The sequence below is a fragment of the Motacilla alba genome, chromosome 3, assembly GCF_015832195.1.
Source record: "Motacilla alba alba isolate MOTALB_02 chromosome 3, Motacilla_alba_V1.0_pri, whole genome shotgun sequence".
NCBI lineage: Eukaryota > Metazoa > Chordata > Aves > Passeriformes > Motacillidae > Motacilla > Motacilla alba.
In genome coordinates this window covers 98437043-98571855 of record NC_052018.1, presented here as the reverse complement: position 1 = coordinate 98571855, position 134813 = coordinate 98437043, and the positions used below count along the sequence as shown (strand labels likewise).

The 134813-nt window shown below is 43.9% G+C and overlaps 4 protein-coding genes and 1 long non-coding RNA gene across 14 annotated transcripts; 3 read left to right on the top strand and 2 right to left on the bottom strand.

The window, feature by feature from the left end:
* Window positions 1-22833: 22833 nt before the first annotated feature.
* Window positions 22834-56891, top strand: SLC1A4 (solute carrier family 1 member 4). Of its 2 annotated transcripts, none has more exons than XM_038132037.1 (8): window positions 22834-23481; window positions 32686-32728; window positions 33837-33899; window positions 38967-39133; window positions 41844-42077; window positions 43244-43438; window positions 44867-45001; window positions 47205-56891. In XM_038132037.1, exons 1-8 carry the CDS (start codon window positions 22949-22951, stop codon window positions 47437-47439), a joined length of 1605 nt encoding a protein of 534 aa, XP_037987965.1. In that variant the 5' UTR covers window positions 22834-22948; the 3' UTR covers window positions 47440-56891. The 2 variants fall into 2 exon arrangements, with proteins under 2 accessions (XP_037987965.1, XP_037987966.1); XM_038132038.1 differs by lacking the exon at window positions 22834-23481 and adding an exon at window positions 30152-30172.
* A 5751-nt stretch (window positions 56892-62642) lies between these two features.
* On the top strand, window positions 62643-74616 carry CEP68 (centrosomal protein 68). Of its 5 annotated transcripts, none has more exons than XM_038131896.1 (7): window positions 62643-62661; window positions 66205-66633; window positions 67133-68584; window positions 69686-69808; window positions 70034-70130; window positions 70522-70677; window positions 71381-74616. In XM_038131896.1, the coding sequence occupies exons 2-7, from the start codon at window positions 66250-66252 to the stop codon at window positions 71410-71412; spliced, it is 2244 nt and encodes a 747-aa protein (XP_037987824.1). In that variant the 5' UTR covers window positions 62643-62661; window positions 66205-66249; the 3' UTR covers window positions 71413-74616. The 5 variants fall into 5 exon arrangements, with proteins under 5 accessions (XP_037987824.1, XP_037987823.1, XP_037987821.1 ...); XM_038131895.1 differs by lacking the exon at window positions 62643-62661 and adding an exon at window positions 62670-62994; XM_038131893.1 differs by lacking the exon at window positions 62643-62661 and adding an exon at window positions 63079-64109.
* RAB1A (RAB1A, member RAS oncogene family) lies at window positions 73053-87302 on the bottom strand. Its single transcript, XM_038132187.1, has 7 exons — window positions 87147-87302; window positions 86242-86714; window positions 80025-80097; window positions 77916-78011; window positions 76462-76557; window positions 75345-75476; window positions 73053-75093 (listed from the first exon to the last, which is right to left on the bottom strand). Exons 1-7 carry the CDS (start codon window positions 87300-87302, stop codon window positions 74896-74898), a joined length of 1224 nt encoding a protein of 407 aa, XP_037988115.1. The 3' UTR covers window positions 73053-74895.
* Window positions 87303-93515: 6213 nt separating this feature from the next.
* On the bottom strand, window positions 93516-111154 carry LOC119699042. Of its 4 annotated transcripts, XR_005256336.1 has the most exons (6): window positions 111007-111154; window positions 110783-110830; window positions 109766-109900; window positions 106915-107068; window positions 96466-96567; window positions 93516-95098 (listed from the first exon to the last, which is right to left on the bottom strand). It is a non-coding gene; the product is annotated as an uncharacterized LOC119699042 (long non-coding RNA). The 4 variants fall into 4 exon arrangements; XR_005256339.1 differs by lacking the exon at window positions 106915-107068 and having other exon boundaries at window positions 111007-111152; XR_005256337.1 differs by lacking the exon at window positions 96466-96567 and having other exon boundaries at window positions 111007-111150.
* On the top strand, window positions 111151-134253 carry ACTR2 (actin related protein 2). 2 transcript variants are annotated; one of them, XM_038132018.1, is made up of 10 exons: window positions 111151-111320; window positions 116983-117093; window positions 119945-119959; window positions 121997-122212; window positions 125807-125879; window positions 127584-127720; window positions 128512-128661; window positions 129353-129498; window positions 129898-130030; window positions 131208-134253. In XM_038132018.1, exons 1-10 carry the CDS (start codon window positions 111273-111275, stop codon window positions 131376-131378), a joined length of 1200 nt encoding a protein of 399 aa, XP_037987946.1. In that variant the 5' UTR covers window positions 111151-111272; the 3' UTR covers window positions 131379-134253. The 2 variants fall into 2 exon arrangements, with proteins under 2 accessions (XP_037987946.1, XP_037987947.1); XM_038132019.1 differs by lacking the exon at window positions 119945-119959 and having other exon boundaries at window positions 111154-111320.
* Window positions 134254-134813: the final 560 nt, after the last annotated feature.

Here is a 134813-nt window from a genome sequence, read left to right as displayed (position 1 = left end):
ATCCACAGGGAATTCACAGATGATACAGGACCACGTGACCTCCAGAGGTCTCTTCCCACCTCAACCCTCAATTTCCTTTCTGACTTTTTTCCCAATGAGGAAGTCTTCTCTGCCTCAGGTTGTCTATATTCTTCTAAGAATCATCGTCCAAGATATGTGGCATCATCAGCCAAAGATTTCCAGCATGGGCAAACTGAGTCTTATTCCCAAGGTTTCAAAGGCAGATAATCAGCAAACAGTACTAGCTTTGATCAGGTATTTCACTGCTCTTTCCCAAAGAGATGATATATTAATCATAATCTTTGGAGGGTTTTAGCAACTATGGGATTTTTTAATCCGGTGAACCAGAGCTGTGTTACAACTCTGTGATATTAGCAGAGTCTTCCTGCATTACACCTTGCCTATTTCAATAGGGGAAACCATTTGTTCCCTGCCACCTCCTAAGTTGGTCAGACATTCACAAGTCTATTGCTAACCTGCTTTCTCTAATGAAAGCATCAATTCCCAGCAGCGATAGTTGTCATTAAATCAATAAGACACATAACCCATTCTTCTGGTGCCTCACAAAAATGCTCAAGCAAATTGTTAACAAGATTTGCTAATGCTGGGGTCCCACAGTCCAGAAGTCTCTGCAAAAAAATAATGGTATTTGGCTCACAGAAGAACTTTCCTGGTTTGCTTTGTTCTCAGAAATATTTTAACCCTGTTTTCCCTACAATTTTTCAGTGTTTGAAACCCGTGGAACAACTTTGCTTGGGTGGAGGCAGTTCAGGCTGGAACAAAGCACTGACAGCAAATATCAAGGATAGTTTTCTGCAGGTAGTCAAACACTGCCTCAGAGACTGTCAGTTCTTGGTTTGCCCAACAATTTACTTTTCCCCCAGGGAAGCACCAAACTGGTTCCTAGTAATCCCTAAGGAGTTTCCTTCCCTCCCTGGGATCTATTACTGTTATTTTTCCTAAATCACTTGAATGTAAAAGTATGGCCTCTTGTCATGTCCCAACATTCTTCTGGGTGGTAAAAAACCTGTTCCTGGAAATCTGGAGGCTGGCTAATGTTTTAAGGATGAAGAGATGACCCAAAGGTTGACAGGTTGGCAGTTTTGCCTCCTGAATATTTCTGACATTAAAGGGCAGCTGACGTGGCTTTTCTCTCGAGCACTGGGCACAGCATATGCTGACAAGGGAGTGCTCCTATGATAAGAAGCAGCCTTTTTTACTGGTTTTACAGGGTTTGGGTGTCTGGGCCTGACCATCTCCCTGAAAGACCTTCATCCATGTTTGTGTGTGCATTGACATAGTGGGATTGAGGGCTGCAAAAATAAGGATCCTACTGCTGACCTTCTGGCTTGCAGACCATAATTAGTTTATGTCTGAAAAGCATGCAATAGCAAAACATATCATGTGTGTCTGTTCAGAGAGGCAAGCAGGGAAGCAAGGATGGTGATGATACTCCAGGAAGAAGAGAAATGTAAAAGGAGTGAACAAGCTGGCAAAGGGGCCAGGAGTGCTCAAGAATGAAGACACAGGGAATCAAGCTGATTATGAAGAAGCAGAGGCTGTGCTTCAGACCATAAAGGGAAACAGCACAGAGGGACACGAAGGAGCAAGACTGACAGGGAGATGGATCGGATGGGCAAGCTGTGGATTGAAGGCGAAGGCACAAAAGGGCAAGGACAGATACACACAGCTTTGCAATTAGCAGCTGTGATTTATGGCGGCTTCTTTGTCTTATCATCCTCCCCTGGCAGATGTCCTGCCAGCAGGGGCAGTCGAGGGGTGTCTAGGGAGGGGACAGAAGGGGTTTAAAATAGTCAGACTAACGGAGAGGTATGGAAGGGACTTTCTAGTAATCTGTACAGCCTACCCAGGCAATTCTCATTAGCAATATCTAACTTAAATAGTAGCTTTTTGCAATAATTTTAGTAAATTCTCCATTTTTTCCTAACATCTGGGCTTCTCACAGCAGGTTTCTGCTCCCTCAGACAGAGCTTGAACACTGAAAGCTGGTTTTGGGCTTCAGCTGGTGGCTGGTGAGGGACTGGGGGAAGTTAAAAGGAATGAAGATGACAGAGAGGAAAAACATCCTTTGTTGGCACAAATGTACTGCACTGCTCCCTGATTCTTTATCCTCATCCTGATCATCCCCTTTTCTCTGTAGACACACACACAAATTTCTGTCCTATCGCTGTGCCAAAGCTTGAAGCATTGTGATTGTGTGGCCATCATGCAAGGTAAGACTGTGAGGCTGACGTAGAAGCTCCAAACCAGGCAGGGGACTTAGATATTTAACTTTGATTTACTTTCAATGAGTTGTTTACACCTCTGGAAGATGAACACTGTCAGTAGGGAGGAATGGGCCAATTGTAACCTGGGGCTGCCCCAAAGGGAGCTCCATCACTGCCAGACCCTGCCACAGAGGAAGGGGCATCTGAAGGAGGAACTGGGGCTGCACAGAAGGAGGAACAGGAGACAACTTGTGAATTTGGGAAAGGAGGGGTGCACTCCCTTGGGAGCAGAGGTCAGAGAGACTCCAACATTCAGAGGGAACCAGCTGCAGCCACAGCAAAGGCGAGTGGTGGGGCAGGAGGGATGCACGGGTGACCACAAGCTCCTCTGCTGGGTGTCCCTGAGGGAGTGAGTCAGGACATGTGGGCTCACTCTTTCCTATAATAGTTAGGGCCGAGGGTGTTTACCCTGTCTGCTTGGGCAGCTCGAGCACAGGCACCCTTTGTAGTCCTGCAGGAACCCACCTGCAGCTCCAGGCTTAAGGGCTTCATGCCCAGGGCACCTCAGGACTCGTGTCCCGCTCAGGGGAATCAAGAAATAAAGCTCCTGGTATTTACTATGTTAATAATGACACCATAGACATTTATATAAAGGCAACTGCATGAGCATATTAACTTTGCTTCACTGTTCAATGGCTCCAGGAAAGCTGATGTTTGGAATGAGCACACTTTGGTAAATCACTCCCAAACACCTGGGAGTGAAATGAGATTTAAAGCACTTTTTTTCTCCCTTAATCTGCTTTTGAAATTTCTATTGCTATTTTTCTCTTATCTGCAGGTCCTTTAGATGAGCTCCAGATACCTGCTTGTCCAGCTTGACTGCTTTTTCTTGATATCCCACGCTCTTCCTAGTATTCCTTGGAGGCTGTAGCAGCTCCCATGCCCATAGAGGAGCTCAGGAGGACCTTTGCCTGGGAAATGGGGATTTGCTTCCTCTTAGGCTGAACAACAGCACACGCTGTGGTGGTAAATCATTAAATCTCCTATGGCATTTTGTGTAGGAGATAAAACCCTGAGGTTTTCTATCTGGTCTGGGAAATGGACATCCCTGTTTCTCCTCTAAGGGAATCTATGAGTGGCAATTTAGAAATGCAAGTCAGGTGAAATACAGGTAATCCCCATTTTGAGTGGCAGCTTTTAAAGGAGTCAGAATACCCAAAAGAGGTGCAAACATCTGCACGGGACAGTGTCCCAGGCTTGCTTCTGACAAGAGCTCATCCATGTGCTTGGAGGTAACTTCTCTTCCCAGCTGAGTCCTGCGTCCCCCTGGAGCCAGGAGCCTGCAGCAGACTCTTGAGAAGATGCCTTGTTAGAGATGCCTCAGTCAAGCATCCCTACATCTCAAATTAAGAAGGAAAAGTGAAGTGAATCCATTTTTATCCTGGAAAGTAGAGATTACTGGTCCTGCCTGGCTCAGTGGGGTGCTTCCAGCTCTCCAGAGGAGAGCTGGCATTTGCCCTTTGCCTGCCTGGAGCAGTTTCGACAAGTTCAGGAGAGAGGGAAGCAGTGGGAAAAAGGATGGGAATAAATAAAACAAAGACAGGAGAGAGAGAAATTCTGTATGTTAATACTCACTGCCCACCTGCAGAAAGGGAAAGAAACATGCTTGGGTGTTTGTTGCCCTTTCAAAAACACATAGAAATGAAAGTGCATAAATTGTTTAAAAAAACAGCACCTGCCAAACTGAAGGGGAGGAGGAGGAGGAGGGGAGAAAAGAAAAAGACATCAATTGGAGGGAGAGTGGAAAATATTTTGATTGAAAAATGTCAACAAGCTCCCCTAGAAGCAACAACAAGCAGCAGTGATTGTGTTTGTACAAAACAAGCCCTTCTCCCTGATGTAAAAGATTGATTTTATTTTTCCCATATGAAAGCCAAATAAAACCCCCCAGACATCCCAGCTCCATCTGCTGAACTCCCCAGAAAACTTTGGGTTGCAGAGAGGAGAAAATAAGGGGAAAAAACCCTCAGGCACAAAATATGACCTCACGGTCCAGATCCCCATTGACCTAAAAATAGCCCTGAGGGCTGGACTCTGTGTTGGCAGTGACGTTTCAGTAGAGAAGCTCTTCCCGCACATCCTGGCTCATAGCTCAAATCCAGGCACAGAAAGGGATTTTTAAGGTGTTTGTGTTGTTTGCAGGTTTAGTGCCTCGCCAATGACTTCTAGGTTTTTTTATTCCCTAATCCTATGTGAGCATTGTAGGCCAAGAGAGACATAATCCAGACTCTTGAATGAATCTCGCAGAGTTTTGTTCTTAGACAGAAAATGAATTAGGTTAAGCGGGGATTAGAGCAGACACACCACATGCCCACTTGACCCCATGCAATCACAATTGTTTATGCGTGAGCTGGAGGAAAAATCGGTTTGGGAAAAAGAGCAAGTGTAAAAAATTAATGGGTTTTGCAAAGGAAAAAAAAAAGTAAATAAAAAGTAAGCTTGGAGGGTTGTCACTTTTGGTGGTAGTGAATAGGCCTGGAGGTGTGGGGGAAAATGTATCTAAGATGGAGACAGTATCCATGGAAAGATGGAGGCTCAGTGGCTGTGGATAAGTCTGGGAATATTGAAACAAAGCTTCCCTGAGCTAAGAAGGCCGGATAGGGAGGGGATACCTTTAGACAGCAAAAGTCATGAAGATTCAGGGGGTGTTTTACAAACTGCAGCAGGGGGTGGTGATGGCCTGTGGGTCATCTTCCTTAACCCTGGCATTTCTCTGGCCCTGTGAAGCCAGATCCTGCCCTGCCTGCCATACTGGAGCCAGGCTTGCTGAGTATGGAGCACAAAGCTTGCTTTCTGGATTTTCTATTTTAAGCAGCTTCCGTCAGAGGTGAGGAGTTGAAAGTTGCCATGCCGACAGGGAAATTTAAGGCCCTAAAATAGTCAAAACTTGCTCCCGCATCATGTGAGTGTGCGTGTGCTTCCTGCAAGGGAGGCGAGGACCCAGCTAGGAGGGTGTAGGGAGGCTGTAAGGATGCAAGGAGGGAAACCATCATCTCAAGAAAACATCTGTAGGATGCTATCCGTCTCCTTTCCTATACCTATAGGGTATCTGGATAAATTAAGCATCAGTGGGCAACAGACAGTATCAGCAATAGAGGGATCTTAATGATCACAGTATTAAAAACAATGATTCTTCCCGTTTTCACTGTTACTGACACTGCTAGAAGTCTTAGGCACTGGATCTTGATAAGGAATCCAGTCCTCAGGGGGAAACAGAGAGAAGAAGAAAATGAAAAGGTAGGGTTTTTTTTAGGGAATATGCATTTCTCAAGGAGTTCTTGGAATGTGCTTGTGGAGCATTAGTGGTCCATCAGGATGTAAAAGATTTGCAGCTGTGTGCTGGAGATATCCAAAGGCTGCACCAAGCACTCCTGTTGATCATGGGCCTGAAGTCTCCTGACATGCAGAGCCAAATAGTCTTGGGTTTGCTTTTTCCCTGCTGTTCAATCCCATTTCACAAAAAATTCCCAAATGTGGAATTTTTTTATGTTCTTTAAATCTGGAGTAGACCCTGCAGAAATGCCCAAACTATTCAAACCCATGACACAGATCTGCCAGTGGTTAGGGGGCATTTTTGTCCCTTGTACATGCTTGGGTGAGGTTATTCTCCAGTCTCACAGAAGGACAAACACGAATGCTGTTTAGACATCCCCGAATGAGGAAAAAATCTATTCCCTTCACATGCCCTCATAAATGAGCCCCAGCAGAGCCCACGAAGCTCCTCACTGCATTTGGGCAGGGAGAAATCACAGTTCACCTTCCATTTCCCACATTCTGCCTTTTTTTTCTCCTTCCCTCCTGTTGTTTTTCCCTGCTCGCCCCTCCAGCCAGTTGTCGCTTTGCAATCCACGCTTACAAATGTAATTTCTTCTGATGTATGAATATTTCACAAGCGCTCCCTCCCTGGGGATGCTGCCTGTGAGGAGGAGGCAGCCTCTGTGGAGATGGAAACGGTAGCAAACAACAATCTTAATGAAAGATGTCTTCTCCAAGGGCATCTCTGCAGAAGAGAACACCATCCTGCAAGAGCTCCCAGCTCGCCAGAGCATGCTCTGCTCTCCAGCTGCTTGGATTGCCTTTGGCCATGGCTGGTAGATGTATAGAAAAATACAGCTCAGTCTTTTCTCAGGATACACGGTTCTGTAGACTTGGAGGGTCTTGGGATGCTCTGGTCTGAGCTCCTCATAAAACTGTTGGAAATATCTTCCCTTCTGTAGATGCAAAATGGCATAACCTAGTGAGTGACATGGTGCTTTGGGTGAAATATTTTCCACTAGATGTCCAGAGAGAGGACATTCATCACATAGTTCCATCCATCCTGATACACATAAGTAGCTGATAATCAAAATACATATCTGTTGCAAACAACAAATTAAGCATCTTCACTGAAGCATGCACATGGGCCCCTATTTCCCTTCACCACCACATCTCCATCCCCTCCCCATCTCCTTGACTATCCCTTGACACCTGCCGGCCACCCAATTGATGTTTTTTACCAGACACTTGTGACCTCCAGACACATCCAAAGTTTTTCCAGCAAGGTCTCCTCCTCGCTGGATCTCCACTCACTTCAGCTCAGCTTTCTGTGACCTATCAAGACTCATAATGGTACACAGATATTGATTGATTGATGTAGACAGTATTTATACTTATATTTATATCTATATCTATCTATCTATCTATACACAACTCACCCCAGCAATATGTATATATCTGTGTGTATATATCCTACTGTATGTAGAGAGCTGCCTTATAGACTTCTGGCTCTCTTAGATATCAGAATGATCTATCTCAGATAAATATCTTTGTTACTGATGGGAGGAGCAAGCGCCGCCCATCCCGCGCAGCGGCCCCGGTGCCGTCTGTCTCTCCGACAGTGGGTGGCACTGTGCAATCAAAATAGCTTTGCTTTCCCTTTATTCCACTGCTTTCAGCTTCCAGCCCGCTACGGTTTGAGCCCTGCGGTTCTGGAGGGACAAGGGAGTTCAGTACCGACAGCATCTCAAAGCTGAGGTTCATAGGATGGGAACTGGAGGATGCTTCCCTATGAAAACCAGAACTGGTAAAGTTTCTCCAAAAGGTTGAACTTGGTTTGAGCTATGCTCTTCGTTACTTCTTCTATTATTTAAGAAACAGTAAGTATTTAGTAGGATAAATCAAGTAAGATTGTTGCTTCTCCCCCCCACTTTTTTTTTTTTTTTTAATGTGGAGAATAATTTCTAGTCTACTTTTCCAGGATGATGTTATTTTGTGACACTCACTGTCTTATGTACAACTTCAAGATATTGAGACTCAGTGTAATGACTTGCTCCTGATAAGAAGAGATGTGGAACTTGATTGGCATCTGTTGCAATAATTTTATTTGGGTTTCACTTCTGTTAGAGGTGCAAGGAAGGTGCTTGACCCTGTCTTTTATCTGCCCTAGTATTTGCTCATCAGCAAGCTTTCCCTAATTAACTCCAATTGCAAAAATTCTGCCAAATTGAATGGACCTCATGTGAAAAACAGTAAGACTGTGTGGTCTGTGAGTCCCTGAGCAATGGCATGGTCACATTTATTATGAGAGGAAAGGACACAGAAATGTTTGCCTGGATTGCTGGGCTTACCAGCTGGGCTGGACTCATATAAAAATGTTGTTCTCAAAAAAATTAAGAAAATTTCTGCAGTATTAGCAAACACTGAGATGTACGGCAAACTGTATTTAAAAGCAGAATGAATTTTTTTTAAGCTAAACCACAACCTTGGCAGGGAAACCATGAGTTGATAAAGAAACAATGAGAAAACAACCATATATTCATGACAAAAATGCAGAATCTCCTGACACCTCAAAGCAAGACCAGGTTCCAAGGTGGCCCATGCAGCAGAGTAAAACCCAGAGCGTAGTGTTGGGTACACCCCAAATCAGAGTTTCTCAGGCAATGGCTGGTGAGTCTTTGCCCAGTGATACACTGTACCAGGAGGTGTCAGTGTCTCCTGCCTCTGCTCTGTGTGCTTGCAGAGAGGTTACGGTAGGACCTACTCAGAGTTTGCAGCTGGGACTCTGGGATCTGTTCAATGGAAAGCTGCCCCTGCCTTAAGCAGAGGAAAGGAACCAGCTTTCAACAGCAGCATGGTCCACAGAGAAAAGCAGCAGCGTTTATAGGGGTCAGTAGGGGAATTAAAACTTCTGTTTGGTTCTTCAAATAGAACAGGGGGATACCCACCTGGGGGGGATGCATGTCCTGGCTTCACCCTAGTGAAAATGATCCCTAAATAGGAGCAAAACACTTTAGTCAGGTGGCCCAAGTTAATGTGGTACCCTGCTGAAGGAGGGCTTGTAAAACAACAATGCATCATCTCTCTGGAGGGCATTGTACTCGAGGGCCCTTCCACTCTGTCAGTCTTGGCTAGTTCATCTTCCCTGAGGCAGATGAGGACCCAAGTGAGGAAACTGCAACACATCTTCTGAGCCAAAAATGCTGTGTGACCCCAGGAGCTGCTGGTTGTGCCTGCAGCAACTCAGGCTCAGTTTAGAGGACAGGCTGTGCTCAGCCTGGCACACTGACTGTGGACACATCCATCAGCAAGGATATAAGTCATCCCTGGGCAATAAAATGCAAACAAAGTGAGACTGCTGAACTGGAAATGCTCAATGTCATGCAATGGGGCCTGTGCTGGTGCTGGCAGCCAGAAGGGCTTAGAGTGACCCTGCTTGTGGTGGTGACATGGGATCAAGCTTCTTTTCCCAAACAGAGCACTCCCAGGACCTCAGAAAGCTACAGTTTACTTTGGAGATGTGCAGCAGCTAATGATTCTCTTAGATGTTTGGAGGAAGCCTTTGGAAGAATAACAGTGCTCCTTTGGGGGGCCCAGACTAGAGAAAAGACTTTCACTGAGAAACCCAGTCCCTACATGCAGGGAGAGTAGCAGATGGTCATAAAATCCCTCTGAGGTGCAGTGAGAGGCTGGGCAAGCATACACAGGATTGGTGCCACATGGTGGACACTCACTGCAAACCCCAGAAGTGCTACACCACTAAAAGGACATGAATGTGCTGGGAGAGTTCTGCTTTCTCCACTTCCAGAAGATACCTCTTTGGCAACTGCAGGCTACAGCAGGTGACTGTTGTCTCTATGTCCACCTCAGGGGACGACAGCTGCTATGATGCTGGCTCGTGACCAATCCCAAACCCTTTGTGCACACAGTGTGTGTCTCCTTTCACAGTCATACCCTGCTCTTCTTTATTTTAAAGTAAATGACTCCATGGGCTTTATGCCAGCACTTCAGATTCTACAGTGTCCATACACCAGTCAGATCCTGATGCAGTGTAGCTCCAGCAAGGTTCATCTTAGTGGGACTGAAGGGAAAAACAAGAGGCTCTTGTCCTAGGGGAGATGCCTGGGTGTGAGAAAGCACCAGTTTCCCTGAGGTACACTGACTTTGTACACCGCAGGATCCGAACAGGCAAAGACCTCAACACAATGTCAGCCCTCCTGCTCCTTCTTGCAGAGGACCTGGGGCTCAGGGATATGAACCACATGGGCCAGATCTTCACCCTCTCCTTCACAGCATCTTCTCTGCTTGGGAGGGCAGTGCAATAGAGCACTGAGTGACAACACCTGCTGCTGTGGTTGCTGTCCATATGCTTATGGGTTTTCTATATGCTGGTGGAAAACCAAAATCTGCACTGGTAGTGAAATCTTTGAGGTTTTATGGAAAGTCAGGCAACTATGGCCCTGTCGTCTATGTCAGAGCTGGAAGTGTCCTGTCATTTTCTAGAGTTTCTAGAGTTTCCCCTGAGATTCCCCCCACTAGTCTCCCATTTTTCTTCCTCCAATGGGAGCAGAAGCCCAAGATCTGTCCCCACCATCCCCTTCCCATACATCATGTGCCTCAGTTCCACGTGCCTTGAGTGGCAAAATTAAATTCTGCCTCTGCAGCTGGGAAATGTCAAGCTTTGCCCAAACCTGCGCCTGTCCAGTGCCCACACAAGCGGCAATGCTCAGAAAAGCCCAAGGCTGAAGTGCTTGGCTCAGACTTGTTCTCCTGGCTTTGCTCAACATCACTCCTCATATGGCAAGCATGGACATTGTGGTTGGTGTGGCAGAGTCACAGCCCTGGCCTGAAGTCCTTGCCATCACTAAGATGCTCTTTATTAAATGATTTCTGCCAGGGTCATTTAATGAGAACTGCTTTGCCCTGTTTTACCTCAGTGAGATGCCTCGGTGGGACTGGCGGGAGGTTTGCTCCAGTGGGGCTGGTGTCTTATCCAGGAGCCAGAGGCTCTCAGACATGGCTTTTCTGAAATTAGTCTGCTTGTGACTCACAAACTTGTGTCTTGCTTTCAGATGAGAGAGAGAGATAGAGGAAGGATGGGTAAATAGGCAGACTGGTACAAGTTTCATTCCAGGCTCTGCAAATTGCTTCAGCTACATTAGAGACACAGGTGGGCTTTAGACAAGCAATTCCTGTCTGCTCCTTCCCTCTGAGCAGAAAATGAGAGGATTTCATTTCCTCACCAGGACCAAAGCACAGTGCTAGGAAGGGGAAATGACTCCTCCCTCTTGTGTGCTGTGGGGTCCTGAGAAACAGCACGGCCATGAGAAGTGCACAGGGCTCCATCACGAGGGCTGCTGGGTTTGCCTGGGAAACCTTCACCAAAATCTGTTGCATTTCCTACCAGCTTTCCCACATGCCTGAGATCTGCAGAGGGAAACTGCACAACAAGGAGCTGGGTAAAACTTCATGTGTCCCATGTCCCCTCCTGCTGGATACCTGCTTCACACATAATGGGTGAAAAGCTCCCAGGAATGATTTCAGAATATGCACAATATTAAAAGAAAGTTGTTGTTTTCCTGCTAGCTACAAGAGGGCCAAGAGTACAGCTACACACCTGGCTGCAACCGTTTAATTATTAAAAATTTGAATTATTGGAAATTTGTATTTTACTGGACGCATTTAGAAATAATAGCTGTATTTGCCAGTGAGGCTTCTGATACAGTAACAAGAGAAGCTCCTAAGATATTTGTGGGGTTTTCACTTCTGGAATTGGTTTATCTGGTGTTAATGAAAATCTAATTCCCTCCATTGCCAGTTGAAATTGTTTTCCATTGATTCCAGGTCCTGGGGAAGGGCCCAGAGTCATGAACATGGCATTTCCTGTCTGGGAGTTGGACCTGTGTACCCTAAGTATGTGTGTGTACCTTCACAAAAACTAACACATCCCTTCTTGTTTATCTAGTTCAGCCTCTTGTGAAATACTTCTACCAGATTCTGTGCATTTTCAGCCCAATTGCTCTGAATTTAATTACCCAATCTTGCTAAAACTGTTTAAATGCAATTAGCCAATGCAATTATCCAATAATAGAATAAGTCCAAAAATTAAAAGCAGCAGAAAGAAAAAAGAGGGGAGGACAAAAGAAAACAGAGGCATTTGCATCAGATTTTTAAAGATTAATTTTCCTATTTGACAGTATGGTGGGAACAACCTTCTGCGGATAGAAAAAGATTGGTTTCAGAGTGGGAAAAAAACCAACCCCACCTTATCACTAGAATTCATTCTTTGAAAACAGTTTCCCGTCTGAAAATGCTAATGCAGGGAAGATTCTGTGCCATTTTCTCTGAGGTCCTCTTTGGGCCCCTGGAGGCATGAGAGATGGTGTTGCCTTGTTCCACATGAGTGGGAACAACAGTGGTCAATGTCCCATGAAGAAAAACACATCCAGAATCTGCTGGAGCTGGCTGGTGATGCTCTCCCATGAGAGATGCTGAGTTCTGGGGGAACCATGTGGGGATGAAGGGGGAACTTTGCTCCAGATGTGCGAGCAAATGCTGTGTCATGCACAGCAGCAGCACCTCAAAAGTTTGCATCCCCCTTCACCCAAAATGGCCCTTCCAAGGACATCGTATAGTCACTGACTCAGCCTTTGCTGAGAGGCCCTGAGGTTGAGGGCTACTGATCAGCTCAGTCCCTTTCTTTGATGATTCCTCACCATTTTCTGAACCATGTGAACAACCACATTAAACATCCAGACACCAAATGAACACGGCTCTCCCAGCTCAGTAATGGAGGTATAAGCCAAATTAACAAGTCAGGACTTAATTCTATGTATTCACTTTTCATTCTTCATTTCACTAATTAAGCAAGAAACCTGGGTCATAAATTAGTACGATTAAAGCAATTAAGCAGCAAAGAGTACACCCTTAACTATACAGCTCATGTAACTGTGCAGATCATAGGTTGCTCCATCTGTACTTGTTTGCTTAGCCCACTCTGGACAAAGTCCTAGTAGATTTTGAGCATTTAATTGTCAACTCTTCTTTTTTTATGGTTCATTGCTTGCAAGCCAACAGGTTGGACAGACATCTAGAGACAAAGGGCCAAATCCTGCCCCATCCTGCCCCACTGGGAATGAACTGAATCAACAAGACAGGCGACTATGCTGCCAAGGGTGGGACACAGCCTCTCATGCTGCACTTTGGAATGAGCAGAAGTCGGAGGAAGTGGTGTTTTACCATGGAGGAATTTCCTACCTCCTACAACCTTATAAGACCCACCACAGTGATCTCCTGTCCCCATTAGCTTCCCCTTTTCAGCTCAGGCTGGATCTCAAAATTTTTCCTGAACACTTTCTCTGTTTTCAGTTAGCAGCAAGGGGTGACCAGTTTCCCATCACAGGATTCACAGGAGTCATCCTTAGTATGATAGCCTTGAGTATTACCCTCACATAACTCATCCTTGTGCACATCCTGGAGAGCCCTTGCTGCTCCCCTGTCTTCCTGCTCAGTACCAGATCATTAAGGTACCAAGTACTACCCGGCCACCACTTGCGTAAATGTGCTGCAGCACTGGGGCGATCTGATCCCTTCCTGAAAGTGCACAAACTCTCCTGAAGAAGAAATTATAAGAACACCTTCATTTAATTCTGGGGATATAAAGCAGAGAGATCAAAGTGACTTGTACTCCCATCTCAGCCATTCATCTCCAGGTTGCACTGGGCTGAAAATGCCATGAAACTTTTGCAGGCAGATCTCTGACCCTTCATTAGCTGAGCCCAGCTGAACATCTCCCTCCCTGCCTTGTTAGGAGCTGTGGCCCCTGCAAAGGTAAGTCAGGATTTAGGATGGATGCAGGGAAGGAAGGGCAAACCTCCAAACACCAGTATTTTTCTGAGCCCCAAGGCTGTAGGTGAAGCAGTGCATCTGCTGGCTTGAGGTGGATATTGTTACTGGAATTTGGGATGCCTTTTGGATTAAGCATCACGCAGCACTCACAAGGCTCCACTTAGTCGACATGTCTGAGCTCTGCCTGTAAATCTGATCTCCCTGTCATTACTCCTAAAGCTGTCTTTGCCTCTCCTTTCTTTTCTGATTCTTTTCATCCTGGCCAGTTGAAACATGCACCTCCTTGTTATGTTCTTCATATGCGCTGCTCTGTTTTTACTTAAACTAAATAATACTCTGTGCTCTTTTCTCCCGCTTTCCCAGCATTGGCTCTTCCCCCAAATTTCTCGTGCAGGCAGTTTGTTTTGTATGGTTTTGCTTCAGCTGAGTTTGGATATTAAATGTGCTTTCTTCTTTCCAGGGAGACTCCTGGTCCAGCCTCTGAGCTGCTTTTCCACCACATGAAGTATTTCCATGTCTTTCCTCCGCTCCAAGAAGATTTCATTATAACGTTAAAAAGGTAGCAGTAACCTTGGACACCTCTATTTCTGTCCCATTCTCTAAGGACACAAGGTTTAGTTAAGAGTACTATGTGTGGGCATAGTTGCTAATTCCCTCACAGCTTGAACCCATCAACCAAATTTAATGAAGGGGGACAGAGGGTCAGAGACTCAAAGACTCAAAGACTCAGAGGCTCAAAGACTTCAGGTTCTGAAAAGTCTCATGAATATGTCTGAGTGAGCAGACAAGGAAGATGCTCTGTGTTGCCTAACCAAAAGGCAGAATAAACACTGATTTTTGAGCTAAGAACTCAAAATTATGATCCAAGGGTTCCAGTACCAAAGGCAAATTAAGAGCATGCACTTATTTTTCTTTCAAACCTCATGCTTTTGAAACCATAAAGTCTCATGCTTTTGGAGGGACCTGACTCATGACTTTTAAAACCTTGGGTATGGAAGCAGTCATACTGGAGTCTCCTTGAAGCCAGGAATAGTTAATAGATCATCTCAACCTCCAGAGGGTAGAGCCTCACCTCCTCCTTCCTGCTGGTTCCCTGCCATGCCATTCCTAGAGGCAGGAAAGCAATGCTCCCAGCCTGGAGCTGTGCTATTGGGTCCTGATATGTGATACAGGTGCCAGAGGGGACAGCATGGGACAAAGCAGATGAAGGAGCTGGGTGTATTGAGTAATCCTGGGTATGTCTCTACCTTCCTGTGCCTCCACTTCTCTACTCATCCTGCAGAAACCCTTGTTGGGTGGGGATTTCCCTGGTGTGTCTGTATAGCACCTACTAATACAGGATTCCTACCAGGCTGAGCATGCAGGGAGGGAGTACACCAGGTCCTAAAACAAAATTGTTATGGGCACAGCAATCTCACAGGATCAGCTTCACTTTAGAGAGCAAAGGGCACAGCCTGTCTTGTAAGAGTCATAGCTCCAGGGCTTTGTTCCTTGGATGGGTTCCCCTTGGCTAGGGTTTGTCTCACAGGCACTCATCCCAAACAACACCAAGGAGATAAAAAGCTAAGGTGCGGTAAGAGAAAGAAATGTAAGAGCATGCAGGAAAGGAAGGGGAAAATGGGACAGAGAAAGCAGCAGACAGCTCTCAGGTTTGCCAGAAGAGGTAGTTGCTGATTCAAGGTAAGATATGCCTACCGGAAGACCAAAAGTCTTCCAAGCCCCAGCTTCCTGTGTGCACAGCCCCTGCACAAGCAGCCAGCCCAGAGAGGGTCAGCACTGCTGCCCGCTGAGGAGCACAGCTGAGAACAGACACGTTTGCTACCTACAGTTCCCACACGAAAAAGCCCCTCAGCTGTAACCCAGCTCCTGCCTCCATGAAGACAGCTATTTACAGAATTTCAATGGGTAGGGCCGAAACGACTCCACGTCCAGAATTGCCACTGCCAAAGGAAGGAGACGGGGGTCTTTGCAAAGGACTTTAATAATCTCTGTTGCTCTGGCTGGCAGTTTTCGGCAGGCATCCCACATTCTTCAGCAGCCCTTTCCTTAGCAATGAATAGGCTTTTAGCACACTCTCATAATGGTTTCTTTTCCTGTGGCACTCAGAAAAAACTTTCAGTGTGCTCCAGCAGCCGCCTCTCCTTATCCACCAGAAAGATGTGGTGGCTCTGCTCAGCATATCCTCTGCTGCCAGTAGAGCCACTCTGTCACCTCTGAAAAAAGGTGGCGTGTGAGCAAGGAGTGGAGGGTGATTTTGCCTCTCTTCACTTTTCTCAAAGCTCCTTTGCAAGCTGGGGGTAACAAGACTAAGTAGGACCTCTTCACCTTCCCCCGAGATGCACATGTGTCCCACAGACCAGCAGCCCCAGTGCAGGATCAGGGACTTCACCCTGGGGCTGACTCCCTGCCCTGCAGCTGCACTGTGCCAGAGGTGAATTGCACTCCCTGATGCAGGTCTTGGCTATGACCTCAGGCAGGTAGGACGTTCACACTCCTCCTGCCTTGTTTCTTTCATCTTAATTCCCAGCTGGGCTGTTACTCCAAAACCTGCAGTAACAGAAGCGTTACAGAGTCACAGTGGTGTGTAATCTATTCTGCACAGGTATGTCGTTGTTTGTTTTGTTTCATCTGGTTTTGATAATGATGCTGCTTCATTAGAGAGCTAAAATTGCTTCAGTTCAGGCAAGTAAAAGGGCATTTGGAGCTCCCAGCAGGTATCTCACATACCACAGTAGCCTAGGCAGCTTTGAAAATTGTACAATAGATAAAGTAAGCTCAGATTCTCAAAGGCTTTGAGATCACTGAGAACTACAAGCCCGAGAAAAACATCAGGGACCTACGTACTTTCCTAGGTCTAGCTGAGAAATGTGTCCAAAACTGTGGACTTTAGCAGCAAAAAGCTCATTTTCCATGAGGCAAACATGTTAGGAGAAAAGGGAGAGAGTAGCAATGCAACACCCTGCTGTGACTTCAAAGACTTTGAGGTTATTTTCATACTAACCTACAGACTCATCACACACGTTTCTGTGTTTCTCCTTTCTTTTGAGTATGCATTTACCGTTTTCCTGAGATATATGCAACTGCCCCATATTTTCGCATATTTTATGGGTCTTTTCAGGATTACAGTGAAAATCTGCATCAGCCCTTTCTCCCAGATCAGGAGAACCACTTTGTGAGTCGCATGGGGACTTGGGACAGCGGTAAACAAAAAGGTAAGTTTTAGCCAGGTACATTGGCACATCCACTGAGAGATGTGTCTCTGCTTGACTCCATCTACCTGTCCCTCATTAACAGCACTTGATTCCAACATGCAATTCCACTGAGTATTTTGCTGAAGGGTAGAAATCTCACAGGAAGTGTATTTCTGTGAGTTTCCAAAAAAAATGGGCAGGTTGGCTGAAGAGAAACCTCTGCTGAGGAGCTGCCTGAGATTATCTCTTAGCAGAAATTCAAGGACTGACACCCCCAGAGACCTACAACCTTATTAGATTCATGAGCCTAATAAGGTCTCCTGAGACAGAATGCCAAATTCCCTTCCTCATGAAGGAGGGAATTGCACTTGGTGGCTGAACAGCAACCTTGGAGGACAGAGGCAAAACGCTGTAACACCTTGTTAAATTTGTATCTCATGGACTGTAGCAAACATGGAGATTTTTAGTGAATGCCGTCCTGGTAGCTACCTGTCTCCACCAGGAGAGGCGCAGAGGGTGACAGAAGCATACAGTGAGCTCTGCAGAGGATTAACCACTTCTCTGGAAAAGAGATGATGATGTTAAAAAAACACAGCAGACAAATTTCCAGATGGAAAATTAATGGAAGGCTTTTAAATCAAAGGACCACCTGGAATTATCTGAGTTGCAGATTGTTGGATACTTGGAAAGTATTCTCGGAAAATACCACATTCTTGCTTTGCTCACCCTAATGCTCTTTTCCAGTTATTTCTCAGATGTGCTCGGTCCCCAGATTGGCTCCCACAGCTCCTTGGTGTAGCCACTGTCACATCCTGCAGTGAGCTGGGAGCATGGGAAGACAGCCTTACAGTGGACAAAGGGCAGCTGCCTGGTCCCCTATGTTTCTTGGCAGAAGCTTTGTCATTCCTGTTTGCTGTCATCCCAATTTACTGTCACCCATAATCAGGGATACAGTATTCATTGTAATACTGTAATCAGGGATAAAACACGTAAGGATAGAGATTCTCCTTGTTGTTTCTAGCCACTGAATCACAATCAGCCTTCAGAAATTGCTCATGCTTTTTGTCCCCCCCTAATGTAGCTTTTTATAGCATACTCTATACAACAGATGTAAATCAATGCACGCTCTGCTTGTGTATGGATCCTTGAATGCCAGGCAAACCCTCAGATGTCCAACTTATCCACCTCCTGCCAGTGGCAAGGCACTTTATCAACCCACTACCATGGGAGAAATCAGCAAGCACTTGGAGCATTTTCAAACTCTTCATTCAAGCAGGCTTCCCATGGCTGAGACGCTGCAGTCGCTTCCCGTGCCTCTTTGGTAGCAAAGCTTCATTGCTTGTTTTCAGATCAGCCCAGCTTGTTTTGAAAAGCCTGACCCTGAATTTCCCCCACCAGCTAGAGGCAATGTCCCCTGCTAGGACAGGTTGTCACATATCCAAGATCTTGAATGTCTGTTCTTGTTCTTGCCCTTTTTTCCTACTTTTCTCTGCTTTTCCTTGATTTAAACTCAAAGAAAAACCTCAGGGAAAGCTTATGAAGGCAAAAAATTCTACTATTCTTGGGGGGTGATTGGTTTTTCTTCATGTTTTCATATTATGATAGTTTTGAAAAAGGGAAAAACACGCACAGTTTAAAAATTACTCTTGCCTCAGTATAACTTTGTTTCCAGAGCCATCAAAGGATTCTTAGAGTAAACAAGGTATGTGGGTGTTGGTATTATTCTATATTTTTCATCTTCTTTCTGGTAAAACTGCATGTACCTTTGAAGGATAAAGTTAAATATTTACCCTAGGTCAACCATCCCTGTCTGCAGAGTTTATATTTTGTTGGAGTTTAGGCAAGAAAGTGGTATTTGCAAAATTCCTTGCCTGCCTCTGCTATTAAAAAATGCATTTACAGATAATATTTTCTTTCCTACTCAGAATATTTTTGATCAGGTGTGAGCACTTACCCAGCCTGGAGAAATGCTGAATCAACATGTGGCACTGTGGTAGGATTGTGTTTGGGACTGTGTTCAGTTGCTGGCCAGGAACCTCAATGAAGCAGGACCAGAGCAATATTCTTTGGTTCTGTCATCACAGGAGGCCTGGGGGTTTCTTTCTGTGGTTTCAGATGTCTTGAAATCTGGCTCATTCTGGTAAATCCAGGTAACTATGCATGGGTGGCTGGTCCTGCATCCAGCTTGCAATGAGGTGAGCAAGCCAGGGGCACTGGGAAGAGCCAAGGAGCACATCTCATGTTCCTCCCAGATGCAGGCGGAGAGGATTTCTGCAAAGGGGCTGGAGTTGGTCCAAACTGCTCGGCATCCCAGGCCCAACAAAGTCTTCCTGCCAAACTAAAGTCTGCATACCAAGAAAGTGCTCTAGGCCTTCCTGCCTCAGCTCATGTGCTGTGACTCTTCTGAGGACTTCATTTTGCTCAGTAGAAAACAAGATCTCTCCCATGTGCTCTTCATGAATCCTCCTCAGAAAAAGGCCACATTGTAATACAGCCCCTTAGGACACTTCAGGCTGCCCAGAATATCTCTGTTGGGAAGTTTGGGAGCACCTTTATTCAGGCTTCTCTTGAAAAACATGGCTATAAAATGCAACCCCTTCCTGTCCTCTTCCCTTTCATCTTGTTCCCTTCTCCCCACCATGCCTTTGAGGCATCAGTCTTCAAACTATGTCAAATCAAAGCAGTTGCAGGAGATGACTGATGGATGACTTATCTGGAATCCTGCTGATGTTTCTATTGGGTCTCCCAAAAACAGACAGCAAACAGCAGCCAGACCCAAGGAAAAAGCTGTAGATGACCTTGCCAGTCTTAGGAAGAAGGAAATAGCAGCAGGAAGACGGGAAAAGTGGAGGTGGCACAATGAGTGTTCTCTGCATTCCTGCTGCTATGTAGGTTTGTAGGAAATGTGGCCTGAGGGCTACTCTAGCCTGTGCCAGCTGCTAAGACTTGTGTGTATTAGGCATGAGACTCAGGGAGCTGCAGACAGCTCTTCGAAGGCACTCCTCTCCTCCCGTAGCAAAGAAATTCAAATTTGATTTCTTCCAGTTTTTGTGTTGAGCTTCCACAGGTATGAGAAACAATCACCTCTGTTTCCTAGGGGCATTAAAATCCTACATTTCCAGCATGTTATTATAAGAGTCCATCTGCACTGATGTGCAGATGAAACATAGAAGGGAAGGACCTGGTTCCCTTACAGCCATTAAGATTTTTTTATTCCTTCCACTAAGGCCAGAATTTCAAATACTTACCATCAAAAACTGGTATCAAGTTGAATTTGACTGGAAAACAGCATGACATCTTCCTTCTGGGCTGGTGGTGAAAACTATATTGGCTGTTTTTTTCACTGAAAGCCAAAGGATTTTTAAAAAATTATTTAAAAGTAACTGGATTTTTTTCCTGGTTGTTTTGTTGTTGTTGTTGCCTGTTCATGATTCTGCTGATTTCCGGAGGAAGCACCCTAGACCTATGCAGGTGAAAGCCACTTAAGCCAAAAAAAGAATCTTCAAGTTCCAATAGGGAAAGTCAAAATCCCTAATTTAGAAGCCCCAGCGGGGTGTACATTGGAAACATGCAGACTCACTCACTGGAAAGCTCCCAAGATCTACAAGCACTGAAATGAAAACATGACACAATGGATCAGTCAATGATTACTACTGAATAAGTCAGCGGGCTTCAGGGTTAATCACTGCAGCCATCCATGAACTCTCACACGGTGGAAAAACAGTTAGCTTTGCCTAGAACATCTTTGGGATGATGTCCATTTGTACAGTGGGAGGTTCATGTGCTCTGTTGTCTTCTCGTTGGCAAAAGCGTTGTCATCTGGGGATATGTCAAGAGAGGAAGGATAACTGTTTGAATCAGTATTTGAATCAAACAATCAAGAGAGGGGAAAAAAGGGGGAAATTAGGGGGAATTCTCATGGTGTCATTGACGAGGAAGCTTGACACCATCATCCCTATGTCAAAGTGTTGTTTTGGAAGGGTTGGCTATCACCAAACAGCCTCAGCATGGGTTCAAGAACTTTCACCAGCATCTACAGTTCTGGAGGTGTGTGTTCCTGCAGACCCCCTGGCTGTTCTCACGGCACTGCTCTGAGCAAGGTCAGTCCCACGAGGACACGGGGGGGTACTCCAAGAGAGAAGGAGTTCACTGTCATATGGTGGAAAAGGTTCTGTGTTGGTTCTTGCACTGGTCTCATACATGTGCCGCTATCAATGAGTTTTCTGATTTAATACATTCTTCTTGTTCACACTTTCCTGAATTTCTCCCCTTGCTTTCAGTTTGCACAAGGGAACAGCATTTATGTTTGTTGTTTGGTTTTAGACTATTTTCTGAACTGAAACAAGGAATAGATTTCCATATTTTTATATTTATTTTATAATTTTCTATTTATTTTATAATTTTCTGCTTTTTTCTTTCCCTTTTCATGGGTAAATTGAATGAAAAAAAGGTGAGATCAGGGCAGAATGGCAGGGAAAAGTGCAAGGAAAAAATGAAGCATGATATTTTCACTAGGAATGCTCTGAAAATATTAATGAAAAAACATTTTAGAAACGCTTCTGTTGGAGAAAGAAACAATTACATCGGACAGTAACTTGTTTATTATTCACAAACCTATTTGCAGAAAAAAATTCAAACCGCATTTTAAAAGATCTTCATATTTTTTTTGTTCCTTTTGAGGTTTGTGGAATTGTATGTCTTCAAAAGTGTTTGCAGACACTTGTTTTCCTTTTTAGTCTCTGTTTCCTGTATCTGTTGATTTGATGGTACATTGATTCACAGACTTCCACAAACCAATTGTTACTTAAAGGGAAAAATTATCAGGGAAAAAAAAACCCAAAATCAATAAGAATGTGCTGGTATCGTGAGTCTAATTTCAGTGCAAGAGTGAATCAAGAATTTTCATCAAGGTCTAAAGTGGATGGTGGTGGACACAGCTGCTTGTCAGTAGTGTTGTTACCTATTTACACACAGACAATTCCCAGGCGTTCCAGCTATGGTATAGTGATCTTCAGGCGTATCCATGAGATTGGAAAACAGAAAAGTCTTTTTAAATTGGGATTATTGTTGCATCACACCCGGTCAGTCTCCTTAATTAGTGCAGTCTACTCAAAAAGCAGATGTGTGGCTGGCTGTTTTCACAGCGTGTTTTCTGCTAGGCTGTGCTTTGCTGATGTCAACTGAATGAGCTGAAATGGAGCCCCTCACAGAGTCCAAACACCAGCTGGAGCTCCTGGAAGTGCCCTTGTGAGCAAACATGACACTAGTGCACCCACGAGGCTCTTGTGCGTTTGAAAGCCCCAAGTGCCCTTTTTCAGCTCTGTGTATTATCACAGACATTGTCTGCTCCTCAGACAAGCAGCTTGTGTAGTGAGACATGAGTTTCCTCAAGGAAAGGTGCTCAGAGTCCCGGGATGAACCCACGGGCCTGCTGAATGGCTTTGACCATGCAGACAGGGGACATAGACACAACATGTCCTGGTGCAGAGGATGGCTGCTGCATCCATGAGAGGTTCCTGGAGAGGAGAGGGAGACACTGAGGCACAAATCAGCCCCACTGATGGGGACAAGGTGTGAGTTGTGAAGACACTGAGGGGGTCTCTGAATGGACAGGTGAGCTGTGGGACCACTTGATGGGGGATGTGTGCAAACCATGGGGACACTGAGGGGGACACGTGGGAGCCACGGGTACACTGAGCGGACGTGATTGAACCATGAGGACATGGAGGGGGACGTGTGTGAGCTGTAGGGACATTGAGGGGGCATGTGTGAACTATGGGGACACTGTAGGGGTGTGTAGGAACCATGATGATACTGAGGGGGGACAACGAGGGGATATATGTGAGTCATGGGGACATGGACTCAAATAGGGGGGACACGTGTGAGCCCTGGGACACTGAGGGGATGGGACTGAGGGGACACGTGTGAATTATGGGGACACTACGGCGGTGTGCACGAACAATACGGATACTGAGAGGGGAAAATAGAGGGACAAGCGTGTCCCACAGGGACACGAGGTGGACGCTGTGGGAACACTTATTACCTCTGTGACACCGATCGGGATACGTGTAAACCGTGGAGAGACACGCGTGATCTCTGGGACACGGCGAGGACACTGAGGCGGCCTTCAGGACCTGGAGGGGCCTCGCGCCGGCCGGGCGCGGGGGGGCAGCGCGGGCCCTGAGGCGGCGATGGCGCGCAGCCAGCCCGGGCAGGGCAGGCCCGGGGCGGGCCGGGGGCTGCGCGCTCCCTCCCCCGGGCGGGGCCGGCGCCGCTCCTGGGCCTCGGCGGGGCGGGACCGCCGCTCAGTCCGCGCCTAGAGAGCCGCACGGTAGCGGCACACGCGGAGCCGTTGTTCAGCGCGGCATGGAGGAAGCGGCGGCAGCGGCGGGTGAGGGCAAGGTGGGCCACGGCCGGAACGGCCATGCCGAGGGCCCGGCGGCGGCGGAGGAGCGGCGGGGCGGCGGGGCCCGGCTGCGGGGCTGCCGCGGGTTCCTGCGGCGCAACGCGCTGGTGCTGCTGACGGTGTCGGGGGTGGTGGCCGGCGTGGCGCTGGGGGCCGCCGTGCGCGGCGCGGCGCTGGGCCCGGCACAGGTCTCCTACCTGGCCTTCCCCGGGGAGCTGCTGCTGCGGATGCTGCGCATGGTGATCCTGCCGCTCGTGGTCTGCAGCCTGGTGTCAGGCGCCGCCAGCCTGGACACTCGCTCGCTCGGCCGCCTGGGTGGCATCGCGCTCGCCTATTTCCTGGGCACCACGCTGCTCGCCTCCGGCCTCGCCGTCGCCCTCGGCTTCATCATTCGCCCCGGCGCCGGTGCCTCCGCGCTCAACACCCAGCTGGGGCTGCCGGGCGCGCTACCCAAGAGCAAGGAGACGGTGGACTCCTTCCTCGACCTCATCAGGTGAGGCCGCCCCGCTCCCCTCCTTCCCCCGCCCTCCCGCCGCTGGAGGATGATGACAGACCCGGCAGTGTTGCACGCTGCAGCCAGGGAGCCGTCCTCCTTCTCAACCTCCTTCATCTTCTTATCCTCCTGCTTCTTCTCATCTTCCTGCAACTTCCCCTCATTTTTCTTCTTCTCCTCAACCTCCTTCTTTATCTTCTTCATTTTATCATCCTTCTCATCCTAATCCTGGCTTCTCCAGAAACACGGCTCTCTGCCCAAGTACCTACATGCAGCCCGGTCAGGTGTAGGGCTTGATGGTCTGCTTCTCCCCGCTTTGTTTTTAATTTTGCCTGGGTGGCTGCAAGGATGAGTCGAGGCTTGCTCAGAGTTCTGGGTGCCTAGGCCCGTTTTTGGTTCTGCCTGGAGGGAGAGCGGCTCCTGGGTGCCGGCTGCAGGGCAGGTTTTCCCTGGCACCTTCCCTGCCCTGCTGCCTGTTGTTGCCTGTCTCCTGCAGGCAGAGCAGGGCTGGGCAGCTCTTCTCATCCCTCACACACACTTTTTTCTTTAATTCTCCAACACTTTACCCAGTCTCCTCACCCAAATGCCTACCTGCCTCTTAGAGTGCCCTCCCACCGATGTGTGCATGGAAACGCAGCCCTGTAATTCCATGGAGGACGTACCCTAAACATAGTCCAGTGTAAGGTTGCTCTGTAGGTTCGTGAGCTTCCCTTCCTACCTCTGCATCTTTCAAAGACAAGACTTACATTCCCCAAATCTATCTGGAAACAAGGCTTCCACTTCTAATCAGATTGATAATGTTTTAGTGTATCTTTACTCCTTGCAAAGTTGCAAACTTCACCTTTTTTGTTTTTCTCAAAGCCCATGTCTTGTTGAGATCTGTCTGGCTTTTTAAATAAGATAGAAGCACACAGACAAACAAGGCAGGCATCCAGATGTGCTTTGAGTGTTGGGCTTCCAACTACATTTCCTTGTGCTTTGCACCCAGGTACAAACACAAGAATAAGGGAAGTGACCTGTGTGTGTCACAGTGAAGTGGCTGGAAAGTTGAGCTTAGTGGATATCCCAGTACTTACAAAACTGAGTGGGTTTTTTTTTATTATTTTGATTGTTTGCTTTGCTTTTATGCCGTTTTTCAGCTATGTTTTTGCTCTGTCTGGACAAGTGGATGGTCTCAATAAAGATAAAAAGATTTTCTAAAAAAAAAAAGTCAACTCCAAATGCAGAACTGTATTTACAAATTCAGGTTAATGTCCTTTTCTCCCCCTGAGACAAGTATGTTCCCTTTGGATTGAAAGTAAGTCTGGTTTGTTCCATTGGCAGCCATGTACTCAGTGTCCTCAGCTCACCTCTTCCTCTTAAGAACCAACAATTAAGGACCTTTCTTAAGGACCAGCAATTCCTGACAGCATGTTAAGAAGGAATAGCAGGACAACAGGAGTAAATAGTGTGGCTGTGGCTGTGGTGGTGATATGTTGTTGAATGGAGGGGAGGGAGGTGAAGGAAAATTGCCCCCCCCAAAAAAAAAAAAAGGAGTAGGTACACCTGGGAGAGTTGGGGAGATGCCTGTAGTGGTGGCTGCCCCAGTGCATCCTGACGTGGCTGCTGTACCTGGTGTTACATCCCTGTGTCACCTGGCAGCATGGAATAGGATGGAGTTGAGGAACAGGCCAGGGATGTTCCAGTGAGCTTCAGGCTGTGGGTAACATCTAAAGTTCAGAGGAGACAGCTGTTTCTTGGTCTGGTCTGTAAATGCAGGTGTAGAGTTCATCTTCAAAGGTGTTATGGTGATGGGATTGAGTCCCTAATTCCAAAGTAGAGCTCATAATGATGAGATTTGGGTAAAGCATGGTGGGTTTCAGAGGAATTTCCTTCTTGGAGATGAGGGGACAGGAATTTTCCTCCAGTGCATATATGGGGGGCTGTGAATACAGCTTTTTCTTGGAACCCCAAGAAACCCATTGGAAGGGCTGTTGCAGCCACACTGTTGGGCTGTCAAGTTGTTACAGCAGTGACAGTGAAATCCAGTCCATAAAAGTTGTGTTTGGATGCAGCTATCACTAAAGCTTTCAGTCTTAGCACAAATCCCTGACAGTCTGAGGGATGGAGAGAGTATGTGATTTTCAGGAAATAAGATCTCTCTCTCTCTCCTGTGTAGTGTTATTCTTTTAACTGTTCTTGAAAACCTGGGTGTTCTGATTTGAGCACTGAACTTGGTCCCTGCTGTGATGAAACTTAGTAAACTCATCTTGCGATAACAAAGCCTTGATTCTATAGGGCCTGGAAGGTCAAAATGATTGCTTTTGTGTGGGTGGGTCTTGCAGCATCCTCTTCTTTGCTTCTCCTTTTATCTCATTTGGCCATGAAACGTTCTGTTAGATGCAAGAAAAATCTGTTTTCAGTGGGGCACAAGACTGTCCTTCAAGACTTCGCTGCTGCTTGGTTTCAGAGGAGAGGTAAAAATGAGTTGCAAATGGGTAAACTGAGTCTCCTTACAGCACTGAAAGCCAATGTAAAACATGACCCAAGGAAGAAACAGCAAAGAGGAAATCACAGCTGTGTGTCACTATTTGATTGTGCAAATCTCTTCTGCCTTTGGAGAGTCTTTTAGGTAATGATTCAAGATGTTGCTTTTTGTTGTTGCAGTGATGTCTGGAGGCCAGCTTAGTTCTTGGTTTTCCTTCTCAAAGTCTAAAGCTTCCCCACAAACATGCATCTCGGCATGGAGAAACGACCTCTGGAAAAAAGATTTGTCTTGGGCTTTGGTATCAAATGAAAGATGACTCACTGGTGCACCCAAAGGCTGTCTCTGTTTTGTTTTATCCATTGACCATAACCTCCAGATCTGATTTGTCTGGCTGGAGGTGCTGGAGCACCCTCCTGCTTTCCCTTCTGGCCAAGTGCTAGAAGCAAGCAAGCCTTGAGGTGTCTAGTCAGGGCTTAGGCACACTGTCCTCCGTTCCAGGACATGGGGTGAGGACAGCAGAGTTGTCACAAGGTGCTTTTGTGCCCCGAAGCAGGAATGCTGATGGCTCATCTCATCTCAGGTCTGTCATGCAGGCAGCTCCTTGGAGCTTCCTAAAGACAGCATGGCCAAAGGCAGTGATCATGGGAGGGGATCCAGCAAGAGTTCACAGCTACTTCCACAAGGCTGATGGCTTTAAAAAGGCACTCAGAAAGTGGGATGTTCCTTGAACTCAAGGCAGGAACTTAGAATTCCTTAAGTCTGTCAGCAGAAGATGAGGAGAGTAAAGGGAAATTTTGGAATTTCTGGGATTTTCCCTTACTCATTTATTTGGTGGAGAAGATAAAGCAATAGAGAATAAAGAGAGCTTGTGAGCTTGATTGTGAAATGGTTGGCAGCTGGAGGAAGGGGCTGGCCGGGATGTGGTGCTCAGCCCCCACCTGAGAAGGTGATGCTGTGGAGAGCCAGCATGGCTGTGCTTGTGCTCTGCTTGTAACCAGGGAGAGGGAGTCCCAGGGATGAGACTTCAACCACCTGCTCACACAGCTCACCTGCAGCTTGTTGGAAAGCAGTTGAAACAGCAGGATCAAGTGTTTTGCAAGAATCTATTGATCTGTTAACACTTTTGATGAGCAATTGTCATGACTGTTTCAGTAAGGTCAGAGTTTTGTTCTAGCTCTGATTTGTATTTGCTGATTCAACAAAATTGAGCAGTTTCTCAGGAACCTATTGATCCTGTCAAAATTTCCATCAGTGGGTGATCATGGCATTTCATTTTGGTGAGGTCAATGTTTTGCTGTCATTTTATACAAAGGACTTAAGTGAGAATCTCACTCATCAAAAAAGGAACATTTCAACAGAGTATTTTACAATATTTTTAATGGAAAAAAGTATCTGAAATAGGCTTTCTTTGCCCAATTTTGGCATGAAAACATGTTTTGCAACTGTGAAATTGGCTTTGGAGAAGCGATTTTTGTTTTTAATCCAACCCTAGCTGTAAGAATCTGGGAAGGGAAGGAGGTAATCCTTTTTTTTTATAATAGGAAGAGTGCACAGAGGTCCACATGTCTGCCCCAAACAGTAAGGTCAGGATTTCCCAGTTTACCAGGCAAGTCTGCAAAAGCTGTTTAAATTTTATTGCTTCTCAATGCCCTTTCTGTCTCTCTGCCAGATGTTACCAGCCGAACTGCCAAAGGGAGCACCCACAGTAAGCTCATGCCTTTGCTCCAAGTGTCTTCAGAGCCATAGGGAAAGGCAAACATGAGCACAGGGAGAAGCATCAGTTGTGTTTTGCTGGCTGGGCTGCAGAGCAGGTGGCCAGAGTAGGCCACTCTCCTGGGCACCAGTTACTCTAGTAGCACTTGTTCCTTGTAGCCTTGGTCTTCCCAGTGAGTCACCCAAAACCAGCAGCCATGAAGGCCATCTCTGAAATCTCAATGTGGAAAGATAGTAAAATGTTAGAGGAGGAGGGGGAGATGCCGCCTTTGAATTCATAACTAGAATAAGAAGTGTCCAGGCAATGGCCTCAGTTACACCAGGAGACAGGCTGACCTCTGGGTTTGAAGCTGATGGCTAGTTCTTAAAGCGAGGATAACTGTCCCACTTTGCTTGTGTCACTTTGTGAGTCTGGAATTAATTCTGTAGGAAGAACTCAGTGTTTTCATTCATGTGTCTGCACTCTCTGGCAGGGTTTTTTTAGTAAGCTTCTGAACCTTATTTCTGTTCTTTTCATTTGTTGCCTTTTACAAGTGAGTCCCCCCAGTTATGTTTTATTTTGCAAGCATCAAAACATCAAAAATACAGACTGGACCATTAAGACAAAAAAGTGTCAAATAGCTGCTATAAGTAAACACATTTTCAAGTTTCTCTGTGTTAAAACAAATGCACCCACTCACAAATATGAGTATGTACAGGGCATGTGTTTTGCATCCACATATCAAAAAGCAGATGAAGAAAATTACTGTGTGATATTAAATTAAAATCTTGGGACAGAAAAAAAACAGAGGTACTGGAGGAATTTGAACTGGGCTCTGACATTTTGCCACAGATGGCAATGAAGTTGCTGCAAGTGGACTTGTACCATTGAAAAAATCCTGAAAACTGGAGATTACAAAAAATATTCTGTGTTGGTTGACTTCCTCAAAAAAGTATGTTTTTCAACAGCAAGGTTTTTGGCCTCAGAAGTGGAACCTTTTTGTAAGAGGCAATGTGAGAGGAATGCGTAGTATTTTAGGGTTTCATTCCATTTGCCTGGATTTCCCTTCACGCTTTTGCTGCCAGAGCAAAGTTGTTTGCAGAGCTCTAGCAAACTAATAATTTAGAAACTGTTTTTAATAGTAATCCCTTACATGTACAATGGAGGAGTTCCTGTGTAATCCTCATCCCGCTGGTGGAAAGATACAGGCCTGTAAAGAAGAGAGCAATCTGACTATAATATCAAAATGGAGAAGGAGAGTTACAGCCCCCCTTTTTTCCATTTGCCAGCTCCAGGTTCCCTTAGTTGTCCGGGATTCCCAAGAGTAGATGTTGCAGCTAAACTAAGATTTCTATTACAGCAGAAATACAGTGGCATCTTCTTGGGGAGTAATGGTCCATTTTTGACTGGTAGGAGCAGCTTTTCATGGGAAGAAAGGTGCATTTATCCAGCTGTGTATAGCGAGGTGGTGTGATGAGCACAGTATTCAAGCAGGACATACACACTTAACACCTGCCCTTGGTGCTGCGACTTTCTTGTTCCTCTTTTAGGAGGATCTGAGAAGGGTGCTTTCTCACCCTGTGTGTTGTGCAGTTACATGGAGGTTTCCTGGCTCAGCCCAGCTGTTACTTCAGCCCCAGGACACAGCTGTCCGTCTTGGCAGCTGTCAGATGGATTTCTGATACGGCTTTTTTTGGGACTGTCTGCGCAACTTGTAGCAGGCAGAGAGAGGCTTTCCTGCCTGGTGCTTGGTGAGGGGAGTAAAGCCTCTCTGTGCCATCTACTTCACTTTTATGGCACAAAGGAGTTGGGGTCTGTGCATGTGTGGAGCGAGGTGCCGGCAGCAGTGGAGCACATGGAATACAGGCAGCACGTCTGTCCCCCTGCCGTGGTGTGTTATTGGCCTGTCTCATTCGTGCCACGTGCCGCAAGTTTTGTCTCCCTGCATTTGGGGCCAAGGCTGTCTGATCCCACGCTGCTGTGCTGGGCTCCTTATCACCCAGCCCCAGGGTTTGGCCAGCGCCATGTTCTTGTGATAATCCACATCTGCTTCAGAAAGACAGCTGTGTTCTCTTGCACGGGGATGGGGCCATCAGAAATGGTCAACAATCCAGCCATGCAACCAGGGTGATTTCCCTAAACTCCATGTTCACATTTGCTACAGGCTTTCAAAGCACAAAAACCTTCTAAACCTTTGGTCCTCACAGAAAAAACAACTGGCAGACACCCAAATTTCATTTGCATGCCCAATTACCCAGTTCATCAGCTTTCCTGTTTGTTGGTTCACCCTCACAGGAGGGATGTCCACACTTCCCCATGCAGCTCGTCTGCTCACAGGGACAGAGCTGTGTCCGTGTTTCTGTGATGGGTGAGCTTCACCTTACTAGGCAGGTGGAGCAAGCCCTGCAGGCGCAAGTCCATGATGGGCCCAGGCGGGTCACCAGCCAGCTTTTATCTCTCCCCAAAACACGCAGCATCTTGCCCAGTTTTTCAGGCACTGTGGTGGTGTTCTTGCACAAATCCATCCAAAGGTAAGAACTTGTGATCTGACCCACCTGTAATTAAAGTTTAATTTGGTTCACATCTGACTGATCTTAGGTGAGCAATAAGTGTAGTCTATGCAGACCTCGTGCCTCTAAGATAAGCCATTTATTTGTAGATTGCTTTTTATGAACCAACACATTTTGTTCTTAAGCTTTGGGATTTGAAACAGAGGAGCTGTTTTGCTGTTTTTTATTTTATATGGTTTTGGTATTTTGCAGTCAGATGTACTTAGAAGTTGGATTGAACAGAACATAAAACTCCTTATGAGCTGCTTAAGATCAACATTTTTTACTTGGCGAATTGTCAAGTCCTGCGACTGGTGCTGGAGGAATAAAGCAAAGTGTCTACTCTAGGTTATTTTTTAGCACTGTTCACACTTGAAGTGAGAACCTGCCCCTTGCCTTGCTATAGCAGGGTTGTTGGCATCACTTAACTGTGTGCTTTAAGTATATGCTTGGAGATAAGTTAATGTTTAGTTACTGAGGCCCATGCCTGACATACTGTGCAAATTATGGAGGGTTTGGTTTCCTGGCACATTTAAACATTGGAGAACCATGTTGTTTAGGCTTTAGTATTGCTTCCTTTGGTTTTGTTTTCATCAGGATGGAAAAGCTGATTTAAAGAAAAAAAAATATTTGATTTCTGGTTGGTTTTCAGGTTTTTTATCTCTCTACTTCTTCAAAGTCCAGTCAGTTCTTTTTTTAAGAAAAGTAATCATCCTGCTATGAAAAGCTGAAAAGAAATATCTTTCTTTTCCCAGCAGCATGAGTCCATTAGAATATGTGATATTTTACTCCTGATAAAAGCAGGTTTGCTTTTACTTTACTCAGGGTTTTTATCCACGAGGGAGTTCCAGCTGTGTAAGAACTGATGCACGTTAGCTGTTCCATTGATCTTATTTGACCAGTTCTTGAGTGTCTTTGCTGAGTGAGCGCTCGCTCTTGTGCTTTCAGACAGACAGCTGTATTGTCAGCTTATGAGGAGAAAAAGTTCCTGTTTCTTTCATGCTTGGTGGAATGTAGGCTCCAGAAGACAAATTATTCTTGCAGCAATCCTCTTAATACACTTGTAGTGCATCAGAGCGAGAGGCTGAAGTATTTCACAGCTGACAGGTGTTTGACGAAGTTCCATGTCCTTTACAGTTGCTGTCAAGGCTGTGGGAAAACTCCCTGTGTGGCAGGAGAACAGAGCCATGGAACCAAAAAGGCCAAAGTCCTTATCTGGGCCACATTTTAATCTCTTGCTTTCAAAGATTTGACTCTGCTGCTCCTTTTCTTGCTCTGGTTTGGATTTGCACGTTCCATGTCATTTGTGGAATGACCACAGCCTGGTTTAATGTTTGCCTGGGTAACTGTGGCAAAAATGGGGGGAAGTTAGCAGGGCACAGCCTGGAGGGAGCTGCAGCTTCCTCAGAGCAGCACAAAGAGCAAAGGATGGGGAAGAGCTATCCAAATGGTTTTTTACCACAATTAACTGGCTCTGGGTAAGGTCTGTTTCCTTACCGTAGGAGTTCTTGTGCCTCTGTGATGCCTTCTCCTGGCAGTATTTTCAACTGATACCCATCAAGTTCCTGCCCTCATCAGCTGTGGTCCTGTCATGACCCCAGAGATCAGCTTTTATTCCTGTTTTCCTTTCTGACACAGTAAACCAAGAGCTGTCATTTGGCTAGGGGAACACATGCTCTTTGCCCATAAGGTGAGAAAGGAATTAGAGCATTAAAACCAACTATGAGATACCACAAGAAGCTTGGAAGAATGCCCTGCTCGGTCCAGTTCATGATTTTAATTTCCTGTGTGCAGATACATACTGGATGGTCAGAGTGTACATCAGTTTGCATGCTGTCCTCTCTGCACTAACCTGATGGCAGACTGGCATTTCTGTGTGAAGGCACTTCTGGATTCAGACATTCAGGCAATACAATCAACATAGGGGTTGCCTGTACTTTCCATCTGTGTTGTCTAAGTCCTTGCAGAGAAGCCTGGCCTGTGGTATTGTTCTGCTCTGCCTTGGTGATCAGGGAAGCTGGCGTTGCTGTGTTGAAGGGTTAAGCCATTCTCATAAGTGGATTTTGCTGATTGGATTGTCCTTCATGTTGATGCTGTGAGTGAAGTGTAATCACATGAGCAGTGTTAAAAACCTGCCTGACACTGGAGGCCATAAGCTAGTGCTGCAGGTGGTATGGCTGAACCAGTTTCTGTCTCCACTGGGCAATGGGTGTGTAAAACCAGCATTGTGTGTGATTGCCTCTGGTGGCCCTGTCCAAAAGGTGAGCTGTGGCAGCAAGCATCTGTCATCTCTTTCATGTGAGCCAAGGAAGATGTCATCCACACCTCTGGACACATAGCAAGCTCCGTGCTGCCAAAGAATCTGTGCTACACACTTCACCAGTGCCAATGTGCTTGCCTTTGAAAAAGGCATTCTGTTTGAGAGTAAGATACATTGGTACATTAATTTAGAAGTTCTCCATGACATATTCCATTTTCTTGTTTGTCTTTTACAGAAACCTGTTCCCTGCAAATCTTGTTGCTGCAGCTTTCGAAACGGTAAGATCTGTGTGGACTTTGGACATGAGCTACAGTGCACGGGCTCTTTTATTGGAAGAGGACTAGAAAGGTGGTGTAGAAAATACCAGAAGTTAATTTACTTGCAGAAGGTAGGGTTTTTAAAAGCACATGATATAGTCAGACATAAAACTTCCATGGAAATTATTTGAAAAATATTCCTCAAACAAAAACATATTCAAAGCCTATCTTTTCTACCTTCACCAAAAATATTCTTTAAACTTTGGGTGCCATGTTGGCCAGTAGTGGCAATCCTGTGCCATGCTGCTTACCATTTTGCAGGGGAATCCTAGCTGGGAATCCTTTGGCTATGTAGTTTAGAGCTGGGCTCAGAACAGACAAGGCTGAAGACCTTTAGGCTCCCATGCGTGTAAGCATTACCTGTTGCCTGATGGTTTTATTCAGTAGTTTCCGTTGTATCCCTTGCTGGATTAATTACTCAGCCTGGTTTCTCTTCCAACAGAGACGGTGTGGTGGGATGATAATTGGCACCAGAACATAGTGTGGTTTAAACTGATGGATAGGAGCTGTAGGGCTCCAAAAAGATTTTGATTTAGTTCTCAATGCTAATTTTATGTGTCAGGATAGAGAGTGTTGAGAATATTGTCATAGGGCAGAGTGATTCTTTATGATACAGGCACAAAATAATACCTTTTGCCTTCATGGTGGTTTTGCTTTTGTATCAAAACCAGGGGCAAACTCTTAAAACCAAGTTCCATTTTGCATGAATATATAATACAGTACAAGTCAATATTCCTTGAGTAAAACCGGAAGCAGTACAAAAATAACACCATGAAAAGGATATTTTGTGATGCCTCTAGTGTCAGGGTTGTGTGTGTTCAGGGATGAAATAAAGCAGTCCTCTTTTCCTCTGTGTTGCTGTTGTCACAGGGAATTGACAAGGACAGAGGCTTTTCTTTCCTTCCTTTTATATTGAAAGAAAACAAGCTCTAAGAAGTGCCCTGCTTTTGTGAGGTGTCTGGTTTGTTTATCAAAGTAAATTGTTGCCCTAGTTTTTAGATATTTTGCTGACAATTTTAATGCCTGCCTCACCATTTTTCTTTGGTTGTGTTTTATTTCTTACCTGCAGTATGCAACAGACTATCAGATGCTGCTCAGGAACACAACCTCTGGAAATGTCACATGGGAAAAGGTAAGGTAGTTTCTTAGGTTTTTAAACAAATTGTTGTCAGTAATATTTGACTACTTCACAGCCTTTAATCCTTTCCAGTAGTCTTGAGAAAGAAACAAGTACTTTTATTTGCCTGGAATAAAAGAGACACACACAGGCTAAATGAGTACCCACAGCCACAACAGAAAGCTGTGGTTGAGAGGAGAGTTGAGCTCAACTCATATGTCCCTTGACACTTTATTTTTCTAGGCCATGCTTTCTTCGACCTGGTCTCACTTGATCTAAATTTTAGTCAGTCTACCTAATGTTTTCAAATAACTTTCTGTAGACTTGGAACTAAATAGCAATCAAGCTGGCTGAGTGTGTCCCTTAAAGCTTACTCTTTATTAAGAGTTTGGAGAGAATGAGGCTTTTTCCCTCTACCCAAGGCTCTTATAAAAAAAAAAGATATTTGTTAGGTTGAGAACTTTTTCTTGTTACTGCAATTTTGTTTGAAGCAGTAACAAGTGGTCTGAAGGAGTAAAAATTACAGACAGAACATTACAAATAGGCTACTGTTGCAATGATGTCAAAAAGGGAACTGGTGTGTTCTAGACAAAGTAGAGAGTGGTATCTTCCATATGTAGATGGCAGGACTTCCAGAGGGACTCTGTATCCCACTAAATGTCATTCCTCCTGCAGACAGGGCTATCAAACATGTTTATTATTGGCCAGAGCCAGCATGTTGCAGGCCCAGCAATAATTACTGTTATCTTACAAGGAGCATGCTGTGAAACAGACCCAGGGTCCCAGCCTGCAAGGTGTCACCTTGCTCCAAATAAAGTGTCTCATGTGCTGCCATGGGATTTTTGTAAGACTGGTCTGAGAAATTACTTTCAGGGTGGTTTTCTCTTCCTCAGGCTCATTCTGGCTGTCTGAGCTCAGTATCAGATGTTGGGTTACTACGTTTTTAATATGATTTGAATTTCCTTAGGGCAAGTGACTTGTAATGTTTGCATTTGTCATGGAAGGGCTCAGCTGGGGTTTGCCCACCAGTTTGTAAAACCATCAAGGAAAAAGCAGTTTATGCTCACTCAGAGGGACTCTGGAGCCTGTCCCTGTGAGCACAGGAAGCATTGGCTTCATTACCTTCTCCTCCCCATGCATGGTGTGTGAGCAGGTGATGCAGAACAGTGTTTGTGAACTCTGCTTCCAGCCCTGACCTGAACTTTCACCAGCCCTGCAGACAGGGTGACGGGTGACTGGAATGACGCATGAACTGAGCGGGGCAAAGCTGTGCCTTGCCTGACAGCCTGGCATCACAGAGTGAACAGCTCCACTGGAGAAGGAGGCAGCTCCCCCTGCCCGTGCCTGCTGGATCACATTAGCCCGGATCCGCGGTCACCCCGTGTGACATGGATGCAGTGGTCACTGCGGAATCCCAAAAGAGCACTTTCTCTCTGCATGCCCTCATGTCCTTGGGCAGGGCACGCCCCTGCAGCTTCGTGCTGCTGAAACATGTTCAGTATGAGAGGCTGTAGCAATGTGCATTTAGATTTTTGTGTTTGTTGCAGAGTGCTGAGTTACTTGACATTTAAGCAAGGGTAAGTGAAATTGGGAGTAAGTCTTTCATTTATCTTCACTGTCAGGTTTGATATGGGCTCTTAGCAACCAAGCATGGATTAAGGCTAACCAGATCCATTGAAAATGGTGTGCTGGCTGTCAAGTACTTTTTTAATGCTTGTTCAACACCATGACTTTTCCTTAAAAGATAAGAATGCATCTTTTGGCCCTTTAAAGTGCAACATTATTTTTTTATTTTTCCTCTCTCTTTTTCCTGCTTATCAGTCTCCTGTTTGATGTAACATCAGAAAAAATAGTCTGAATATGCCACGGGTGTCTGTTTTTGCCAACAGTTGTGATGATGTAAAGGTTATTTCTGCTATTACTTTTACAAAACCTTTTTTAAGTTGTTGGAGCAAAACCAGGCTGAGCTTCTTTAATTCTAGAAGACGCCCTACTGTCTCTAGGGAAGAACAGACCAAATAAAAAGAGAGCATCATCTCAGTTTTGTTAGCTCAGTTTTAGTACTGGTCTGACCATAGTATTTATGGATAGATAAGGATTAAGTTTGGAAAGAAGAGTATGATTTTTGGATATCATAGTGACAGAAGTTTGGTTCCAGAGGAATAAGATTATATTCCTCTCTACTTTTTTCTTTCATCAGCAGAGTATTTGAGTGAAGAGGAGAAATATTTTCCTTCAACTTTCCATATGAATAGTGCAGAGCAAAAATTTCCATTGATTATATTCCCCCCCCCCCACTGGTTACTAGGCTGTATCTTCTCTCACTGATGAAGTGAATAGTGGGACACGTACTTGTTTGCTCAGCCACATCCTTTTTTGTTGTTTCACATGCTCACCTCATGTTTACCCAGCTTTTATGGCTACATCCTCTCTGTCTCATTGGCAGCAAGACTTCCTGGGGCACAGACTATCTCACTTTACCATCTGCAGCACAGGGAGCCTGGAAAGGCTCAGTTCCTCTTTGGACAGGAGTAAAAATACACAAACCAGTGGTTGCTCTTCTTCCTCACATCACATGGCTGCATTTTCTTTTCAGCCACCTACTACTGGGACTGTTCAATGTCAGCAGTTGTTTCCTTGATAAGCGTTTTGTTTCAAGAGCTAAAAAACAATGGAATCTTCAGAGAGATTCAAGGACCAGAAGAGCTCCATGAATCTTCCTAAGAGAATGCATAATTTCAGGCAAACAATAATGTGTCCCATAATTTGTCCAGGAACTTAGTTCTCATTAAAGCTGTTTTTGTTTGGTGTCCACAATGCTGCTTGATTTGGCTGCCCCTTTAGGGTGATGCACTGTTGTGTGAGAGTACAAAAAGGCTGTTCAGCATCTGCCAGTTTTAGAGGCTGGGATTGTGAGGACCTTCTGCTGAAGATTTTCTGCTGGACTCATTCCATATGGTGTCACAACAAGGTAGAATTCCCTGAATGCTGAGGATCGTGCCCTGGATTTGCAGGGAGAAATTTCTTGAAATAAGTTACTACTCTTGGCAAGTGGTGCATCTTCTGCCTACATTTACAGTGTTGGGAGGTGATGGTGAGTGTTGTGTGTTGTAAAGAAATCAATGAGAGACAAGAGGGGAGCAAGGCCTGAAAGTGGGGACAGGATGGCAGCAAATAGAGGGAGACAGCTCACAAGCTTTTGGCAGTGGCACACACAGTCATCTTCTGGTCACCAAGAGGTCAGGGGGTCCCCAGATCACAAAATCTAGGCTTGAAGTGCTGGTGAGTGTGAGCACTTGGAGGACAGCAGCAGCAGTTACCACAGTGCTGGGAGCAAGGTGGACAGAGACCTCTCCAAGGGTGAAAGAAGACCACGTACTGTCATTCTGGAGCGTACAGAGTTTCTCTCCCAGCAACATCCAGATCAGAATGCTGGGCTCTTAAAGCACTGAAATATTGAATTTCTGTTTCATGGCAAAGTTTTATACATTTTTTTTTGTCAGAATGGGAACCAAAACAAGAGAGTATTCACTGTTTCTGGACTTTTTTTGAGGAATAGTTTGGGCCCATTATGGTAAAATTCTGTTCCAGCTCAACTTTTCATATTACCCCTGTATCAAATGAACCTAGTGAAATATGTGTTATAAAGTAACATCCCATGTACACAGATGGTTTGTTTAATTAATAGGAGGGGGTCATTTGTTTTGCTTTACTTTTCTAGCCACAGAAAAGTTTAGAGCTTTCAGTCAGAAAAAACAGAATATAGCCAAAACTATCCAGACAGAAAAGTGCTAGTGTGTGTGACAGCATGCTTCCTCAGACATCTCTGGAGATACACAGTGCCTCATACTTAATATCTGTCTATGTTCTCAGTTTTCTCAATCAGGAATTAAATAAACAGTGGCAGCTTAACCCTGAACAAGCAACTACCATAAAAATTGCAGATTGCATATCTATTTTTTTTTACCTAGTGAATAAAAAAGCCTAGTGAATAAAAAAATCTTCACTGTTTGTAAATACTTCCCTCAACAGCAGTTTAATCTTCCTGCTTTTGTGTATAATTTACATTTTATCCCTTTCCCTGCAGGACTTTGTTTCCACCTGCCATTGAGAGACAGTCCAGTTCAGCAGTGTACTTCCAGAAAAAACATCAATCCTTAAGCAGGCTGGTTTTATCAGATTTAGGAGATCAGTATCCTGAGTTCTTTAGCTGATACTAATTTCAAACTTTTAGCTCAGAATGTATTTTTCTTCCCTAGTGTTGAGCTAGTGTCCACTAAAACTAGCCAGAAGGCAAAAACTTGTACACAAACTTCATCTGTTACAGAAATTCTTCCAAATAAAACAACAATTTGACATGTTTGTACTGCCAAGTTGGAGAGAAAAAAAAAAAACATTTTGTCAAAACAATTATATTTTTATGTAGCCACAAGAGTACTCATTCAGTTCATATGATGCTACATTGCCAAAGAGAGCTCTGGCTCTCTTTGAAAAGCAAACCGTGAAGGACTAACCCCAGAGGAGACCTGTGGATAGGCTAGTTTTTATCAAGAGGTGGATCCTGGTTTTATTCTCTTTTCCCAGGCAGTAACAGATTTCTGATAAGGGGAACAGGTATCTCTCTTCTGTTCTCTCTCTCCCACAGCTCACATGGACAGACGGAGTAGGTTGCCACAGTTTGCTGCCTTTCTCTGCCTTTCTCTCCTCCTTCTGCTTCATAGCATTGGTTGTTTTCTCATGGTTTTCACCTTGGTATCATCATTGCACTAAAGTCCTGAGAAACTGGGGAGTTTTCTTGTTCAGGTCCCTGAGAACAAACTATTATATTGAAGGGCGCATGGGGAGGTAGTAGCAGGCCCTTTCTTTCTCAGTGAATCCATGCCAGCTCATAACTAGGGAGGTTTGTACCTGAGCTGCATCCAGATCTCCTTGATTCCCTTCAACAAAATAGGCTCTAGCTTTCCAAAATAGGTTCTGCTTGTTGATTTCAGATCGATCAGACAGCAACAAAATGAGATGACCCTTTTGTTTGGTTTTGTCCTACTCTCACATGTAACAAGCCTTCTTCTTTCATCTCTGCAGGTCCCTGTTGGTACTGATATCAGAGGAATGAACATCCTGGGACTGGTGCTGTTTGCTCTGGTTTTAGGAGTGGCCCTGAAAAAACTTGGCCCGGAGGGGGAAGATCTGATTCGCTTCTTTAACTCATTCAATGAGGCAACAATGGTCTTGGTTACCTGGATTATGTGGTAAGTATGTGACTGCAGATAGATCTGCACTGCAGTGTTATGCTCAGATCAGCAAACTCACATTTTGTCTCTCTGTCCAGCTCTTTTCTGTGAGATCCCTCATCACAGCAAAAGGGAATGTTGAGATGTCACACCATGGGGTCTTTTCTCCTTGCTTGTGCCCTGTAATGAGACAGTCACTCATAGCTTAAGGTATCAGGTTGGAGAACTTCAAAAGGTTGCCTATAAATCCTCTCCAGGACTCCATTTTGATTATTTAGTGGAAAGAAAACTCAGTATTTCCTAATGCTGATTTTTTTTCTCTTGCCTATTAATAAGCAAATACATTGTTTCACTTAATTCTTTGGAGTCTGGAAAAGTTTATGGGCTGACTAGTGCTCTGATCAATCCCACAAAGCTTTTGATGCCAAAAGTCTCTTAGTTTAGTGTGCTCCAGCTCCTAACTTTCTCATTAGGCAAGAAACCAGCTTTGGAGGAGGCAGGCACCTCTAGAGAGTGGTTCAGGCCACCTAAGCTGGGTAGGAGCAGCCTTCTGGCCCACCATCAGGTGGGATGAACCTGGGCCTCCGAGCAGTATCATGGCTGTCCTTGGTAGCTGTATGGAGTTAGGCTGCTCCTGTGAAACCAACAGTACTAATACCTCATATACAAACTTTAAAATATTCATAAAGATAGCTAGCAAACAAATTAACTGTGGGACATTTCTCACTCTCTTTCCAAAGCTGGTGAAAAAGCTGTAAAATGTACCTAATCTATTAAATGTATATTTAAATGTATATATTAAATGTATATTTAAATGTATTTTTTTCTTCCTTCATTCTGCATTTTTCATTCCTACTGTTTTCCTCTCCCTAAGAAGTAGAAGGATTTTAACAAAACACCTGATTTTACACAGGCAGATCTCTGTGTTAGTTGCTGTCATAAGGGATTGAAAAATTCAGTCTCCAAGCAGCTTAAGCTTTTTGCTCTTGAGTGTAATTCCTTGGACACTGAATACTAATAAGAGGCAGTTCATGCATTCAGCTTATTACAGTGCTAGCACTTCAAGGCAATCAGTTGGTATGTAATCCTTTGTTTTGTGGATTATAGGGACCACTGCTGACCCTTAACAGTGAAACCCTTACTTGTTCTGTTTCCTTCTTTAAGGCTCTTGTGTAGGCCTGGTATTTGTTCAAAATCTGTAAAGCTGACTGTGCTTCCCAAGGGATACTTTGGAGTGGTGAAATCATACTACCAGGAGCAAAGGCAGCTTAAGCTTGTGTCTGGTCCCGTTCAACAGCCACTCTTGTGTTTTAGCAGCACTTGGGTCTCAACTTCCAGTTCTTTTCTCTCCAGCCTCCCTCTTCAAGGGGAGGAATTGAGTGTTCAAAGCTTGTGCAGGACCAGGGCTCAGCTGGATCTGCTAATCAGGGTCCTCAGAAACACAGTTCAAAGGCAGAATTGCAGAGGCAAAGTGGGGAATGTTTCACAGGCCCTCCTAGAGATTTGGCCAAGGGAGGACAGAGGATGCTCACATGGATCTGGGATATAGGGAGATGGTCTCTGCATGGAACAGAGGAGCTGCAGAACCACTGAGGGAGAGGCAGGCCAGGAAGAAGTGAGTGATCTGAGCAGCCTTAAGGCTTGCCCACCTTTCCACACCCTTGCATGCTTAACCAAACCTTCTGAAGTTTGTCCTGACTCCACAAATCAGCTTCTCTGAACATGGGCATTGGATTCTTTATTCCTGATATGTACAGGTAAATCTTTTTTAGTCACACATTTTCCTGTGGCAGGATTTTAGGGAGCTGGGTGTTCTTTTAGTATTTCTTAATCTTAGAAGAAAGTGATGAAGTGTGGACAGCATCAGCAGAGGTACTCTGACACAAACATCCCAGTAGAGCTTAGGAAGGAGCAGGCCCTGGGCCTGCAGTGATTCACACAGTTTGTTTAGAGCTGCTGTGCTGTTGGTGCAAGGGCAGTTCAGTCTTTTCAGGGCTACTGGGACCAGAGGTGTGGCTGTAGCCTGCAAGTGGCCCTTCCCCTGGAGCAGCTCCACGTGCTCTTGACAAAGGAAACTTCAAACAAATGCTGACGTGGCATGTTTCTAGATAGGAGGCATGGATGTGTGTGTGCCTGGCTGTTGGCTTGGGGAAAGCTCTGGAAGCCTGATCATTTAACTTAGTCCTTTTTAGGCAAATAGCAGAATTAATTGCTGTCTTTGGCACATGCATCAGCAGCCTTTAGCTGAGCTCTCTGGTATGTGCTCAGCTTTTTCTTAACCTCCACAGAGTTGGCATCCAGTGTCTGTGATTTTAATGACCTGACTCTGTACTCGTGCTGGGAGTTTCTACATGTCTAAGACCCAACTCTTTGACCTCTCTCTGTACTCCAGTGAGGTGATGCTGCTCCCTTCCCCTCCTTTCCCTCCTCTCCTCACTGGTGTTTTGTCCTGGTAGCTCCTAGCAGCATTTCTGCTTCCCACTCACCTTCCCTTTGGCACTCTCCCTGCCCTGTCTCTGACGGCATAAATGAACAGTCCTTTTAGAATTTGACTGCTTACCATCCAGCCTTCCAAATTTGCCTAACCTGAGCGTGTGGTGAGTAAAGAACTACCCTTCAGTAGGAGCAGCAGATTGTTTAGGGGAATATTATCTCCAGGACAGAAAATGTTGTGTTTTCCAAGGCTTTTTGTTTTTACTTAATGACAGCCAATATTTCATTTACACAGGTATGTACCTATTGGCATTATGTTCCTTGTTGGGAGCAAGATTGTGGAAATGGAAGATATTGTGCTTCTGGTGACCAGTCTGGGAAAATACATCTTTGCCTCTATCCTGGGCCATGTCATCCACGGAGGAATCATTCTGCCGCTTATTTATTTTGCAGCCACACGGCAAAATCCATATCGTTTTCTCTTAGGACTTATCACACCACTTGCCACCGCCTTTGCCACTTGCTCCAGGTGGGTTTCTGTGCCACTTCTGAGACTATAGCCTGGTTATGTTTGTCATTATAAACTGGCTGTATCCAGTTTTAGTTTAAGGTGTGAATATTGTTCCTGAGATTGCAGAAAGAGTCTTCTGAGTGTAGAGTCCCACTGCTGTCGTCAGCCTGCCACACAGTACATGCTGATTGTCATCTGGTGAAAAGAATTCCTCAAAATATTGAGGCCGTAGCATGATGCTTAGTTGGAAATACTGGGGGGGGAAATTCTTTAAATGATCCTGCCAGCTGTCCTTTCAGTTTTAGTAAAGTGAGGGTCAGTAGTGAGTGACTTTGTTATCAGAAGTTTACTTTTTAAGTTCAGAAGGACCTGGAACAAATTTAGACTAATTTTGTAGGAACAAAGCAGACTTGCTTGTTAGTGTAAAGGCATTTAACGCTATTTTTTTCAAAGGTGTGGCCTGATGAGCTTTTATTTGTCATAACTAAATGATTGAGTGTGTCATTTACACTTTTCTCAAGTACAAACACCTGATGAAATGACGTATTATATAAAATCATTTCAGGTCATCCCCAAAAACAGTTGCATGTCTGCCAGTGAAGCTGAAGTACTATTTATAAGCTCTCTCCTTCTGCATAGTAGGAGAGGGGTTATGTAATTTATAATGCAAGAAATAAATCCAAGAGTGATGTTTTATTTTTAATTATTTTTCTGTTTATTTGAGAAGGTACTAGTACAGCATTAACAGAGATTGCTGTTGAATCTGTTGTGTTTATATTATCATAGAATCATATAGTGGTTTGGGTTGGAAGGAACTTGAAAGATCATCTAGTTCCAACCTCCCCTGCTATATTTGCATCTGTTACTGCATGTTTGTAGTTTGAGACTTGTTCATTCTACAGCCATGTAATGCTGCATACTGTGTTAAGTCATGAGTTCTTGCTTCTGGGAGATTAAAGTCCTTATCAGCTATTTCTGGATAAAGCAGATTATTAAATACCTCTGCTCAAAACTCAACAAGGAGGGTCCCTCATTGCCATCATGCTAGAGAGGGACTGTAAAATGGCATTGTTGCCTTGACAGTCCTGTCTGCAGCATGCTAGAAACATGGAAGCCATGACACAGTGATGGGGCATTCAGAGCACCCTGGTGCTCTGTTTCATTTCTCCCTGTTCTGTTTCCAGCTCAGCCACGCTCCCGTCCATGATCAAGTGTATCGAGGAGAACAACGGAGTTGACAAGAGGATCAGCAGGTTTATCCTTCCCATTGGGGCCACTGTAAACATGGATGGAGCTGCTATTTTCCAGTGCATGGCAGCTGTGTTTATTGCTCAGCTGAATAATGTAGACCTCAACCCTGGGCAAATCTTCACAATTCTGTAAGTTGCTTGCAACCACATTCTTCTGGCCCCCAGACATATTCAAGCTGTGGTCTCTCCGTTAATAGCTAACAGTTAGCATTCCACATCTCTGACCTAAAACTTACAAACTGCTATGTAACATAATTATAGGGTGATTAAAGGATGGAGTCTTTAAACCTTTACAAGATTTGCCAGAGTCTCGATTTAATGAAAGGTGGAACCTGGGAGGGGTAATTGAATTCTGAAACAGTCTTTGAGCTGTTTAAAGCTCTTTCTCACATGAAATTCCTCTCCTTCCTTAAGCATCTCACTCCTCCATCCTTCTGTCACCATTAGGCTGGGTAATTGAGTCATTTTGCACTGCCCAGAAGGCAGCCCCTGATTCCCCCTCTGGATGTCTTAGAAAATTCTCCTGCCAGCTCCTTGGCTCATTATGCATGAATTTTGTACTAAAGGCTCTGTTCCTGCTTATCTCTGTCCTTCCTACCATCACATTGCTGGCTTTCCTGATCAGATCTCTTGTTGTTCCCCTCCTAACTGCTTTGCTCCATTATCCCCTCCACCCCCCTAGTCCTACCCCCTTCTCTAAGACTCTCTCCCCTCTATGCCTGGCATGTCCTCTGATGTCCCATATCCCATGAAGTGTCATTATCTTTCTCTCCTCAAAATCCCTTAAATGAGGATACTGCAAGCAGTTCTGGATCCTCACTGTGCCCAGCAGCCACAGCTGCATCCACCACATGCTTCCTAAGGCTGGTTCCTGGCATTTTTTACCCTTCCTGGCTAGGTTTTATTTTCTTCTTGATTTTATTTCCCAGTATGTTGTTTGTCTATTTAAGGCAGGGCTGGGGTACTGTGGTTTTTTGGGGTAGGTAGCCAAATTAGCTTTTCAGGTACTCTCAGTGTATCAGGTATGAAGACAGGTCTGAGGATGATGCAGTGACAGCCCAAGGAGAGCTCAGTTGCAGACATCTGCACACAAAAAGGTGTGTTGAGCACATGCACTGCAGGTTTCCAGCTCCTGGTTTAGGGTCTGTGTTGGGATGCAAATGAGACACAGAGAAGGTGCTGTGCCCTGCATGGCAGAGTTTGCCTTTATACACGTGGGGGGGTCAGGAGCTGTAAGTCCCTCAACACACTGGAGCTGGGAATGTTAGTAAGGCAGCAGGATACAGTTGTGTTGACTGTTTCTTATCCTGAAAAGGCAGTCCGGGTGTTGAACCCAGAGCCATCGCCACGGTAACTGCTGTGGATCCCTGCTGAGCCCCTGTCCTCTGTACCCCCTTTTGCATCAGCAGGCAGGAAGGGGTTTGCCTGGGAAGTGAACTCTCTGTGTGTCCCATGCTGGAGCGTTTGTTTACAGTTCCCATAGCAGGGAAGCACGTGACAGAGTGCAGCAGGGGTGAGCTGGGAGTCCTCTAACCAGGCATGGACATTGATTTGCAGTGTGACAGCCACGGCATCCAGTGTGGGAGCAGCCGGGGTCCCTGCTGGAGGCGTCCTCACCATTGCCATCATCCTGGAGGCCATCGGGCTGCCCACCAACGACCTGTCCCTCATACTGGCCGTGGACTGGATCGTGTGAGTACTGCTGGCCTCACCTACCTGCTGTTGGGAGGCATAGAAACGTGCAATTACAGAATGGCCAAGGCTGGAAAAAGATTTTGTTAATGTAGCACCACCCACCATGCTTACCATTAAGCCGTGTCATGGGGACTCCACCACTTCCATAGGCAGTCTGTTCAAATTATTTACAATTCTTCCCATGAAAAGATTTTCATAATATCTAATCTAAATCTCCCCTGGTGCAATTTGAGGCCGTTTCCTCTCATCCTGTCACTTGTTGCATGGTAAAAGAGAATGACATCCACCTCACTACAGCATCCTTGTAGCATGTTTAGCTGGAAACGTGGTCAAAGTACAGAATATAACCCAGTAGAAAATAAAACCGAGTAGAAAATAAGACCCTGTGGGACAGGTAACTTGTGATGGGGAATGGAAAAGGTGGTGCCTTCCCATTTAAAGCAGTCAGTATGCTGAAATCCCTCTTCAGTTTTTTTATTCAGCATTTGTAGAAATGTATTTCTTGGTTTCTATTCCCATTAGAATAGTTGTCAAAAGTCCATTTAGAATGTGTTGATATTGCTGGAAATTAGTTGGGTGCTAGAAGGGCAGGCGAGGACAAAGGAAATTGAGTCTGTGGAAAACTTCCTTAATCACGTCTGGGAAGCAGTCTCCATCAGAAGCTCTTGTCATCTATTGTTTGAACTTTTTTAATAGTTTCAAGACTGGTCAAAGCTCCTCCAACACAAGTGTCATAGAGGGGTGCTGTCCATTGGCAGGGCAGGGACACAGAAGGTTTATGACACTTGTCACTGCTGTGGGCACTGTCATGGCTGGAACACACTGCTGAGTGTCACAAGTTTAGTAGACAGTATTACCACCTTTCCTTTCCATTTTCGGGGAAGGAAGTAAGAGGCCAGTATGGGTCAAGTGATCTGAATCCCGCTTAGGTAATTTGTTTCCATTTGGTGGGTTATTGGGCAGCTCCTGGTTTGGACTGCACATAATGCCTCAGCATTGCTTTTTGGAAAACACCAGCCTCTCTGTATAGATGGTGCATTCCCACAGCAGATGTGGAAATTAGGATGCCTGAGGACACCCTTGAATTTCAGGGGGGAATGTGGCAGCTGTATTACCTTCCCTTCCCACACAACACGTGTCTGTGGAGCATATTCCTACAGCTTCCTTAGGGTCATCACACTCTTTCTTACTGTAACCTCTTGGGGATCAGCCACGTCCAGAGGACATGAGATACAGGCAAAGCACTGGCTAGCCCTTTTTGTCCTGTCTCTCTAAGGAAGTACAGTAGTGGCTGGATGTTCCTCACCTGTACTTGCAAGTGCTTTGAGGCAAGAGTGAAAATCTTGCCTGTCCTTTCACTGTGGGCTGCTCTCAGCCTGCGTTGTGCTGGTTGCCTTCCTTTTAAAATACGTAGCCTCCCTCTGTGGTCAACAGTGTTCTAGTCAAGGAGTTCAGCCTTGTGGTAACAAAAGGGGAAAAGAGGGAGGAAGGAGTCCCATGTCTTGTTTTAATGCCAGCTGTTTTATTACCAGAGAGGACCACGATTACAAGTTGACCCTCTGTTAAAGTTAGGCTGCAGAATGACTAGCAAGTCTCAAAAGCCCCATGAAAACATTGTTCATCTTTATGACTCATAAATCTTGTCCATTACACCCTGGCACATGAGTTTTGTGTTGTAGGACCAAAAATTAGGGCAGGTGCTATGGGAAACAAATGCAGAGAACACAAGTCATTCTGCCTGCTTTTGGAAGGATCCCTTAAGTAGGTGCTTAAGGGATTAAGATACCAGTCACAGTAGTTAAAAAAGAAAGCTAGGTGTTCTGAGTCACTTACTGGATAAGCCCAAAGTTCCTGCCCTGAACATGCATTTGAAAAATGCTGGCCTAGGGAAAGGGAAGAGGAAGGAGGTGACCTGTGAAAAGCAGGATGCCTGAGAAAGAGTAGTACCATTGCTGCAACCCACAGAGAGACCAGAACCAGCTGATACTAAGCTTGACTGACCTTAAACCTGCTCTGGTGCTCATTTTTAGTTCTGAAGTAGAGATGATACTGTGGAAAACGCCTGTGATAACTACATCTCCCTTGTCTGGTTCCACTATGTTAGTGGTTGGGCAGGGGTGAATCAGCTCCTCTTATTTTGTTATAACTCTCTTAAAACTAAAACCCTGCTGCTTTGGTTTTTGTTTCTGATCTTCACCAGGGACCGAACTACCACAGTTGTGAATGTGGAAGGGGATGCCCTGGGAGCAGGCATCCTTAATTACCTGAATGAAAAAGACAAGAAAGAGAGAGAGCAGGAGCTCAAGGAAGTCACTGTAGAAGCAATTGCTAACAGCAAGTCTGAAGCAGAAACGTCACCTTTGGTAACCCACAAAAACCCGGTCTCCAACACAAGCAGCACAGCAGACCCTGAATCCAAGGAATCAGTATTGTGAACTTGAGGCCGCTCATCGAGACCAGTCCTAGAGGTGGCCCAGGGACTTGTCAACGCACCCAGACGCTTGCAGTGCGACCGGGGGCTGGATGGCTCTTGGAAGTGCTCCAGTCTGTTTTGAAATATGCTGGCCTAGGGAAGGGGAGGGAGGTGGGGTGGGCAGAGAAGGGGTGTTGAGAAGGAACACTCGCTTTATAATAGTATTTTGATAGTTTGTGTGTACATGTATATGTGTTGCGCTGCACACTTGTGTACATGTACGTGAGAACTGCCATCGAGGCTTCTGGTGTAACAAGACTTCCATTAGTGAAGGCTCAGATGGGTTGAAGATAGGGAGGTAGACAAACCCAGTATGTGCTTATTGTAGGGAAAAATTTTTGCTGCTGTTTGAATGGAGAAGCAGTCTAAAAACTCCAGAGTGGGTGAAAATGTTGCTTAAATTTGTTTTCTAGCCTGGAAACACTTGCCAACCATTACAGCCATGATATAAAGCAACATTTTTCTCCCACTCCCCTTCCTCTCATGTTCTCCGATCCATTAAAAATCTTAAATATGTCCTTAAAACTAGGTGTTTTCTATTTTTAATTTTTTTTTTGTTTCATACCTAAATTAATAGCTTATAGGGATCTATTTCATTTTCTCTCTACATTGCAGCTCATAGCAGCATTCCTTGGTTAGTAACTCCCAAACGGTGGGACCAAACAGAGGAGATTTTTGTGCAAATCAAGGATTGATTTCCTCCGTTCTTCTAACCAAGCTGTTGAGGAAAAAAATCCAGAGGAAGAACAAATTTTGTTAAAGTAATCCCTTTGGGGCTGAAAAAAATGTAGAATCTGTTCCAGCATTAGTATGTCTGAAAGAGGCTTGCCTGTGACAACATCCATAAATCCAGAAGTCAGTTCCCTTCGTGAAAACACACATGATTCTCTGTTAGCACACCACGTCCTGCTCATGTTTATTTAATGGGTCAATCAAAACAACTTTAGTCATACTCTCTTTCAGCAAAATTGAATAGGGGAGGAAAAATTCTGAACACATATCATGTAGAAACTGATGACAGGCAACTCTGAATCTTGGCTTGAAAGGGGAAGAGAAGAGGTGAGTTTATAACCCCAGTGATCTCTGTGTGGGAGCTGGCTACCTGTTCCTGTTAGGAATTTGGTCCTGCCATAAATGTTTTTCTGGCAGCAGTTTACTTGTAGTAATTCTGGGTGGTGCTGGGCCAGGGTAGTGCTTTCATGGCAGGTGGTAACCTTTGCTTGAAGCTCAGTGAAATGCTTCTGGATTCTTACTCCTCCTTTTTGCCTTTGTCCTTCCTGAATTTACATACCAAACCTGAACAAAGTCTGGCAGACACATTACAAAGATCCTGTTGCTTTATCTTGGCTCTTTGGGTGCTAATAGTTAGAAAATTATGGCTACGCATGCCAAGATTTGCCTGGACTTGTGATGTTTTCCCTTGGCTACTTCAGTAAGAGATTGCATATGGTCCATCTCCACACTGTTAATTCAGCAATATATATTTACACTTAGCTTTCATATAAAGTAATGCTAAAGTCTCCCTTTTACTTTCTCCTCTCTTGCTTCAGAGGAATCTATCTTGGAAAGATATCAGCACTAGGAAGAGGCAACTCTCCAATTCCATAGCAGCAGTGCCTTCCTTTGCAAAGCATCCCTCCTGGTAAGGGGACACAATGAATTTTGCAGGAAGATGCTCAGAGTGAGGTGTGGCCACCCCTGAATGCGAGCGCCGTGAGTGCATCATGACTGGCTGGTTAATCGGTGCACTGCAGCCACGCACACAATCCAAGTAGGAAAGGATTAGTCAGCCCTCTGGGAAACTGCAGGTGGAGTTTCTTGTTAACCAGTTTATTTATAACCATGTCCACAAAATTTGGTCATTCCTTGGCTTACCTTCAAAATGGAAGGAGACAAACACAGTTCTGTAGGGATGTCTTTTGCCCAGCAGATCAACTTTGCATTTCTTTCTGTTAGAATCATCCCAACTCCTTTCAACTCAGGAAACCAAAAGCACATTTTTAGGTCTGAGTATCTCTTTGAAATATCTGAGTGCACCAGAACACCAAATACTTTGATTTTAAATAGTATATGGATGTCTCAAGGAGGCTGAAAATCTGTCTAATCTGACTGTCTCATGTGGGCTGGGTTCTGTGGTTTAATTTTATCCCTCATCAGATGTTTAGCTCCTGTGCTTTTGTGAGACCCCCTGGAATACTGTGTACAGTTCTGGTCTTCCCATCATAAGAAGGACATGGAACTGTTGGAGCAAGTCCAGATGAGGGCCACAAAGAGGATGGGAGCACATCCCCTGCAAAGACAGACTGACAAAGTTGTTCAGCCCAGAGAAGAGAAAGTTGTATTGCAACCTTCCAGTATCTGAAGGGGGCCTACAGGGACACCAGAGAGAGGCTTTATCAGGAACTGTAGTGGTAGGACAAGGACGAATAGATACAAACTGAAAAAGATGAAATTTGGTGAGATACTGGAACAGGTTGCCCAGGGAGGTTGTAGATGCCCCAACCCTGACAGTGTTCAAAGCCAGGCTGGATAAGGCCTTAAGTAACCTGGTCTAGTGGGAGGTGTCCCTGCACATGTCAGGGGGATTGTGACTGGATGATCTATAAGGTCCTTTCTAACCCTTTAACATTTTAACATTCTGTGGTTCTATGCTGCTCTCCCTCACTGTGACACATCAGCTAGGATCAGCACATGAGGGCAGTACTAACATGACAATTCATGAAGCATCACAGCACCATTTCAGAGAAGAACCCATCACAATTTTAATTTTTTTTCACCCTGAAGCTGTTGTTGCCCACTGGTAGAAGTACTGCCCTGGGCAAACCCAAAGGTTGGGCTTCCTTGCAAGGCACTACTTTGCCATTGCCACGTGATCCTTTTTCCCTATGGTGCTGCAGCTGGAGCGTGCTTCATCTTTGTAGCAGTGTGCCATAGGCTGTGGCACATTGTTCCTGACAGGGGATCCCAAGAAATAGAAAATGGAAACAAATACCCCAGTATTAGTATTTTCCAATAGCAATGCAGAAGATCACAGTCTTCACTGAACGCCTCTGCCAGTCCCCACTAGTGGGTTGCTATGTTTTGCATCGATGTGAATGTCTAGTCCCATTTAAATCTTGTTAGAGCAGTTGGATTTAAGGAGGTCAAATCATTCTCATTGCTGGAATTTAATCAAGGAAATCTGACATTCCTTTTCTTGGAGATGGGTATCATAGGATTTATGTGAACCATGAGTATTCAGCTCCTAACCTGCCAGAAATCTGTAGTCTTACAGAAGCCCTTCTTTAGACTTAAAAATGTGCCAGGTGTTTTGTTGTTTGTGCACAACAAGAGGGATCTATGGCAGCAGTAGTGCTGGATAATTGCTGCTTGTCAGAACATCTTTTTGGTAATTTTTAATCATTTGTGTCAGAATTTGTATTTCTTGTTTTTCTGTGATGTTCCCATTCCTTATGATAGCCGTGATGCGTTCTAGAACTCTCTACCTGGATTGTTTTCTTAAGGTAGGACTATGAAAGATCCAGTACTGCACTCTCTGAGACTGTAAAAAATGTGGTACATTCCAACAACTGCCACTGCAATGATGTGGATCCTGGTGGTAAGCTGATGAGATAGACGACTTGCCATTTGATGTAAGTGGTCAGGGTCTTCAGGTAAGGCTGCTGGGAGAAAAATGAAAGGGCAGTTGAGGGATGTACATTTGACATGCTGTTCTTGACCTGCAGTGTAATGTGTTATACTGGGAGCTTCCTATTCCAGGAGGCTGTGAGCTGAGAAGGTGCTCAGGAGCCTTGCAGGTGCATCCAGGAGTACCTGCTCTGGTCTGCTCTGACCCAGGCATTCCACAAATTGGGTGCCAGTGTGGTATTTAACTCCAGTGTCTCTTGACTGGACATACATTTCTGTTCTCCTGGCATAACTCTAAATTGGAAACCTTTAGTCAGTTGCTTTTTTTTTTTAAGAGGAAATAAATTCCATATAGAAAACACTATTTTCTATTTGATTTTAGGTTGGTTTTCTTGTTTGTTTTTTTTTCTGGAAGGTACAAGTTTTCTCCTCAGCTCACGTCCTACCTTCTAGTACAGGTATTGGTTTTTCAGAGTAAGATGTGGAAATTACATTATGTGTTTCTTGGGATGTCCCCCTGTAAGGCCAGGGGTTGGACTCGATGATCCTCGAGGTCCCTTGGGTCCCTTCCAACTCAGTGGATTCTATGAAATATTGAGGAGTCTGCAAGCCTTTTTTCAGTGAAGTTCCTTTGACCATTTTGCACCATCTTTTATTTCTTCTCTAGGATTTACTTTTCACTCCATGCTTTATTTATCACTGCCTGATCTCATCCTGTTTCCTGGGATACCCTATGTTTTTTTTATGTTTCAGTGGCTCAGGAATAAATGGGAGAGTGGACAGAGTTTTGTGGGCTCCAGTTTGCATCCTGCCTTGCTCTTATCCTGGACTCAGCAGAGGTTTGTGAGCCTCAGTAATTCAGAGTTGCTCTGAGAGTGCCAAGCAGTATTTGTCTCTCATATTGAGAAAGGTGTTTGTTCTGTGCTGTGAGATGTGGGTGTAGGTGCCTGAAAAACTGTAGTGAGCAGTGGAAGATGCCAGCACTTGACTTCTTTGTAGGATATTTTCAGTAAAGATCTTGTATTCCTAAGAACTGAGCTTTAGCTGAGTCTTGGTGTTGGTAATTGCTCTACAAGACTGGGTAATTGCAAAGGACTTCAACCCCTTCTGGGGATGTCTCTTGCAATCAGGATGGCTTTTGTGTTGAGAACGGACTACAGCCAATCCCGGGGCTTCCCCTGCCAGGATGTGACAAACGTGACTGTGTCCCTTGAATATAACAGAGATGTGGAGCCAGCCAAAATACCACATGATGGGGTGAAACAATCTCTGCTTTGTCTTTTCTGGGCAGCCCTGAGAAGGCAGTGGTTCTGAGGTGATGAGAGACTGGGGAAAGGGTGTGAGAGGCAGGCTTTCTTGGTGCTTGCTCTGTTCACATACTCTTCCCTGGGCATTTGCTGTGACCAGTGCCAGATATGGACCTGACCCAGTGTCACCATTCCTGTTGTCCTGTGGTTCCTCCTTATTTTGCAGCAAGAACAATGAAATCTGAGGTGTTTACACAGTTCCTCTTTCAGTCAAGTCAAAGTCCCTGTCATCTCTGTGTCTGACCATCCAGCCATATTTTGTAGTTTGAGTCCTCAAGAGCTTGCAAAAGGGACAAAATCACCATCTCTTCTGCCAAGAATTGAATCATTGGTCAACAGTCTGGGCTAAATATTCACTCTGGTCCTCTGCTAACACAGAGCATTTCTGCAACCACTGTAAAGCATCATCCTGTTTGAAATTATAATTTTTAATCCTGACCCTCCCACAGGCAGTGAGCAGTGGGCCGCAGGTACCAAGTCAAAAGACCAAAATATAAACTCTCACCAAAGAAAAATTGTTACCTCTTCACTGATTTTAACAGAGCCATGGCAGTTCATAATGACAGAGCTGCCTGTAATGACAGATCTGGTGACAGATGAACAGCACAGAATTAGGCAGGTTGCATAAGTCCTATACCTATTCTTCCTTTTCTGTAAATTAGGTTTACAGATATTTACCTGTCTCTCACAGGCCATAGTGTGGAAGATAGTGAGTTGCAATGTTTGGAAAGCACTCTTTAAGACCCAGAGCAGTAAATCTTGAAGAATAATGAACTTCTCAAAAATTTGAAAGGAATCAAATAATGAAAGTATGCAGAGTTGCATTGTGCTAGAGGAGGAATGACTGATGGAAAAGAGATCAGGTGGATGTATTTGCTGGGCTAATCTAGGGGGAGCTGGTGTCAGTGTGAGCTGCAGTTCAGAAAAAGGAAGTGACTTAGTCAAGGACAACACAATGCCCTGTTCTATCTGCCTTCTTCCATCTCTACCTCACATGCCATGAACACTTAGGCTCAGGTAAATTAACGGACATCACCATGGATTCAACATCTAAATTGGGAGTCTTGACAGCTTAGTTCCTGACTAGTTTCAGTGGGAGAGAGAGCTTTTCAACTGTTCTTGTTGTCAGTATGGGTGACAAAGGTGGAGAAAAAGAAGGAAGAGCTGGAAGGCTGCTGAGGCACAGGGTAAGCAAGAGGATAAAGAAGCATCTTTTCCTTGGCATTTTGATATGGATAGGATCAAAGAGGTTGCAGGCATTTGTCTGGCACATAGCAGAGACAACGCAAATCCCTGCCTGCTGCCTGGGGGGGATTTGCAGGGAGAGGCAGGAGTGCTGAAGTTTCTGAAATGCAACAAGGCAGCATGCAGAGGGCCAGCATGGAGCTCTGATAAGCTGCTGCTGGCTGCTGGCCATGACCAGAGGAATAGCGGTACAGTTCTGGATCAGGGATTGACCCACATTCCTCCTTGCAGGGATAGCTAGGACAAATGCTCCTCAGATAAATGCATGGAGACCATTATTCTCCAAGGACAAAGATCAACTTGTTATCTATGGGAGCATATTGATGAAAGCCATGTTCACTTGCTGCTTCAGTTTTCTGGCAGGAGGAAAAAGGGATCATTTGACAAATGATCTAAAACTTCTTCCAGACTTTGGGCAACACATTAAGACAGTTGCCTCTGAATATTTTAACTCTGACAATAAGTGATCCAGAACCTTAATTGACTCACGTAGGACTTTCCATCTGAGCACTGTCTTGGGAAGTTAACACAGAATTCATTCTCTGCATGGGGTCTTTACAGGCATTTGTGACCAGCAGGCATCAGTTCACATCATTCACATCAAGTGAATGAATACAGAAAAAGGTGAAAGAACTGTCTCTTGAGTCACATGAAGAGTTGCCAAGCCGGCTACAAGCAGTCTCTGAGTCCCAAAGCCAGATTCATTGTTAACTAACAACTATCACCTCCTTAAAAGAATCCACATCTGAGGGTTTATAAATATATTTGATTCCGTACAGAAATTTTAATAGGAGAGGAGAAAAAAAATCTTTAATTCAAGAATTCACAGGGTGGTTACTTATCAAATTATATCTCAGTGACAGCAGATGCATCATCCTTAACAGTTATAAAATCTCATTTGGATTTAACCTCAGATCTTGATGCCAGCAGGAGGTGAGGACTGTGGATATTTCAGCTGGCCAACAGCTCTTAGGTAAAATCCTGCTCAAGAAACATTTATACTTGTCTCCCAAGGCCACAGATATTGCTTGCAAGGCAAGCAGGGCTACCAACAGGAACCAGTATGAGGAAATGGATTTTGAGCCAACTCTGTTGTAATGCAAAGTTAACGGTGTGGTTTTAAGCCACAGAAATCAAGAAATTTGGTCTTAGATGTTCCTTAGGATAGCTTTCGCTTGTTCCTTCTGGTAAAACAACACTGAGAAAGTAATGTTCTTCGTTGCCAAGCATGTTTTTTGTAACTGCAACTAAACTGCATACGGCATGGGCATGTGCGTGTAACTTAATTGCAGTTACACGTTGCAGAAGGAAATTACTAAGGGAACTCTTCTCTCAAGGAACTGTTTACAATATCTGAATCCCCCAGATTACATTCCCACAGGAAGAGTTGTGCTTAACCATAAAAAATACTCTTAAGATATTAACTGGTTTGGATTGTAGCTTTTTTTTAGAACAAGAACCAGAAGAAGTGCTGCAAAAAGGACAGGCCAGGGCCTTCACTCATGTGCATTGATGTAATTTCCTGAGCTTTCTGGATTTCTGATGGAGATACCTCTGTAGCAGCACAGAGGAATGGTCTGGCCTTTTAAGATGATCGTGATCAACAAAGCTGCAGTAAAGCAAAGTTTTTAAAGCAATCTTTCTTGGCTGTAGCTAAAGGCATTTTACATGCTCAGAGTATTCTTATGATGTGGTGTCTCTAATAAAAAAGTGTTTTCCTAGTGGTTGGTGTTGATGCAGAAGGAAACTTCCTCATGTTTTGTTCAGTTTGCCTTTTCTGTATCCCTCCTGCAGAGTCTGTTGTGCTCCTTGGAGTCTGCCCAGATCCCAGCAGGATCAGGCTCCTATAGTACATAGATCAAACTTAAAGATATTCTGGCCCCATCTGAGGACTTGGACTGTTTCCTGTCTTGTTGGGAGGGGACAAAGACAAGTTTTCACCTTTGGAGAGTGTCTGACTGAACAACCCTGCTTCATTAAGGCAATACCTTAATGACATTTTACAGTTAATTAGTCAAATAAGTGTGACCAAGGTGGCCCAGCTGTCGCTGCCTCCCTGCTCTACTCCACAACAGATGCTCTGTTAACTTGTTTTCCCTGAAGGCCACTGTGGAGGTGATGTGTTTGCCATCCATGAGAATTCTGTTCTTTTAAGGACACAATCTTATTTAGACTTCTTCAGTTACTATCATGGCTGCACTCTTGTAAGGTCATGCTGTATGGGATGGAAACCATGTGTTGCACTGCAAATAGCTGAGCAAACCTCTGCTCCTGAGCTGCTTCTTGGTTACAGCAAACGGAGACTGACTCACTCACACTTTGTGAGGGTGAAGACTTTGATTAGATTTTGATTAATCCCTCAGATTCAGGGATAGCAGGACCACCCCTGCACATGAGGAGTCCCTTTCTGCCTTATTATCCTTAAAGGTGCCTTGTCCTGCTTCCCTTCAGGACAAATTCCAAGTTGCTGTTTGGCTTTCAAATATAACTATGCACCAAAGCTGAAAGACTCCATTATCCCTGGAGACAGGAGGGTGAATGTGATGTCCTGGTGTGAGACAAGGAAAATGATTTTCTTTTCTTTATCCTGTGAGCTCTCTGGCAGCAATCCTGAGGTGTGTATGTGTGTGTGTGCTTTTATTTCTATCTGAACACAAATTGCTCTGATTAGGAGGAACGATTATTGTATTTTTATATGCTAAACCATTTGATTAATTACTTTAATAAAGAGAAAGATGAACTCTGAAATTCACTGCCATCCACTCCAGTACAATCCAGTATCACTGATAAAAACGTATCTGCCTTGTGCTTAGAGTAACCACCACTTTGAAGAGGTGTTTGTGCTGTGTGGGTGTGTTGATCCTTGTGCCCATCAGTAGCTGTTCCTCTTTCAAAGCTGTGGGTTTCACCCATGTGACTCTGTATCAGCCTTTCCATTGTCTGCCAAGAACAGATGTATGTGCACATATGCAAAGAAAAGACCATACCGCTGTGTCTGGGGGTGTGTGACCCTGGGGCAGATGTTACAGATGTTTGTTGTGTGCTGTACCCTTTGGAATAAGAACTCCCTACCTACCAGGGGAGGAGCCAGTCCTGTGGCTCAGGCTGGGATGGTTTGCTGCATTAGGAGGGTGACACAATGGGATACTCTTTTTTCCCTTCTCTCATGGAAATGTATATTTCTTCTCTTTTTGTGTAGCTTTTCAATCTAAAATAAAAACCACCCCAAAGAGAATTCATGTTTCCATCTTTGTTTGGACAAGACCTGGCCTTTTAGCTGGATCAGTCTTGCAGAGGCAGTGGGACATCCTGCTGGATCAGGCTGTGTCGCCTGAGGGAAGACTCCTTTGGAAATGCCCCTGCATGGCAATTGTGCAGTTTGGTGTTTGGTTCCCATTTCCCAGACCCTGCCCATTGTTGGCATGCTGGTGTCACTGATTGTCAGCATTTAACCCTTTCCCTGCTGGCATTTCTCCAAGCCCTCTGCACAGGTATTGGGCTATAAAGGGTTTTTGGGAGAGTCTGGATTAGCGGTTATGCAGTGGTGAGGTAGAAGGGCTGACATTCACACTTGCTGCCCTTTGGCCAAGCCAACTGACTTTGTTCCTTGGAGAAGGATTGAAGAGTGGGAGTAATCATTAGGAAATGCTTTTCAATGGGCACCCAGGCTGGTAAGTTTAGGGTGATTTTAGATTTGCCACACAGCTATCCAAGCAATGTGCTTGTCTCAGAATTGAGGGCCTGGGTTCACCATCTAAGTGGGTTTGCTACAGCTTTTCCATTAAAAGCTTACATATCTCCAAAGAGTGGAGTCTGTCCTGAGATACACACACATAACATCACAATTCCAGGGAAAAACATCTACTATGTAAGTGTAGGTGGGTTAGCTTCAATCATTAAACTCCCAGAAAAAATAAACAAGGGGGCAAAATTCACAAGAATTGCAAGCACCAAAAGAAAGAAGCAGAATTTGAAGGACCTGCTCATTTATGGTTTATAAATTGTGACTGGTGTTATGCCCTGGAATGTAAATCTTACAAAACCACCAATGTGGTGGTTTCCAAAAAGCCTGTCTGACTGCATGGTTGTGTCGTTGGCTTCACACTTCCTAGCTGAACTAGCTCACTTCTGGTCCTCTGGGACCAGAGCCTGGAGCCACTCACATGCCAGCTTTGCATACAGGTTTTCTGAAGTCTTCTGGGGTGGTTGTCAGAGCCATGGAAAAGGTGGAATGATTGCTTGTCTTTAATGAGAGCTGAGCTAAGCCTTAGACTGAGTTCCAGGTGCCTCCAGCCAGACATTATTAGCCCTTGTTAGGCATTATTATGGATAAAGAGATAGTTTCCTATAGTATTTCAACAAAGAGATAAAAGTTGGAAAAGTTCTAATTAAAGTTTATTGATTTTATTCTGGTTTTCTACCACCACCTACAAATCTGGCCACCTGCTTTACAACTTCTTCATTTTGTTGGGTTTTTTTGAAGCATTTTTTGGGAAAATGCTCCTCACTTCTTTCTTCTAAGCTCTAGGCAGGCAACACACATTTCTCTTGTTCACATGAAAAACATTTAAAAGTAAATTTATTATAAAAATAATATAAATCACTACTACTGTTCTAACTTAATATTTGCAGAGGAAATGCAATTATGGCCAACGAGCAGATTAGTCCTTTTTTTTAAATGCCCAGTTTCTCTGATTAAGATAGATAGAACTATAGGAAAGTGCCTTGTGAGTTAAACAGAAGACAACATCATTTATTCTGCCCTGAAATGAATGGTTTTATTCACACAGGTTGTGTGGTACAGCTGCACTAACTGGTCACCTTTAAAATGTGTAGGTTTATTGGAAGTCAGATCTCTGCTATGATCCCATTATAAACATTAAAGTCTCTGTGAATCATTGTAGGAGATACTACAGAAGGGGACTATGGCGTTTATTTACATTTTATGCTCATTGTAGCCACCTGCACTGGTTTTCTTACAGATTTCATTCACTCTCATGCAACAAGTTCTGTCCAGCCCCACTCATTTGTGCACAACATACACCACAAGGGGTGGTGCCTGTGAATTCTTCACTAAATATCCCAGTTTTGTGGGAGTTGTTTAATAATCCTTAACAACCAACAGTTGTTTTGTGATGATCCTTTGCTGCAGTCTCTCTTCCTGCCTGGCTGCAGAGGAGGGAAATGGGAGATGTCTGTCCTCTGCTGTCAGAGAAGCGGCTCTCCCTCAAGTGAGTTGTGTGTCCTGCGGTCCTAGCAGTGGCTCAAATTATAAGTCCCAAATTTTTTTCTGGTGTCATTGTTATAAATTCAAGCCATTCTTAGTTCCCCAGCTCTGCAATTTCTTCTGGCACTTACACAAACAGATTTTAATCTCTGCTAATCCCAATATTTCTTTTACAAATCTCTGTGCTGATGACTGGTTCCTACAGATGCCAGCTCTAGTTTTGAAGAGCTACTTGGTTCTGTTCAGAGATCATACAAATGTCAGAGGGCCAAGACTTCCTGGCAATTAGAAAAGAACTTGCTGACATTTTCCCACCAAAAGCAGAAGTAAATCTCACATTTAGTAAGTAAACTTAATTCCAATTATTGGCAAAGAGTCAATAATTGATGAAGAGTTGCCACTGTCTCTTGTGATCACTTGGCTCCTATTTCTTTCACAGCACTTGTCACCTTCTTCAAAGGCAAAGCATCTGGACCACGCCAACTCCATCCCATTCACCACCTTCTGCTCCACGGCACCTGGCCCTGATCTGCAGCTGTGTGTGTGTTTTAGGGGGCCTGGCCAGAGGGAAGGAGGTGCTGCGAGGCAACGCAAACCCCTGGAACGCCCTGCCTTTGTGGCTACGTCTGCAGTTGCTGGCGGGCTGGCCGGGCTGTGTTCGTGGTGTGATGGGCACATCGTGTGGCCAGAAAGGAGAAGTGCAGTTTCTGGTTTTGACCTTTTCCCTAAGCTAAATCCTGCCACTCGGTCCAGCTGTGCAAACAAGTGATAAAAGGACTCAAATAGCCCAGCTGCCAGCACTGGATAACACACCCAACTCAGCACGTCCATGCTGCCGTTAAAATACTTGTCACTCCAGTTTTCCCTCTGTTCTTCCTCAATACTGCCTTACGTATTTCATTTGTCAGCTGCCATGGGTGTGCTTAAGTCGTATTTTCAGCTGGTTCTCCAAAGTCAGAAAGAAAAAGCAGCAGATACCTTTATTAGGAAATATTCAGTAATAGTGCAGTGGTGATCTAGAGGAGCAATGGGAAGTGTGTAGGCCTCAGGCAATTCTTCTCATGGCTTTATAAAGAAGTTAAACATTAAAACAACATGGCTGAGCTTGAACCTGCTTATGGAGGCACCACCAGAGCAGCTGTCTAGCTGAATGACTGGATTCCTTGGGAGCCTACTGTAGTTCCAGGACCAAAAGTAGCTGATTAGTGACATCAAATGTCAGAACAGAGAAAAATCTGCAGGCCTTACCTGGAGAAAAAGGTCTGGGAAAATGGAAAAGTGTCAGCATGAAATTCAAAGCAACATCAGAAAAATCGAGAGAGAGTCTGGGAAACGGAGGCTGGAAAGAAATAATCCAGATAAGAGTAATTACCTGCACTTCTGCTGGTGGGAAACAGTATGTGAGGCAGCAGGATCAGGAAGTTACGGGCAGTCAGAAGCAGGAGTTCTGTGCTGTGAATAAGGCAGATTCTGTTCCAGGGTGTGTAAGTAGGATCACAGCCTGGACTACCACACCGATTCGGCCTAAGTACCCCCAAGCCCATGTTGGAGCTTTGGATCAGTGTTGAGCTTCAAAGAAATGTGGCCTAAAGAATGAGAATGAGAACAGAGAGAATGGTCCAAAATGTGGAAATCCTGACCTCTGGGGAAAGGAAAAAGCTAACAAGTCTTGAGAAGAGAAGGACAGACACCTCTCAAAGAGGGGTTAGGCAGTCCAAACAGGGTCCTGAGCAGTTTGTACAAAGACTAATTAATATTGTTGTCAGTCGGGGAACAGATAGGTTAGGTCCAAGCCCTGCATTTGCTGACGTCTCATCCATTCCAAACATTTGCATTGCAAGACTGAAATTTGATGCTGAAGATAGTGCAGATGCTATGCAAGAACATATGGCGCACCTCCAGGCTTCAGGTTTCATCCTAGAGAGCTGACTGTCTGGCTTGTAGCTTGAAACCCTTCAGGGTAGAAAGAAGTAACAAACTGATGTGCCAAAGATGCTGGATAACTGCAGGTCACTGCAGTCGGGGCATATTAAAACTCTGAATACATACAGCCGGTGTTCATGATGGGTCCAGTTCTTTGCAAAAAACATGCATATTCTCACCACAAAGGTAACTTCTCATATATCAGAATTACGCTGCTTTCAAATCTGATCATCATCAGGAAGCTCTAGTTCATGTCATAGAGATTACTGCTGAATTATTGCATCCACAGATGCAGAAAAATCCATTGTCTTTGCTAGAAAAACCCAAGTTTGAAAGAATCCTGAGGTCTTGAATCAGCAAGAAAATATCCTTGTTATTCTTTGCCAGCCTTGAGTGAGCCTGGGTGGGAGTTTGGCTGGGTTGACCCTGCATTATAGATCAAATAAGCTAGTTTCTCTTCAGCAAAGTTCCTAACAAAGACGGCCAGACGCCAGCAGAAGAAAATCAGTATTGTTCACCTGAATTTCTTAAAAAACCTTTCCTTCAGATCACCAGCTGATTCCCCTCTTGTTTATTGACACCCACTCAGCCCAAGCCCAAGGGGAGGAGAAAGGTTTCTCGGCGCTTTGGCTGTTCCTGCAGACATCCTGGCACTTGTTTGATCGGGGGCGGAACAGGACGCAGACCTTTCCTGCCGGGGCCCATGCTGCAGCCGGGTGCTATTCAGCTCCCAGAACAATGCCTGGCAGCTCCCAAGTAATTTAAACCGGCTAAAAACAGCCCAGCCTGGGGATGAATCATGACCCATCCGTGTTTGCTTCCGCCTTTCCACTCAGAGGCCTGAAATCAGCACAGCCTCTACTGGCAGGCCAGAGGCTCCCTGGAGAATGAGCAATAAACAACATTTTAAAGGGATTCTCTTTCACAAGGGCTTTGCCTGTGTGAACGCCAATAAAAAGGCAACTGGAAAGTGTGCATCCGGGGCAGAGGGATGTGCAGCCTACCAGGCGACTTACTGTAACATTCATCAAAGAAACCCCAAATATAGAAATACTACACAGGAACAGAGATGATCCTGGATTTTTCCTGGCTGTGAGCTCCTCTGAGAGCACCCATGTGAGAGCACTGCATGTCCAACTGCAGACTTACAGCTCCACTTCTTGAAGTGGCCCCAGAAAAGATATTCCCAGCGTGTTTCTCTAGGGAGAAAAATGTAAATAGGCCAGGTCCCAGATGTAAATGGGGCTGACTCCACTGGGTGCAGTAGAATAAACCTGGTTCCTAGCCACTGGGAATCTGGACCATAACACTGGGATGGCAGGCCAAGGAGTGTGCTCAGGACCAAAGAATAGCCAGGGACTTGGGATACCTGTGCTGTTTCCCTCACCCTGCTGCCAAACTGATGAGCAAATCCAGGATGTCTCTTTGGTCCTTCCTTGTTGTTATCCTATTGCAATAAAGTTCTATACCTTCGTAGTGATTTCTCATGGACAGAGCCTCACAGTACAGCCAACAAACTCCAGCTCCTTTTTCAACCAGCTAACCCACTCTTTTTCAGCACTCATCCTCACTGGACACAGCTGTGGCCTGTTAAGGGCAGGCCTGTTCCTAATCTTTGGTAATTAGTACAGCTGCAACTCCTCAGGGGTGAGATTACCTTCTGCACTATCTTTATTTTCTTACATTCTATCCCTTCACACTTCCTGGCCTAAAGTTGGGAACAATTTTGTCCAAAAAGTGCTTTATCAGACACTTGACCTCTAGAAAATCTCAGCATTAGCTAAGAAATAATCTCCAGGAGCAGGTGACATGGACAAAAACCAGAATCAGGCAATGGAGAGCAATAAGGAAAAAGGTTTTTATTTCTGCACGACACGGGCACTTGTCAGGGTATGTCCACTCCAGCCACCAAGGAGGGAGTGTGGCCAGCTACAAACCCCAGAGCAGCCTGCTTTAAAGCGTGGCTTGAGGATCTTCCCAGAAAGCTGCCCCGAGGGCAGCGCATGGCCGGCATCCCACAGGGATCAGCCCTGGGGGAGGTCTTGCAGCGGCACCGCATCCTGCAGCTGTGCCTGGAGGACACCGGGATCCCTCGGCCGTGGCGCGGGCACTCGCCGCTCGCGCAGGAACCGTTTCAGTCGGTTTGCAGCGCGGTGACGCCGCCAGAGCACAGCTCCGCCTCGGGAAGGTCAGTACGGGGGGTACAAGGAAACACCCTGCTGTTGAGACAAGCTCCACAAGGGCGCCCCGGGACGCTCCTCAGGTTCCCGGAGCCCGGCGGGACCCGGACCAGGCCCTGAGGGGCCGGGGCGGGTCAGGGGGCGGGGCCGGGCGGGTCAGGGGGCGGGGCCGGCGCGTGTCGCCCCCACCCTTCCCGCGCCGGGGTCAGCGCCGGCCGCGGGGCGGGGCCGCCCGCGAGCTCCGCTCCCATTGGCTGCCGGGCGGAGGGGACGCGCGTGCTGACGCACCTGGCGCTGCCATTGGCTGGCAGCGCAGAGGGGGCGGGGCGGGGCCAGCGCTGGGTGAGTGAGGGCCGGGGCGCGGCGTGAGGGGGGTCCCGGGGGGATCCCGGGGGTCCCGGGCCCCGTTCCCTTTGGAATCCCGGCACTCCCGGGTGCGGCGCCTCCTCGGCCTCTTTGCCTTTACTTCTTGTCTTTTTGGTTAATTGCCCTTTTTTTCCAGCGGTGGACAGAAAGCGGGCAAGGAGAGGAGCAGAAATAGCAACCTTCAGAATCCCGCAGGCCTGAGGGGCGAGAGCGGTGTGGGTTTTTCCCCAAAACAACCCGAGAAATGCTCCCCAGCCAAAGTGGAGCTGGTGGGAGACGGAAATTCCATCAGCATCCGCTGCGCTCAGTGCATTCCGTCAGCCAAGCGATCCCCACGGGCGGTGGGAGCCGCTGCTTGGATAGAGCCCTCCTTGTCCGCCGGCCTTTGTGCGGCGCCCTGGCCGGCAGGTCCCTTCTGACGGCGTGAAAAAGCTCAGGGATCGCTTTTCAGGAGAGATCCCTGCGGACCTTCCCTTTGAAATGAATGAAGTAGCCTCACTGTCTTCTGTTATCTAAAAACACGGCCACGGGTATCGTTTCTGTGAGACAATTGAGGGCTTGGGTGTTTGGGCTGTTTTCCTGTGCTTTTTGAGGCCAGTGGAAAGTTTCCACCGTGCCTGTAGGCTGTGGTCCTACATCCCTCCTCAGTCCTGCCCGAGGATTTGGGATTGCTTCTTCCTGTCGCCAGGGTTAATCTGGATGCGTCGCTGCCACTGGCAATCTGACCTCTGATTTTTTTTGGGCTTGTTGGAAAATGGTGAGAAAGCTCGTTTTTTAGACTCTTGTGTAGTTAGGAGTTGCACTTAATGGCAGTAGTGTTCTCACTTTGTTGTTAAATATGACTTTTTGCCTGATTGTTCTGTGTGTGGGGTGTGTGTGACATCCCGGTTGTGTTTGTGTCCAGGTGTGGTTTGGATATCCAGCTCCCTCTGAAGTTAATTGAAATCAGCTGCCTGAATTATGGACTTTGGAAAATGCAGCGAGATCTCTGGTGTCCCTTTAAATACCCTTACAAATCCAGCAGTAAGCAGATTTACTCTCACTCCTGTGTATTGGCAGGTTTCCTGGTTTCTCTTTAGCATCCAATTAGCTTCTGGAGATTTAATGAACCTGTGAACCAGCACTTGCTCTTTTTTTAAAGACCAATGGCATCGTAGAAATGTAAATCACTGCCTGCTGCCTCCATAAGATAACAAATGATCTTAACTTCAGAATATTTGCCCTCCTCCACACAGTCAGGAAAATAACAGATGGGTCATGACCTGTAAGTTTTATTTTATGTTGCTTAACGCGTGTTTTTCAGGTTTAAGGTCAAACTTCGATGTTTTTTACAGTTGCTTTTACTGGGCTGACACCTGACCCAAACCACCAAACGTGGTGGAGCTAACGATGTTCAAATCCCTTTGAATTTAATGTGGCATCTTAAAAATAAAGCTGTCCTAAGGTCGACTTTTGGTTACAGCACATTCACTTTTGAACTTTAGAGGCAGCTTTGATGCCTTGTTAAGCTTTTCTTTCTTTTATCTATATTTTTAAGTCACGTAACAAGGGCAGATTTATTGATTAAATTTTTTACAACAACCCCACCTCTTTGTGTGGAAATACAACCTTTCTGAGGGCACAAGAGAGCAATGCAATCCATTTCAGGTAGCGTGGTGTGCGTAGTGTTGGCTTTGGTAGCAATTTTAGGGGTGCACTGGGTGTCCAGCTGTGGGCTGGGGCTCTGCTCGTCCCCTCGGCAGCCGCTGCCGTGCGGGATCAGCTGCCGGCTCTGGGGAGGGGACAGGCGGCTGCGGGGACTGCCGCCGGCTGTGCCTGCGCTGGGGATTTGGTCTCCCCTGGAGACCCGGCGCGCCCTCCCGCCGCTCTTTGTTCCCGTGCCCGTGGGAAAACCCCGCTTGTGGGAGGGAGGGGTGGACCATAAAACGAGATTGTGACAAAAGAGCTGGAGGAGGGAGTGAGTATCGTCTTGTTGCCCACTTCCAAGTATTGTTTGGGAATTCTTTCTCTCCTCTTTTTCTTTTTTATTTTTTAAATTTAAATTTCATTTTAGTTGAGTTTGCTGTTGGTGCTCCCTTGGCTGGTCTCTGCTGGCACCAGCTAGGGGAGTACCAGCAAAACCACTCTGCTGACATTTCCCTGCTGCCAGCACCTTGGTTTGGGATAGAGTTGCTGGAGGAGGCTGTGTTGGGTCTCCTTCTTCATTTAGCTCATGGGTTGTCCTGCAGCAGCTCCTCACTCAAGCCCAGTCAGTGCAAGTATTTCCATTAATTAATTTCCCAAAGAGTTAATTTCATTAATTGAGGTAGAAGCTGCAGAGCTGAGCTCCAGGTTTGAGTTTTACAGCCTCCTACCTCCCTCTCTAACTTTTTATAGCTCTTCTTGCTTTTGGGTGGCTTCTGCTTCAAGGTTTTGGGTTTGTATCTTTAAAAAACAGTCAGCTTTCCACCCCAACAGCCTTCGGGGCTCAGCCACGCCAGGAGGTGCTTCATGTCCTAGTTAATGATGTCTCATTTGAGCCCAGTGGCCTCATGGTGCACAAAGTGCTGGGGACATTGGCCATCACTGCAGGACTCCGGTGCCTGGTGTAAAGCCCAAGTTTGTTCTTGGCATGGCCAGAGCTAGAATGAGATCTTCCCTGTGTGTCACATCCTTGGAAGCAGAAAATGCTGCTGAGATGTGAGGGTTTGCTCTTACCACTGTCCCACCTGGTGTACCAAGATGCTCCTTTATGAATTTCAGGGTCTCACCCCGATGATGCTTCAGCTGTTTGTTATTGGGCAAACCCAGTTTCTTGGCATGGAGACAAGGGGGGACACTGAGATGGCATTGCTGTGTGCTGTGTATTCCAGAGAGCCCGAGGCTCAGCATCGTCCTGTGGAAGAAGCTCTGTCCTGATGGCCGTGGATGTGGGAAAATCACCTTCTGAGGAGTCACTGAGCAGGAAGGCCGAGGGCGATGGGAGGTGGGACAGCACAGACACGGAGATGGACTTCCCGGAGCTGGCAGGGAGCCTGCACCAGCTTTTAGGGACAGAGGAAGCCGAGCCCAGCCTGCAAGGGACAGAGGGTGTGGCAGTGAGCAGACACAGTCACATGGCCACTGATGTTACCCATGGAGGCTCCAGCTGCCCCCCAGAAGTGTCTTCAGCATCTGCACCGAGATTTCCCAGAGCAAGAGCAAACTCCTCAGAGAGAGGGTTGTTAGTGGATAGAGCTGCTGATGGTGGCCCTGTGCCTTGTCGAGTTGGCCGCTGGTTCCTCTCCTCAGAAGAACAGCAGGTGAGAGGGTTTGTACCTGCAGGTGTTGCTGCACCACCAGGAAGTCCCAGGAGAGGTGGTGACTTGTTTGTCAGGGCACTCCCAGCAGGGGCTTTCCATCTCTCCCAGAGTGTGCCCACCCCTGTCTAGGCTAAGGTGTGTGGTGGGGAAGGGATTGGGCTCCAACACTCGAGCTGTAGCTTCCATTCCGTGTTGCCAAGGCAGAGCTGGGAACTTGCTCAGCACAGTGCTCTTTAGATAAGCCTCTTGCTGCCGGATGACTCGTGCAGCTTCCCAAGCCCTTGAGATGCCTTTCCTTAAAAGCAAACCCTGCTCTGAGCAGCTGCAGGCCATTCCACAGATGGAACAGGGTTCCACTTCTGCCTCATCTCATGGCAGGTTCAGGGTTGGGCTTTTATCTCCATATCCCAGCACAAAGGACCCTTTTGTCTGGATGCTGTGCTTCATTTCATGCATGCCTCTCTCCCTCCCTTTCCTTTTCCATCCCGTCCTTGGGCAGGTGAAGGCATCAGGCAGTTGGGACCTGTTGTCCAGCCCTCCCAGCAGGCACAGCTCTGCCGAGGAGAACATCCTTGCTGGCAGCTGCCACGATGCCCACGTTGGCCGTCGGAGACCAAGTCTGGGAGCTCAGTCCCCGTGTCCTTCCACCCCAGAGCTCCTGCGGCCCCAAACCCCGCCCAGCCCTGAGAGTGCCCTGCGGAGCCGCTCCGTGCTGAGCCTCTCTGCTCTGTCCTCAGAAGGAAATGGCCCCTCCGAGGAGCTGTCCCGAAGCTTGCCAGCCAGCACGGATGTCCCTTCTGCGGCTACCACGGCTGCCCAGGACCCGTGCTGCCGATGGGGAGTGGAAGGCAGGGCCCTGCACAGGCGGGAGCCCCCGGGCACTCTGCTCGATTACCGCAGCACCGTGGGGCGCATCCGGGAGATCTCCTCCTACCAAGCCAATTACTGGGCTTGTGCCATTCCAGATTCACTGCCCCCATCTCCAGACCGCAGCTCACCCCACTGGAACCCCAACAAGGAGTATGAGGACTTGCTGGACTATGCTTATCCACTGAAGCCAAGGTACAAGCTGGGAAGGATACCAGAACCTTTCCTCCATGACTCAGGAATAGGTCTGGACAGCTTTTCTACTTCTCCTGAGGCCATGTCCAGGTCCACCAGCACCTACGGCCGAGCTGGGCAGGCTCGGGGAAGCAGAGAAAATGGACTTTGGGAGTTTGTGGCCTCTGCAGAGAGATTCTCCACCCCGAGGCCTGGAAAAAGAGGCTGCTCAGGAGCTGTCTCGTACTTTGAACCTTCACCTATTGCCAAAGCGTCATTTGCAAGGAGTTCTTCCTCTCACCTTTCCAGAGGTTTTGCTAAGGATGTAAGGGTGGAATCATCTGGGCCAAGCTCACCTGGGCGCCCTGCTGCTGATGGGAGAAGCTGGGATACCAGAGGAAGCCCGTGCCCAAACTACACAGGGCAGGTGAAAAGCACCAGTAGGTTTTTACCCACCACAGGAGTGCTCCCCCTGAGGAAGGAGTGGGAGAGTGATGAAGAATTTCTTTCCTTGCCTCCAAGACTGAAGGAGCTGGAAAGGCTGGCTCAGTTTTTGTCCAGTCTTTCCTTAACTATAAGGATGCCTGGGCATGACCACCATAACCTTCCACATCACAGCACCAGCAAGGAGCCTCTTTCATCTAGGTTTGCTCCTTTTGAAGAAGTGAGAGGTGGGGATGACAGAGGGAATATTGAGGGTTATGCTGGGCTGTGGCGACACCGCGGCTCCCGAAAGCCCAGCCGGGAAAACACAGAATTACATGGCTGGATCCACAGGGATCCTCCCCGTGGGCTTCATCTACCAACTGGTCTCAGGGACACATTGGATGGGATGTGCCTGAATGAACTACGGGTCAAGGGGCATCCAAAGAAGAGCCAGCAGAGCGAGTCCCTTATCCAGTGTGTTAAGGTAGGCTGAGACCAGAAATAAAGTTTATTCTGGGAAGATCTTGCATAAAATGTGCCTGTCTTTATGGCAGGATTAATTAAACCTTCCCCTTCTGCATGATGTGTTCTGCCTAGCAGCTGGTGGTAATTTATGCAGGGGGGCTCACCAGAGCAGATAATTCCTTCTGATGGAGCAAGAGCCCATCTTGCTTTCCCTGGGGCTCAGTGTCACATGCCAGGCTGAGTGGAGATGTGGCACTCAGCTGGGTCCCCCAGCCCACATGTCCTAGAGTGCTGCTGCGCCGGGCAGGAGGCAGGAGCTGCAGCAATTCTGAAGGGTTTCCTGATTGTTTTGTGGATTATTAAATTCGTCCTAGCACTGTGCTCCCATCCTCCTCTCCATCTTCTTCCCACCCCAGTGCTGGGACGAATTTGGAAACGATGCTAGGCTGTGTGCACAGGAGTGTTGTCAAGTGCATAGCTGCAAACTCATCTCCTCCTCTGGTATGGAAATAACTCTGTTGATTTAAAAGCATCTTCTCTGTATTTGTCATGCCAAATTGCAATGCCAGAGAAAAGCACTGCTTCATGGCAAACCCCTGAGGAGCAGGAACAGGTCTTGAGCCTGATTTTGGTGCCAGCAGAGGCCCCTGGGTTTCATGCAGCACCTTACAAAAATAATCCCTTACCGAGATACTTTAAAAATAAATGAAAGCACTTAATTGAACGAGACAGTCCCTTGGGGAAACCAGCTGCAAATTAACTGTATGGCTCTGGTGAAGAGGATGAGTAGATCTCCTGGGCTGGGAGGTGGTGGAGGCCAACCTCTCCTTCAGCCTGGGTGCTACCAGCCTCCAGCACCTCTCCATGCAGACATTTCATGGTGGCCCTCAATTCTTCCCACACAGTGAGTGCTGTAACTGTTCAGGAGTTTTAAGTTTATTTTTGCCTTTTTCCCATTGACCCTTGGTTTCCCAAGTTTAAGGATGTTTGTGTTCTGGGGTTGGGGAGAAACAGGGAACAGGTTCTTTTCTAAACACCACTGGCTCACCTCTTCTTATCCCTGTGCTGTCTCTGTTGCAGAAATAGATCCGTGACCCCTTTTTTATGCTTTGTTGAGCAGATGTTTTGCTGCCAGCTGGAAGAGCTGATCCATTGGCTGTACAGCGTGGTGGATGTCACTGGCAGCTGGGTGCCACCCTCACCGGATGCTGAGAGCGTGTTGGCATCGCTGCACCGCTACCTGGTGGGTGTCACCCTTGCTCTGCTTCCTCCCCTCTCCTGTGCTGCAGGCAGCAAGCAGTGGGAAGCCAGGCATCACTGGAATGGTCCAGGGTGCACTGCGTTTGCCAAGCCAAATTTGGGAGCACCAGGAACCCGCTTGGCGGAAACTGCTCCCTGGGCAACCTGCCACAGGTGTGTGTTTCAAAAACCCGTCTAAGAAACGCTGCTCTTGTCCTTGCCGTGCCAGGAGTTCAGGAAGGATGTGGCCGACCACCGGAGCCTGACTGAGAGTGTGCTGGAGAGGGGAGAAGCCCTCCTGGACTGCATGGCATCGAATTCACCAGGTGAGGAGGAGCACAGCCTGGCCAGCACCACAGCACACACAGAATGGTTGCTCTGGTGATTTAGAAGAAGGGATTTCTAAGGGGTGGGCTGTAGCTGCAGTCACCAAAGGAGTTTCAGAGCTGCATTGTGGATGTGCTTTCTTGCACAGTTCCCAAGGTTTTCTCTAAGAAACCTGTTTCTGCATCTTCATGATGAACCTGGGGCCTCCTGGGTCAGTCCCCACCACCTGCAACTGCTGCATCACAATGGGGATGGGATGAACAGCACATTGCTGATTTTTAACACTTGATTTCCTTCCAAAGTCTGCCTGGATGAGCAGAACTGTCAGCTCTGACAAACACTGAATTACTGCATTCCTGTCACCTCCATTCAGGCATTTTTGCTTTCCAGCTCTGAAAGACACGCTGGCTCTGATTGCCAAACAGTCAGAAGAGCTCGAAAGCCACGCAGAGCACCTGTACAAGTCCATCCTGGCTGCTGTGGGCCCCGTGCGGGGCAAGGACGCGGGGCAGGACAAAGGGGATGCCGCACACGGCTGCTCCCTGGGTAAGCAGGGGCAAACCAGCCTTGCTGCAGTGGGCAAAGAGGAAGTGGGCAGGAAGAGAAACACTCGAATTAGCAAACATCAAACATCAGGCTCCATTGTTATTTCTTTGATTCTGTTTGGAAAGCCTGAGAAGGCAGCAGGGAGATTCAAAATAGATGCCCCGTCGTGTTTAACCATGTCAGGGAAAGAGCAGTGCGGGTGAAACAGCTGATGAAACCCAAGAGCAGGAGGGGAGCGATGGCAGCTCCGCAGGGACTGGGTAGGCAGGTCCCTGTCACTCAGGTCAGGGCGATGGCAGCAGTCCAGCACAGACACCTGCTCTGCCCAGATCCCTTGCACAGTGCAGGGAAGATGAGGAAAGGATACATTTTGGTTTTGTATTTTCTCAGAAACATTCTGGTTGCTGTATGATGGTGGGAAAGGGAAGCAAGTGATTTCAGGTATAGGGGCTGGAAAACTTGTTTGCTTGTTTCTTGACTGCTGCCCTTCAAAGAAAACTGGACGCAAGTGTTTCAGGGGTGCCAGCCTCTTAGAAGAGAAAAACAGTGTCTTAAGTAGTGTTTGGTTTGTTGCGGTTTTTGAATTGCTGTCTCTACCCAGCTGTACCCTCTGCACTGGTGAGATGGGGGAATAGAGCATGGGGTTTCTTTCTTTGTCAGACTGCAGTCAAAGCACAGCACCAAACACCTCATTTTATTTCAGGTGCTGCCTCTGTCAGACCTAGGCTGCGTTAGCCTATCTCAGGAGGACTGAGAAGAATTGCAGCAAGCACCAAATCACCTCCATCACCTCTTCAGAGATGCCAAAATTTATGTCCAGTTGCCCATGGGGCTGATTTCACTGTGGGTTTGTGCCATGGCTTGAGAAAGGTGCCCCGTACAGCAGGTGTCCTGGGATGTCCAGAGTTGTGTAAGGAATGTACAGCTGGCCTTTTCTGGTTTGTTTTTTTAACATAGCTTCCCTTTTTTTATTGAAGTGGGCTGTTCTGTGTTAGCAAAATGTCAGAAACAGTTTTTAAACTGAGCAATCCATAGTGTGCCGTGCGCTTGCTAAGTAAAGTCGTGTGATTTTAATAGCCCTGTTCTCATGGTTTGTTTATGCTCGTCAAAAATAGGTGCGAGAAGCCAAGAAATAGCAACTCCTTCTGGTTCTTGGGAGCAAACTGAAGGCCTGTTTATAATTACCACTCCCTGCTGAAGCAGAGCCTACTTAACTTTCAATTTTGTTATTCATAAACACAAAAAGCGGTAAGACTGAATCCAAATAAAATAATAAGTGAGTTCAGGCAGGGAGGAGCCAGGTTCTGTGTAACCTGCTGCTACCTGCTGCGGGCAGGAGCTGGGTTAGTGCTGTGCTGGTTTCCTGGGGTGAAGTTGTGCCTTCCCCCCTTCCAGCTACTGCAGTTAAGTCACTGCTGAGAACATTCATCAAGGGTTTCCACACCCTTTCTCCAACAGAAAAAGGGCAGCTCTGAAGCAGCATAAGGTAAGTGGCCAAAGAAAGTTACAGAATGTTGGTACTTGGCTTTAATTAACCTTTAACCTTAACGGTGATGATGTATTCTGCACAAGAACAGGATGATTTCCTCCCATTCCAATGAACAGAACAGAGAGAAGTTTCTGTTCTGTACAAGTGAGAGGTGAAAGCAAAGTTAAACTGAAGCAGTTACAGCAAATAATTCATTGGGGTTTGTGGGGGAGTGTAATATCCGTGGGTTTTGCGGGCTGTAAAATCTAATCCTGGCTAGTATAGGGCTCTGCCTGCACGGATATTACACAGACGAAGCAAAAGACGAGAAGCGCTCTTTCTCCACGTGGTTCTAATGTCTGTTTTATTGGCTGGAAAGGGACATCTGCGTGGAAGACCATCCAGGTGGAAAAAGAGGAAGTGGTCCAATCCCAGAGAATATTTATACCCGAGGGAAAGGGGGCAGGGATGGAAGACTGCAGCCAATGGGAGACCACTGAGGAGGGGTGAGGGGAGGGGTTACAAGGGCACAGACGACCAGGGAGTGAATGGAACATACCATATGAGGGAAAAGGGGTACAATCCATGTGACATAACATTTCAAATCACCCAGTGCAATACAACAACTATTTAGTGCACTTGCAACAGGGGAGGGTTGGTATTCTCCCATCTTCTACATCCTTGAAGGGCAAATTTTTTTTGCCCCTTGTGGCAAAAATAGTCAATATTCAGCTCACAGGTAAGAAACAACAGTGCCTTTTCCCAGGAGTTTTAGGCCTGCTCTACCCTCATCACACAGCTCAGCCTGACAACCCCAAGCTACATAATGGAACAGCACCAGCCCAGTGACCCATTGGTGACTGAGGGGGAAACAAAGAACCACCAAACACCTGGTGTAGCCCAACTGGTTTTGCAATGCTTTTATTTCTGTATATATTAACATTGGTTTGGATAGTATGTAGCAGGCATCTCGACATTGAAGTTCATTTGTGCACTCTCTGCAGGGAAGATGTTTTTACCCTCAACACACCTCCTTCTGCTTCACTTCCTGATCTCAGCAGTACTCACTGCTCCTCCTGCTCCTGAGGAGCAGCAGGTCACATTTATAATGAATTATACCAACAAGCACATCTCTACTAGAAAGCACATCACTTTATTGTGAAGGTCTCAAGTGGAAGAGTTCAACTTAACCATGACAATACTTTATGTATTACAATTGCCTGTTGATTTATGCAACTATGTTGAAGAAAGCTGTTAGCCAAAGTCACCCCCCCAAAAAAAAATCAGAGGATATTTGCACCAGTTTTAGTTTATACCTCACAACATACCTAGGCTATATTTTTACTATCACAGGGTGTATTTACTACTAGGGGAATGTTACATGGTCTTTCAAACATGAGACTATTTACAGAATAGGCTGAACATTTGAGTTTAGATAAAGCTGAACAATTTTACATGTATAGGAAGTGTTATAGGCTAGCTTTCCTGTGGCTTTTAGCTAGACATCAGGCACTAATGATTTGATTAGCTCTGTACAAAGAATCACACACCATCCAAAACCTCTTGGCTGCTGGTTAGTTCCAAATTGAGAAAGCGCCTACTTTGAGCAACAGTATGGTGGGGGCCTTGCTATCCCCATGTCACCCTCCTGGTGCCTCGCTGCAGAAGGGAATAGAAGCTAAGCTGTTGCACTAAGTCAGAAGGTACTGATTAAAAGAGGATGGAATTAACAGTATATAGAAAAGACATAATATACTGGTAGAAAGTCATACCTCCTCAAGGTTTCGCTGAAATCATTCTTGTTAGGGAAATACTGTTCTCTCCCCTGCTATGCAAAGCTGACAGGAATTCCCTACATAGAGTCCTTGAGAAATAAATTAAGTTCCAAGACTAAGTTAGGGAACTGTTGTACATTCAGAGTGCATTATGCCTCATGAACCTTGGCTGGGTGTTTCTGGTACAGCACGCGTGCCTTAAAGCACCATGACAGCTCAGGCTTTGGGGCCACAGTCACTGGGCGAGTTGCAGGGAAGGTCTGAGAGCCATGGCTGCACACACAGATATGTTGTTTTGTGCACAATGCAAGCCTGATTTCCCCCTTAGCCATACAAATTAAGACAATATTTATCACCATACAGTTTGATATTACTTCCAATAAGTACAATATTTATTAAACATTTTTTCAGTTTTGTTACATATTGTGCAACAAATTACAATATTCTGCAGCCACAAATTATATGCAGAGTATGAAGAAACTATTAATCAGATAGTGTGATCTCTCCATTTATAATTCTACAAGAAGGAACTAGCAAATCAGATCTTACATATATCTTACTAAATTTTATGCATGGAAAGTGACAGACACTGTTGTGCTGTTTGATACAAAATGGCTAAACTTCATCTTCAGAAGACTAAACCTGACATCTAAACATGCCAATAGAAACATCAAAACAAAAATACATCCTAACCAACCACAGGAAACAGTCTGGTATCAGGAAAAGCAACAAGGATTACACGTTTATAAACCAGCACACAAAGGTTTAAAACAGTTCTGAAAATGAAGTTAGCTGTCTTGAGTCAAGGGAATAAAAAAAAGTCAGTATTGACCATTTACAATCTCTGACCTTTGTGGAGACGGTAAGAATCTGTTGTAGTGCAGCTACATACAGTACAATTCAGGCAATTTTTTTTTTCACTTGGGTTCAGATTGCAAATTCATTGTTGTGAGACAAAAGGGGGGAGGCAAGTTTTTAGCAGCAACCTCCACTAGACTGCTTGACTGGAGTGCTCTGAATTTTAACATTGGACTTCTCTGCACCACCAGCTGTCGCTCCCGGACCCATTCGTTTTTTAATCTCGGCAGCCATGGTCATGAAAGACTGTTCTACATTTGTGGCATTCTTTGCACTGGTTTCCAAAAACGGAATTCCAAGAGAATCTGCAAATTCCTGCAAATCGAGAAACAGTGAACAGTAAGCTCGTAAACAGGTTCATACCTCACCTCATTTCCTGGAGTGCCACTGGATAACTCACAAGTTCCTGGATCCCACCCCACCCCCCACCTCCAGTCTAAGGATGAGATGCAGGGCATTAAACTGCCCCCATTTGTGGCACAAGGACACCTCCCTGCACTGGAACCTCTGTGCATGACAAACCAGAGCAGGGGCTCAGCCAAGCAAACACACGAGTCCCGACATACCTTTGCTGTTGTATAGTCTACTACTTTCTTTGTGGTCAGATCACACTTGTTCCCCACCAACAACTTGTTGACGTTTTCACTGGCATAACGGTCTATCTCCTGCAGCCACTGCTTGACATTATTGAAAGACTCCTATGAGATAAGAGAACTGTAAGCAAGGCCCTTGATGAAGCAGAAAGTTCAGCACTATCCCTTTGGTCATGACCAGGAAAGAGTATGAAGCACTGCACTTATGCATGTGATTCACAACCACAGTAGAGGACTCTCTAATGCTGCCCAACTCCCTGATGGCCTCGGGACAGGTGGGTCACCACAGGGGCCATACAGCTCCTTTCCCAGCCCTACACAATCAGCCCTTCCCACACTCTTCCTCCTATTATTTTTCCCTGCTCCATATATTGAATATTCTATATCTTCTACCATCTGGGGCTCTTCCTCCTCTTGTAGCAGAGATAAGAGATTTGGCACACAGCTGAAACCAGATGCATCCCACATATTTACTAAACATCAGGTGTTAGATGCAAGCCACCTTGTTGTAGATATGGTGGAACAACCTCTAACTCCACAAATGCTGGACTGATACTCCAGTTAGTGACTGAACACAAGTGTTCTTTTTCTATTAATTCAGGAAACCCTATACTTCCCAAGTGCCCTTCAAACAACTGCACCAGTTCTTCAGAGATCCTTTCACAGAAAACACTGGCTCAGTTGTATCTTGCACACAGGCTGACATTTTTCTGTTCCAAATGCTGGTCTTTACTGCAGACCACAGTTCAAGTACATTCAGAAATCTTTCAACAACTTCCATCAGTAACTCAGATTTCCTGCTACCAAAGGCAGGGTGAGAGGTATTCACACAGGACAATCAGTTACCTGTTCACCAAGTTTTAGGTTAAGCCTAAGATACAATTGCTTAGGAGCCACAAATCCCACTGCTCTCTTCACTTCTGTGTTTTATTTCTGCCAAACCAGAGTAAAACACAAACATTTAGCTTGATAAGCCTTAACACAGCCTGTACAACTACATCACTGTCTCCCTTAAGAGGTGCCCAGCTGTTAAATTCCCAATTTCCTCATCAGCCTGGAGAAACTCTGCAGGCACAGGTTTAACACATACCTGATCTGTAACATCATACACAACTATGATGCCATGAGCTCCTCTATAGTAACTGGAAGTGATAGTCCGAAACCGCTCCTGTCCCGCCGTGTCCCACTGCAAGACAAGTGACAGGGTCAGCTCCTGCAGTGTGGCTGAGCCAGTGCTCTGCATCAGCTTCCAGAAACACAGCTCAGCAGAGCAGCCATTTAACTACAACCACGCCACAGCTACAGCAGTGGTTCTGAAGCTGTACGCATCAAACAGGATTTGAGGAGACCACGTATTTTAACTGAGAATTACACTTTGTATGTACTTCTCTACTCATTTGTTTGGTTCCAGCCAAGTGTAGTCAAGAGATCTCTCTGGGGAAAACATTCAGCAGTTTTGACCCATGAAGAAGCCATGGTTCAATGGTCAGAAGAGCAAACACAAGCCAGGAGTTGAAAACCTGCTAGGAGTAACGTCAGAGAGCTGCAAGGTCTCTAACATGACCACTCCCTTCAACTTCCTTGGCACACGGGCTTCAGCAAGGTATTTAAAGGCATCAACTCCAACCAAACTTGGTTCCCTTCTCCTGCTGGGAGAGTTAAGAAAGGACATAAGGCACTTGACCTCTTCTCCCACCCAGGATGGGAGCAGACTCACCCAAACATTTCTCTCCCTGGAGCTGTGTCAAGAACAGGGCAGGCTGTGTATTAAAAAACAGACTTCACAGACAGATTTCAGCAGTGACAGCATTCCTAGTAGGCTGCTCTGTACTCAGGACAGCTACATTAGAGACTGGAAGCTCAAGCTCTGGCTGTAAGCTGGACTCTGCTCCACAACACTGAATCCCTGAGTCATTGCCTTCAAGTCCTGAGAGCCTCTGCTTGAGCTGGAAGCAGTGGCTGACAAGGATTGTCTGACCTTGCACAGATATTAGATTTCATCACACCAGTCACTCTTTTAGAGTGCTTCAAGATTAAAGAACTGCCAAGTCTCTTCCCTCTTCCCCTGTTTATTCCAAGTGAAAGGCCAAAAGCATAACCAGAAAACACTTCCCAGTGCTAAGGCAGCCAGGCCAGTTACAAGCCTTTGTGTCAGTTTTTCCATTCAGGTCAACAAAAGCAGTTTCCAGCACTTAAGACAGCACAGCCTGGTAGTAACAGCTGCTGTGGAATTCAGGCATCTTGGACAAATGTGTGGTATTCCTGCACTTACACAAATCCTGGCAAAATACTGCAGAACGACACCAGTTTTGACATGAGAGCACTTCAGCACAGAATCTCCTCTTCCAGGCAAACAGCCTTGATAATAAACACCCTTCTTTAAGGACAGGTACGTCTTGCAAAAACTGCCTCACTACTTGTAACAGGGAAAATAGCCCTTGTATTTAAAAGTATTTTTTAAGTACAAGATGACCACCAATAGCTATGGATATAACTCATGCTCCAACAGACTGAAGCATACAGGATTAGAGAAATACTACTTACTATCTGAAGCTTGATTGTTTTCCCATCTAGTTCTATAGTTCTGATTTTGAAGTCCACACCAATCGTGCTGATGTAACTTTCTGTGTACGTGTCATCCTAGGAGAGAGAGTGAACATAAGTCAAGGCAACTGCACCTCTTCTGCAGTCACCTACTTCATTATGCACCAGTCAGACAAAAGTACTTAATTTCCTTGTAAAACCAGCCTGATATCTCATGGCAAAATCCAGGAGGTGGCCAAGCATTTCCACCAAGTATTTACTTTTCAAAAATTCTGCAGCTTTTAAAAGCACCAATCAGAACCAGTCAAAAAAACCCTCTTTTCTGGAAATCCTGTACTGTCAAGTCCCTCTGAGCTGCAGTGTAAAAAACAGTCTTTGCTCATGGTGGTAGACTGAAGAGCTACTTAGAATAACCACAAAAGTTACTGAAACACATTTTTTTTTCTTTGATGGTTTTTCATCTGTGCTACACAGCAGCTACCTAGAACAAGTCAGAGGCTCTGTCTCAGTCACACATGAGTGTCAGATCCTCTGCTGCTGCAGCTGGTTGCTAAGGCAGGTTAGAGTTACAGCTGGAGTACTCCTGTGTCGATACAGGAGGGAAAGCACTGCCTCAGCAGCTTGCAGGGACCTGTCTGCAGTCTCCAACAGGCCCTAAGGCACACAAACTGCTGGGTCAGTCTTTGCTACCTTCTAGTGATTGTCAGCTTGTCAGCATGAAGCAGGTTTCTACTCTTAAAGTACCCAAAGGGTAGAACTTCACATACAGTGTACCACAAAAAGCTTTATGCAACCAGTAGGTATCACAAAAAGCAAGAGATTCCTCTGGGCTGGGAATGGAAGACATCTTAGGTAATACATCCAAGTAAGAAGAAAGTATTAAGCATTTCAGAATGACATGACATTTATTTCCTTAACATTTCAATACTCCAAAGGGTATGTTTGAAAAGCCTGAAGAAGTTTAACCTACAGCAGCAAGAAAACACAGGTGTGGTATGCTGTGGTAATTCCTTATGTCAGGGTAAAACAATTTAGTTGGAAAAACACATCTCAAAAGGAAAAGGCTACTCAGCTGAAGAAACATCAGATAACAGCACAAACTTAAGCTGGCTATCAAAAAAGAAAAGCTGGATTATTCACATGAAGCCAAAATTAATTCAAAAGTATCTGCAAGAGAAGCAGGCTAGACCACTCTGGGAATGCTGCTGCTCCAGCTGTGGTGTCACTTCCAACCCACTGCCTCCATACTGTGAGCAGAGCAGGTGACATCCTCCTACTGTTCGTCCTGCTACCAACAGCAGCCATAATGGCTTTAACTGAGGCCGTTTGTACACCCAGGTCACCACTTCACGTGAATATTACCAGGTACAACAGGCTCGTTCCAGAGGAACTGCTCAGGCTGTGAAAACAAAGCCATCACCTTGCAGCAGTGTCACACTCAAGTTTCTAAGTTCATGCCCCATATCCTGCTTCCCTTCCTCTCCTCCCAGGGACACGTAAAGCTGCACTTTGGCACAGACAGAGATAAGAAGTTCACTGGACTTCAGCTTTTTCTACTAAGAGCTGTCAAACCCATTTTACATTTTCTTGTTTACAGGCAAACTAGAGCCAGAACAGCTCACCAGCAATTTTAACATTCACTAAAGAAAGCAGAAAGCCTTATTATTCCTAGAGTATTATTTACATTACTTCTCTGACTAAACAACTGGTAGGTCTTTTTACTGCAGATATCAAACTTCATCTGCCTGAAATGTTCTTATCAAGTAGTAACTGATCAAGGTCTGTACTCCTCATACCTAAGGGCACACCTCCCGAATTCCTTCCATCCTCAGCATTCTACCACTACTGTAATGATGGAAGTTAAATTAAGGTACCTTGTTCTCAAGTAACAGAAAAATTAGAATTAATCTTAGCTGGACATATTATTATTTCTTTCCAATTCAGTGAAACAATTACATCAGATAGACACAAATTCAGAAGACAGGAGGAGTTTGCAATACTATACTTATTCTTTGGTATTACCAGGCCTGTCAGACATCAGCCCTGCTACCTGAAGGGAAGCTCTTGCTAAGTACCTCTTTTACACAGTTGCCAAGCATGATCACTTACTGCAAACCTAAGTAGAAGGCAAGATTTCCCAACACCGGAGTCTCCAATCAGAAGTAGCTTGAATAAATAGTCACTGCAGAAGGAAAAAAAAAATTAGGTCACTTAATGAAAAACACTGTCAAGCAAGAAGTTCCGTACAGCCAGTATATTATGGCTTTTGAGATGGGTAAATTAATTCACTGCTAGGGAAATCACCTACAACTCCAAGCTCCTCTATTCAGTTTAGAAATTCACAATTTACTTTGTGAAGGGAAGTGTGAGGTAGATGCTCTGAGCACAGCATTGTTGTGCAGAACTGTGCCTCCCTGGGAAGTTACTCTGAGGATAATAGAGGGACTATCAGCAGGAGTAGCACAGTCCTACCTCAGCCTTTGTGGTCTAGCTGAGATGAAAACCATGCCTTGCAACTGAATGCAAGCCCCCTTGTTTGGCTGAGTAACTCGGGTAACACACAGGTGGTGGTAGCAGCCTGCTGCCCCTCCAGGGCCATTATTTTTGCTTCTCTGGATTCAGAGGTTTGATTCCACTACCCAGCTTCACCAACACCAGGGAGCTGCCAAATGCAGCCATTTCCTTCCTCAGTTCAAGTTACTCATATTTAAGTTTCAGCAGAACGCAACAGCACAACTGAATACCCACCTTCCACAGCAGACTATGAGCAGTGACCAATACCACACCTGCGTTCCAGGAATTAAAGCAAAGCTCAAATCATTTTCAGATGAGGCTACATCTCTGGGGGACGTTGCATGTGGTATTAGTAATTCTCAAGACACATTGGAAGAATTGACAAAAATTGTGTTTAATGTTGAGTTTTCCCAACATTAAAGAATAAGCACAGTGTCACTGACCAGTCACTTCAAAGAGTAATGAAGATTTCACTGTTGGCAAAATATGAGGTTTTGTGTTAGTCCTAAGACTAATGGGGAAATTTCATGCTAGAGAGCAAGTAACAGAAAAAATAACAACCCACCATTTACAAAAGTTATTTTGCTTCTCAAGTACTACACTAACTCATTCTCAGTTGACAACTCTTTGGCCCTGTAGTGGCCCAGGACTAAGTCCTGTTCTCACTTAACCACAACAGCCATATTTTTATGTCCACTTAAGCAAGGAGAGGTAAAGATTAAGGATATGTGGAGTGCCTGAAGTCCACTGTCCCCACCTATTATTCCCTAGAATTGCCATTGCCTCTAGCTGGCAGGAATCCAGCCAGGAAACTGCATCCATCCCCAGCTGATAAAAGCCAAGCAGATGGCCAACCACAGCTTCTCACCACTCCTCTGCTCAAGTGCCTCTCACCTGGCTGGGCCCAGGCTGCAGAACACACCCAGCTGGAACTCCAGTCTCTGCAGCACTTCTGCCAAGACTAGAGAGGAGTCAGAAGTGCTAAATGTAGCAACTAATAACCCAATCCTTAAAAATGCAACCTTTCCTAACAGTGTACAGCTCAAAGCACTAAAGGGATGAAAAAAAAAAAAGTCAAAGGATACCTAGCAGTTTACAGTCACAGAATTTACCACTCCACCTGTCAAGTCATATACTACCACAAGGCAAGATGGCTTTAGGAGAATGACAATTAACCCAAACTGTTCAGGGAACCTAAGGTACATTACCCCACAACCCACACACCTCAGTAGGTTTGAATTGGCTGAAGCACTACTACAGACCAGAAAACTTCTCACTCCCAATAATAGTTTGGTCCCCAAGAGCAGGAGAAACTCTGTAACCTGGAGACCCAAGTAAAGTATGAGGGCTCCAGGACCTGCTCCACTGTTACACCTATGCATTGCCTTCTTCCACATCATTGAGCCTCAGCTTTCACTCAGCTCCTTCCAACTCCAGCAGGAAGTTTGGGTTGCTCAGGTCCCTACAAACACAGAATTTTCAGCAATCCTGAAGTCAAATTATTACTTACAGCTTGTAGCATGTTATAATCCCCTTGAGAATATTAAAACAAGAATATTAGCACTGTATTGCCTTCAGTAAAATTAATGGAAAAAAGTAACTCCTTCCTGGTAGAGGTAAGGCTTCAGCTGTGGGACTGAGATCCACTTAACTTCCACTTGCTTCCAAGAGTAATTCAGCTTCCCACAGACCCCCAAACATGAAAATATCTCTTCCTCTGTTACTCCTCATGCTAAGAGCAACTCCCAGCCAAACCTACTCATTAAATCCTTCACTCTTCAGCAGCAAACAAGAACAGTAACAGTGGGTACATAGAACAAATATTAAGCTAACACAGTAAGACCTCAAAAGCCTTAAATATTGGATCTGGTATCTTTGCTATTTAGCTGTCCCCTCACTTTGGGCTTCAGTATTTCCAGAATCACAGAGACATACAATGGTCTTTAAGCCACCTGCGCCAGCCCCAAAACCAGGGCCAGCACCAGGTGCACAGCTGGAAACAGCCTTTACTGAGTCAGCTGTCTCTGATCTTAGAAATGGGTGTTGTGTCACAAAAACCTAATCTTGGTGGTAAGACTTTCATCAGTTTGGGAATAGTTTAGATAAGACTCTAGGAACTTAAGGTTTTAATTTTTTTAGAACACTCCATATTCCAACATTGTAATGCCTTCTCTTCCAAGTACAGCTTAAAGCTTTAAAAGGTACAGCTCCCAAGACCTTTTAAAATACAGCAGGTGCGTATTTAGGGCCATAAGAACCAAATGTGCAGTTTGTTAGAGTGTGATGCTTGAGACAGCTCTTGGGTACAGCAACAGTTTAATTCAAATAAAATCTTTAAAAGCTATAAAAATTTGCAGAAGCCTATTTCTAGACTGAGCTACACCAGCAGAATATTTGGGTAAAGGGGTTCAACTGTAGCAATGCATCCAATAAGCCACACAGGTTATTTGGTATTTACCCCTGAAGAGCCACACAAACATTTCTGAAGCCACTGAATTTTGCTCTTTAAATCTGTAAGCTTAAAAGTCATCAGCTCCTCTGGTTTAGGGAGCCTTCATAAAGCTGTCTGAGCTATACAGCACAGCCCTCTCCACGCTCCTTGGGAGACAGTGGGAATTCAGGTTAATCATTCAATTATTTCTCACCATTTACATAAGCCAGTCATACTTGGGTCGTTTAAAAGAGCACACTGGAAGAGCATGTGCAACAAGAGAGGTGGGTATGGTGAGTAAGAGTGAGGCTTTCAAATCCTCCCCATAACTTCCTCTTGCCAGAGAGATAAAGGAGAAAGATGTTAAATGTAACTGCCTCTTGCCAAAAAAAGAAAATAAAGGCACCTCCAAATCAAGATGAGGACAGACCCGGCCAAAGCTGTGTGCAACAAGGGACCTGTGGGCCTCTAAGATAGTGCTGTTTATCTAATTTATATAAGGAGGCATGTGGGGATTTTTTAAATGCCAGGAAGGTTTTATGCCAAAACAGACAAGGCTAGGTAGTCACCTGTCTCCAACAAGGAACTGCTGGAATTGGCTTTAATCACTGATGTCAGCTGCAGGTTTACTGTAAACAGGTACTTACAGCAGCCTCAAGCCCCACTCTTTGTTCTACCACCCCAGAAATTCTGAAGAGGTGCATGACTGTCACTCTGATTACACTCTGTGTAAGTAAACAGAATCCAGAAGACACGATGCCACTTTGCATAGCAGATTGCTGTTTAGAAAGGTTAGAACACAAACACTTTCAGATGATTCCAGCAACCTAGGAGCTGTCACTCAATTGTCATCTACTAACCACCATCACCCAAGACTGAAACCCACCTCACTGGTATTCCCAAGCACTTCTGAAGAATGCAGAAAGAACCCCCCAAGATTTTCTCCAAAACCCACTGAGTTTCCTCATCTGTGCTGGAAGGTATCTAGAACAAGATCCAGGCAGAACACTGATCTGATCAAGATTAACTCCTGATCCCACTTGGCTGCTCTGGACCGGGCACCCCCCCAGCATGTTTATGCTACATGCAAGCTGCAGAAGGGCAGGAAATGCTGAACCTGACATGATCTAGTCACAACAGAGTCAATATTGACATTCTGCTCACTCAAACACCAGCAGGGAGGGAGGAACAGAGGGAACACATCCCAGTGTTGGATGGGCAGATGTTTTCAGAATTTAGCTTCCAAACACTAATTTTAGTATCACATCCACCCCTCTTCAGCTCCTTCACTCAATCTAAAAACTAACAGTCCACTTGGCTGTCCCACAGCCCTGAAGCTTCAAGGAAGCTCTCAGAAGCACAACTCCCCTTCAGACCTTTGCGTGAGCAGACCTAACCCCGTAGCTTTATCAGGAAAGCTGAAGTAAGTAGGTCTTTAGTCAGAAATTTTAACTAGCTATCCCACTGACTTCTGATGGGAGTTCTGGCATGCCCCAGAGAGAGGATTTGGGGCTGCAGCCTGATCTGAAGTTGTGATAGGGAAGTGAGAATGTCTTACATTATAGGTAAGGCACTTCTGAGAGGGCAAATGGACACATCCCTTTACAGGGAACACAAGGAGCAGTGTCATAATCCCTTAAATCTGATTCCTGTTTTAACAGGGATCCAACTACACACATCACAGTGACAGGTATTTTCTGCCCATCTCACCACACCCTTCCCATCTCCTCCCCTCATCCTGCTGACACCACCCTCTCAGGAAGTGGCAATTTAACACTTTGAGTTAATCTCAAAGTCCAGCTTTTCCTCTTTGTTTCACTTTCAAGAACTCAGCTGTGCTCACCACCAGGACCAAGCACTCTTCACTGAGAATGAGTCCCTCTGAAAACACTGTCCTCAGCACTCAGTACCTCGTTGCAGGGAACCACCCTCTGCATCAGTCTACATGGCTGATGGACTGCAAAAAAGGCAAAAAAAAAATCTACGGAAAAAGCCCCCTCCAACTCATTTCTCTTAGTGGCCTAACACTCTGCAGGCAGCTTTCCCACTACAAAACTCAACAGTCTGCAAGGAAAATTTGAGTTTAACTCTTGAGAGCCACTAGGACCGTGGGGCACCAGCAGTTTGTTGGTTTTTCATCCACTGCCAACCTCCAGCTACTGTTTTGGTGTTTTCCAAAGCTACACGAGCAAGTTTGTGATGTAATCTTGCCAAGATGTAACTCGAGTTCCTGGCTGTACCTCCTGGGTGTCACCAACTCCCTCACTGGCCGATGACTACTTGTTTGCTCCTCAGGTGATTTTAATGGACTCAGAGTGCTTGCAACCAACCCCACTGACGTAAGGACAGGAGCCATGGCCACACAAGTCAGGAGCCTCAGCTGAGAGAACAAAATTGTGGGTGTCTTCCAAGAGCAGCGTCCATGGATATCCAGAGCTGCAACGTCACACCACACGTGCATTTTAGTACCAGAGCCACTCCAGTGGCATCAGATGTGACAGTGGCTTCACCACCCAAACTGGGGTGTCAGCAAAGCCAGCATCAGTGAAAGGATCCTAAACACACCCTACAAGGCTGAAGGGTTGGAAGCACAGCAGCTGATTTTTTTAACCGCTTTCTAAATTAAGTCTAAGTCCTTCCTCTAACTCACACAAGAAAATCTTGAACAAAATAAAGTTTATTGTTCCCGACAGCTGCGGGCAGGACACAGTTCCCCGAGTTTCTAGAACAGAGACAATCCCCGGGCAGAGAGCTCAGACAGCCCAACTCCCAGGCAGGCCAACTAAAGAAAAAGGCCATGCTCACACAACGACCCTCCCAAAAACCCCTCATGTCGTCACCAGGCTTTCTAACCAAGTGCTATTTCAGCTGGAAACAGCCCCAAGAGCGTTCTATTATCAAGTCATAGCGTTGCAAAATCTACATAGGCAAGAAGTGTTTTGCAAGAGCCATGTGACACACACATGACTTGCAGCTAAAGCGAAGGGTGGACCCCTGGCTACGGAGCCGCCACCGGCCGGGGGGGATCGGCTTTCACAGGGCGCCGGTGTGCCCCCGGTCACTTGTTGGAGTCAAGGCCCCGATGTGGATACCCGAGGTTCGGGAAAATCGCCGCGGCTGCGCCCCACGGCGCTGCCGGGGCGGCGGATGGCGGTTCCCAGCAGGGACACCATTAACCCCCCCGGCCCCGCCAGGACCCACCCCCGGGCGGCCGCGCTGCCTCCCGCCCCCCCACCCCTCCTCCTCCCCCGCCGCCGCTCGGGCCCGGGCGCGGCTCCGCGGGGACCGGGGGGGGAGGGCTCGGGGGACTCGGGTCTTCGGACTCGCGGTCCCCCCGCGGTCCCCCCGCGCGGCCCCGGGGCCGCCCCGTCCCGCACTCACTATTCGGGGTTCATGCTGGACATGTCCGTGGGGCCCGCGGCCCGAGGGACGGCGAGCGCGCTGTGAGGGAGCGGTGCGGCGGCACCTCCCGCCGCCGAGGCAGGCGCTCCGCGGTGCGCTGGTCCGAGGGAGCCGCGATCGCCCGGCGCTCGGCTCGGCCCGTCCGCCCGCGCCCGCTCCGCGGCCTCCGCGCTGCGCCTCAGCCCAAAATGGCCGCCGGAGCCCGACCAGGAAACGGGGCGGCCGCTCGCCGAGCAGCGCTTACATGGCCGGGGGGCGGCCGAGGGGCGCGACGGGAAACCGAGTCCGCTCCGCCGCCTTCTCACGGCCGCGCCCCCTCCTGCGGACTCGCTCTCCCGGCGGCCGTTGCGACGGCGGCGACGCGTGCGCAATAGCCGGCCTTTCTTCCCTCGGCCCCGTCGGCTCGGAGCGGCGGCCGGCGTCGCTGATTGGCCGAGAGGCGCCGGCCGGGGCTGACGTCAGCGGGCAGACGTGGCAGCTCGGGCGAGTCAGCGCGCAGGCGGGGCGGGGGCGGGGTCTCGGCCCGCGAGGCGGGGCGGGGCGGGGCCGGGCCGCGCCCGCGCTCCATCCCGATCTCAATCCCGAGCTCCCTCCCGAGCTCCATCCCGGGCCCCATCCCTCCTGCAGTCCCTTCCTCCATCTGTGGCAGCAGCCCTCGGTCCATCCCGGTGCGGCCCTGGCTCGGCGTTATCTCTCCCGATGGTTCCCTTTGCCCCGCGCCCCGCGGGCGACAGGGCGAGCCCCAGCCCCGCGCGGGGCCTGGCGGGGTCCGGCACCGCGGGCTGTCAGAGCCTCCGCCGCGCCTGTGCCCGGGGCTGCGGAGGGTCGGCGGAGGCAGCCCGGAGGGCACAGCGTGCGGAACAAGGCTCGCTGGGAATGCGGACCGGCCTGCGGCTGCAGGGAGGCGGCGAGGAAAGGGAGACCCCGCTCCGGCGCCCGTTCAGCCGCTCCGCGACGGTGGCGGGCAGCGATGGAGGCTTTGCACTTTGAGGCTTCCCCACTTGGAACGTGGGTAGCGCATCTGGAGCAGCACAGGGCATATTTAGCTCCTCTGAGGCCTGTGTCCTTCACGTGAATTTATAAGTCACTGTCCCTTTTTTGCATCTTTTATTAAAAAAATCTGCCATTGCATCTATTAGCAAAACTTCTTTACAAGCATTAATCACATTTCACTACGTTCCTTAGGCACAGTAAATATTTCTACACCGTAGTGTCTGCTGGGAAGTGGGCATGGAAAGACTGCCACATGCCTGGGATCTCCAAGCTAGCAACCTGTTAAAGCCGGGAGATTTCACAGTACAGGAGACTGGTTTCTGGTCAACCACTTTTAGCAGTCACGCCGAATATCGAATTGTATTGCTGACACTTTAGTTGTTGATGTTCTCAGGTTTGTTCCTAGCAAAGCCCTGGCCTTTTCTACAGCATCAGAGAGAGCACAAGCACTGCAACAGTACACATCATTCCAGACTTGCACACAGGGCACTGCTAAACCTTACAACAGCTCCTTGTAATCAGCTCGGGAATTTAAATCCCACCACTAATACATATTACCCGATGTTATTTCATTACAAAGGGCATAGTATAATACTCAACCAAAGTTTATCTTCCAACCAGCTCAAAGGACAGGAGGAGCAACCTGCAAATGGACTGTGAGATCACTGAAACACCTGTGCAGGTGTGTGTGTGCAGGACTTGGGCTACAACTGGGAGGTGTTACTGCAGACATCTAGGAGATAAATGTGCTCCATGCTCAGGGACTACTGGAATAACCCACAGGAATGGGTGTCTTTCACTTGGACAGCATCAGACTAGAGCTGAAGCCCCGGAGGAACTGAAATTGCACTCTAGCCCTTTTTCTCCCCACAATAAGATGAAGAAAAGCTACTTATGCTGCACACGTCTTCGAGGTTTTAGTTAGGTTCAGTTCCTTACACGAAGTTGGCAAAGTGTGCTGGCTGCAATAGGAAACACTGAGCACTGGTTGCACAGGGTTTGGGTTTCCTCTGCTCTCTCACTCTGCTGGTTGGGTAATGCAATCTGCAGCTGAATCTACCACATAACTTGCTGCATGTTCAATTGTTTCTGTGGGGGGTCGTTGCTGAGGTTTCCACTTCCCTTTCTCCGTTACTTTGTGTATCTGTGAAACAATGCCCATTTTGCTTGCTGTTTGCCATCAGAAATCCATCGAGTCCTTTGAAACGTACTCTTCTCTCTGGTACAGTAGTTCTCTTTAGGCACTCCATGGAAGGTGACCAGATGACAAACTTCATTTAGCAGACAGCAATTAATTCTCTGCTGAATACAAAAAGTTGGTTTTGCAGGGACATTTTTAACATTTGTGCTTTAACTTTTCTTTATTTCCACGAAACAAAAAGCTCCAACCACCCCAATTCCTTACTCTGTTGTGAGGAATAATGCTCACAAGCCACAATAAATAGGACTCTCACATATGGTGCTGTTAAATGTATCCAGCCAAATCAGAGAAGACACAGGGACAAACCAACATCAGCACCAGCTAACTATGAAATTCCAAATTAGATTTACTTCTGAAGTAGGGCACAGGTTAATAAGAGTGTGGGAAACTGTTTCATTTCAGAGAAATAACCGCTTCCATGTCTAAAAGTGTATTTAATCCATGTGACTGTCCAGGCAGCGTGGCAGCCATAGCAGCCCATGGCTGCAGGGTGTAAGGGCAGAGGAAAGAAGTGGGTCTCCTCCAGCTCTGCAGGAGGTGCAGGGGGGCTTTCTGTTTCCCATGTGGGGGCTGAGGTCGCCTGCTGCTGTGGTGTCACCTGGTGCTGTTGTGTCACCGTCTGCAGCCGAGTGTCTGCACGCGTACCCGTCTGACTGGATGAGCAGGCTCAGGACCCCTGCCTGGTTTCTATCTGGGATCGCTGTGATGATTTATACCCCTCTAACACATTATGTCCTGTCCCTCCTCCTGCCTTCAGGGGTTATTTGTGGTTTGTCCTGAACACCACCAACCACTGGGAGGTCAGAGGGGCCTCGCTTGTTTCCCCGCTAACAAGATCTAATGCAGGGAGCAGTATCAGATGCCACTTCAGGGGACATTATTCATCTACCTTCAGGGCTGAATTCTGTCTGTGAAAAGAGAGGTTTATTTCATCCTGCTAGTAAAATCAGCTGCAGAATTTCCTTCGGCTTGGGCTGTAGTGCTCTGCCAGAGCAGCCAAGGAAAAGCCATGAGCACAGACTGGCTCCACCTGTAACCAGCTTCCTCAGTCCTGTCCACCCTGGGGCAGCATCCTGACCCACTAACTCGTGTTTTTGAGGTTGAACTCTGCTAGTTCCTGGTTCCACTCATGTGATCTGCTCTCCCCTGCTCCCATCTCTCTCCTCCCCAGGCCACAAAAGGCCTGTGCCAGAGAAGCTCTGAGGAATGAGGGGACAAGTGGACAGAGGATGAGAGGGAGAGAGAAAGCAAGCTTTGATGGCTGCAGTCAGCTGTAAGGGGGGAAAGGAAGGAGGATAAATAGCACAGATGATGGAGGAAAAATGCTACAGCTGCATGAGCACAGGTTTTGCATTATAGTACAGAGCCCCCGTTCCCCCCCTGCCACGGGGCTGGCAGTGGGACTGGGATGGGACTACATGCAGGGAGCAGCAACCTGCACAGGATCCATTCTGCCTTTCTTTTCTGCCCTTACTTTTTAGGAAATCATCCATATTTTTAAGCTATATAACCGCACCACACAGTCACAGGGCAAAGGAAGGTTTCAGGTGTGCTATCTGGCACCCTACTACAATTTTACCCTGGAAATGTCTTTCTTTCCCCTGCATAACAGTTCTTGAACCAAAGGCAGGAGGAACTGGGCTCCTGACCCAGAAATGCTCCCCATCAAGCTGTCATGTTAGCACAGCAGTGCTCAGAAATCATTTCCCCCCTGCTAGGTCCTTTTCCCTGGACCATGTATAAAATCAGGAAAAAAAGTAATCCAGATATTTATCTGCCCTCCTGCCTTTCCCTGCCTTTCCTTTCCTCTCCCCCTTCTCAGTGTCTGGCCAGTGAAGTGGGAAGCTCTCAGACTGACAGATGCACAGCAGCCTCAGGAGAAGGTCAGGCACCAGGAGCCCACAACATTGCAACAGGCTGTTTGGGTCCTGGGAGTGTTGGGGAACAAACACTTGATTTCAGCTTATCAATAGCAGCGTCTCTCTCACCTTGCTCACAGTCCTCCCATGTGCATCATTTCTCTGCAGGGCTTGTCAGCCAGCAGTGTTTTTTAGACAATATAACCAGGCCATTTCAGCTGGCAGCACACCTAAAATGGTGTAAACAAATTCTTCCTATTAATTCTTGATTTAGGAACTAAAGGACAAGGGAGAAGTTGCTGATGGACCTGTGGTATCCCTGTGAGGGAAAGTACAAATGTACCCATACTCAGACGTAGTAAGATGTCTGGAAAATAATCATGGACAGGACAATGGTATTCTGGAACTGTTAAACAGAGCTGGTCCACTATCACACATTGCTTTAAGGGAATTTAGTGGTTTGTGAATCACCAGGAACCAGCTCACGTCCAGCTCTACCTCTCACTTTGTCTGGACATCCGACCTGTGCTTTCACCTCCTACAGCGAGGGGAATGGAGCCCAAGGTTTCACATTGGTCCCAGTCACAGGCAGGAGACAAGAGGTGCTGGCAGAGTGGAGTGTCAAGAGCACGTGGATGTGAAGTGATAGCAGGATGCTTTGGGAGCAGATGTCCAACTGTGGTGAGCTAAATCTCTATTGGAAAACTCCTAGAAGGAGATCCTGCACCTTGTTCTGGTTCCTTTCTTCAAGCCTAGTTTGCTTCAGTATTGCTGTGAGCACACTTGTGTTTTTAGGGCAACTGTCAGCCAAATTTGAAGTAGAAAATTATGTTGAGCAGGACATGAAACACTGTAATAAGCAGGTTACCTATTAACTTTGATATCTTTCTGTTTTACTTCACACTGCTGCCACAGTTCAGATCTTGATTTCACAATATTTTGCAAAACTGACAAAACTACATTTTTATTGCATGAGTAGCCATGGAAGAAGTAGAGGGGTTTGGGAGCTGGAGTTTCTGGGACACAAGCCTCTGGAAGCAGGGTAATATTGCCAGCTTAGGACAGCAACTGAACAGATTTGCTAAAATCATGCAAAAAAAGAAGGTTGGAAGGGACTCCAGGAGATGATCTCCTTAAGTTCTTCTGCTTCAGCTGCATCTATTTGAATCTCAATAGTGATATTCTTGAAAATGTCCAGATATGACAATTCCACTGTTCCCACAGGCCATTTATGACAGCACCCACAAGAAAGGTAAAAAAAGCTCACTGCTAAAATAATTCCAAGGATAAATTAAGCAACTTAGGCTTTTACTTAAGGCTGCCGATAAATTCAGTACACTTTTCTTCATGTGTTACATCCTGGGCATCTTTTCAATCATAATCTTCAGTGCCCCAAGCACTAAAGAAGATGCAGCTCGAGCTACTATGCTGAGTTTCTGTGGCTCTGTGCCAGCTGAGGCCTGTTTGGTTTTGTAATGACAGCTCAGACTCTGGACCACAACTCTGCAACAGGAGGTTGGGCTTTGAGGGTGCTGTCTCCTGATGTCCTGCTCGCAGCACTCATCTCCTTCCAGCAAATGAACCCTCTGTTCCTGCTGCAGACCTTCGTTCACCTCCTCACAGACATCGGGCAGAGTCCTGCCTGGAAGCACACTTGAAAAGGGCCCAGAAACACAAGGTTTGCAGAAGTGGGGGTCAGAGTACTCCGTGCAGCTACTGCCCAGGGCTGTCTTCTCCCTCTGACTCACGGATTTTGCAACACAGCAGAGATAGCAGGGCAGTGCTCCCTGGAATTTGGCTGCTCTGCTCTTTGCCTAGGTATCTGTTTGCTTAAGAGTTCGATTCATCAGCCAATTACCATCCAAATGCTCTGGCACATACTCACCCAGCTGGGCTGGCATCTCCCTGCCTGGCACCGGATGTTATTGAACACTGACATTGATTTCATACTGAAGGTTGTTTCATTTGGTCTTTTAGGTGCCTTTGACACCAGAGTTCTGGAAGGCACTTTCACCCTGGCAAGCTGAAAAGCTTGTATGTTCTTACACATGTGCATGGCACCCAGAACTGGCAAAAGGATACATTTCCAATGAAAAGCAGCAAATTAAATCAATGGCTGTGCTTTCTTTCAGCCTTCATTGTGCTGTCGTGCCCCTTTTCTTCCCTATCAGCTTTTGTGCCACCAGGCTCTCTTCTGACCTCTTCTTTCAAAAACTTTCTTCACAATTTTTCTTTGCTCACGATCCTCCTCTGTTTGCTCATCCTTTTTACACACCTGCCTTGCACAGCATCATCAATACTTTCTGTAGTGCATGCTTACAGGGGCCTGCAACATGCAATTCAACAATAGAATGCCTCCCTTGTCATTGACAATATGATTTCACACCTTCCATGAACTAAACTTTGAATCTCTTTGTGCTTTTTTGTCTTTCTTGGCCCTTGGCATGTTGTTCTCATCCTATTCATCCCTTGGAGTCTCTGTCTAACTTGGTTTGGGGCATTTATGAGTAGGCTTGTGACACTGCTTGCACATGCATGTACAATTTAGCTGTCAGGAGATGCATGTACAATTAGTGTCAGGAGAGAGAGTCTCAGACCTCTGTAATGACATTTGGGTCTGCAATTGCATTATTAGACCGTCTTCTGGAATTATCTGTTTCCATGGTGGCTACAAATGCAGGAAGGAGGAGCCACCTCCCACACTACCCAGGAACAAATGCCTATCTTCAGGAGGAAAGGACAAGGAACTTTTGCCAAGCTCCACAGGCACTTTCCTCTCCCCACAGGATTAGTCTGGAGTCCTGCCAAGGCAATGGTTAGACACGGAGTTTGGGAAATACTGTTACAGCTCAAAGATGCAGCACTAACTAGACAATCAAGACACAGAACATACTGTTCAGGGCTTGGGCCTCCACAGCCTTGCAAGCAAAGAAGTCCTTCTGAAAACTCTCAAAATTCTTTCTTACAACTGTGTTTTTCTTGTCCATACTTTCTTTTCAGTTTGATAGATTTCATGCTTAAAAATGGAAAAAAAAAAGGCAAAAAAAAAAGAAAAAAAAAAAAAAACAACCAAAAAAAAAAAACCAACAAAAAAACCAAAAGCAACCAACAAGGCCAATTAGTCTACCCAAAGTTCTGAGTGAAACCTCTATTTGATGTTGTACCTTTCTGTAAACAGGTACATTTTAGCGCAAGGGTTTTACTTGCTTAAGTCTTATGGGATTTCGGGAGATTTGAAAATAAGCTTACATAATTGGTTTATCCTATCAGTAATGTTGATAACTGCATACCTTTGTTGGCTGGCAGACTAAACTTTGAGTCATCATACACTAAATTAAACTAACAATCAACCAGAAAACCAGATGGGATTAATCTTTTATTATTGTTATTCAGCATGAATCCTTAAATGTAACAAGAGCTAAAGGTAAAAAGCTCACACTTTGCTTCGATTAAGACATTCAAATCCCTTCGTCTTCACCCTAACACAGGCCAGACAGAACTAAGTGAGGGCAGCTTACAGGCCTCTCAGTGACAACCTTTATTTAAAATCCTTCTGATGTCTGTTCAGGACTAGGCATCATCCCTATTATTTCAAACAGAAGCTCAGCATTTGTATCATATGAGGTTACACTGCTACAGTCCTGTGAGAAGCATGGAACAGATCTGTCTTATATGTCTTTGAAAAAGCAAAGAACTGTCTTTGAATGCTGAAATAATGTGATTTTTGGTAGCAGATTTTGAGAAAAATAAAAAAGGGCTTCATTCTGCTTAGAACATTAATCAGTGAATTCAAGAGGTAAAACTCTTCATAGTGGTAAAGCCAATATGAAAATCAAGCATTCAGTGGGTCCACAAATGGTAAGGAACTCAGCCTCTACTTTACTGAGACAGGTACCCCCCCAGGCTTCAACAAACAGGCAACACGTCCTATTTTACACAACTTAACACTTAAAATTTTGAAGACCCATCTGTGAGTAAAAATGAGTCCAGACAGGAAACCTTTATCTGGATAGCACAAACCCAAAATTAGGAAATTACACCCAAGATTCAGCAAAGTGTAGAAAATTTCCCATGCAATTCAAAGTTTTAATGATTGGTTGAATTTGTTTTCCTTCTCTCAATTTCTTCTTCTCTTCTTCCTCTCTCTCAACTCTTCCCCCTTCTTCATTTTGCTTTTTAAATTTTATTATTTTATGATTGCACTGTGCCTGCATTGACTTAAATAGCACTGACTTAATAGCATAGGTAAACCTACCTATGCTATTTAGACATGCCCAACCTAAATAAAGCAAGAAACTCTTAATTCCAAAGAGATGTTTCATTTTCAAGCTGAGAGGCAGCAACATTTAATTACTAGCATGCTAATCCTGCAATCATCACTCACCACTCACCACAACCACTCAACACATGGAAGGGTACTAAATTGATTCTAAATAGCACTGTGTAATGACTGACAAACATAAAAAAACAAACAAACAAACAAGAAAGCAAAGCTGTTCAGATAAAGGATACGTTCTGAAATGTGGTGGAAAAGCATTAATTAAGACTAAAATATCCACAATGGCAGGTAATTTAGATCTAGGTTGATTTCCAGGTATACCAGAATGTTTCTCCCAAATCTCACAGGCTGCTTATCACACCTATTAGTGACCTATGGATTTTTTTGTATGAGGTATTCTTTCATGGCTGGGAGGGTAGCTGTACTAATTTGTCAATAGGGTCCTTTTCATGAGACCAACCACAGTCTGGATTGGCACTGATGAAGCAGCTCTCCAGTTTCTTCCTGAAAGCAAGCAAAAGGAGAGGGAACAGATATAATTTCAGGAGCTATGAATTCACCATTACCTATTTACATTCCATTTGCTATTGTGAAAAATAACTACAAATAATATCATTTGAGATAAGGTACTGAAAATATTTGATCCTTTTACCTTAAGAAAAAAAGCTTTTCAAAGATCAAGTAATTCATAGTTAAATGCAGTCACTCCCTACACACTGCATGCATTGCCTCTATTCATTAACTAATGAGATTCCTTTTGTACCCTGCAAAAAAGGGTGACAGTTTGAGTACATGAGATTAACTACTTAATTTTGCTTATTTTCTAACACAATATTTCCCTGTGTAATATGCATTCCATATCCGGGCTTTTATGTCCAAATACAAAATCTGCTAAAATGCGTGGTTCAAAAGCCATAGCAACATCATACCTAAATCAAGAGCATCAAAACATTATGTGGGGCAGAAAGCCACAGAGAATTATTGTGTGTGATGGGATTTGAAGAATCAAGAAATAATCAGGGCAATGACATTTGCTTTTGTCTTTGGTGTCCATGAGACCTCCCTGTAGAAGAGATAGAGCACACAAGGGAACAAGAGTGACAGCTTCTGCAGTGATGACTTTTCACTGCTTTTTTTTGTTCTAGTATTCTAGTTCAGAAAGCACAATGGGCTACTGTGCTTTGCACCAACACATAATTAGCAATATCAGAGATCCCAGCCCTCCTTGTTAATTCAAAGCAGTGTTTGATCTTTTCTAGAGTGTGCCCAGTGTAACACGTGGTAAATTGAATGAGCACCCCACTCTGAGAAGCTTTTTAAAAAGGCACCCAGTTCTACAAAACTATGACACATTCTCCCCCAGATCCTGCTTCAACTAGTCATTCAGAATTGTGCAGAAAAACCATCTGCCCTATTTTAGTGGTTACATTTTATGCTGTAAGTCATAAATCTCAAAGATTACTGAGGAGGATGCAGCCTATCTCAAATGAAGAGGACAAGGGGAGTACTGTTGCAATGTTCATTGCAGGCACAGGAGCAGAGAGACCTAAGAGTCCCTGGAAACTTTTTGTATTCAGGGATACAACACAACTTGCCACACATCTTTCTTATAAAAGCTGAAGCAATGCATCTTCATTTTCTTTTGGTGGGCAGTCACTGTACGTGACAAAAAGAGCTTCATGAAACAATCTGTGGACATGGCATTTAGTCCAGCTGTAACTTTTTCAGTCCTGATAAATGCACTAAACCGAGTCAGAAATTACTCATTCCTCTCCATAGCCTTGCTCTGAAGCATTTGACTGCAGAGAACTGAGATACTGATCTAGGATAATAAGATAGGAGAGAGTATTCCAAGAAAGTTCCAAATGTACCTTTATGCTTATTGCCATTTTGCCAAGTTCAAACCCATTTCTTCTGCTCACTGGGCTATATCCCAAAGGACAATCTGGAATGCATCCAGTCAGAGACAAGCCCTGAAAGAAATAACATGGGGCACATGCACTTTGTCTAGTGAGTAACATCTATTAAATGTTTGAGACAAAGTTGATGTTAATACCCACCACTTGCTTAATAACTGAGAGTGATAACAGGGAATGACAGGATAAAAATGCTGCCCTCTGCCTTTCATTGCATCTAGACATGTATGAGAATCACTCAGTACTTTTGACTCTTTCCCTTAGCTGAGCCAAAAGCTAGTTTTTATTAATTTTAAACACAAAAAGTGTTCAAGACAAAGCTGACGTACAGGAAATGATCCTCTTTGTTTATAACAAGATCCTGTTGGCCTTTCCAAACAAATGGATGGCTCCATTTGGCAACATCCTTAAGAATCCATTTACATTTTTAAATTACTTTATTGTGATAGTTAATAGTTAATTATTAACGTTAATTAGTTATTGTAGTTAACTTGAAAGAAAAAAAGAAGCTATTGATATAAAAATGGAGACTGAACCAACACCATGACCATTTTAAGTTTCATGTTCCCTGAAAGAGTAGTAATTGCTGGCACAATCTGCTCATCCCTACTGACATCATCACAACCAGCTCAGATAAAGATGTCCCCTCTCATTAGAGCAGCACTGGCATGGGCCCTATAATGCTTAGAGAAATTTTAATTTGGCAGCAATTTGCCTTCTAGAGCAAGCAAATGTTGTTGTGCATAAAACTCAGGAACCGTGAGCCGTGGCGTGCTGGCCTTGGTTTCACTTTTGTTTCATGGCTGCAACCCTGCAACTGTGAAGTTGCAGGACCAAAAAGCTCCATCTTGCTGTGATATAGAAGTCTTTGTAGACAAGCTTAGAAAATAGGTCTCCCAGGTATGTTTTCTGATTAAGAAGGGAAGAAAAGTGATGTATAGATGGGCTATTAATTTAACTGGATTGGCACAAATGTGCCACTGCAGAGGAATATACTCCTTTCAACCAGAAATTTAAATACCAGGGATTTTAAAAGTGTGTGTGTTCAACTCTGAAAAAAAAGTGACAAAACAAAAAGGAGGCATTTCAAGTTGAGCTTTTGAACATATATAAATGAGATGTATGAAAGGGAGTAAGGACAAATAAGGAGCATCCAAATTTCGTGGGTGTTCAGGATATTTTGGGAGCCTGAGAGATTCCTGGTGGGCTGCAATCACAGTCCTTCAGCACTACAGATGACCTGCTGAATAGACCTGAACTTGTCTAGGTCCAGTTTGAAATAAATGGTATTCTGCATGCAAACAGCCAGTCTTGTATCAGTCTCTATCAGCAGCTGGGAAAAAAAAAGGAAGGAAAGGGGAACTTTCAGTGGTTTGATTTGATCTAATACATAATAAAAAAAAGTCCTTTTGTTTTCCAAAGAATGCTGCTCCACAACTAGATAAAAATGGATTGTAAATTACTGGATGTAAAAGCAAATTTTTGATATATTTATATTATACTGGCAATTTTTGCTGCTAACATGAAACAAAGCAAAAAAAAAAAACCAAACAACTCTTTTATTGACTTTTATACAGAATATTATCATATTCTGGCAGAACAAAGTACATCACCGGAGAAACTGTCTCACAGTGAGTGATGTCTTGTATCTCTGCCAATATTAGCTTTATGGACAAAGTAACAATATTATGTTAATAACTGCTGATTGCTATTTGTGTACCAGACTGTTCCAATACCATGGTGATGAGCATGCTGTTGGTGTCTGGAACAGATGGACAGAACACAAGAGATCTTTGCCTTGATTTCAAGACAAATAGGATTACCTGTTTCATTAATAATGCTACATGAAAGCACAGACAAAACCACAGTTCTATCTCCACCTCCAGTAACTGACAAGAGGAAAAAGATACATGGCACACATTGGATGACCAAAAAATTTACCCTAACTTTAAGGGAGAGCAAACCTTTGAATCACTTGTAAAGCCAGCACAGCTGCTTCATGCTGTTTAGAGTTGAAACAAAATTCACCATCTTATTGTCAGCAAAAAAAAACTCCTTTGTAGCTCTCTGCAAAGGTGATACTTGAGGCTGGAGATGAGCCAATTGCCTGCATCCTGCCCAGCACCACTGATTCTGTATCTGCTGATTTAAACACCTCTTACAAAGAAGTCATTGCAACAGCTTTCTGCCATTTGAGAAGAAAACTGAAAGCACTGTGAGTGACACTTGGCATCAATGCTTTTATACGACAAAGAAATAGGAAGAAAAGTACACTTCAATTCCATGATGTTGTTTCTTAAGCCCTACCACCAGCACCAGACAGACATTTATTCTGCACTCTCTTATTCTTTCATAGAAATGAGGAAGAAAGACCAAGAGACAAAAGAAGGAGGACATCTTTTCACTGTAGGTTTTGCAATTCTGTTTAGAATGAAGCCTGTGATATTGGGGAAAAAATGATCTCACAACAATCTCATACACAGTAGAAGATATGATGCTGTGTACTATTGACAAACTGGCTTTGAATGATTGAAAAAGCAGTTATGTGGGGAGGAGAATTTGGACAGAGCACTGAGACCATAACAGTAACAACTCCTATCTCAGTGGAAATTGAAAAGGGGAAACTGGATACTGTTTTCATATAAGAGCTGCCAATTTCCTACTGATATCAGAAGCCAATCATGTTTGGAAAGGAAATCACCTATTCCTGCATGGCAAGGCTAGCAGGTGCAGATGGCATGTGAACAAATTTCCCAACCACTGATCTGTCAAGGGCACAAAACATAAAGTGCAAATGGTTTTATGGACAATCATTCAGTTCCAGCCAGGTCATCCGCAGATTCTGGAAGCACTGAATTCAACTTGGCTTCCAGAAAGTTTTGAAATAAGGCCACCTACATAGGTGAGGTGTCACAGGAGCTGCCAGAGCAAGCACGACCCGGCTCATGGCTCGTGTCTCGGCACGAAAGGAGGAACAGTCATGAGAAATGCTTAAAGTCTGAGGAAACGAGATTGAGCAGCTTCTGCTGAACGCGTCAAGTGAGGTCAGCGCTGCGGGCGGCTGCTCGCCGTGGCGTGCTGGCCTCCAGGCATCAAAGCCCCACAACTAAAAGGAGAAAACTTTCTGCAGTGCTTTTGCTCTTCATTCCCTTTTCACCTGCAAATAGCACCCATCTACATCTGTCCAAGAAATCACCTCATGCTGACACAAACACAGAGAGATTTTGAGTGGGTCCCTCTTCTCTTCTGAAATACAAAACTGGAGAAAATAACAGGAAATAGCAGAGCAAAGACGGTTTCCAAGAAGCACAGAGCCAAATCAGCACTTTGTTCTTAGTGGGTAAATTAAAAATCTCCTCTGCTGCGCTGTGGAGCAGGGTGAAATATAGTAGAAACACTTATATTGCTGCAGAGCTTTGCATTTGCAAATATTGACTGCATTTTCATTAGGTTCCACTCACAAAAACAGGTTGGATAAGGTTGTTAGTGTTAATTTGAAAGCTAAGCAGTGATAGCTGCATATACAAAACTCCATCCCTTCCTTCTTTTGAGGGACGAGTTCCTCTCTCCTGAAATGTGTATCAATGATGGAGAGAACGAATTATCTTCTGAATTGCCTGTTTATTGTCTACTGACCATTTGGTGAGAGAAGCTGGCTGGCCTTTAGAGGGTGGTTCATTTTACTTTCTCAATTCTGTTCTCTTCAATAGGAAAAATGAATAGAATGTGTAATAAGAAAAGCAAAGCTGTGTATAATACCATCTTTATCGTCTCAATAATTCAGTTTGTTCATTTTCATTAGGAAAAACTCAGAATTTCTATGCTTTGGCACTAAACTCTTAGTCTGAGTTCTAGAAGTTAAACTACATGCTTTTTCTTAACTTCACTATCCTCACAGTTAACTTACATATCCCCATTTAGCAGAGGTACTGCTAAATGACTACCAGAAATTAGTTTGGAGTGATGAGGTCATAATTCAGGGCATGAGATCAGAGAGTTAAAAAAAAAATCTCTATATTCGAGGCTGTGCCAGCTTCAACGGGGAAAAAATGGGGCAAGGAGGAAAGAAAAAAGAAATGAAACTAAAGACTACCCTGTAGCCTTCAGATTTTTTTAGATATTCACCAGTGAAATCAGTAAAATATTCTTGGGCAACAGTTAATTTTTAAGCAGATAATATTCAAAACTATCCAAGGACCATTGAAAATAACACTGGAAAATGTGACCTGAGGTGCACTTGGCTAAGCACCTGGATAAAGCCCTTTTGTTTTCTGCAGTCAAGATGTATAATTTTTTACAGGCAATTACATAATCTACATGAAACCCACCTTTCTTTCTTACCAAGGCTGATGCACAGTATACATTCCCTGTGTAGAATAAAAAGGTGTGTATTCTCTGTGTAGAATAAATTTTTAGCTGGTGTTAGTAAACATGAGGTAGGTTATTCAAGCCCATGCCTGGAGTGAAATGAAATTTTCAGAGACAGAGAGGACATGCGCACAGCTGTTTATTCAGAACAGTTCTTCTGATAGGTCCCTCTTTCATTTTCCATTTAAGCTCTTGTGTTTTTTCCCTGGGACAAAACCATAGCTTGCCACTACCAGGTATTTCAGCTACATGTTCTCAAATAGTTAAAGGAAGACTATTATTCAAGTCAACCAAAGCACTAGCAAAACAATGGAGTTCTTACCTACTGAGATGAAGGTCAAAGATGAAGATGTTGATAAGAGCTACAGACAATTGTCCTGGTTCACAAAATGTGCCTATTAAACTTGACCTACATGTTCAGGTAGATTGCTTTGTGCACCTGCTACTGGATTTTGATTTCTCATTCATCCCCACTAGACAAATATATGTAATTTTGGAATGACTAGCAGGTTAAGCAAAAATTATTCTTCTCAGTAATATTGATGTAAGAAACAGTCAAAAAATGCAATCTACATAAAGATATAGACCAGCTCCTAGCATATTTTCACCTAACGAATATCCAACTTCCAAATAAATGCCAACAAAGCCCCTCCACAAGAGTACAACGTTGTAAACCTGTCCCTCAGTTCTCTATAAAACAGGGCTGCAAGATGAAAGCAGGTTTAAGTTTAGAAAGCTGCTTCCATTTGCCCTATCTCCCAATGAGGTAAATAACCTTGCCATTGCTGGAAATTTCCAAATATAAAGGAAATGCCTTCTCCAACTGTTCTGATTCCCTAAGGAAAAAAAAAGCTTTGTCATCATTTTTTGTGTGTGAGTGCCTATTCTGCTGTCTTCACTTCCTCTTAGAGTGACTTTTTCATCCAGTGCTGATTTTCAACTAAATTTGAAAATGAATCACAGGTTTCAAAACACAAAATCATCCTGAGTTTAGGGAAAGTAGGCAGCTAGCTGGGAAAAGAGGAGATCCAGATGATGTCCCCAGCCATGGAAAAGCATGTAGCAAAAGCCTCATTCTTACCAAGCATCAGACAATCCATATAAGACAAAGACCATACAGGCCAGGGGGAGAACTTGCATGAAGCACAAATCCATTGGAAACCAGGCTTCAATGATTCCGTTACTCAGGGACTTCTTGCACATTTCTCTTAGACTTTTCTACCACACACAGGGCTAGGGTTCCCTAAATATCTGTTCATGCAATTCACAGTCATAGTTCTGAGAGCTATGCTCTCAGAATAGATCTCCTTAGTGCCTCAAACTACTAAATATTTCTTCAAATACCTTTTCCACATATCTACAGTTTTTCTAGCATAAGAAGCCATTTCCACATGTGGCCCAATTTAAAATGTGACTCTGCTCTGGAACTGGTTTGTAAAAGCATATGAGTCTTTTTGTTGAGCTCAGATATTCAAATCCCCAAATGGTGGTCACTCACCTTTTGTGCAGGTAGAAGTCCTGCCCATGATGCCATATGCTTGTGAATTACCCAAAGTGCTTCAGGCTATGTAGAGGTGGTTTCTTCTACATCTAGAAGTGCCAGTCGGTGAGATTAACTACCTCAGAAGCTCCTGACTACTCTTCAGGGTGCTAACAAAGCAGCTCACGGCAGTACTGCTAACTCAGGTGAGGCAGAGACAGCTGCCATACCTCAGACCAGGATTTTAAACTCCTTAAAATGATACACCTCTGTGCTTACTATGAATTAGGGAAAACCCATAAAAACTTCTCCATGACAGGCCAGTTTGTAGCAGCTAGAAGCACCTATGTGGCTGTGGAGGGAAAACCTCTTTCCTCTGCGCAGATGTATCTAGAACAAAACATCTGTCCATGTCCTAACCCAGCCAAGGCTGCAGCTACTGTTGTTCCAAGAAAGCAACAATCAGAAAGTGAGCCCTTAAGACTCCAAAACTACCTACTCATAAAAAGAAAACCATATTTCTCATTATAAGTTTCAGTGGCCAAAAACACACTCATCTTGACTCCAAATAAATCTCAAATTTTTTGGTATTTTGATATTCACAACTTGGCATGTATCTCCTAAATTAACAAGTGCCTTAATACTAGAAGCCAGTAGTTGGCTCTCCTTCCTCCCCGCAACCATCCACTTCCATAAATTGCTAGGAAGCTGGAAGACTGGAGTCCCCTGTTCCTCTTCCACATGAAGTGAAATGGCCGGTGGGGTTCCACATTATTAATGTTGCATGTTGAGTGTTGGAATAGGCAGAGAATGATAATACAAGCCTTATTTCTTCAGGGAATCCGGCTCAAACAATCATCCCCCACCCACTTCTTGCACTAAAAAGACAGCTATTAACTCCCTGATCTGCCTGCCTGTGACAGACAAAGGAAGTGAAGAAAAATAAAACAAATTAACTGAGGAATAAATTACTTTTGGTAGTCAGATGGAGGAGAAGCCTCTGAGGGAATGTAATCACCACACCCTGCCAGTTATTAAAGGTTTGTGTGGAAGCCATGGCTGGGCAACTGCTTATGCAAACTTAAGGAAATATTTGCTTAATAAAAAGATTAAACAGAAAGTTCCTTGACAATGTCTACTGTGCCTAATAGGACTGGACTGTTACAGAAAACGTGGTCTCTCACTGAGATCCATCCAGGCAATGGTGTCTGTGTGCAGCAGATAGATATGTGCATGCACAGGTTAACTGCAGGATTCAAGCCACTGGGGAAAAAGAGGAAAATGCTATTTTTTGCCTACAGACTGTGACAAAAAAAAAGAAAAAAAAAAAAAGCTCAGAAAATTAGTTCTGTTATGGATCAATACTTACATGCATGTGTACTTTCTAGGCAGAGCAGAGTTGCAACCTGTTCTATTTGAAGGATTTGTTGCTTAGCAAACTTTCAAATGAAAACTTTTCACATGCAGCTGAAGGAAAAAATTGTAACTTGAAATTTGGCCCAAAATTTTTTTTTAAAGTGGAGCTGTAGGGAAAAATCCATCAATACATACACAAAATTTACAAGTATAATTCCTACTATGAATATTCAACAGAAATTAACAACACTGCAAAACTCTCTTGGTTACATTTTTTACCACTGAATGGTATTGTTCACATTCTTCAAAAAGATTAGAAGTGGGAGGTTGCATGGAGCTATTCTGATTCATTTAATCTTTTTTTGTCTTTTTCCAACTTAGCATTTTCACAGGGGAAAAACAATGATGTCATCAAGTTCCTCTGTCTGCTGAGACTGTGTAGTTGCAAGGTTTTCTGCTCATTTATGGATTAGAAAATTTCAGTGATATTGCTAATAAAAGTAGTTTACCTTGGCATTATTGTGTGGTAGTTCATGAAGGAGACAGAAGTACCTCATGACCTGCTTGTACACTACAGTTAGGGGATTAAGAATCACCCAAAATTCCAGGATACCAAAAAGGAGGCCAGAAATAGGCACAACTTTCATTTGAATAAATCAACTCCATATTTTATTAGTTATTCTTGTCTGCAACATTATTTTCCTAGTTAGAAGAAACAGACCCAGAGGAGAACGACACAGATTAAATTCTGCCTTTGCAGTGTGCTGCGGTCTTTCCTGCTGCAACTCTTCACCCAAATGTTAAAAAATCTAGGAAAACTCACAGCTTCACATTAAAAGTATTAAATTAATTGGCTACAGTTTTAATTACCAAGCAAAAATTATGAAGCTAGTTGTTGCCATCTTCACTATCTAGGCTGCTTGCCGTAGTGATGCTTAAGAAAAAGGGCAGAGATGCTGAGCTATTTGTGCCCAGCTGTGACTCCATTTGGATCTGAGCTTAACTAAGCAAAGACAGCACTGAGTTACTACTCAAGGCTGCCACCTCCTGTTTTAAATCTCCACTTCCTCACGGGCTGATTAATAATCTGATCAGGGTGTTCCTCCCAATACTGGCTTTGATTGTAAAGCTGATTCTGCATAGAAAGGATGTTTCCTCAAAAATAATTAGAAACAAATATTTACGTAAGTTACAGGAACTAGAGCAACCATGCAGTATGTTATATCCATCTTAGAGCAGCTATTGATTTCCATGGACATCCAAAGCTATGAGCCCTAATGAAAATAATAATTAAAAAAATGATTTCTTTCTCAAGTAGCACTACAGTGTGTGACACTGTTCAGCATCTCAGCAGATAGGCCTATCCATCTTATTACGCACATTAATCAATTGCCAGATAAAAATGCATTACTGACATTTGAAATGTGCTACTGCATTTATAAATTGTTGATTAAAGAGAGAAAGATTAAAGAGAGAAAAGCTGCATTTTCCCCGCAAGTATTAATACTAATTTAAAGTACAAGAGGCATCAAAACTGCCAAAGTTGAGAAATTAGAGGCCAGTCTTACACTCTGCACAATCCAGATGTCTGACAGTTCTTTGCTTCTAATCAATTAGGTAACAACCTCACAGTCTTTTATTTGCATCTGAGACTTTCTCTTGATGAGCCTGGCTACTGGAATCTAAGTAAATGCATGTCCCTCTCTTACTATCTAGCCTGAGACATCAATATCTCCCTAATCAACAAGCATAAAAATTCTCATTCAAAAGTTTTAAGTACATGTTCACCTGAAAAGTACCATGTTCACCTGCAAAATAAAAAAACCAAAACAACAAAAGCAAGCAAGCAACCAAACCAACCCCCCCAAAATTCTGTATTTCCTTTCCTTCTTGTTTGTCTTATATAATTTGAAATTCAGGGCAGTTGCTAGTTGAAAGTTTGTGATATTGAGTGTGACAAGACAAGAGAGGTTTTCCTTATCTTAAGCTAGTGGTGCATCCCCATATTTGAGCTATTTCCCCATTTTCATTCTCAATCTTAGTAAGTTTTTGGACTTGGCCAGAAACAAAAGGCTTTAAAAATACCAAGTCTTTTGAGAAAAAGTGAAAGGTGCAATTCAAACTCCCAGCAATAACAGATATTGAGAATTTGTATGCATTCTGGAAAAGCTACTTAATGAAAGACACTGCAGTTCATTCCGAAATGTCTCTCTCACACTTAGTCAAACCCTTAACATTCACAGCTTCTCTGGGCCGCCTGTGCCAGTGCCACATCACTTCTGTCATAAATAATGTCTTTCTTAAGCCCAATCTAAACCTGCCCTCTCCATTTAAAACCATTTACCCTTGTCATGTCACTGCAGCCCTTGGTAAAAAGTCTTCTGCTGCTTTTCTTATAAAGCCTGTTTCTAGTATTGAAAAGCCAAAATCAAGTCTCCCCAGAACCTTCTCTTCTCCAGGCTGAACAACCCCAGCTCACTCAGGCTGCCTTCACAGGAAAAATGGAAAACCTCACTGCTCTTTACCATCTAATATGTACAGTATTTTACAGCAACTACAGATACTCTCATGTAGAAGTATTTGGTAAGAACTGACTTTAAAAGTGCAGAAAACAGATAAAGAATGGTTAAAAAAACCATTAATCAATTAATTAAGAGTAATATTTACCTGCATGAGGCTTAACTTCACCACACTAAAGAATAAATTTATTTGAAACGACTTTCTTTGAAATTTTGAGATGCAAATTGACTTCAGCTACCAGAATTCAGCAAATTACATCAAAACACTATTTTGCATGTGCTGTGGATGAATTTTGAAAACTGCATTTATTATTTTAACAAATATTCGAGCTCACAGTATTAAATATCAGTGTTGTGGTTAATGCACAGGATTGGTGTCAGATGATTTAGATTCTAGTCTTAACTTTGTCTCAGACTTCCCCTATGAGATCATTTACAATTATATTTTCAGAATTGGCATCTAATTTTGGATAACCCAGCTTTGCCTGCCAGACTTTAATATCTGGAACCCAATTTTCAGAAAATGGTTTAATTCGCTTCAGCTGGTATAAAAAGAACTTGAAATCTCTGGAAATCAGGTTTCTGAAACTCTGAAATTCCATTGGGTGCCATTTATATCTCTGGAAAGTGGCCTCAAAATGTTACCAGTGATGTAAATGAAGAATTCAGATTTATTAATACCTTGCATCTGCTGCACATGTAAACAACTACAAAATATTTAGGGCAATGGAGAACAGGGTCCAGAGAGAGCATCCAGGGGTTTCCCATGAGTCCAGTGTCCAACACATCTCATCTGCACATTTTGCTGCTTCATCTTCAGGCCTCAGAAATTGAACTGTTTCAAATAAGAAGCAAAGCTATAAAGGCAGTTTTTCTTTACCATAAAACTATTTTTGGCCCCTACATTTTAGTGAAATCAGCACAAGTATATGACCTGCACAGACCTGGGCTTTTGTGACAAAGCATCATCACATCTACAGTGGTCAAAATTCATGATGATTTGCTGTGCCTGAAGTCTATAGGATAACTTTGTTTGAAGTTGAGTTTTAAAAGTTTTGAATGGCAGACTGGACATATGCTAGAGGTACTACATAAAATGGATTTTTTTGTTGAATTTAAAACACAAAGTGACCTTTACAATGTGTTTTTATGTTTATCTGGAAGTGAGCCAACAAAAATAAAAGTTCATATTCTGTACCCCTGTGATGCTAAAAAAGAAAAACTTTTTCTCTGCCCTGTGAAGAAATGTTTGTGAAAAATACCCAACAATAAAAACCTCTCCTCACAGTATTTTAACTACATCCAAATATCTCACTCAAGAATCCTCATGTAACCTACACTGGATCATACCATCTGTGTGAAGATGTTTTGCAATTATGCCAGTACTTCTAGCTCAGATGACTCAGAATGGGTGGTGCTTATAGGGAGGAGAATCCAGACCCTTTTGTCCTTCACAGAAATCCAGGCCTGCTCAGCACTCCTGGGCTGGTGCAGTTTGACAACCAAGTTGTCTTTTCTTAGAAGGAAAATTATCCTACTTTGGCCCCCATGCCCACACTGCCTCTGGCACCTGAGTGTGGCTGGCTTTGATAACCAGGAAAAAAGTGAGCTATTCAGGATCTGGGGAAGGTCAGAGTCCCTTAATGCTAATGAGGTAGTCACACAATGTTGAAGGTGTGTCTGCTGAGGGCTTATCTGCCCTTTAAACCATGATCTATTCAGAGGTATCCATACTGTTTTTAACTTATTACATCCACAGTTTGGTAAATCCAGAAAACTATCAGTGTTTAGTGTTTAGTCAGGGGACACTTTCTGTGAATATTTCTAGTTTTCTATTTTTGGTAAAGTAATTAAATAAATCCAAGACAAAGGCAAAATGCCTCAATAAGAAGCCAAACAGATTATTGAAGAGAAAAGATTAATGCTACTTTTCAGGTAGAATGTCTTTCTCCTGCCCTGCCAATACAACATTGGAACCAGTCTCATCAGCAACTGGCCTCAGTTTCTCCAGCCAGCCAGAGTTTGCAGGTCCAAATTCCATATACCTACACTGGGAGAGAGGGCTCTGTGGGGAGTGGAGGTAGGACTAAGGAACACACTGTTTGCTTTGCTGCAAGCAAGATATCACTATACCCTCCTTTATCTTCTATACTAAGCAGAGCTATAGGATAGCTGTTGCAATAACTCATTTTCCCTTTTAATTCTGAGTATTTCCTGCCTCTTTGTATGCCTGCACTATTAGGTTAAGCACAGAGCACTTAACTGGCAAGTTAATAAAGGTCAATCAAGCTCATTATAAGAGAGAGGTAGTACTTTCTCTGATAAGCTTCAGCACTCTGCCTAGTCATCATACTTTTATCATCTTCTATCACGACATCCAGCTCACTCAGACACAGAAGTCACAGCTTAGGACTCTTAGGAAACTCTTAGTCGTGGATAGTTCTCTCCATGACTTTTCTTCTTACAGAAACTTCTTTTAAAAAAATCTTTAAAACAAGAAGTAATATCTCAGTTCAGCTAAATCAGTAAAACAAGTTTTAAAAGAGATGTCTGTTCAAACCCCAATTAATTTTCTCTCCTTGCACTGTACATGACATTTAATAAAATACAAAAATCTTTTATGGCTATCCAGTAGCTAACATCAGCAACAGTTGGTAGTAAGAACAATGGTGAATTTATTGACTATACCATGCAGGATGCAAGTTCAGGTACTTCTGGTACAGAACCTATATCCCTCTGATATTAAATCTTTATGCTGGGCTACAAACAGCAAATTAACCATTTATATTTGCCAGACTTCAGTATCACTATTTCCTGACAGACTTTAATTACACCATAAATTCTGATGGCAATTATCAAACTAACCCTTTGTCATACTGTGTTTTCTTTAACTGATAGCCTAAATTCCTGGCAGGAAAAGGCTCATCTGACAAAAGCTACAAAACATTATTAAGAAGGAGTTGCGTGTTATATATAACCTATTAAAGGACCTACTGAGTATCTAAGCTCAGAAAAGTTACTGAAGAAATTTTGCTTCTTTTTTACTTCATTGCTGCCATATTAAAACATAGTTTGCCTTGGAGCAGGGTAAATTTTGCCACCACTGTGCATGAAGAGGCACAGCTGAAGCATTCTGTCTGAGAAATAATGTGAATCCATAATGAAATATTTCTCACTCAGAGATTGCAGATGCTTTCTACATGAGCATTAGTATGACGTGCCATGGTACCATATCCAGCTTTGTGGGACTGAGGCACAGGCTGGTTAAGTGCTGTGTTCAGAATTACCCAGCAAGTCCAACAGCAGAATAGGAAACAGGGTGTAGTCCCCCTAGTGAGCCCTCTATGCCGGGTTCAACAAGCTGAAGGATTTCAAACATACAGATTCATTATTTTTTCTGGACAAAGAGCACGCTTTTAAGGCAATTGCTTTATGCATCTGGCTTCAACCAGCAGTGCAAACGGTGCCATACTCTGAAAAGCAGATTAAAAGAAGATTATTAATCATATGTATATTAGAAAGCAATCCATACCCAGGTAAAGCTGTGCAGAGCAACCAGGATGTCCTTCCATCACAGCTGCATGCCACTGGATCAGTCCATGTTTGTTTCCATAGCCTCTTCATCCTACTAAGTATGACAACCCTGTTGTTTCCTCATTCTCAATATCTGGATGTGATTAAAGTGTAAAAAAGTCAAATATATGGTATTTGTATAAATACCTATATTCTGGTATTTATAAAATTTCTCATTGTTCTCACTGTTCTGTAAAATCAAAGGTAGAAAAAAAAATACAAGCATAAACATATACATCTATCCATATGTGATAAGAGAAATGGGTTTAGAGTCTTAACAAAAGACTTGATGCGAAAGGACCTGCCAGGTTCTGGAAGAATGGGTGTGGGGGTCTTTACCAACATCAAGCCATGCGAGTTTGTTGCAGAGAGAAGCACAGCCTGAACTTCTGAACTTTGGGGGAAAATGCATAGACCTAATAGACTTATGAGTATTAACATCTCAACCCAGGGTGGGCTAATGGTTAATTTTAATGGTCATGCCGTGCACAATGAGGGAAGGATACACGTTTAAGGGGAGTATGTAGGAGATGGTTCAGGAAGGCTGTACCTGGAAAAAGGAGGAGGGCAACATGCTTCTTCCAAAAAGTCTCGAGAAACCCCACAGAGCCCACTGGGCTCTCTCCCTTTATTCAAATAAAATCGATTTTTGCAGGCTTCTTCTTTCTCCTTTGCAGACACTGGCCTTTCACAGCGTGATTTTCCACACAATAACTCCCTTAACTATACAACCCTCCTCGTGATTATATTGTGTGATACCCAACTGTAACAGGCTGCTGTTCATAGTGGACCGACACAGCCCGTGGCATGGAGGGAAAAACCTGGGGTTTCTTCCTGACTTCTCGTGGAAGTCAGTGGAATTTGGGGCAACACAATAAACAAATATTGGGCTGCCAGAGAGGAGCCAAGAGATTACACTTATCTTTTCCTTTATTCAGAACCCATCACGCAAATGCACACTGTTCACCAGACAGACCTGGGCAAAAGCTCCTGGGAGAAGTAGAAGTTCCTCCGGGATGTCGAGCTATGGAATAACACAACATTAATGACAAACAGAAGCTCTTATAAGTTGCCTGATTTCGCCAGTGCGAGGAGAGAGGAGAAAGACCCCCGCAGGGAGGGGAAGGCGTGAGGGAGGAAGGCGAGCGGCCCCTCAGGTCCCCGCCTCGGCATGGTAGGAGACGAACACAAAGAGCCGACCTGGCAAGCTGGGGTGACTCGGGGAGCCCTGGGGCGCCTCGAGGGCTCGGTTTCGGGGCCGCTTTGCAGCCCGTGTCCCCCGGCCGCCGCCGCCGCCATGGCAACGGGGGCGGGGCCGGCGGCGGGCGGGGCGGTGGCGCGCGCTGACGGCTTCCGGCGTGCGCGCGCGGCGGGCGGCGCGCTCGGGGGGCCCGGCGGAGGTCGGGGCGGTGCCGGTGTCGCGGTCGGTGTCGGTCCCGGTGCGGAGCCGTGTCGGTGTCGCAGCGATGGACACGCTGGGAAGGAAGGTGGTGGTGTGCGACAACGGCACTGGGGTGAGTCTCTGCGGGCGGCGCCGGGACCCGCCCTGCTGCCGGGGCGGAGGGGAAGGGGAAGCCGGGTGACTCCCCCCGGACCCGGCCCGGCTTCCTGCCGGCACCGCCCGCGGGCCGCGCCCGCCCGGCCCTGCTGCTGCCGCCGGGCCCGGCCGCCATCCCGGCGCTCTCGCGGGCCCGCGGAATGAATGGGCGGGGGGGGCTGGCGGCCCTCGGCCGGGTGTCCCCGTGCTCCCGAACCGGGGGCACCGCCGGGGGTCTGCGGTGCTGGGTCGGCTCTGCCCGCCCCCAGCCGCTCGGCGTTCTCATTTTATCGTCAATATCCTGATTTCTCTATGTGACCTGAGCGGGTCTCCCTGTAGCAACGCGCGTTTAGACAAAATTACCGATTTTTAAAAATTCTGAATGAGCGCATTATGCATTGAGCAATTAGGATGTGTCCTGTGTCTGCAGGATTATTCGTTTAGAGAAATGTTTGGGGGTTTTGGTGGGGGTTTTTTGTTTGATTTTTTTTTTGGCAGCTGCTGTTCAAAATAGAGTATCATCCTTTCCTTAATACCTCTCTGATCTGCCACGTACTTCCAAATCGGCATTTTTTTTGATGGAAGGTTTTCTCCCCATGTTTTCCACCTTTTCTGGCCTCCTTAAGCGTGCAGGCACCCACTGGAAATTCATCCTTTTGTCAGGCTGTGAGGCACCTTGGCAGGAAGTGAAAAAGATACCATTTTAAAGCAGGAAGAGATCAGATGCTATCGGTGGATATTTACCCTTGGTAATTTTTTTTGGCAGTCTAGGGTTTCCCCTAGTAAAGCAATATTATGTGGAGAGTTACCTTAACTGGTGGTGCATTAAGATCTCTTGAATGGCAAAAAACCCCAAGGGTTTCATATTTTTTTTTAATATGGATACTTGCAATTATTAGTTTGGTTTTTTTTTTTTAAATAAGCCTAGGAAAGAACAGTTGAGACAAAGGATTATTTTATTAGAGATTCAGCATCCTAAATTAGAGGGGTTTTCAGTTAGCATCTGAAATTGTTAGGATGGTTCAGGAAGAAGAACATATTTGACAGTTCAGGGATTTGACAGTTTTGATGTCTTCGTTAAACCTCATATAGCAAAAATTATCTTTAATAGGGCTAGAGTTCAGAGCCTTTGGGCGCTTTTTGCACTATCATTTAGAAAAAGGAAAGAAGAGATAGCATTTTATTGTTAAAAAAGGATATAGAAGCTGCTTTATGGTTTGTTTGTTTTTAGTTTGAGGGTTTTTGTTTTTGTTGTTGTTGTTCTTTTTTCTTTAATATTCCTATTGAGAGGCCCAGATTAAAAAAATAATAAATTCAGAGCTTCATCCATTGGTGTGGTCCTTTATATGGCAATAACTACTGAGTTGTAAAATGTTTAGTGTATTGGTGGTGACAGCAGTGTTGTGCCCTGGCTGGTCTCAGGTGTGACACGGCTGGTAAAAGCGATTTTTCCAACCAGATTTCCGAAGCTGGGTGTGCCACACACATTTCTTTACAACTTGGGTATCTCTGTGTGCTGTGAATTCCAGAGACATCTTGTATCCATACAGTTTTTCCCTCTGTGAGTTGGACCAGCAGGATATAAATAACCACAAGAGTGGAAGGTGCCTTCATGGTGCAAGAGGAGGGGCCTGTGTCACTTCAGCTTGGTGGTTTTGGGTTGTGCTCAGCCTTTGGGCAGAACAATGTGTGTCTGGAAGCCACAGAGCTCCTTGGGTGGGAGAGCAGAGTGTCAGAAGTAATTGTGAAATCCATCAACTCAAAATGTTCACATTGATTTGGGATAATTGAATGAGGATTGGGATAAAAAAGCTGGACAAAAATTCCATTCAGTAAAACTTCTGAGTCTCAGTTGCATGTTGAGATATCAAGTAGTTCTATATTGTCAAACCAGTATTCTGATAATAATATTTTGCTTATGTGACAAGGTATGTCTTATTTTAGAGTTATTTCTGGTATCTCACACTTAAAAGCATGATTGAAATTAAATCTCTTTCCAGGCGTCAGAAAACTTATAGATAAAAAATGGAGAATATCTTTGGAAAAATAAGGTGAATTTTTAACTGTAGGCTTGTCTTTCAAATTTACTGTTCTTGTTAGGCTGCAGTAGGACTTCTGATGATAGGCAGCAGCCTATCTTTGAGGAAGAGGTGAGTGACTCGAAGGAAGTTCTTGCAACATGTCGTGTGGGAGGCAGGCAATGGCACCTTAAAGGTCTGGAGTGTTAGAGGTGGATATTCTTATTGTTAGAGGCCAAACAGAAAGTTACTTATTGGCCTGTAAAATTGCTGTAACTGTGTTTAGGGTTTTTGTTTGAGAGTTTCATCAGTGGAAAGGATCAAGCACGGAGATGTGATAAGAATATTAGTATTCATTTTAAAACCAGTCATGTGACTTGTTTGCAAGCTTCCTCATTCTTTTAGTTTGAAAGAACACTTATACATGCAAGTTCTTAGTGTTTGATGACTCAGTAGGAAGTGAAAGACTCGGTATAAACCACAGTGAAATGGAGAAGAAACTATATATGGTAAAAATTGTTACATACATGGTCTTGCACACAGGCAGTCTATATAGCTGTTCTTAGAACATTCTGAATGTATAGCAAATGTGTGCAAAAACAAATTATGAATAAGTTCTTGCAGAAATGGGTAAATTCATGGAGTGCTTGTGTTATTGTTAGAAACATGAGCATTGTACTGAAATTGTTCAATAATTGGTTTGAGGGGTGTGCGTGGCAAGAGGTGGAAATGAAACAAGTGCACTGTACTTAAATTAGAGAGTTTCAAACTGAGAGTGGCAGAACAGTGAGCGTTTAATGTTGGGCCTTAGAAAAAAGAAGCTTCTTCCAGATTACTGCAGTTCTTAACGTTTGCTTGAAGATTTCAAAGGATTTTCTGTAAGGGACAGGAGGGAGAGGTATCTTATGTTTCCTGTACCCCTTCAAAAAATCTAAAAGAGTCCAAAGTCTGTTATTATACAGATCTGTGCATTTTCCTGTTGGTGGTTTTACTGAGCCTGTTTCTTCAGCCATGATAGGCAATGTTAGGTGATCACAAACCTACTGAACCAGCTGAATATTCAAGATAGTGTCAGGGACAATACTACACTGGGGATGTGCCCATTGATGGAGAAGCTGACAAAGAAGGCTCACTTGTTCTTGTTCTTATCTTCCCCAATTTTTTATGTAGACTGGAAGGGGAAATTTCAAATTTGAAGGCAAGTTAAAATTCTGTCCTTTTTGTCTGTGGCAGAGCCTATCAAACTTTGCAAAATGTAATTTTTAAGGCTCTCTGTTCTGGCCAGAAAGAGGTGGCAAACAGACTGTCAATGTCCAAGCTTATTCTAATTCATTGTAGTTTGCATCAATTAAATCTGGTTTTGATTGTGTTTTAGGCTGGTTGGAGAAATGACAGTCTGTTTTTAAAACCTAGAATTTGTTAATTTCCCAGGAAGATGCATCGAGATCTTAATGCAAAAAGAGGCTGGAAGTTACTATTCATATCAAATAGTAAGAATTTTTGTGGTTTTGTAGGTCAGCAGTTTTTAGGTCAGTATAGTTGTATGTGATTCTGAGAGGTGTTTTAAAGGTTGCCCAAGAGATGCTACATTTTGTGCAGTAGTTGTTTTGCTTGCATACATCAGGGTTGCTATATAAATATAGAGGGTTTAAAAATTTGAGTAGTGGAGGTTCTTGAGGGGGTGTTCCAGGAGTTTAAGTTTTAGATTTATTTAGATACTCCTTATTCTGTTACTTCTGATATACTGGTGTATTCAGGTATGCGATCCAGAAGTGCTTGTGGCTGCTCTTTGGTTTCTCATAGCAGTACTGCATTCTTGAATGCACAGATTAGATCTATACAACTCCTAGGCAGGTCTGGCCTTAGTGTAACCAAAAGAATTGATAAATACTTGCCTTTTCAGAGTATTCTGGGTTTGAAGTAGAATGAGTGAAATGAGTTGTTTACACAGTGTCATTCTTCAGGTATTCCAAAGAGCTCTGCCTTTGGAGGGCAAGCACTGAAGGAGTGAAAGAAACTTGGGTCATAAAAAACCAAAATAAAAATCCTTTCTCCCCTCTATTACCCCAACTTTTAATTAAATATCTATTGGTTTTGTCTGTAACCAGCTCTCTAAATTTCTTTCCACAACAGGTGTCCTTTTTTACTGCAGTAAGGTGAATAATTACGAGCAACAGCACAAGTGACTTTTCATGTTACCGTTAGTGTAATGACAGAATTCCTCTCAGCTGCAATTAGCTGTACTCTTTGCTGGGATAATTGTTCCAGTGGCAGTCTTCAGACCTTCCTTCAGAAAACTTGGTGAATATTTGGAAAATTCTAGCAGATGGCTTTTAATACAACCTGCAGTGGATAATTACGTTTTGGGACAGGGTCCCAAGGAGTCTGTGAATTGCCTGTTCTCGGAGGTTCCCAGCAGCCAGCTGGTCCAAGCTCTTGAGCAAGTTGCTCAGAATTCAGTGGTGACTGGTTTGAGCCCAGCGTTGGATAAGACAGCTCCTGAGCTTCCCTCCAACCCGAGGGATCCCAGTGTGCTGGGTTACTGCTGCTGCACCTCAACTGCTTGGGTTATTTTGCAGAAGAAAATGTTTTTATTCTGGCATGTTGATATAGCCCGGTATGCAAACTTTATGCATATAAAAGAGGAGTTCTTTATGCGAATAAAGAACTCCTTCATTCTTTATGCGAATAAAAGAGGAGTCTTCTCTGTATGAGCTGCTGCTGGAACAGTAGAGTATGATACATGAAAGTACCCTATCAAAATAGGATAGCTGAAGAGCACAACTTGCTGATCCCTATGAACTAAACATCTTGCTGGCACATTTAAAGTTCACATTTTACAACTGAACTTCCTCTAGTGACTATATTTTTTTTATTGTTCAGTAAATTGTCATTGTTTTCCTAGTGTGTAAACTGTCTTGGAACCCAGTGATATAAAGCTTCCTTTTGCATATATTTGGGTAATAAACACTCTTTCAGAGCATCCTGTTTGGTGTGAACTGCCATCATCTGAGGTTTTGGTTGTTCTGTTGGTTTTAGAAGTCCTTGCAGCAGGCTTTATCCTTAAAGGAAAGCGTCAAAATTACGAAACTTTGAGAAATCCATCTGAATTGCTAGTTCACATTTGAGCACTTATAACAAGAGTATAAAACTTGAATTCACAAGCTTTTGGGGCTTTTTTCTGGTGTGTAATTCATTATGCTACAATGTGCTCTAATTGGAGAGGTGATTTAATTAGGTTTCATTGTGTACTCATTATAAGGTGATCCATTACAAAATTACAGATTTCAGGTTGCTAGAGGACTTTTTTAATAGAGTGGCAGGAAATCCAAATTTGGACACTGAACTCCTTTATACCTTGCAATGTACCTATCAGATTTTAAACTGTTTCTCAAAAATCTGATAGTCTTGATTCAGAAAACATTCTGGAAAATACTTTTACTCAGTTTTAAAAATCTATGCATCATCTAAAATGTGTAAAATTTGAAAGTATAAATTAAATTGGTTTCCAGTGGGACACATGCTCTTCAAATTTGACTTTTAATTTTTTACCCCAAACCAGGTTTCTACTTGTGAACAAAAGTAATGCATATTCTAATACAATTATTTCTTCCTTTTCAGTTTGTGAAATGTGGCTATGCAGGCTCGAATTTTCCTGAGCACATTTTTCCAGCTTTGGTTGGCAGACCCATTATAAGATCAACTGCTAAAGTAGGAAACATTGAAATCAAGGTAAATTTTTTGATTGTTATTTCTTTCTGACAGATAAAAATATTTAGGGCAGCTTTTGACTTGTGTAATGTTTGGAAATGTTTTTTCCTTAACTGCCTTTTATGCTGTTTCAGTATCTCTTGATTCATTTCTGTATTGGATTTTAGCCTGTCACAAGCTACAAAGTTAAGAAGAGGGTAATCTAAAGCATTGGAGGTCTTCAGATAGTACACCTGAGGAGGCAGCAGGTAGGGCTTGAGTGGTTCTGGGCAAAAAGAAGCTTCAAATGCCAATAATGCAAATGGTGTCAAGATCAGAAGGCAGAAATCAGATAGAAGTGACTGACTGTCACCAAGCTGTCGTGTGGGATTTTGAGACAGTGCTGAAGTACTGCTGGAGCTTCCAGGTTTTTCTGTATGGTTTGCTTTCTACTCAGAGTTGATCATCTGTGATCTTGTATGAGATGTTTAACCTTGGCTGTGTTTGCGTTTCATTGTTTCTATGGTTTTCGTTTTTCTTTTGCTGTTTATGGACATAGGTACTCTATACCAATTAGAGATGGAGAGGCTCTGTTCAGGCTGCTTTGTCTTGGAGCATCATTCCAAGACATGGGGGCAGAACCACTGTTGGAGAATTCATTTTCTGAAGTCCAGGGAGCTATAATTTTTCACTTATTTTGTAATTAGAAAGTAATACTTCAAATGTTATTAGTTGCTTCTGCTATATAGGCTTCGGTAAATGTCTTGGCCCTGCTGTGGTCAGATCCTCCCTTCTTGCTTCTAGCCACACAATTCTCACCTTGTGCTGGTCATGCTGCTTGTGCAGGTGTGTTGTGAGCTGCTTTAGTGAGCTGATCCAGCTGAAAAAGAGGGATTTCTTGGTCAGGTAACGTAATGACTGCCTTACTAGACCATGGTGCAAACTCCAGTTGGAGAGTGAGAGAGAAGCGAAAGGCAATGCAGAACTGTAGAAATGCCCACTTGGGCCAGTGAAGGTTAGGTAGGACCACACATATACAGGATTTCAATTTTGCTTTCCTTATTAGTTCTGAGCAGCAGTTTAGGAAGAGGAAAAAAAAATCAGTCCAGTCTTGTTCCTTATTTTCAGAGCCCTGTCGTTGACAAGGAGAACTTGAGTTGTCGGGTTTCTGCTTCTGCCTGTGAAATGGTTGTAGTATCAGCAGAAGGCCATACAAGGAAGTTAAAAGGCTGAAAGATGCTAGAGCTTCCCAAAATGTGATTGTGGGTTTGTCTTGTTACTATCTCAATAATGCTTTACCTTGTATCAGCTAGTACAATTTGTTTTGGAGGATAGAGATCTTTCCTTTTCACAGTAAAGAGGATTTTTTTTGTAAGGAGACAGAAAACATAATTCTTTCTCTAGTAAGAATAGGGGAGAGGTATTTCTTTGGATATCTTCTTGAACTTAATGTGAGGAGCCTCCTTAAAGGAGGTCCTGGTTAAGTTTTATGAAATTCTGCAATGATTTATGAATCTAAACTCCCCCCCCAAATTTTCTTGCATAAAATCTCACTGTTGAAGTCATGTTTTCTTTCTAGCTTATTCAATACAGCCTGTCCCATCAGTTTTGGTATCCTCTGATTATCTGATAATTTAATATTGTTACAGATAACAGTGGTGCATTGAAAAGATAGGATGTAGAAGTTGGTAATTGCTATGAGATCAGTAAAAGAACCTGTAAACGATCATTTTGCATGCATTGTTGGTCTTCTGCTTGAGCATGGATCATGTGGGTGTATTTCAAAGAGCATAAACTGTGTCTAGATTTTTTCTCATAGTTTTATATTATTTACCTATAACACCTCATCACCCTTCCTTAAGGAGGCAGTGTATCAAGAGAAGAAGTTTCTGCCACAAACACTTGGGGTGTCCCAGTAGGATAATGCAGTAGAAAGACTTGATAAGTGTGAGTGCTGTTTTAGTTCGTGAGAATCTTGCAGATTTCCTAAAAAAAAAGTATTTTATGCCAAAATTTAATTCTAGGCATACGCTGTGAGTTCTTCTGGGATAAGTTTAAAATTGAGTAAAGGAAGCTGGCAAGGAGATTATCAGTTTAACTTTTCAATACTATTCAGGAAAACTACATTCCTGTGGAGTTCAGAAATGCTGTGAAAGGAGCCTGGAAGCTGATCAAAACAGTGGTTATCATCGATTGAGTTAACAATTTCAAGTTGCTTTGACCACATTTTCCTTATGGATTCTCATTTCAGCTAGCAGCAGGGATATAGCTTTTTTTCTTACTCAGGAATTCAGTTATTACTGGGATTATTTTGCTTAAAATTGCAGCTAAATTCATAGTCATAGATACTGCTCTTGGCTTTTTCTGACTTACTAGTCTGTAGTAGGTTTGGGGGGGGCATTAATAAGTCAGCACTAAGGAGTTTTTTTCAGTTCTTGAGTATACTAAGTGGATTTTTAAAATAAAATTTAAATTTAGCAATTGTCAGAGCTAGTTATGGTCAATTGTCCTGTGCAGAGTCTTGTCTAGTTCGGATGTACACCTAGCCCAGGGTAAAACTCCACTGTTACTCCACTGTTAGAATATTTATACACAGAATCCTGTTTATGAGAGATAGGCAGATACACTGATCTTGCTTGCAGTCTAGGAAGCCTAAACATGACTTGCCACTGACATGTAGCAATAGCTTCCTTTAAAGAGACAATTTAATCTCATGTCCTGATAATGTTAGTTTGGCCCTAACTAAACTAACTCAGATCATTTCCTGCTGTACATGCGTCTCTTTTCAGCCTAATTCTACTGTGAACTTAAAATAATTTGAGAATTTCATTTAGGCCTTTTCTGACTTTCTTGCTTCTACCTTTTCTTCACCTTTCTTGACCTGTTGAAGTAGAATAACAAAATGATGGTAAGTGAGGTGCCCCTGTGCTTTTTGTTTACCATTTTTGCTTGATGAGACCTGGTAGCTGTTCTGTTATTTTTTAAATGCTATTCATTGTTTTGTCTTGTCTTACATTTTACATTTGAATACATACTTATTTTGGACATTGTTCATTGCTTTGGTTTACTGGCAACTAATTAATGAGAATAGTTTATGGATTGCTTTTAAATGCTACGTAACCTGTAGTTTTGCAAGATGCAAGAATAACATTGAAAGATCAACATGAACTCAGCATCTTTAACAGTAGAAATTGCTCTATTTAACATTAAAAAAAAAGAGTTTAAGAGTTTGAAGAAATGTTCAGATTTTAGTTAGACAGATATTACTGAGTACTGAAGTAGTGGAAATATTGGATGCCACAATACTGATTCCTCTCTGCAAATTTAGTTATGTTGTCCTTCTTCCTCTTCAACTGCCAAATGTACGTGTTTGTTAGTGTGCTGGTGCTGATGTTCTCGAGAGAGAACAATTGTTCTACCCTTTAGCTTTGTTTTAAAAGGATGTGAAAGTTTTGTGCAATTTTCGCTTTGCACCTTTGAATAGTGGCTTTTCCTGGGCTGTGTCCTGTTGGGCAGTTTAGAGCCTCAAAGAGCAGTGCACAAGAAAGGCTTCTGATTCTTCTAACTGATGGAGTTTGTGTTGTCTTAAATTGTCATGAGTAATGTGGCTACATGGTGGAGTTCTCACAGTATGGTTTCACCAGAGTGCTTTGGATTGAAAGTGTTGGAGTCTTGACTTTTGTCTTCTGTACAGTCAAAAGCTGAAGCGTGATCTGCTGTGCAAGGGAAAACAAATAAAATACCTTGTCAGGGAGAGGGGGTGAAAGAGGAATGGTTTCACTTAAACTATTTTCAATTAACTTCCTTTTTATATAGTCAACAGCAACTGCTTAGGTTACTTCAAAGTAGGCATTATAAACTGGATACCAGATTTTTCCTTGTGCATCTTTTTTTTCCCTGGCATTGAATAGTAGATTGAGTAACCCTCACTTCCACTGTGCCACACAACTGCAAACTGTCGTGGCATATGTTTGGATGAAGCAGCTGCCTTTTTTTTTTTTCCCCAATTGATATTATTATGGACACAGAGCTAATGGTACCTAGAAATATGTTCTTACCGCCTAAGTACAAGTGAGTCAGTTCAGGCTTCTTTAGAAAAGTATGGGATATAATGAGGAGCAAAGATAAGATGTTACTGTGCATACTTCCTGTGGGAAATACGTGGGAAAGAAGATGTGATGCTACTAATTTGGATGTGCAGTGTTTGCATAACTAACGTTAATAAACAGATTGCTTAATCAGTGTGAAATGACTATACAAATTGCATTAGTTGGTTGTGTTTGTGCAAGAATGCATTACTGGGGTTTCTGGCTTGGGACTTCTGGCAAGGAACAGACAAGGTTATATTTTATATTCAGATGTGTCTCTTCACACCCTATTGACACAGGCAATATGTAAACCATTGTTTCTTTTAATGTCTGGTGTGGAATTTATAATCTCTTATTTGCTTTTGCTCCTGTTCAGTATGCTTATTCACCACTCATTATTCCTTTTTTGGTATTGTGCACAGAAATTTGCAACATGCATGGAAAAATATTCTGCCAATCCCACCTACTACCCTTATGTGCTGTTTTGCATCTCAGCTCTTAGAAATTAGTATTTGGTAAAATAATTTTGAAGGTGTCAGTAGAGAAATATCTGTACTTAAAAAGTCTTTGTGGTCTCTAGCTCTAACAGGGTTTATTGGTTTCTTTAAGGTTAATTGAAAAAATCAAATTAATAATGTTTATTTTGGAAAAGCTGTGGGATGGATAAGAGCCAAATTTAAATATTACATGAAATATATTATACTTCTCTCCTAAGTACCTGCAAGTGATTAAAAAATGTGGGCATTGTTTAAGAACACATTGGACACAGGCTGAAGCAGTTCACTGTCATTCTTGAGGAGTTTGGTGTTTAGAAAACTTTGTAAACCCTGACATGTTTTTGTATTAAAATTTTACAGGATCTGATGGTTGGTGATGAAGCCAGTGAATTACGATCAATGCTGGAAGTGAATTATCCGATGGAGAATGGCATAGTTCGAAACTGGGATGATATGAAGCACCTTTGGGATTACACGTTTGGACCAGAAAAACTTAATATTGACACAAAAAATTGTAAAATACTACTCACAGAGCCTCCCATGAATCCGACTAAAAATAGGGAGAAGATTGTGGAGGTATGTGTGTCTAGTAGGAGCTGATACACAGTCATTGGAGCGCTGCTAAGAGATTCCTTGTACCAGCAACATGCCGTGACTGTCTGAAGCAAAGCAGTTCTGTTCTCTAACCAAAACCCGTTCTCAGCCATAGGCATGAATGCTACTGTGCTTAAATTCAAACCAGCTGATCTCATTCACAAGCTGTAAGCAGGCTTCTTGTCTCAAGCATTAATAGCAGCATTAAAACACAGAATTGGAAATACATGTCTGTCTTCACATACCCAGGATACGTTGATTATTAGCTGTTGGGTGAATGTTAATTACTTTAAATGACTTGGACTTGTATAAGCCAGTAATGCAGAGGAGAATGGAGCTAGATGATGCTTACCAGATGGAGCAGTGTTGTTGGAGGTAGTTGAGATGAAGGTGTGATGACAGCCAATGCACTAATCTTTAATTAGTGCAAGGGATTATCAATGAAAGCCTTCTAAGAAGAAAAGCCTGGCTCTTGCATCCTCAATCTCAGAGTGCTGCCCTGGGTGATCTAAGCTCCAGTTGAACCTTGTATTCAGTGTAGGTTGTCCGATATATATTGTTTAGCTCCTCTACCTGTGATGAAGACTCAGGTTTGAAGAGCAGTAATATTTGATGAAAACAGAATGTTTAGTTTTCTGGTTTGTTGAATTTTTTTCTCAAAAGCATTATAGGTATTTTCAATTCATATAAGTTTGAATATCAAAGCTTGTGTATATATATTTTCCCAAAATTCCTTAGTCTGTTAAGAGTTTACATTTATCAGCACCTTTCCTTTGAAATCCTTTTAATGTCACAGCTACAGTAGTTCTTTCTGCAACTTGGCAGTGAATACATTTGCACTAATCCTTTCTTTCAGTGACCAGGGAGCAAGAGAAGTCTAGCAAAGTTGGGGAAACTTAGGTGAAAAATAAATCAGACTGTGCAATCGAAATTCAGCATTTTTTTTAGCAATTGTGGCCATTAAGGTCCTATTACCTAAGTATCAGGTAATGCAACACTAGTAATATCATGCACTGTATATCAGCCAGCTGTGGTGTTATAGGCAGAGCAGGTTATTCTGGGTGGCCTCCATGTAGCAGGAATGGCTCTATTTCCTGTCCAGGCTTCTTTGCTTTTCAGTGGTCAACAATAGTGTTCTTGTTTCTGTTTTCCTGGTAAATACAAAAGGATAGATTTTAGTTATTCTTGTGCCAAGTAATTTTATACCAAAAATCCAAGAGTCTAGTATGACCTCTGAATTGTGATAGAATATTTGCATTGCTCCATTTACCTTTTTAACACCCTCCAGAGACCATAGATACTTAATCTTGCTAGATGCAAGAATAACATTGCAAGATCATGATGCAGAAGATTAGTGAGAACTATAATCCATTTTTGTAAATTTAAATTTGATTTACGCAGAAGCTCATTGTTTCTACTAATGTTTTTAATGGAATGCAATGTCATGACAACTTGGAATATTTAGTTTACCTGCAATGTATTTATACTCCTTCCATTTTTGATGTAGCCACCTCCTTTCCAGGGAGGTGAGCCCAGTATGAGGCAGAGGACTGAATGAAGATACTTCCTAAAGCCTGCAGTAAATATAATAACGTCTCTGCGTTTTGGGATACAGTACAGTAGTGTTTTAGAAGAAAAGCTTAGTCACCTGGACCATATAAAGATTATAGATAATTATATATGCTGTCCTTCATTCTGTTTCCAGTAATTCTCTTTCCTCATTTCATCACTTTGTCAGGCCCACCTGCACTAGTAAGGCAGCAAGTGTTCACATGTCAGCTATATTGTAAAATATATGTTTTAAAAAACAGTGCTTTTCCTTTCATAGCATGTCAAAGACCCGGGTTGCTCCTCAGCTTAATGGAGTGTTTACTGTTTATCTTCATCTGCTGCACTCTCATTGTGTAACATCCTCAGAAGCAGTCAGACTGTAGTGGCAAATCGAGAAGCCGCAGAGATGCCTGAGCACAGTCCCTTCCATCTAAACCAGCCTAGGATTCCTTATATTTTTCCTGATTTTTAATTCTTTCTGTACCCAGTTTGAACATCACTTTGTAGGTAATCAAAAATTTTCTGTTATGTGAAGAAGAATCTTTTCAGGGAAACAAATTGTTCAGTATTTATATCTCAAGATTTGTTAATATACATGCCCTGTGTCACGGCATTTTCCATGTCAAATAAAGTAATGCAGAGGAGAATGCATTTCTTGTTTTCTTGAAAGAAAGAATGACAACATTCCCAAAGGTAATAAAAGCTTTTGTAGAAATCTTTAGGGTTTGGTACATGTGAAGGCAGTAACTAATGCCGTTTGAATATTGATTTTGTTGTATGAAGGTGATAATTTAGATTTTTCTTACTTTTTTTTTGATTTAACCAGCACTCAGGTTGTTTGAAAATATCCATTGGAATAGTGTTGGGTTTAGACAATGACTACTCAAAGGGGATCTATTTTGAGTTGCTGCCCTTTCAACTGTTCCCTTTCTGTTCCTTTCCACGCTGTTCTAACAGAGGAGGTTCTTTAAATAGTTCGGAATTCTAAAATTGTCAGGCATTAGCTTTTTTCTTCAAAAATATTTAGATTTCTTTTACTTGAGCTGTGGGAGCACTTAGGATTCAGTCAGTTTCTAGTCCTGGAAGTTGCAGAAGTGTTCTGAAGGCTGCAGAGTAGCAAAAACAAAGCTTCTGTATGTGTTGGAATAATCAGAGTTCATCCATTTTTCTTGGTAAAGCTTATTGAGGGGAAAACTGCTGTACAGCATGATTTGTTTACGTGGCCTTTTCTTGTGTTTAGGAAGAAGACAAGGTCCTATAAACTCTACATCCTTTAATCTTGTCCTGCTTCTTAACTGAAACTAGTTCAGTGATAAGGGAAACCTAGTGTACGAGACAAGGAGTTGCTTTTCCTGTTTTGATATGAAATCTGCAAACCTGCAGTCTTCTCCGTGTAGTGGATTTTACACTAAATATAAAAGTTTGTCCTTGGTTGCCCTTTAAAGAAGGGAAGAAGGTGGTCCAGATCCAGAGAGCAACCTGTGATACTGGGCTCATTCTAGATTAAGATATGAAGGAGCCTCCTCTTTATTTGACATAGTGTGTAGTTCTACAAAGTCTGCATGGCTTAATATGAAGAATGAAAAATGCCTGAACTTTGTTTTAAAGCATATATATTAAACAAACATTTTCTTCCCCAGTCACACTTCAGTAATGAACTGTTTGACTGGTCTTTAAGTACTGCCTCCCACTCATTAAGCACTTTGGAAAAGTGAAAATTTGTGTAAAGCTGCAAAAATTCGTGTGTGGGTTTCTTGTATTTGCCTTTGTTGCTTAGTGGATGTGGAATATTTGATCTGGCTTGTCTGGTGTGAGCAGGTAAGATACAGAACTGAATGTACTTCTTATGTCTCAAAGCACATTGGTTTCTAATGTTCCTGTGGAATCTGTGTGATGAAAATTCTTGGGAAGTGTTTTTGATTAGTAAAAATGCAGATTTCTAGAAATACAGTTTTCAAACACCAATGAAATTTCTTTGAGGTATTTGACCTATTTTGGAAGCTGATTTTTGCCTTCATCTTACAGGTTATGTTTGAGACGTACCAGTTTTCTGGGGTATATGTAGCCATCCAGGCTGTTCTTACTCTGTATGCTCAAGGTAGGCAAAATTAACCTAAAATTTCTTTACTTTCCTGATGTGTTCCTGAGCCAAAGTACTAACATGGCATCACTGTGGCAAAAACCCGGTTCCTCAAAACTCTTACTCTTTCAGGGTGTAATTATTTTGCCTTTGGCATCAAGTCTTAATGGCTTACTTTGGATTTTCTGAAAAAGGAAGAACTTTTTACCATGAGTAAGAGAGTAATTTCAAGAAGGTGATCATGTGACTTTTGCACTGTTTTCGGGGGGGGGGGGAAGTTGAAGTTGAGTCTTTTGCTGTAGATAAACTAAATTGAAATGGTCCTTAGCCTGAGCAGAAAATTATGGATTGACTGAATTCAACGGAAATTCTACCATCAACTTCAGTCTATCTAGGATTTTGTGAAGTTACTCAAGCACATCAGTTCTAATACCATGACTCCTTGCATCTGTTTGTTGGTGACTTGGTGTATTGAGCTGTCACATAACAGGACACTAATATCCCTGTCCATTAACATGTCACTGTAGTCTCTCTCTCCAGGACCAAAAGCAATGGGGTACTGGAAGGGTGGCTCAGCCATGCAAGTCAATATAATTACTTGAACCAAAACCACTTTTGCAAACCTGAGTATTAATTTTATTTGCTGCAATCGGTGCTATTACGTTTTTTCCCCCCTTGGTTTTCTTTGCTTTGATTCCTTACAAATATGTAATTAACTGACATCTACAGTCTTAAATTCTGCTGTAATTGTACATGTACCTTACTGTGTAGTGCTCAATTACTTTGTGAATAACAGAATATGAGACAACTTAGAGCAGTCTGCAGTGTTTCTGCATAACATCACCTAAAACAAAGCTGAAGACCTTCTAAGATGTAAAAATCAAAGGGCGCATAAATCAAACATTTGCTTTTGAAAATTAAAAAAAAGTCCTTTAAAACATCCTACTTATTTATATTACTTCAAAGATTAAAGTAATGGCTAAAGTTATACAGAGATGTGCCTCATTTCAGTGCACCACACTTCTGAGTTCTGTCCTTAAAATATGCTTTCTTGCTTTAGGTAGCTTGTCAGAAACTATAAAACTGTTTTCTGATCAACTTTCATCATTGATTTTTGCCTCCTAAGTATAGAAACTTCTGTTTCTACATGTTCATGATATCTGTTTTGTATAGCTTAGAATTTAATAGTTTGTGGTAAACTTTTTTTCATGAGGGTTGTTTTTTTTTAGTCTGAGAAAGTGGATCTCATCCAGCCTAATGCCACTTGTGTGGGGAAATATTAGGCATGTGCTGTATAGTCCAAATATTTTCTAACTTACGAAAGTATTTGGGTTTTTGTATACCAGTAAAAATCAACAAGTCCTAAGAATTTAACAAGGTAAACTTGTGGCTTGAATATCTGTAGATAATGTGGAGGAATTTGTGCCCAATGCGCATTTAATGAGCGTAGATACTCCCTTTAATTAGAATGCAATTTAAGATGTCAAAATGCCACATAAAATTGTGAGTGGTAGAGTTCTAAACATCTAGGTAAAAGTAATACTTCTTAAAAAAAATGTATGAAAGCATTTGTTACTATGAAAACTTGAAGTTTAATAGCCACTGATGACTGAGGGAAGAAAGGTTGTATCAGTTCACAGTGAAAAACGTATCTTAAACTTGCTGCTGTTCTGCTCTATTTATGAAAGTGCAATAAAAGTTGTGCTTTGCCCCATTCTTTAGGTTTGTTGACTGGGGTTGTCGTGGACTCTGGAGATGGTGTGACTCACATTTGCCCAGTTTATGAAGGTTTCTCCCTCCCTCACCTCACGAGACGGTTAGATATCGCTGGGAGGGATATCACTAGGTACCTCATTAAGGTAAGCTGGGAGGGAAGAGGGTTTAAGGTTGAGGTGTTATCTGTGGTATGTTGGTTCAAGTCCACATCCCTTGACAGCAAGAAACCACTGTGTATTTTCCCTTTATTATTCATGTTAATTACATTAAGAACTCCTGTATTCTCTGTGTTACTTCAGTTGATTCTAAGTGTGTTTCCTCATCAAAATCACATGTGATGATATTCATGTTATTCAGAGACATCACATTTTCTTAGTGGCAATCTTCTAGGAAGGGAATTTATTCCATATTTGGGAAGGAAAAGCTCGAAAGTTGGCTTTCTCAATACCTGAAATGAAAGCAAAATTGTATTCTCTCAGCTCACCTGTTTTCAGAAAGACTTTCTTGCAGTGTGGAAAATGGTGTAGTGATTCTTCCCTGATTATTAAATAAGAGAGCATGTTTAATAGACAATTCATTTGTTTGGGCGTTTTAAATATAAGCAACATCTTAGATTGACAAATCTTATGGTTAAACTGGAATATGGGAATGTTCTGAAGTGAAGTTTTGAAGATAAGAATTATTTTGGGTTTTTTTCATTTGTCTTTGTTCTGGTTATGCTAAAAATTGTAATGATGAAGAAAATTTCTCATTTGGAGTAACACTGCTGCTTTTCTGGGGATAATGGATACACTGGGATAGATTTCTCCTCATACCCAAATTTGCCACTAAAAAAGGGAGGTGAACAGAGATATATGTCTAAATGTACTAGCCCTCTACTGAGAGATCTGGACTATTCCTCTCATTTCCTGCTAACGTGCTGTCCTCCCTCCAGCTCCTCTTGCTGCGAGGTTATGCTTTCAACCATTCTGCTGATTTTGAGACGGTTCGCATGATCAAGGAGAAGTTGTGTTATGTGGGATACAACATTGAACAGGAGCAGAAGCTGGCACTAGAGACCACAGTTCTAGTTGAATCCTACACGGTGAGTGTCTCAAGACAGCTCTCCTTGTCCTAAACTTCCTAGGGTTAAACTTAGGTGGCATTTAGCTTTAATTCCTTCACAATTTTTCTTGGCAGTAGCTCACCTCTTGGCCTGTAGAAACAAATTAATTGATTCTGGGAAAGTCTTCTACAAGCTTTTTTCTTTTCAGATTTTCTGTAAATCTTTGTACTCACTTTTGTCATTGTATATCTTTGAAATTTTAATATTATACTACAGGAATTAGTAGAGAAAATGGACTTACTCTAGCATATGAAATTGTTTCAGCTTCATTTATGCAGCAGTGAGACATGAGACTGATATCTGCTGTCAGGAAAAGTGAACTTGATCTTAGTGGAAACTGTGATCACAGTTGGAAAAATTTGCAGAAAAGCGTTATTCTTGCTGTAAGATAATTTTAAAAATTGATACTAGGAGTTGGTACTGCAAGGAAATATTTGGTAGCTCAGTATCGATGTGTCTGATCCCTGATGTCTCCAAGTGAATTGCAGAGTGATTAAAGAATTTGTATATTCTTTCAGTATTACTGAATGACTGCTTGCAGTGCTGATAATTATCAACAATTTCCTGTGTTAAAACATTTGGGAGCAATGTAGGTCATTTCCTCTTGGGTTTTTTTTTAGCTTTCAAGTGGCTAAAAGTAGTCTTTTCAATGGTGTTGTTTCTTCCCTAGCTCCCAGATGGCAGGATTATCAAAGTTGGTGGAGAACGGTTTGAGGCACCGGAGGCTCTCTTCCAGCCTCACTTAATCAATGTCGAAGGGGTTGGTGTGGCTGAATTGCTGTTCAACACCATCCAGGCTGCTGACATTGATACCAGGTACGAGCAGAACATTTAGAATCCTTTGTCTGGGTGCAGGGGTGATGCAGGAGCTATATTCAGAGTAACAGCTTTTGCTTTAGACACTAATGTATGCTCCTGGGAGAAGGGATGCTGGGAATGGGGCTCAGGCTAAGCTTTTTGAGCTTAACCAGTTGTCTGGAAACTATTTCAGTAAGAATGAGCAAAGATAAAATCTTAAAAACACTTTTTTTTAAAAATTTCTGCTTTCTGGGAAAGCGTAAGCAAGTCTGCTGAAATTGTGCAGTCTGTCTTTGCATAGTGATCGTTTTTTAGACTTGTATTTACTCCCCTGTCTGTACAGGTACCTACAGGTGCCTTTAGAGGTACAGAGTAAACTGTTCAACAGTACAAGGACTATTTTTTTTTTTGGGTCAGGTCTGAATTCTACAAGCACATTGTGCTGTCTGGAGGGTCGACCATGTACCCTGGGCTGCCTTCACGATTGGAGCGGGAACTGAAACAGCTCTACTTGGAACGAGTTCTGAAAGGAGACGTGGAGAAACTGTCGGTGGGTATGGGGTGGCTGCTGCAGCCGGGGAACGCAGAGGCTTCCCCTGAATCCCCGCTAGAGGGAACCAGGGGGTCAGAAATGACGGAGGCTGCGGGTGGCCCTCCCCGCAGCTTGCGAAATCGCTGCCCCTCCTTCCTCACTCCTCTGCCTTTGCTTTGCAATAAAGTTACCTTCTAGACCTGGCTAGTAGCAGATAATTCCGGAAGTCTTGGGTAAAATAGGCTGAGAAATACCAGGACGCTAATTGTAATTGTTAAACAAGCCAAGGAGTTTCTGTGCCTTCAAGATGTCATTGAGTAAAAAAAATATTTTTTTTAATCTCTGAAAATTTTGGCTCATATTCCAAGGGAAATACTCAAAAGTGAAATAGGCTTGAGCTCTAACACACTTTCAGGTGGCATAAGTTTCCATTTTCCATTTGTTACTGTAATAGGCAGGCAACAGCCACACATGTTACAGAGGTAACAGTGTGTTGTACTGAAAATTCCTTTGAGTGGAGTTTCTAATGGTGAACTGAATTGAACTTCACTAGTTCTTAATCCAGTGTTCCCTGAAGGTCTTCTGTGGAATGACTCCATTGAAAATGTTTTACATCTGAGACAGTATTTCAGTCATAGCTTTGTACTCTCTTTGTAGCTCTTGAAGTTAGAGCTTTAGCACTGAAGAAGTTAAAGGAATATTAATTAGTTAAGCTGGTTTAGATTGTGTAAATTGGTATAATTCTAAAATATTTAATATTGGATTAAGATTGTGTAAATTGGTATAATTCTAAAATTCTAAAATTTGAGATTTGATGATCTGGTTACTTCTAATAATTTCAGCCATCAAAGATTAGGAATTATTTCACTTTTAATATTGTTCCTGAAATGCAGAAATTTGGTCTCTAATTTTCTGTCAGTATTCTGAATCCTGGGTTTTTTGTTGATATACTGAAAGTAAAATTTTTCGGCAAGTGTCAGTAGCTGTGTGTAATTTGCAATGCAGAGTCATTATTTTACTTCAGTTGTGCAAGCTAGAAGCTCGCACAGAGTGCCCTGTGCTAACATTTCAGTTTTTTAGTTGCGTTTTTCTCACTAGACAGTTTCCACTCCATTGTTTTGGTGAAAAGCCCAATTTTTATTTTGCAAGGCTTTGTTTCAAGAATTTTAGTAAGGATTTCTTTTCTTCTTCTCAGAAATTTAAGATCCGAATCGAAGATCCCCCTCGTCGGAAGCACATGGTGTTTCTGGGGGGTGCTGTTCTAGCAGACATCATGAAAGACAAAGACAACTTCTGGATGACCCGACAAGAATACCAAGAAAAGGGAGTGCGTGTGCTGGAGAAGCTTGGTGTGACTGTTCGATAAATCCCAAAGCTTGTTCCCATCACATGTCTAAAGCTTTTTTCTTTCATTGCCAATCTTTGAACTCACTCAGCTACATGCTATGGAAGGGCCTGTCTGTGGCCTTTTGACCCAAACGTCAGGTTTTGTTCTGGTTTCTTGGGGTAGCTTTTGTTAAATGTTTCCTAATGTGGCTAAATTTGACTATTAAATTTGACCACTTCCCTGCAAACAAAACAGAGCAAGAGCAGCCTGTCTACTTCATTGTTCCCTCCCAGTAGGCAATTGGGTAATTCTGGTAGGCTTTTTCTTCTGGGTTTATTGCTGTAATCCTGCTAGCTTTTGTCTCTAGTTCACAAAGGGTTGTGTGCCTTTTTTAGCATAAGAAAACCTTTAAACAAGAGTTTTTGCTATTGGATCATTGTGGTGGTAATCTTTGCATCTTTATGCCTCTCTCTACATTAAGTTTGGGTTTTTTGTTTTTTCTTTCCTGCAACTAGTAATTTTGATTAAACATTGTTAAAAACTAGTTGAAGTAGCTGGAATGACTTTAACACACTGTTTTGATGTAATGTGGTTTCATATGCACTGCTGCCTAAACTGGCTTCTGAAATGGTTCATCCTTCAAGGTGGTGGTGGGGCCTTCAGACTGTATTTCTCTAAATGGGAATGTACAGTTGCCACAAATGGAGAAACTCCTGATGTTCTGGCAAGAGTTCATTTGTGGCCTTAGGTGTCTTTTTTCTGAAGAGAGGAGACAGGTTTGAGCTGTGTTTCTTTTTTGTTAAGGGACAGATGGAGGGGTCAGCCTGACCAAAAATGCCTCTTTTTATAACTAAATTTTGGTACCGTGTTGTCTCAGCATAGGAAGCAGGAATGTTAAATTAGCTGTTCTGTAATTGTTGAAGAAACTTAGATATGCTGAGACAGGAGCCTCTGAACTTATTGAACAGATTTAATACTTTCAGAAATGCTTGTGAAAACTGTAACTATAAATATTTAAAGCCCCAGAACTAAGTTTTAAAAAGTCTGTTGTTTTAAGTGCTTGTATGTACATCAGAAGCACTTCCATTAAACTTTACAAGTATATTAACCTAGTGCCAAGTAGTTACTGCAAATGAGTATTTCAATGACCAATGTTATTTGCAGCAAGCAGGTATTTATAAACAACCAGTGGCAGTAGGTTATAAAGAATGACTTATATTTGTTCCAGTTAAGAATAATATTGGAATAGAAGGTGTAGGTTGGTAAATAGCCACAATTGATTTTATCCAGTCTTGGTTTTTGATACTTAACATGGGATGGGGAAGGAAGTGAAAACCAGTGATGAAAATGCTGTTTCCAGAAAGTACATTAAAGCTGAGTTGTTCTAAAAAATAGAAGTTGTCACTAGTAATTATCACCCACCTTCTTTGAGTATAGTTGCCTGTGTTTTTTCCCTATAGCAGACTGGTAACTATCGTTGCAATAAAATCTGCCTTATATTAAGCCTAGCAAAAACTGCTTGCATACAAATGCTAGCTAGACTTAGTTCTACTTCGCTTTCCATAGAAATATTATATTACTTCTTACTGGTTTTCGAAGCCTACCATAACATTTAAGGATAAGGAAGTCGAGATCTGCTCTTGACTTCCAAACCTTGGAATGTATGAGAGATGCTTTCATATACTTGCCATTTGTCTACATCTTTACATTAATAATTGACCCCAGAAACATGGAAATATTAAACTCCCTTGGACTCTTAAAATGTGCTTCCTTTCTAAATTGAGCAGACAGCTTCCTTTGGCTGAGTGAGCCAAAGGGGCACAAACCATGTCTGCATTTCTTTAATAACAAGACAGTCACTATAGCATTGCTAGTAATGACCATTTAATTATAGGTGGGTGGGGTTTTTTGCAGCTATATTTACTCTTAACTTGAACAATACGAATTTACAGGCATGCCGGTCGTGCCTCAGTGCATGCACTTAAGCAGTTACTAGATTTTTGGGGACATGAATGTAAGGGGTACTCTGAATTCCTGTAGTCTTCTAATCATTTAATACACAAGACTTAAAAATGCTGTGGGCTTGCTTTAGAGCTATGATTTCTCATGTGACTGTCTCTGGGCTTTTCAGACAGTGTTGGGAATCATGGAAATAAACCAAAGAATGACTTAAAAACTTTTTTTAAATGACAATCTGTCATGTGGTTTTTCAAATCTAGATCTTGACCCTGCAACCCCTTTTCTAAACCATCTTCTCCCCTGTCCACTGGCTTCAGTGAGGTATGTGCATGTTTGAGTAAAGGTTTTAGAATTTGGCCCCTTCACTAGAGAACTTCACAGCACCATGAGTAATAAATGTCAGTTGATTGTGCAGAATCTTGGGTTTCCATGGAAACCATGTATATATTTAAAAAAGAAACTAGCATTTTAAATTAACTGTGGTCATGGATTCAGAGGAACACATTTGTAATCCAAATACTGAATGGGGTGTTCCAGTTGTGCTCAGTGTGGTTCTCCATGTATGTGTTTGCACACACAAGAGTGTTGTGTGTGTGTTCTCTTAGCTGACAGCTTCAATACTGCTATGAAAGCAATCTGGTTTTAAAGTTTTTTTGAAGACCAAATAACTTGAATTGTATTTGCAAAATACTTTAGCTCCTTTAAAATTAGAGTAGAAGGTGCCGCATCAGTTGTAAGTTTTTTGAGAACATCCTATTTTTAATGTTAAGCTGCTTCAAACCCTCCCCTCCCCCAGTGTTCTGGGATGTTAACCAATGTAACACAGATGGCTTTTTATACAGTTCTGAATAATGTTAACACACAACACTGGTTGAGACCATGAATGGAAATAAACATCTATTTAAATTGACAGGTCTTTTCAATACAAAAATAAAATCAGATTTTTTTCAAAGTAGATTATGTTTGCTTTGTTTCCTTTGGGAAATCACAGTTCTGTCAGTTTTTCTCTAACTTAACTTCCATCACAAAACCATCAGGAGCTGCTTTTGCTGAGGAGATCTGACATGACAAAATAACACATTGTATACTGATTGCTGTCATACTCCATCCTTTAGCCAATACTCCACTCCCTCCATCCTTTTCTTTAAAAAGAAGAAAAATCCTTATTGTTGGACAGGAATCTTTTTCTAGTTCAACCTCCATACTGCAAAATGGGAAGGGCCCTCAACTTGTATTCACCTCAGCATCCTTGGCTAAGCTCAGAAGCCATATAATGATACCCTGTTTAGAAAACAATCTCCTTGGCATTGTGACTTCATGGGCTGTTTCACCTGCATCCCTGATTTTAACTGATGGAAGAAGTGCATGTGGGGTTGACCTTTTGTGTTTAGAAGGACGGGTGGATTAGTGACTGGTCCACCACTCAGGGTGCATTTATTTGGTTTTTGAAATGAACTCAACCACCTTCTTCCCCCAGCTCATTGCTGGGCTGGAGGAATGTTCCTCAGGCATCTT

Bases quoted from the DNA above. Each gene is read 5' to 3' on its own strand.
- SLC1A4 (XM_038132037.1), top strand. From the start codon at position 22,949: ATGGAGGAAGCGGCGGCAGCGGCGGGTGAGGGCAAGGTGGGCCACGGC. The intron at 23,482-32,685 runs GTGAGGCCGCCC...TGTCTTTTACAG, and splicing joins TCCTTCCTCGACCTCATCAG to AAACCTGTTCCCTGCAAATC. The intron at 33,900-38,966 runs GTAAGGTAGTTT...TCATCTCTGCAG, and splicing joins GAAATGTCACATGGGAAAAG to GTCCCTGTTGGTACTGATAT.
- CEP68 (XM_038131892.1), top strand. From the start codon at position 64,313: ATGGACTTTGGAAAATGCAGCGAGATCTCTGGTGTCCCTTTAAATACC. The intron at 68,585-69,685 runs GTAGGCTGAGAC...TTTGTTGAGCAG, and splicing joins CCCTTATCCAGTGTGTTAAG to ATGTTTTGCTGCCAGCTGGA. The intron at 69,809-70,033 runs GTGGGTGTCACC...TTGCCGTGCCAG, and splicing joins CATCGCTGCACCGCTACCTG to GAGTTCAGGAAGGATGTGGC.
- RAB1A (XM_038132187.1), bottom strand. From the start codon at position 87,302: ATGCCCTGTGCTGCTCCAGATGCGCTACCCACGTTCCAAGTGGGGAAG. The intron at 86,715-87,146 runs GTCCGCATTCCC...CGCTGACGTCAG, and splicing joins CTCCCTGCAGCCGCAGGCCG to CCCCGGCCGGCGCCTCTCGG. The intron at 75,094-75,344 runs GTATGTCGGGAC...CTCGATTTGCAG, and splicing joins TAGACTATACAACAGCAAAG to GAATTTGCAGATTCTCTTGG.
- ACTR2 (XM_038132018.1), top strand. From the start codon at position 111,273: ATGGACACGCTGGGAAGGAAGGTGGTGGTGTGCGACAACGGCACTGGG. The intron at 128,662-129,352 runs GTGAGTGTCTCA...TTTCTTCCCTAG, and splicing joins TTCTAGTTGAATCCTACACG to CTCCCAGATGGCAGGATTAT. The intron at 130,031-131,207 runs GTGGGTATGGGG...TCTTCTTCTCAG, and splicing joins GAGACGTGGAGAAACTGTCG to AAATTTAAGATCCGAATCGA.